Source organism: Ammospiza caudacuta, chromosome 7, assembly GCF_027887145.1.
Source record: "Ammospiza caudacuta isolate bAmmCau1 chromosome 7, bAmmCau1.pri, whole genome shotgun sequence".
Taxonomy (NCBI): domain Eukaryota; kingdom Metazoa; phylum Chordata; class Aves; order Passeriformes; family Passerellidae; genus Ammospiza; species Ammospiza caudacuta.
Genome location: NC_080599.1, coordinates 18123564 through 18260135, shown reverse-complemented (window position 1 = coordinate 18260135; position 136572 = coordinate 18123564). Strand labels below are relative to the sequence as shown.

General features: G+C 55.1%; 6 protein-coding genes across 8 annotated transcripts; all 6 read left to right on the top strand.

Annotated features, from left to right (window-relative positions):
• The first annotated feature begins 2871 nt into the window (after positions 1-2871).
• Positions 2872-4176, top strand: TMEM121 (transmembrane protein 121). The gene has a single exon (XM_058808937.1). It carries the CDS (start codon positions 2872-2874, stop codon positions 3808-3810), a length of 939 nt encoding a protein of 312 aa, XP_058664920.1. The 3' UTR covers positions 3811-4176.
• A 39749-nt stretch (positions 4177-43925) lies between these two features.
• NOS1AP (nitric oxide synthase 1 adaptor protein) lies at positions 43926-86805 on the top strand. 3 transcript variants are annotated; one of them, XM_058808223.1, is made up of 12 exons: positions 43926-44075; positions 53518-53589; positions 73176-73268; positions 73664-73722; positions 74328-74436; positions 74590-74731; positions 75904-76043; positions 76577-76744; positions 78676-78841; positions 79402-79551; positions 84371-84638; positions 84738-86805. In XM_058808223.1, exons 1-12 carry the CDS (start codon positions 43971-43973, stop codon positions 85228-85230), a joined length of 1965 nt encoding a protein of 654 aa, XP_058664206.1. In that variant the 5' UTR covers positions 43926-43970; the 3' UTR covers positions 85231-86805. The 3 variants fall into 3 exon arrangements, with proteins under 3 accessions (XP_058664206.1, XP_058664208.1, XP_058664207.1); XM_058808225.1 differs by lacking the exons at positions 84371-84638; positions 84738-86805 and having other exon boundaries at positions 79402-83086; XM_058808224.1 differs by lacking the exons at positions 84371-84638; positions 84738-86805 and having other exon boundaries at positions 73649-73722; positions 79402-83086.
• A 728-nt stretch (positions 86806-87533) lies between these two features.
• Positions 87534-102539, top strand: UHMK1 (U2AF homology motif kinase 1). Its single transcript, XM_058808191.1, has 8 exons — positions 87534-87839; positions 88804-89096; positions 91777-91968; positions 92775-92869; positions 94178-94254; positions 97590-97688; positions 98557-98645; positions 99106-102539. Exons 1-8 carry the CDS (start codon positions 87548-87550, stop codon positions 99250-99252), a joined length of 1284 nt encoding a protein of 427 aa, XP_058664174.1. The 5' UTR covers positions 87534-87547; the 3' UTR covers positions 99253-102539.
• A 1386-nt stretch (positions 102540-103925) lies between these two features.
• Positions 103926-111268, top strand: UAP1 (UDP-N-acetylglucosamine pyrophosphorylase 1). Its single transcript, XM_058808502.1, has 10 exons — positions 103926-104235; positions 104312-104516; positions 105260-105435; positions 105657-105829; positions 106943-107136; positions 107508-107651; positions 107968-108156; positions 108583-108630; positions 110466-110532; positions 110729-111268. The coding sequence occupies exons 1-10, from the start codon at positions 103926-103928 to the stop codon at positions 110819-110821; spliced, it is 1599 nt and encodes a 532-aa protein (XP_058664485.1). The 3' UTR covers positions 110822-111268.
• A 5668-nt stretch (positions 111269-116936) lies between these two features.
• DDR2 (discoidin domain receptor tyrosine kinase 2) lies at positions 116937-124853 on the top strand. Its single transcript, XM_058808568.1, has 16 exons — positions 116937-117033; positions 118754-118856; positions 118976-119207; positions 119291-119438; positions 119568-119673; positions 120037-120220; positions 120291-120534; positions 120652-120714; positions 120841-120971; positions 121460-121670; positions 122159-122382; positions 122486-122622; positions 122993-123172; positions 123296-123524; positions 124040-124189; positions 124616-124853. Exons 1-16 carry the CDS (start codon positions 116937-116939, stop codon positions 124751-124753), a joined length of 2577 nt encoding a protein of 858 aa, XP_058664551.1. The 3' UTR covers positions 124754-124853.
• A 1555-nt stretch (positions 124854-126408) lies between these two features.
• Positions 126409-133028, top strand: HSD17B7 (hydroxysteroid 17-beta dehydrogenase 7). Its single transcript, XM_058808770.1, has 9 exons — positions 126409-126513; positions 127035-127238; positions 127336-127428; positions 128220-128334; positions 128805-128999; positions 129875-129979; positions 131001-131057; positions 131600-131698; positions 132069-133028. The coding sequence occupies exons 1-9, from the start codon at positions 126494-126496 to the stop codon at positions 132162-132164; spliced, it is 984 nt and encodes a 327-aa protein (XP_058664753.1). The 5' UTR covers positions 126409-126493; the 3' UTR covers positions 132165-133028.
• The last annotated feature ends 3544 nt before the right edge of the window (positions 133029-136572 follow it).

The following is a 136572-nucleotide window of genomic DNA, read 5'->3' as shown; positions in this document are numbered from 1 at the left end:
AACTCAGCTCCATGGATCTGCAAAGGACACCAGGGAGTGAGGGGTGGGGGAATCACCAGCTCCTGGGAAATCAGGAGAAGGGCTCGCACTGCAGCAAGCGCTTGGAAACGATTTGGACAAGGCAAGAGAGGTGCTCACGCTGGGCAGTGCGTGGTGTGACGGGGGAGGAAGCAGTCCCCGAGCCCTGTGACTCAGTCCCTTCCTCCCCTCTCAAAGGGCACCAGCAGAAATGTTTGTCAGACCCAGCCCGGGCTGCCGTGAGCCCTTCAGGAGCAGACAGCGGGGAAGGATCTGCCATCTGAGCCTGTTTTCTTTGCTGCAAACGATCTGCTCAGCAGCGGTGGTTAAAGACCTGTTGGCCTCTGCTGTAAACACTGAATTAACACCTTTCCGTGCCCTGGGTGTTCTCCAGGAGGCACCAAAGGGTTTCCTGTCTGGTTTCATGTAGACATGAGGAGAGAGCTGTGCCTTCCCCCAGCTCCCCAGAGCACACCAGGAACTCCAGGGCACAGGGGCAGGATTTACAAGCAAGCTGCTTCTGTACCTTGCTGTGCTGTGATGCAACCCACTGCCCTTTAAATAACCGCTGTCTTTTGAAGGCATAAATACTTACAGGGTGAAAGAAAAAAAAAAGCCACCATTCCCTCCTGAAAGAGCTAATTTATCTGGAATTATCTATTCTTGGCTATAAATCCTCTGTAAAACTTGGCATGAGTTTTGAGGCAGTTGCAGCAGTGACCGTATATTTTTATCCAAAACCTCGAGAAAGAACAAACTGAAGCCCCAAACGGCAGCTCTGAGTTGTTGCAGAGCCACGCTGGCAAGTGGGGCTGCAGGGACTGCCTTGCCTGGGAAGCACCATGCAGCATTTCTCATGAATTCCCACCACATCTTTTCGGTTTCTTTCTGAGCAATTTCTGCTTGAGAAATTATTTTAACGTGCCAGTTTTCCTTGCTGGCAGACTCAGAAGAGCATCCCGAGGGTCCTGGCTGGAGCAGCAGCCTTAAGTCCCTTGCTAACGTTTGCTGAGCACCACATCCTTTGTAAACCAGGGCACAGGTACGTGCATCCCTCCTGTCCACCTACTCAGGCACAAGGCAGGGCTGGCTCTGACTCATCTGGCTTCCCACTTTCTCTTCTTTGTTCTTCTTGTCTCCCTGAAGCAGGAAAGGATCCAGCTCTTATTTAAATGAGGCCCTATAAACATAAGCAGCTGCAAAGTAGGGCAGGTTTTTAATGGCTTACACCTCCTTGAGCTTGGCTTCTTCCCTTCAGCCTCTGTGGCTGTGATCAGGGTCTGTCTCCACGTGAGCAGTTCGGTGACATTTTTGCATGCACTGGGACCTACCTGTTCATTTCTGGGAGTGCATTCCCTGCACAGAAAAGATTAACAAATCAATTAGGCAAGCACAGCATGACGAGGAGGAGCTGTGTGCACGAGCAGCTGAACGAGTTCAGAAAGGTGCTGGGACATCATGACAGCCTGGGGACAGCTTTGCCCTGCCCCCCATGTGCCAGCCCTGACCTCACCCCTGCTCGAGGAAGGATATGCCCCACTAAATTCCTGAGAGCTTCTCAGGAACTGGTAGAATCTTATGGCTGTAGTTAAGCAGAACTGTCCAGGCTGGGACCTGTGCAGCAACTTGTGGGTCTGTGTTCCTGCCGGAGCAGGGATGCCTGGAGCTGGGAATGCTGTGAACCTGTGGGTCCCCACCAGGTGTGTGGTTTTGTGCTGGTGCTGCTGGAACAGCAGAAGCACACAGGGCGTGAGCTTGCTAAGGAATTCTGGATAGGCAGTGCCCGTGGAAGGGCAGCAGGCTGTGATCCCTGCAGGACAGCCTGTGCTGTGTGTGCTCAGTGAAAAGCTGTTCTGCACCCTCACACACAGGCCGGCATGTGTGTGTGCTCAGTGAAAAGCTGTTCTGCACCCTCACACACAGCCCATGCTCTGTTAGTGCCCAGTGAAAAGCTGTTCTGCACCCTCACACACAGGCCGGGGTGTGTTTGTGCCCAGTGAAAAGCTGTTCTGCACCCTCACACACAGCTGGTGCTGTGTCTGGGCTCAGTGAAAAGCTGTTCTGCACCCTCACACACAGGCTGGGGTGTGGTGGGTGCCTCATGGTGGGATGGCGCCTGGCGGGAGCCGGCTCACACCGTGGTGTGCTGGAGCTGTGGGGGGTGTCACTGCCACCATCCATGGTCAGCTCTCAGAGGGAGCCTAACGCTCGCTCTTTGCTGTCTTTTGCAGGAATGGAGGGATGCGGGTACAGCTGGGAGCAGCAGGACACCAGCACAGCCCTGCGGTGATAGGCCTGGAGGTGATTGCCTGTGAGGACACAGCAGGAGGCCCCCAGAGCCCGGAGGAAGGTGGGATCTCACTGGGAGCAGGGAGAGCTCCCCCTCTGCCCCGTCACCTGCCGTGTTTCCAGGGATCTACACCAGGATTTGGAGCCTGGAGGCGTCTTAGTGCCATAGGACTGCTGGAGAGCCTGACAGCGATGGGGGACCCGCCAGCGAGGAGGGCCATTCCTCCAGGAGGCCCCGCACAGCCGTGAGCCCTGGCTGCTGGCGGCGGAGGGTGCCTGGGGCTGGGCTGCTCAGCCAGCCCTGGGCTGGGGGCAGAGGCACGGTGCCTGCAGGGCACGGCCCCTGAGGGGCGAAGGGCTGCCGTGGGCGCTGCAGGGGCAGCCCCGAGCCCCGGGACGGTGGGGCTGCCAGCCGAGCCTCTGCTCCTGCAGGCGCCTCTCCCGGGGGCGGCGGCGGGGGACAGGGCGGCGCTGGGCCCCTGGGCCGGCCGCGGATGCGCCCCCGCGCCGCGCCGGCGGGAGCGCTCCCCTAGCGCCGAGGGCCGCAGGGCCGCCCGCCTCGCCATGGTGCTGCCGCCGCCCGACCGGCGCCACGTCTGCCTCACCACCATCGTCATCATGACCAGCATGGCCTTCATGGACGCCTACCTGGTGGAGCAGAACCAGGGGCCCCGCAAGATCGGCGTCTGCATCATCGTGCTGGTGGGGGACATCTGCTTCCTCATTGTGCTGCGCTACGTGGCCGTGTGGGTGGGCGCAGAGGTGAAGACGGCCAAGCGGGGCTACGCCATGATCCTGTGGTTCCTCTACATCTTCGTGCTGGAGATCAAGCTCTATTTCATCTTTCAGAATTACAAAGCGGACAAGAAGAACCTGGAGACGGTGGCCAGGAAAGCTCTGACCCTGCTGCTCTCCATCTGTGTGCCGGGGCTCTACCTGGTGCTGGTGGCCTTGGACAGCATGGAGTACATACGGACCTTTCGGAAGAAAGAGGACCTGCGGGGACGCCTCTTCTGGGTGGCCCTCGACCTGCTGGATATCTTGGACATCCAGGCCAACCTGTGGGAGCCACACAGGACCGGCCTGCCCATCTGGGCAGAGGGGCTCATGTTCTTCTACTGCTACATACTCCTCCTGATCCTGCCTTGCGTGTCCCTCAGTGAGATCAGCATGCAAGGGGAGCACATTGCCCCGCAAAAAATGATGCTCTACCCCGTCCTCAGCCTGGTCACCATCAACATCGTCACCATCTTCATCCGGGCCATCAACATGATCTTGTTCCAGGACAGCAGGGTCTCCACCATCTTTATCGGCAAGAACATCATCGCCATCGCCACCAAGGCGTGCACCTTCCTGGAGTACAAGCGGCAGGTGAAGGAGTTCCCGCAGAACGCCATCGCCCTGGAGCTCCAGCAGAACTCCCTCTCGCACAACCAGACCCTGCACAGCGCACAGGGCATCCCCCACGAGCCGTCGCCCACCAGCGAGATCCTGGACACATGAGGGTGCCCCGGGCCGGCGGTGGTTCAGACGGCCCCGTGCCGAGCGGAAGGGGGATGCCGCTGCTTTCCTGCTGCCCGCTGCAAGCACGACAGACAAATCCCAGCAGTGAGGGTTCTTCTGGGCACAGGAACACCAACAGCGTTCCAATTGAGCTATGGAGTGTCCTCTAGACGTCTTCATCTCAGGTACAACCCTAGGAGTCCTCCAGACAAACCAAATGGACTTGCGAAGGACCTGAACCAGCTGACCCTCTCTCCCCCTCCTGCCACCGTCTCCCCTCCCGAGCAAAGACTGCTAAGGTTGCAATGTCCCTTTTTACTCCCCGAGCACCTCACCTTTACTCCAAGCCTGGATCGAAGATTTTGTTACTGGAGACCTTTTTACGGGGTGGGGACAAGGGCATAGGGGTGTGGACTGGGGGGAGGGTGGGGCGTTTCAAGCAGTAAACCCTGTGATCGTAGATGTCTCTTATCTCCGATGGTTGTGTTTACAGTTTCCTATTTATGCCGGCTCCGGGGGCTCTCAGGCTGCCCTGGGGGCAGTGTCCTCCAGGTGGGTGAGCAGGGAGCCCTGCCGTGGGGAGCGGGGCTGGGGCTGGCGTGGCTGCCCTGGCCCGGGCTGAGGAGGGCTGAGCCTCCACCAGCACCCTGCACCAGATCTGCCAGGAGCAATATCTGACGGGCTAGAGCTAATCTAATGCTGGTGTTTTATGTATTTCATTCACTCCAAACGTCTCAGCACAATATTTCTCTTTTTAGAAGGGTCCCTCTCTCTCTCTCTCTCTCCCTGCCATGGAGAGCCTCCCTGCCTGCAGCAGCCCGAGCAGCCTCCCCAGCCCCAGCACTGCTGCTGGCAGGCAGGGTCACCCAGGAGGGATGTGGAACAAGGATGGCGAGGATGCATTTCACTCTGCCAGCAAGCATTTATAAAGAAGGCTGCTTTCCACAGCTACTATATTTTTAAAATAAATATTAAAAAAGGAAAAAAAAAAAAAAAAAAAAAAAAGAAGAACAAAAAACCCAACCAAACCCCAGAACAGAGCTGGGAAGAATGTGCTGTCCCAGGCAGGTGGCTGGGCTGGGGGATGAGCTGGGCTGGGGTCTCCTCTGCAGGTGGGTGGTGCTGAGGGGCTCAGCCAGGGGCAGCAGGGTGGGAGGTGAGGGCCAGCCAAACAATAAAAGCCCCATGAGAGCAATGGCTTCTGGTGGTCTCTTTTGTGCCAGCATGGGGAGGGTGGGGCTCAGCTCTCACACAGCCCAGATCACTTGTCTCTGCTTCTGTCCACCTCCCCTGGACTGCCAAGTGCTGTCCTGAGGTTCTGTGCCCTGCACTCACTGAGCAGTGGTCCCAGAAAGGAAAGGAATCATTTCTCCAGCTGCAGTGCTGCTTCAGGGCTAGGGGCATCTCAGCTGCCTGACCCTGGGGGAGGCACAAGGAGACAAGCAGAAAACCTGCATCTCAAACACGTTGAAATGGGATATTTTTGCTTTTTCTAAACAAAATGTTGCATTTTGAGGAGATGGAATAAAATGCCTGGTGCTGTTTACATTTCTCTCCCACATTTTCCCCTGGCTCTGCTTACTGAGTTTGACCTAAATCCACAAATCATTTCAGTTTCCATCTTCTCAGCCCATCACAATCTGTCCAAAACACTTCAACCATCCCTGATCCAGACTTCCAATTTTAGGACCAGGCAATTGCAGTCTTGCTTGGCCACCCTGTCACCCAGGGATAACTCTAATGTTAATTAAATCCACTGAGAAATAAAACAGTGTCTTTGCCAACAAAAGTGAGTTTGCAACAGATTCAGCCAATTGGAAAAGTTTCTTCCCCCTTTCCCTCAGGAAACATGAGAGGAAGTGGGCAGGTGATTTAAAAGGTATTAGCAGAAATTAATGAAATTGCTAAATTATTGTGGAATACCTGTGGAATTACATATTACATCTCTGCTGGTTCCTTTAAAATACATGTGATTAGCATCAGTGCAATTAACTCCCAAGTATCTAATAACATTCTGCTGCTCTTTTAGGTAATTAATTTATGAGCCTTTGTTTTATAGTTCTTCCCCAGAACTGAGCAGAGGAAAACCTTCAGGGAAATCTCTGGCATGGTGCTGCGAACCCTGGAGGCTGGGACGTGCCAGCTGAGGCAGTGCTGGCGCCAGACTGAGCCCTGATGCAGAGATCTTTTATCAGGGGATAAAATCAGTGCTGTGATGGGTTACTCTGATGGGTTGGGTGTATTTTTGTTCTGTTTCTCCCCTACAGCTAGCCCTGCATCCTTGCCCTATACTGAAATACATTCATATTCCCTTGAGCCTGAGCTGTTGCTAAGATTGCTTGGGGATGTCTGGCTGTGCTCCCTGAAGGCAGCCTGCATGGGAATGGAATATTGCTTTATCCTCCTGCTCCCATAACTGCCAAGAAGGTTTAGGAGTCCCCACAAATTTTTTTTGAGGTTGCAAGACCCTGCTTTCTACTGCTGACATGAGGTTTTTTTTTGTGGGGTGTCCATGTGGAAGGGCTGCATTAGGAGCAGAGGTCCTAGAGGTGATGGTCGCCTGGGATGCACCACATCATTCCCAAAAAGTCACAGGTGCTCGAAGCCCACTCTGGTGAAGGGAGAGAGAAGAGGCTTTTCCCATTTTCTGCTGGTCAACATCCCCAAGGCTCAGCAGCACAGCAACACCTTTCTCTTCAGAGCCATCTTGAAGCAGGAATGACAAGCTGGCCCCTCCTCAGCAGCTGCCAGAGGGGAGCAGGGAGGGCTGAGCTGGCTGTAAAGCAGAGAGCCAGGGCAGCCAGCAGAGCCCCTGGGGCATGGAGACAGCCCAGGAATGGCAGCACTGCAGCTGCTCTGCCTGCTCAGGGTGCCTGTTCCCCAAATCCAGCCCTGCCAGCACAGACAGGACTCCCAGGAGCTACAGAACCAGCAGGAGGGTTGGCACAGTGGCTGGGCAGGGTGGCTGGTTCCCAGCCTGGCTGGTTGTTAGAGGAAGGTGATATTTTGCTGTGGGCAATGAGAACTAAAGGAAACAATTAACACTAAATAGGCTGGAACCGAGCAATTTTTCAGCTTTCCACTGAGAAGAAAAAGAGCTCCTTTGTGAACAGTGAAATCCTCCTGGCAAGCTGTAGGATCCCACCTGATGAAGCAAAAGCTGCATCATTACACTGCAGAAGGGATCCCAGTGGAAAACCCACAGGGGTGGTGTCCCTTGCTGCCCTCAGAACCAGGCCACCAGCACAAGGCAGCCATGCCCTTGGCAGGGGAGGCTGGGGGTGCTTTGGGGACAAGGCTGGTGCTGTCCTACCTATTACCAACCCACTGGTCAGTGCTGAGGCTACTCCTCCTTCCAAGTGACAACCTCTAGAGGAGTCATGTCCACCCTGTAGCTTGCATCAGTCATGGCACCCTCTGGAAATACAAAACCTGAGCCCCTGCACCTTTCTGTCAGGCTGGTCCCAAGGGTCAGCAAACTGGCCAGTCCTGCACAGGCACAGAGGAGCTGATATCACTGCTGGCCAGTGGCAAAGGGCTGGGCCAAACCCACTCACGTCCCAGGCATTGTGGCACTGCAAAGCAGGAGCCCCAAGTGGAGCAAAGCAGTCCATGCAGGCTGTTAGAATGCATCTAGCCCAGACAAGCCCAGCTGGGTCCTGTCCCCCTGTGCCAAACTTGGGCAGAGTGACAGCAAAGGGCTTGGACTGCTGCATGCCTGACCCTGCCTGTGGGAAGAGCCCAGAGCCAGCTCCTGTGGTACCCGCAGTTCCTGATTGCTGCCCTGGCTGCCCCACAGGTTTGTACCCTCCTGGAGCTCACGTGCAGCCCATGGCAGCCCAAGCCTTTGCTGCTGCACTCACCTGTGTGCTGGGGGGTGCTGAGAGGGGCTCCAGCTTGTAGCTTTTCTTTGCCAAGGTCCTGGCAGCTCTCACACGTCCTGCTTGTCCTCACCTCCTTTTGCCAGGTGAAGATCTCTGCTGCTGCAGCCTCTGTGCAAGGCTGGTGGAGGGTTCAGTCACTGAGCTGAAAGTGCCCCATGGTTCTGCTGCAGATTCTCCATGTGAGCACGGCTCTGGTGACTTTGCAGGGCCCAAAAGGGCTTGGGAGGATTTGGGAGAAGAAATCCACCCACCAGGGCCATGCAGCATGAGGATGGACTCTCTGCAGTGCCACCCGGTGCAGCTCCATGCGCTGTCACCTGGAACCATACATAAATAAGGATTTTTTTTTCCTTTGGATCAGTCTGGATTAATTTGATGAGCAGAGACAGACTGAACTTTCATGCAATAACTGTTTTCTTCCCTCCTGCCCCAGATTTGCTTCCCTTTTTTAGCTCAGGCCAATGCTGCAATAGAAAACATAGGGCAGGTGTCGAGAGCACCTTGACAGCAATCCCCTAAATTCTCCTAAACTCCTCCTGCCCAGGAGCTGTGGCAAAAGTTTGAGTTTCACACCAATTCAATCCTAACTGAATGCCCTGAATTCTTCAGTTGTGTCTGGTTTTTAGGTCTGGCATCCTTGAAGAACAATATCCATTTAAATTGCTGATTTGGGCTTGCTCATTTAATTTCATCTTAATAAAGATTTTATGTGGTTTTGACATATTCAGTGTCTCGAGTGTATTGACACGGCAGCCTGAAGAAGCATTATGACCATAATGGCTCAAAAAGCATTAAAAAGACCCTGGCAAGGTTTATTGATTGCCTTCTTTTACAGCTGCTTGAAGACAAAGACCAGTCATAGGGAAGAGCGAGTACTGTGCTCTGATTTTTTGTGTGCTTCCCGATGTTACAACAAAAGGCAGTTGCAAACAAATGTTTGCAAGCTCTTCATCAGGACATGGGAAAGCAGCAGTCCTGTTGCTGGGATGTTGTCAGGAGGGCAATTTTAAAGGAAAAATCCTGCAGATAGCAGGAAGGTCACCTCCAAGGAAGGGAAGTCAAAGTGTAAATAAATAAGTAAGTGATGAAGATGCTGTTAGGAAAATTAACCCACAAACACCAGAGGTTTATGTCCAAAAATGAAACAGAGGAGAGTCCTTTTACTTTATTCCAATAAAGGGAGAGGCCATGGGGCATCCCTTGGGATCTGTCAGATTTTTGGAGGACACAGCCTCCTTTTTATCCCAATTTCCCAGCCACATTTCCCTTCTCTCTTTCCCTATTTCTGGGGTACATGAGAGGTTCAGACTCCCCAGAACACCTGATACCAGAGATTTCCCTCTAATGTATAACCCTCCCTTTTAACTGTTAATTCTTACAGAATTCAGGGGTTTTTCTTCCCCATTCTTTTTTTCATCTTTCAATGTCTAATTTCATTTATCAGCAAACCTAAATTTTTTTTGTAAAAGCAAATATCTTTTTCCATTCATCAATCAGTGGAATCCTTCCCATTGTTTCTTTTATCTCCCAGTGCTGTTTTTATCTACCAGCAGACCCACAGCTTGTCTGTAAAGACAAATCCACCATTCCTCTCAATGCCAGGTCCTCCCCACTGGTGTATCCTAGAGGAAAAGCCCTCATGCCTCACTGGGGACTTGCTGGAGCATGTTGATGGAAAGGATAAATCATCTGCCAAAATCTGTCCTCAGAGCTGAGGATTTCCACATGGGCCCTTCCCAGTTGATGTGTGAAAACACAAATGCATCGTGGACATTTTATGCTGAGTGCAACAGAGATAAAAATTAGTACAGTGATCCATTGGCAAGGTAGGAATGTGCTGGAGATGGGAGAGCAGAATAATTATCTCCTCTTGGCTGACATCTGCATACTGAGATGCACCCAAGAGGCCTTTGCACAGCTGCATGCCCAACTGCTGATGGGAGGATTTTTATAAAGACAGTTCAGTAATTGCAGGGCTGCCCTCTGTTCAGTGGAGCCATGCACCGAGGGGGAAAGCCAGCAGCACCAGCCTGGCAGTGTCTGTGTGCCCAGGAGATGTGCTGGGGATGGTGCCAGCCTGGCTGTGCCCAGGAGATGTGCTGGGGATGGTGGTGCCAGCCTGGCTGTGCCCAGGAGATGTGCTGGGGGTGCTGGTGCCAGCCTGGCTGTGTCTGTGTGCCCAGGAGATGTGCTGGGGATGGTGCCAGCCTGGCTGTGCCCAGGAGATGTGCTTGGGGTGCTGCTGGGGGTGCCAGCCTGGCTGTGCCCTCTGAGCAGCCCAGTGTGCAGATGCATGAGCCAGAACTTGACTTCTGGGTAGGGGACAGGGAAGGAGCAAGAAGCTTCCTGGTGTCCCAAAAAGCAGGTGAACAAAACCCATCCAGTGGTGGCTGGTGCAGACTGAGGTCCAAGGAAGGACCTTCCTTCTCCGCCCTCGAGGAGATATTGCTACGACATCCAATCAATTTTGTGCCATAAAGCCAGCAGCCACGAGGCCTGCAGGGTTCTGCAGCCACAAATACATTTCCTAGTGCCTTTCCATGGCTGTAGGTGGGTCATCACCCTTGCCTTGCTCTCCAGGGTTCCCCTGCTTCTCCAGATCTGCCATGAAATAGCAACTTATGAGGCTGAGGATGCTGAGAAGCAGAGCCCAGCACCCTGAGCATGCCAGGCACATCCTCCTGCAGCCAGGTGGGCCAGGCCAGCAGGCAGCTCAAACCCCAGCGTGGCAGCTCCAGGGCTGCTCACACGGAGCTGGCTCTGACCAGCAGAATAAAAGGCACTGTTTCCTTTCCTGTGCTGGTGCCAGGCAGAACTTAGTATGCAGCAACTGTTTTCGGATGTTTCACTTCACAGCTGGTGAATGAACTCAGAGAACTCAATAAACCTCTTTGTGAGACATTATCTCTGATTAATCTCTCAAATGAGGCTGGCACCTGGAATTGCATAAATCTTTACCTGCACATTGTAGGAAACAGGGGAAGGGGCCACCATCAGAAAGTGGGTTAGAATGGGAGAGTCCCAAACAGCAAATAAAGAAGAAATCCTTGTAAAATTTCCCTCTTGATCTCCTCCTGGCAAGAGGACATCAACTTTTGGAGGAGATGAAGCCTGGGAGGATTTTAGAAGGAGATAGGGCAGCACCAGGGCCTTCAGATGTTCCAGAGGCACTGCCTTTCCATCGACATCTCAGGAAATGTCCAAAACTTTAAATGGTGCTGCCAGCTCAGGAGCAAACTGCTTCACAAGAGCTGCCAGCTTGCCTGATCCCAGCTGGCTGCTCTGGACACAGTGTGGTTTCTGTCTCATCCTTCTCCTGGCTAGACTGGCTGTGCTGGAGCACCATGAACCTGCAGCATGTGCCATCAACATCCTACAAGTGGGACACAGCCACCAAAGCCACCTCCCTGAGGCAAGACAGCTCTGAGAAATGGTTGGAAAGGAGAGAGATGATTTAGCAAGTCTTGAACAGCTTGATGTAGAAATAGCATCCAGAGTGTTCTCCCTTGCAGGGGATTTTGAAATTTATTTGGCCATCCTTTGCTTTGGTGCAACAGATGGTGGCGAGGCATGGTGGCCTGGAATATTAATGCTTCCTCCAGCATCCATGTCCTCAGAGCAACTGGCAGCTCCATGCTTTTGCTGAACCTCATGCAGCACCATCTCTCTCAGGGCTGGGCTCTTCCCACATCAGCTAGGAATTACAATTTGTGGCTCTGTCAACAGTGACCCCTCAGGGGTGGGGCATTTTGCATCAGGAAAGCTTCAGGGCAAAGGCTGGGGCTGGGAAGCAGGGATGTGGTTATGGCAGGGATACCACCCACTTTGCCCAAATGGGAAAGTTAGGAAAAAATAAAAATGCAGTGAAGCAAATCTGTTCTGTGACTGTAACCACCACCATTGCTGGAAAGGGTATTCAGCCTGGATTTTAAGAGTTGTCTTTTATTGATGCCTAATGTTCCATAACCAGTGTCCAAGGAGGAGCAATTAAGCATTCCCTTAGATAAAATGTATGTCTTCAGGCAATAACCAGGCAAAGGATCTTCTACTACGATGTCAAGAAGTGGCTTTGTACCATGGAACGGAGTGTGTCATAAAAATCCCTCTGCTGCCCTGCAATGGCTGCTTTCTCCCTGTCCCTGCATGCTGGAGCTGGGGAGCATTGCCTGACTGAGCTCCCAGCTGCTGGGTGACCAGTGCTGAGCCCACCTGCCCCGGTGCCTCACACCTGAGCCCTTCAGGACAGGCACAATGACACAGTTTAATACACCAGCAATCTCACAGATCCATTTCATGGTGCCCACTCAGAGATCTGCAGCCTGAGCTGCAGCACGCTGGGATGCTGAGCAGCACACCAGTCTATCTCAGCCCCAGGGAGGCCTATAAAGGCCAGCAGGATGTGGAGCAGCATTTCAGCCCCCTCCAGGACTGTGCAGGGAGGAGCTGGCATGATCTGCCGTGAATCTGAGCCCTCCCAAGCACAGTGCTGTCAGCAGGCCAGGTGTGTTCTGCTGGGAGGACAATGCCATCAGCCTGGTGGCTCGTGCCATCCCTGCTTTGGTCTGCTGGGACTTCTGAGCATTGCTCCCCTGGCTGGCTCTGTCTGGCACGCTCATCTCTCATACCTCACACCTCTGTCAGGCCCTTCCCAGGGGCTCTGCCTGATGGAGCTCTTCCTTTATTTTTCTTACAAGTAGAAAATTACACCCGTGCTATTAAGTGCAAAGAACACGAGTGCTGTGGGGCTCAGGGTTTGAAAGGTAGTGTGTACTGATGGCTGCTGTGCCTGTGCCATGCTAACACTCACTCCTTGGCTCTTTTGTGTTAAGAAGGGCAGCACCAGGCTCAGGGCATGTGGACTATGTCCTTCAATGCTGGCTCTGCTCTTCTTCCTGGGCTCACATGGGATCCTGGAAATGCTGCCAATGCCCACAGTCAGCTGAAATCTGGAGCCTTGTGGAGACAGCAGCAGCAGTGCTGGGAATGCCCTGGCTGCAGCAGGTCTCCTTGCTTCCAAACCCAGCCTTCCCAAGGGACATACTGGGGATTTGCTTCTGTCAGGATCAACCTTAACACAGGTTTCTGCTGCTTTTTTCTGTTTCCCCAACATCCCACTGAACACCACCCAGTGGCCCTTATCACATTTCCAGTCTGGAAGAAATCCTGCCCTTCTCCTGCTTAAGCCTTGCCATGATGACCCTTTAATCCCTCCTTTCCTGGGCTGAGCAGCTTGCCATACCCATCTCCTTCAGCATGCCCAGGAGGGGTGCGACCAACCCAGCCCAGTTTCCAGGAGCGCAGGAATAAACTTGGCATTTAATCTGCTGTAGCCCCAAGTAGGATTTAGCAAAGGATCTACCTGTAATTGTCAGTGCCAAAAGGACTATTAAATATGTCCTTTAACTGGTTTCTGAAGGACTTACACTATTTTAATAAGCATCTCAGGAAAGAAAAGCTCTCTGTGAAGCATTAGCTCTGAGATCCAAAAGCAATCTCGCTAACATACAATAGCAAGTGTGATTGACAAGGCCAATACCCATAAACCATGCTGATTGACACTAATTAGCCTGCCAGCCTTTAATTGCCTCTGATCATGTTCTACATCACTCTGATTAAAAAAATTAGTCCTATGCAAAAAAATCAATGCAGCAGGGGGTGGTTTGAGATCTTGGCTGGGCCCTGAGCCTTCCCGCTGCCTCTGTTCACAGAGCATGGACACATCTTTTCAAAGGGACATCAAGGAGCAGGCAGGGAAGAAGGCTGTTAGGACAAACCCCTCCTGCTCAGGGTAGGTTTTCTTTGGAGGATTCCAGGTGCTGGGAGAGGGGACAGCAGCTCAGCAGGCAGGGTGAGGCCAAGGCAGCAGTGTGAGCTGCAACGTTATGGGCAGCAGGAGCAGGGGCAGGGCTGAGCTGAGGAGCTGATGGGACGAGGGCCAGGCTTGTCCCCTTGGTCACTCACAGCCTTGACTCCCCACAAGCCCTGCTCTGAGACTGGGCCTGGATCTCTTGAAGACAGCACCACACTTGGCAGAGGAGCCTTCATCTCACCGAGGCCCCTGATCCCCATGGATCCCATGTCCCTGCAGCTGCCCCCCGTGCCCATGAGGGTGCACACCCACCCACTGTGCTCTCCTCAGAGGGCCTGCAACCTCCCAGCAGGCTTGGAACACCAGCCATGGCCAGGACCAAGTCCCGTTTTTCTCTCCTGTCTCTGATTCCCTCCCTGTGACTGCCTTGGAAGTGCCTCCTGCCCTGCTCCCTCTGCTGCTCCCAGGGTGGCTGTGGGGACAGGCTCCAGCCCCGCTGTCCCCTGTGCTGCTGCTGCCCACCTCCCCCTGGCAGTTCAGCTGTGGCAGCTGCAGGACCCAGGAAAGTCTCCCCTGTGCTGCTGCTCTCCCTCCCCGGGTCACTCTCCCTCTGTTTGTCACGTACCCAGAGGGGCAGGGCAGCAGGGTGAGCTCCTGTGGGCGGCTCAGCTGGGGACAGTGCAAGGGACAGCCCAGTGTGGGGCACATGCTGCTCCATCCCACACTCTCGTGCAGGTCCTCCCTTTGCTTTTCTGCTTTCCTTCTCTGCCACTCTCAGTTTTGCCCAGCCTGGATGCAGTGAGGGTGTTGATGAGCAGCAAGACTCAAGGGTGGAGGGCAGCAGGAGAGGGACACCAATGCTGAAGTGCAGCCTCAACCAGGAAAGAGGGGCTGAAAACATCCCAGTGCATGAGTGTCTGAGGGGAGCTCCTTTCCTGTTCTTTGTGAGGCCAAGGACATCCCAGGGGTTCATCACCTCTCCCCTGACCTCCTTTTGATGCCTACAAGGCAGAGCTGAGGAGCTTTGTGGAAAACACTGTTCCCATGGCAGCCAGCAGCAGCTCCCAGACCAATAACAGCTAAGATATGATCACACTCTATTAGTTTGATAATATCATTTATAGTTGACTTAGAACTGCATCCTATCTAATTAAAAGGGAGCTGCTTGTGAAAAGCACAAGAGCAGAAAAAGGCAGAGAGGATCCTTGCCCTGAGCTCTGTGCCTGTGCAGATGTCTTGTTGGTGAATGGCTTTTTATTTCCCCTTCCACACTGGAGCTAATTTCATCCCTCACCAGAACCAATGTGACTCATGCCCCCAGCAAGAGACAGATGCAGAAAGTGAGCACCAAGAGGGAGGGGAAGCTCTGCTCTCCAGAGCCAGTGTCATCTGGAGCTCCTCTCTCCCTTAATTACACTTCTCTGTCTCCTGGGCCTTTCAGGGCCTCGTGTTTCTGCAAAGTCAGGAAAAAGCAGTAGCAAAACCACAAAATGCAGCCCAAATCCTCCTCCTCCTCTTCCTCACTGCAAGCAGGCAAGCAGAGGGAGGATGGTACAGGGCTGGCTCAGCACTCTGCTTGGAAGTGTTCAGCTGGAGGCACAGGAGAGGGCATGGATTCCTCACAGAGATATGTCTTGGCAAACCACCAATTTCTGTGGAAAACAAAATGCTGCATTTTCTCTTACAGCCATTATGTCAGAATTCCCCAGAATGCCCCCAAATTAGGAGAGGAAAAGGAGAGCTTGCATGCTCAAAGGAGGAAGGTTGGAACAGGACTGTGTCCTATTTTCCACCTGTGGGCTGCATGTTCGAGGCAGTTCTCAGGGGCTGGAGCAGCCTGCATGCTTTGTTTGCTCCCTGGACCTGTGATGAACAGAGCCCAGATCAGAGTGTGGGCTGGTAAAGAACCACCCACCCCCACCCAGGTCATGGCTGTCTCCTCTGCTGCAGCTGGCAAGGAGCTCAGGCACATCTGGGAGCCACCTGGCGCTCACCTGAGCTGGGAAGAGAGATGAGGAGCTCCTGAGCTTCACAGCAGGGCTCTGCACATCTCTGCCAGTGTGCAGCAGCCCAGCTGCCCTGCTGCAGAAGCCATCCTGGGCATGAGCACTGCTGCTTTCACAGGCAGACTGCCAGAGCTGGAGAGAGGCTGGAAAAGGTTTGGAGGATGCAGGTGATGCTGATGAGGGAAATGCAGAGAGGGAGGTCCCTGGCAGGTCATGGCCCCACGGAGCCACTGCTGCCACTGTGGCCTTGTGAGGGGAAGGAGGGACAGCAGGATCTGGAGCCTGCTCGGGTCCCACCACCTCTCACTGGTGCTGGGGGGTGCTTGTGACACTGGGGACATCACAAACTTCTGAGCTGTTTAGGTGCTCTTGGGAGATTTGCCCTCTGTCCCTGGCAAAGGCACTGAAGGATCTTCCAGCCTGAAGGACCCAGAGCTGCTGTGGCTGAGCTCCCTTTGCATCCCAAAGCATCCCCAGGGAATTCCTGGTGCTGTGCAGCCCCAGCAAGGAGCTCCCGCCCCTGCTCCCCCTGCCAGTCCAGGACAAGCCCTCTGGCCACAGCACTCCCAGCCCAAGCTGCTGTCCCTGCCTGCCCCTGAGGGCTGCCAAAGCCCTGGCAGCACTAAGCACAGCTAGCTGACAATTCCAGGGGAATACGAGCTGCTGCTTTTCCTTAAGATGTGTTTGCTGGAGCACTTTGCAAGGGGAAAGCTGTGCAGAATGCTGAGGGCAGAGGGGCAGCTTGCACATGGCTCAGGGACTCAGGGGAGAGGGGAAACAGCAAATCCCTCCTCCAGTGCCCACCCTGTGCAGGGAGCTGTGCACTCCCTGCAGCCTGGGCACCAGCTGTTCCCTGCTCACCCCAGGCTGCCTCCCAGGGCAGGGGGATTTCCTCTGAGCAGGGCTTTCCCCAGATACATCAGGGAGGGCAGCATCCTGCTGCCTGTCCTTCACCAGTGTCTCACAGCATCATGGCCCGGCTGCTCCTGCTGCACCTGCCCTGACAGGTGAGATTTTCGGGCCTTCAAAGCACACAGGGCTGGCCAGGAGTCCTCATTTGGAGAGCAGAGACCTGCTTGCCTTTCAGAGAGTGATAATAGAGCTGTGAAATTTCATCTGCTTCATCCTGCAGGCAGCCTCCAGCACGCTGGTGCTCCCACAGGCTGCCAAGCTGTCTGTTCTCACTCCACACTAGCTGTGCTCACTGCAGGCTCTCACCTCTCCCTGTGAGCACCAGCATCTCCCTCACGGCTGCAGGATCTGCTCCTCAAAAGTCAAGCTGCCAGCCCGCAGTTCTCACACAAAATGCAGTTTTCTAGGTGCTAAATCCTACTCTTGCAGGCTTTGCACTGCCTGAAATTCAGGTCCCAAAGAGCCTTTCCCTGTCAGAAGGATGCTAGTGGCAGCCTCTGGCCTGTCCCCCACTGAGGAGCTTGGGACCAGCTCCCAGCAGAGCTGCACAGCCCCTGGCACAGGGACATTGCCTCAGGACCCTCCCCTGTTTGCCTGGGCTGCTGCTTCTCACCCTAAACTCAGCTTTTATATTTTCCAGATTCTGTACTGCATTAGTATAATGTATAGTTAGTATGATCTGAACTCCATATAAAGTGTTGGCAGGTTCTCCTCACAGCTCAGTTACAGAACAATCCTTTTCCAGCCCTAGAATCAAGGGCACCACTGCAGCTTCAGGCCCAGAAAGTGCCAACAACAGGGAATGGAGGAGAGCAAACTGGGAGGGTGGGACTGCATCACCTGGAGCTGGAATTGGACAATGAACCTGTGATGGTGTTCACAGGGGTCCAAGAATGAGGGAAGAGATGAGGATCTGACTCCATGTTTCAGAAGGCTTGATTTATTATTTTATGATATATATTATATTAAAACGATACTAAAAGAATAGAAGAAAGGATTTCATCAGAAGGCGAGCTAAGAATAGAAAAAGAATGATAACACAAAAGCTTGTGTGTCAGACAGAGAGTCCGAGCCAGCTGGGCTGTGATTGGCCATTAATTAGAAACAACCACATGAGACCAATCACAGATGCACCTGTTGCATTCCACAGCAGCAGATAATCAATGTTTACATTTTGTTCCTGAGGCCTCTCAGCTTCTCAGGAGGAAAAAATCCTAAGGAAAGGATTTTTCATAAAAGATGTCTGTGACAATTAACCCCAAGATGGAAATGGACTGAAACTTATAAAAGTGTGAGAACTCGTGACACACCATCCATCTTGGGTCCATCTCAGGCACAGCCACGGCCAGGCTCTTGTGCTGCCCAAGGTGCACCCTTTGAAGGCCTTTTTAATAAATCCCTACTTTATTCCCTCGACACTGTCTAGCCTCTGTTCTAGTAGCCTCTTTAGGCATCACTGCACGTGGGATTTTGCAGCTTGTGGCTGGTCTCTGCTTCTCCTGTCAAACACTGACACGAGGAGCACAGTCAATAACTGGAGCTGATGAACTGCTTAAAGCAGAGACTCTTACCCCATGTTAACACACACCACCAGGATGCAGGGAAATTAGGCAAACTCATGAAGCAGAAGCCAAATTATCTCCAAATGGGTTTTCTTTCCAGAGGTGTCAGTCACTTTTCAAAGCATTTTCCCTGGCTGGGGATGATGAGGGAAGATGTCTGGGATGGAGGTGCTCTCTGCTGCCGTCACGCAGAGCGGCTGTGTGACAGCCTCTCCACCTGACAGGCCTGGAGAATCAGATCATTTCTCTGTAAAATCAGCTTTCACAGCGATGTCCCCGGGAGCTGGGGATGACAGGCTGGCAAGGAGCAAGCAGCCATGGCAGGGTGAAAGCCAGCAAGGGGCAGAGCAGCTGGAAAAGCACATGAGAGCAGCCTGGCCAGTGGCCCACGAGCTTTAATGGAAAATGAATTCCAGTCCATACATTTAAACAAAAATGAATCCTGTCAAACTGTGCATGTTTTTTCCACCTAGTTACAAGGCTGATGGTTAAAAGTGAATGTGGTGATGTTACACATAGGCACCTGTCATGGCATCACCCAGCAGCCTGATTAATACACAAAGGTGTGCATGTGTGCAGTTTATAGTCTGAAGATTGGCTCACAGAGGGGATACCAAAGTACCTGGGAATGGAAAACCTTCACCCAATGGTGGCAATTCTGTGGCACCCCTCAGACAGCAGTCTTCTGTTGCATTATTTTCTTATTGAGATGATTTAAAGTGAGCAGGAATGGGTTCATTTAAATAATAAGCAGGCAGGGATGGGAGCTGCTGTGCAAAGCTCCACGTTTATCCCCTCCTTGAGCTGGCGCCTGCAGCACCCATTGCTCAGCCAGCAGGATGCTGCAGGTCAGGCCCTGCTGCAGGGCAGTGCTCTTCCCCTGAAGCCCCCCTGGCCTGGAGGGCTCTGATGCAGCCTCTGAAGTGCAAATCAAAGCAGCAGCATCAAAGGAGACAACAGGGGGGGAGAAGGGAGCCTTTAAAGGCCACTGGGCATGGGGCCAAAAATAATCTATTTTTCATTGCTTCCTCCTGGCCCCTGCACTGGGCTCTCCCTGCCGAGGGAGGGCAATGTGTGCTGCCACTGCAGCCAGGCTGGGGAGCAGGAGGTGCTACCCAGGGCCAAGGACCATAAAAATGAGGGATCCCTGAGCTTCCCTGACAGAGCAGGGGCAGCAGAGCTTTTCACCAGTCACATCAGGAGGCGTTTTCCCTTGGGAATTACTCCTGACAGGCAGCTTGCTTCCTTCAGATGCTCATGTGCTGCTGCTGTTCTTCCTCCTGCCACCCTGACTGTGGTCTGCACCTTTTCAGGATTTGCTCACATTTATGGGCTGCCTCTGAAACTGGTCACCCTCTACCACATAATTCCTCCAAAAATCCCACTCAGGACCAAACTCAGGTGTGAGACCAAAAGCATCCAAGCCAGAAGTCAAGATGCTCTTGAGCAAACCCATCCCAAGGAGCCTTCATCCTCATCAAAAAGGATGAATAAAATGGCTGCATCTGCAACGTCTTTGCAGAAGAACCCAGCTGCTTTGCCTTTTCAGTATCTATGACCCTTTTTATTTGTGAATGCTCAAAAATATCAGCTTATGCTCATGTTGGTGGGAAGGAAACGCATCACGTCCGTTTAAGAGCAGAAAATAAGGAGGGAATCTTCCTGCCATATGGAAAAGCTCCTTTTATTATCTGTATAATAATTGCACAGACTTGCAGTCTGCAGATAATTTGCAGAGGACAAGGTGCTCTCACTAAGGATAAAAACTCATCAAAAATAAACCTCTTTTGCCGGAAAAATATTTAATTTGGATTTGAGTTCAGGGTTTCAAGCTCATGCAAAGTGCCTTTGCAAATCGCCCCCCACGCACATGGTACCACCTTTCTGATGAGCACAATGAATGTCTGTATCTCCAGGGTTCAAAGGAATTCACTGTTTCCCACATCAAGACATTTCCTGACAATTTTTCAGCTGAAGCACACAGGTTCTTTGTAAAGGCTTGATCTCTCAGAGCACAAGGGCATTTTGCTGAGCCCCGTGATTTCTTTCTGGATGTGCGCCCTGCATCCATGGGCCAGCACCTGAGAGCACACCTGGGTGTGAGAACTGGCAGTGCATTTAAGGAGAAGGCAGCTTCAAGTGCTCCAGAAGATGGAGACCATGCAGTCTAGCCACGTCTAGGGCCAAAGGCAGCTGGGAGCTGGTCTGTGTGCCAGGACCCTGCTGGGCCAGCCTGGGCAATCCCACACCCGCTGTCCTGCCTTGTTTCATATATAGATTTGTTTCATATATAGATTTGTTTCATGTATTGATTTCTTTAAGGAATGAGCAGGCATTCATGCTGTATCCTGGCACCAGAACACGCAGCATGCAGGGTGGGCAGGGAAGGGGTCCTGCTGTGGGCAGCCTGTTCCTCGAGTGTGCTGCTGGCCCTGCATCCTGCTCTGCTCAGCTTCCACCCACCAGCACCAGCCCTGATTTCCCCAAGCCCTTACCAGCCAGGGGCTCTTTCCTTCCTCTTGTGCTTCCAAATCAGTGTGAAGCGGAAAGCAGCAGGAAAGATTTCCATTTGAACGCTTCGAGGCTGATTACACTGCAAAAGCAACTGGGAATAGGGCAAACATAATCACAGGTAGCAGTGTGAGCATCATTAAATCAGGCACTGAAAAAGCAGCCTCTTCCAAAAAACTTAATTTCCTCTAATTCCTGCCTTTTGCCAGGCTGGTGAGGTATTTATAGCACCTTGTTTGGTATTAAAATCACGGCAGATGCTGTCCACGGAGCACACCCGCACTTGGCACCTGATTAATGGCAGCCTGTCACAGGTGTCACCCTCCAGTCCTGGCAGACAGGGTGAGCCCCGCTGCTCTGCAGAGGGGATGGCACCTCAGAGCTTTTCCCCAGAGCTGGGAGTTTGTTTATGTGTTCCCTGGGAAGGGAAAGTCTGGGGAGGCAGCAAGCCTTCAGGAGAACAAAGCAGAGACTTTCTTCATCATGGCAAGGAAAAGCCCTTACACATGGAAGTTGTCAAAAGGACGGCCTGAATTATTTAGGGGGAGCTCTGTGACGCCTTCACAGAGTGCAGCAAAGTGCTGTATCTACAAGGTGTGTGGGAAGCAGCTGCTCTGGCATCTGACACTGAACATCAGGAGAAGGCCCAGACTGGAAATGTTGTTTTTACAGCATTAATTATGGATGCTGCTCCAAGCATCCCCCAGCAGATACCCTCTGCTTGGAGCTTTGCTTCTCTGTCAGCTACACTGTGGTTATGTTCACAAAGGACGAGTGAAGAGATGAGAATTTTGACTCTATGTTTCAGAAGGTTGATTTATTATTTTATGATATATATTATACTAAAAGAAAATTATATACTAAAACTATACTAAAAGAAAGAGAAAAGAGACATCAGAAGGCTAGCAAAGGAAAGGAATGAAACGATAATAAAATCTTGTGACTGACCAGAGCCCCAACACAACCTGTGATTGGTCATCAAGTTGAAACAATTTCACATGCTGGGTAAACAATTCTCTAAATCACATTTCAGAGCAGCAAAACATGGAGAAGCTGAAGTTTCCCAGCTTCTCAGGAGAAAAGATTTTAACGAAAGGATTTCTCAGAAAATATGTCTGTGACACTACACCACAACATCAGCCTGCTCCTGGGAAAGACAAGCCCCACGAGCAGGTAGAAGGGTGCAGGGGCAGCACAAGGACTCCTTGGATGAGGCTGGTGGACTCAGGAGTTCCATGGATTTATTTTCCATGTGTCCTTTTGCAGGGATGCACCAGCACAGCCAGGTTACAGGAATGCCTCTGCTCCTGGGTTTGGGTGGGTTCAGTTCACTTGAGTATTTCAGACCTTCCTTTTCTCTTCTAAATGTATGCTAAGCCCTCAGCAGATAGGATCTCTCCTACTTCAGCATTTTCATGTAAGCTTAATTCTTGATGTTACTAGAAGCTGGTGTTCTCTCAGAGTTGCCATAGTTACTGATGCATGCGTTTCTGATTTCACACGCTAATGACTGTCCCAGCCTCTTGTTCGTGGAATAAACTATGTAACCCTGAAAGCAACAGAAAATGAAATATTAAAGCACTTACGGTTCAGAAAGCAGACATCGTGAATCAGCAATTGGAATTAATTGCATTATCAAGCCTGGATTAAAATAATCCAAGACTCTAGGCCAGCCAAGAGATCAGGACAGCCCCCAGACCAGATTTTCTGGGGATGCTCCAAGTCTGAGAGGCAGTGTGGTGTTGTGGGAGTGTCAGCCCGTCCCTGCACACCAAGATTAGCCAGGCAGTGTTCCAGCTTTGCTGCTGCATGAAATGATGGAGAGATTTGGCAGCCTGGCACCAGAGGGACAGGTGCAGAAGCCGTGCCCTGGAGCAGCCCATCCTGAAGAGCAGCATCCCTGTGTGAGGGACCAGCCCCACTTCCAATGCTTTTCTCCTGCCCCAAGGAAAGAGGAGCAGCAGATGTTCAGGGCAGCACTGGGTAGCACCCAGAGTGGCGTGGGGATGGGTGAAGCAATGGCCATGCAGCAGAGCCCAGCCCTGCAGCCTGGCTCCTGAGTGTCCTGGTGGCCTCTGTAGCTCTGACTCCCACCTGGAAGGCCGATGAGGGCCTCCTACCACCCCAAAGCTGCCATCTCTGCCTGCTCCCACAGCACAGCCATGCCCTGGGGACTGCCAGAACTTCTCATCCATCCCTGTGTAGCCCTGCTAGCCCCAGGCCTGAGAGTGGCTCTGTCCTCAGAGAGGTCCCAGGTCAGGAAGGCGGCCCTGTCAGAGGCATTTTCTTCACCTGGAGACACCTGGGGTAGGTGAGCAGTGGTGACAGGCCAGAACTGCCTTTCCATATGCCTGTGCTGATACAACTCATTACACACTTGACTGGTTTGAGACTAAATTATAATAAATGCATAATAAAATATTTCCTTTTCCAGCGATGGGGTGGAAGTGCAGCATTCCCCTGCCAATGCCAAGCTCTGCTAACAGTGTCCCTTTCCCCTGGCACTGAGGGGCCATTGCCTTGTCCTGCAGCACCCCCGTGTCCCTGGCAGCTCCTAGGGCTCCCATTCTCCCACTGTGGTGTGCTGACCTTGGCTGGCTGGCAATTAGAATAGATTTGGATAGTCCCAACTAAAACAAACACCCATGAAAGCCGAGGCAGGCCGGGCAGCAGCAGCAGTGTCCTGCCCTTGACCCTCCTGCTGGCTCTGTGTGCTCGTGCCACGCAGGGAGCTGGGCCAGCACTGCCTGCCTGTGCGCTGGACACGCACCCAGCCCACGGCAGGGAGAGCCTGCCAGCCCTGGGATGGGATCCTGAGCCAGAGCCCAAACCCGAGTGACCCTTCCAGAGGCTGGCCTGTCCTCTGGCACACCTCCTGTCCCTTCCCAGCTCCGAGCACGGCCAAGCTCTGCCCGGGGGGAGTTTCATTCTCAGTGTCATGGATGCAGGGCTATTTTTAACCCCTCTGGGCTCTGGCAGATGGCAGCTTTGGCAGGAGATGTTTGTCCCAGTGCCAGGCTGAGCTGGGGTCCCTCCCTCTGGGGGATGCTGGGGGCTGGGATACCCACTGGGGCTCTCTCTGCAGTGTGCGGTGCCAGGCACAGGGAGCTCCCTCAGGGCCCAGCCAGGCCTCTCCTCTCGCCACCCTGGCCCTGTGGGCTGGGAGCAGCAGGGACAGCAGCAGGGAGCCTCCTTCCAGAGCCTTCCCCCCGGAGGACCAGGCCAGGCAGCACAGGGAGGTGACACTGCAGGCGGGCACTTCACCCTGAGGGCTCGGGCAGCCAGGCCAAGGGAGGTGCCCACACCCTGGGGACGCTGCTAAGGCTGAGCCCTCAGCCTGCCCTGGGCCAGGGCAGCAGGGAGGGCTGGGGTCCTTCTGCTGGGGCTGAGACCCTGCTGGGTGCAGGGAGGTGCCGAGGGGAGGAGGCTCATCCTGCAGCCATTCCCTGCTGCTCCTGCAGTGGGCAATCCCAGGGGAATCTGAGGCGGCTCCTTTCTGTCAGGAGCTGTCCACAGCCGGGCCAGCAGCTCCTCACATTCCCCCGTGTGCTCAGCCCAGGCTGGCAGCTGCCAGCACCCAGCCCCAGCTCCCTCTGAGGGCTGTCAGCACCCATGGCTGACCTGGGCACAAGGGCCCCCCACTACACCTGGGGAGTACAAGTGCCAGGTCCCTGCACCCTGGAGGCTCCAGTTTGCTTTTCCTTGGTACTGAGCCCCTCAGACAAATAGAGCTGCAATAGGTTGAGATGAGGAGGAGTGGATAGCATGGGAATCACTGACAGACAGACAGACAGACAAGCAATAGGCATGCAGTGCACTGAGTGCTGTTTTCCATAGGAAGCCAGGATAAAATCACTTCTACCAAGCTGTGATCACATTGCTCTGTGATCCAAATCCTGAGTCCAAGGTAATAAACCCTTCAACCACCTTTACACCAAAGAGTGACTAAAGCAGCTCAATCTGTCTTGCTTATTAAAGAGCTGGGTGAAGAATAAACATGCCCACACTCCTTAAGCACCTGTCCATGGAGAAGATGTCTGATATTTAATAGTGTCACCATCATATTTTCTGGAAAATCCCAGGATTCTTCTCCTGGGAAGCTGAGAGGCCTCAGAGAAAAAGGAAAAACAATATTATCTCATTTGCTTCTCCTGTGTTTTGCTGCTTTGGAATGTGGTTTGGACATTGTTTACCAACAGGTGCTTGTTTGATTGGTTTCATGTGAATTGTTTTTACTTAATGACCAATCACAGCCAGCTGTGTCAGGGCTCTGGAGAGAGTCACAGGTTTTTCATTAGTATCTTGTTAAGCCTTCTGTAAGTATCCTTTCTCTATTCTTTAGTATAGTATAGCATTCTATAATATTCTATAATATAATGTTCTATGATATATAATGTAATATAATATAATGTAATGTGATATGATATGATATGATATGATATGATATTATATGATATAATATAATATAATATAATATAATATAATATAATATAATATAATATAATATAATATAATATAATATAATATAATATAATATAATATAATATAATATAATATAATATAATATAATATAATATAATATAATATAATATAATATAATATAATATAATATAATATAATATAATATATATCAGCCTTCTATGAACATGGAGCCAGATTCATAATTTCCTTCCTGCCATGGGGGACCTTGAAAATACAAAAATAGGTTTTTGCAGTAGATGATCAGGACAGTACAGTGTCCAGCACAGAAAACACACCAAATTTCAAGCAGAAAATGCAGTCACAGCTTTGCTCAGAAAAGTGACATCATGTGCTCAGAAAAGACAAGAGCAAGGACGTGGAAATATGTGATGGCCACATCAGCCTCATGTGATGCCATGGGGCTGGCCATGTCTCACAGGTCCTGGCTCCTGCCTCCTATCTTTGTGGAAACCCAGAGGTCCACAACACCAAGGACCCTGAAGGAGATGGAAAGCAGCATACAGAATCACAGAAAGGCTTGGCTTGAGAGGGAACTTAAAGATTATCCAGTTCAAACTCCTCTGCCATTTGCAGGGACACCTTCCACTGTCCCAGGTTGCTCCAAGCCCCTTCCAGCCTGGCCTTGGAGACTGCCAGCGATCCAGGGGCATCCACAGCTTCCCTGGGGAACCTGTGCCTGGGCCTCCCCACCTCCACAGGGAAGAATTCCCTCCTAACATCTGAGCTGAATCTCTGCTCTCTTGGAGGTGAAGCATTTGTGAGGCAGCTCAAGCACCAGGCACTCGATGGTCCTGCCAGCCACAGCTGTGGGGCTTTGCAGATCACGGGGGGTCTTCAGGTCTCTGAGCTGGTCTCACGGGGCCCTGGGGATGGTGGTGAGCAACAAAAGCATTCAGACGCCTTTTCTGTTCCATACCCTGGGAGCCTGCACTCCTGGCTATCTCCCCTGAGCAGCAACTCAGTCCAGAGATTCCTCAGTAATTCTGGGAGGTGTTTACTTTACTGTTTCATATTATGTATTTGCATACATCCAATTTACAGTTCCCATCATTGAGCTGCCTCACTAATTGGGCAGCTGGTCTCAGAAATGCTGATTTACTGCTCTGCTGATGACATAATATGTGTTTGTGCTTGCAAGAGGCAGCCACAAAATCCCTCTCCCCTGAACTGAATCCCACTATTGATCGCTCCTATTGGATTAATACCACCATGAGCTGCTGGTTTAGTCAGCACATTTGATCCACTGGCAAGGATGTGCCTGTGTCTTTTGCCACAAACTGAGTTTCCTGCATGGGACACGTGCATCTCCCCTCTCTTGGCACTGATGCAGGGGAATAACAATCCCTGACCACTGGGAACAGGAACAAGACTGCAGAGAGTGCAAACAGTGAGTATCACCTTGAGATGTTTATGGTTGCGTTGGGTTTTGCTCTGCCAACACCTCCTGGGCTGGGAACAAATTCCTGCTGCCTCTGCAAAACTCACAGAATGCTTTGGGTTGGAAGGGACCTTAAAGATCATCTTGTTCCAACCCTGCTGCTGTGGGCAGGGACACCTTCCATTAGGTCAGGTTGCTCTGAGCTCCATCCAGCCTGGCCTTGAACAATTCCGCACTTCCAGGCATGGCTCATCTCCCCTGTCCATCACCAGATCTGGCTTGAAGACATGCAGAGGGTTTTGTGTGGCTGCTGAACTCTGGGCAGCAGGGCTCACCAGCCCTGGCAGCAGCAGAGATGCCCAAGTGCCCACCCCACAGCAGCACAGCTGACCCAAGGAGGGCGATGTGCAGGACAAATGGAAATGGCGACAAAGTGTTCCCATTGCAGAGCAAGAGTGCTGCAAGCCAGCTTCCCACACGGCCAACTGTCTCCTGTGCTTTTTCCGTTTGGTTTCTGTCCAACCTGGAATAAGAGCAGTCTCCAAAGGGAGGCATTTGTCACTGCCCAAGAGGACTTGCAAGCAAGGTCAGTCTGGATTGCTGCTGCAGCTTGGCTTGATGCTGCCTTGCTCTGGAGAAGGGCATGAACACCCCGTCCCCAACCTTCATCCACATTCCCTTCCAGCCCCCTGATGCACAGCAAAGCAATCTGCTGCAGTGCAGACTCGACACAAGTAAAAAGAGCAAGAAAAGAATTTTGCTTGTAGACGTCCTTATTCTTACAGACTGACTGATTTTTTTTTCCTGTAGCTGGTAATTCCTGTAATTTCTTATTTCCTAAAGGAAAGCTTTCTCTTCGAAAGCAGAAAAGACAGGTGCTGGTGTGGGTTCACGCCATGCTTCAGAGGCTTGCACATCCCTGGCACAGCAGAGAGCTCCTAGCAGGGGACACGGTGTCACTTTGCATCACCCACCAGCCCGGCACATCCAGCAGCACAGGCCAAGGAGCTTTGAAAATTTCTGTGCAGTCCTTTTGTACTGTGACTTACGAGACCCTGTTTTTCCAGCACTACACACCACAGTGGATTCAGACATTCCCCCTCACATGTGGTTTTGGGTAGCAGAAACAGGTGCCAGGAGGATAAATGCGAGTGAATGAACAACAAGGAGAACATCCCAAAAAATGAAAAGCGCTGGAAGAGAACACTTGCAAACAGCAAGCTGAGGCTGCCTGGAGGGGACTGGGGAGCACATCTCCACCTCTCTGATGGGAGCAGCCCCTCACCAGTGAGTCCCAATCCCCAGCTCCCCACAGCAGGTGGGCTCAGCCAGATTGAAATGCCCGTCTCCCCACTTCGCCCATGCTCATTTTCTCCTGTCTCTTAGTAACTGGTTGGTACAGGTTATGTTAATATGGATTGAAATTCTCCAAAGAGCAGAAAATTAAAGGAAATTGTGAATCAATTTACATTTCATCTGATTCATAAACCTACACACTCTACAAAATGAGTTGATTTGAAATAATTAAGGTTAAGAATGTCCTCATCACCTCTTCAATACTCCTACTAGATGAACTGCATCTTCCTCGTCTGCTCCTGCTCTCTTTAGCATTTCAAATTACACGTCCTCTGTTGTTTTTTTCCAAGATACTGCAAATTTACCAGGCAATTAAATAGTGATATGTAATAATAATAACAACAGCAAAACCAATAACGATGGCAGCAGGCTGTGTTTGCAGCAGGAGGAGCAGAATGCCGAAGGGAGGGAGACGGGTGGGGAATTCCTGCTTAGATACAGCCCTGGCAGAGCAATCCCAGCACGTGCAGTTTGGGAATCAGGGTATTTATCAGCCCTCTCACGTGTGAGAGCGGGGCATAGTGGTGGGACTGCTCCCCAGCCAGCAGCCCCTGAGTCCAGCAAACATCTTCCCCAGAGAGCTGCTGGAGCCCCATCCTAGGAACGTTCAAGATCAGGCTGGACAGAGCTCTGAGCAACCTGCTGTAGTTGAATATGTCTTTCCTCATTGCAAAGGGATTAGACTAGATGGCTTTTTAAGGTCCCTTCCAGCCCAAACCATCCTGGAATTCTGTGATCTGCCTTTCCCCAGCAGACAGCCATGCTCTGCTGTCAGAATTCCTTCTGCAGAGCTGCGAGGACAGTCGCTCCAACCTTCTTAAGCATTTCTCATTAAGGTAATTTTTTCCCCAGCAGGTTTTACTGTCAGGATGATACATTTAAATCAGCTCCACCACAGCTGACTCACATGTGAATAGCCCCCAGTGAGAAGCAGAACCCACTCACCACGCAGAAATTCTAAGGGGAAATAGAGAATGGACTTTTCCATTACCTCAGAACTGCCAGGCCATCTGTATGGGAAGGTGACCCAGCTGAGTCTCAGGCCCCACAGAGCAAATGTGTGGCAATTTTCTTCACCTATTGAAGGTAAAAGAGGGAGAATGGCAGTTCTTGTGGGTGTATTATTTGGCAATGGGATGACGTGCTCTGGCATGTGCTTGCTGCCATTGCTGCTTTTTATTGGCAATTATAGATTTGTCAGTGATTTCAGTAATTCTCCTCATTGGGAAATAAACATCAGCTACATGCAGCTCTGTGGTGGCAGCAGTATTTCTCTCCAACATCCAAGTCCTTTCTGCCCATATTGTTCCAGCCATAAAGCAGAAGGAAAATGTCATGTACCTCCAGTACTGCTTCCAAGGGTCTCCAGGGAGTGACGACGTGTGCTTTCTCCACCTGACCTCAGGAAAGCACTAGGGCAGGGATTTGCAGGCAGGAAATTGCCCAGTTCCCAGCCTGGAGCAGAATGCAGCAGGCAGAAGGGCTCCTGAGAAGCAGGGCCCGTTGGCACAAGGAGGCAGTGCCTGCTGCCAGCTGAAAGGCTCTGCAGGGAGCAGAAGGGCTCTGTGACATTAAACAGAAGTGAATCGTGTCTTTCCTTGCCTTGCCTTGGCCTGCTGAACCCTTCAGTGCTGTGCAAGGGGCAGGGGCTGGATCTGGCTGGAGTGACACAGAAGCTCAGCTTCCTCCTCTGTGCATGGGCCCAGCTTCACCCAGTGCCAGCCAGAGCCTCCTTTGCCCCATGGTGGATGGCCCTGAGGCTGGTGGGCAGCTCTCTGCCACCTCTGGGAGGACAAGGGTGTGTGTCTTCCTCCTCAGAAACACACCAGGGGCATGCCAGCCTGCACAGGCATGGCAGGGCAAGGCAGCCACATCCTGGCTCCTTTGGGAGGAACAAGGCCAGGAGATGAAGGGGACTTGCTGCCCTCTGCTTGGGAGGCTGCATCTGAAACAGAGCTGGTTGGGGTCCCTGCCCCCAGGTCAGGAGAAACCTGGAGAAATCAAAGGCAGCTAAAACAGTCAGGGCCAGATGCAGGGCTGGTGATAGCCCTTTCCTGAGCTGGGGGCTGGACTGGGGCCAAACAGGCAACTTTGGTGATTCTGGCGTTCAGCACACAAAGCCTTCCCTGGGAGGGAGGGACTGTGATGTCTTTGGGGAGACAAGCACATCACCTCTGCATGCTGCAGAGACAAGCTGAAGGTACTGAACCCCTGTGAGCAGCAGTCTGAATTTCAGCCCTGCCAAACTGACTCAGCTGTATTGAACGGTGAGACAAATGTCCAGGAGCGTGTCAGACCCTGGGAAATGCAGAGCAATTACAGCAGCCCTGCTGACCAGGCAAGCCTGTGGCTGGGGAGAGCAGCTGTGCTCTTCTCTTCCAGCCTTCCAGTCCATGCTGTGCCTTGGGAGCTATTGCTGCTCTTCCTCCTCTTCCTCCCTGCAGTGTGGAGCAGCAGCCTGGATCCCACTTGTTGACACAGCTGTAAATCACTCTTGACAGGTTTAACAGTGACTCAAGGGCAGCAAGGAATCAGCAGAGAATGGATGTGGCTCCTGCCAAAGCTGAGTGCGTGGCCAGGTGCTTCCCCAGCTGTGCCCGGAACACGTGCCCACCCCAGCCAGAAAGGTCACTCACCCACTCACAGATAAAATGCCAAATCACAGCTGACATTTAACTTAGACTGCTCTTATTGAGAGTGCTGCAAGAGGCACCTGAGCCTGCTGCAGGCTGTGCCAGCCCGGGCACGGGGAGCCCTGGCACTGCTTCAGCTGGGCTCTGCTCCGGGGTTGTGGGACGCGGGAGTGCTGCCGTCCCCAGAGCCAATGGAGCCAATGGAGCCGATGGAGCCAGTGGAGCCAGTGGAGCCAATGGAGCCAGTGGAGCCAATGGACCAATGGAGCCAATGGAGCCGATGGAGCCAATGGAGCCAGTGGAGCCGATGGATCAATGGAGCCAATGGAGCCAATGGAGCCAATGGACCAATGGAGCTCTATTGGAGCTGTGGGACACGGGAGTGCTGCCATCCCCAGAGCCAATGGAGTCAATGGAGCCGATGGAGCTGATGGACCAGTGGAGCCAATGGAGCCAGTGGAGCCAATGGAGACGATGGAGCCGATGGACCAATGGAGCCAATGGAGCCAGTGGAGCCAATGGAGCCGATGGAGCCGATGGAGCCAATGGAGCCGATGGACCAATGGAGCCAATGGACCAATGGAGCCAATGGAGCCAATGGAGCCAGTGGAGCCGATGGAGCCAGTGAAGCCAATGGAGACAATGGAGCCGATGGAGCTGATGGAGCCAGTGGAGCCGATGGAGCCAGTGGAGCTGATGGAGCCAGTGGAGCCAATGGAGCCAATGGAGCCAATGGAGCCAATGGAGCCAGTGGAGCCGATGGAGCCAGTGGAGCCAATGGAGCCGATGGAGCCAGTGGAGCCGATGGAGCCAGTGGAGCCGATGGAGCCGATGGAGCCGATGGAGCTGATGGAGCTGATGGAGCCGATGGAGCCAGTGGAGCCAATGGAGCCAATGGCCACAGGCAGCACAAGGCCTGCTCGACCCCCCCCCGCAAGCTGCAGCCCCCACAGTGAGAGCTCAGCCCCTGTGCTGCTGGAGGCAGGGGGTCCCAACCAGGCACCCTGAGCACAGCTCAGGTCATGCTGCCAGCACAGCCAGGGCTGAGCCTTCTCCTGGCAAAGGGGCTGGAAGTGGAGCCACAGCTGGCTGTGCCAGCAGTTCCCCTGGGGGGCTGCAGGTCACTTCTCTCCCAAATAAAGCCATGGGGCACTGTCATGAGACCAGCCCCACAGCCCAGTGGCCAGGATGGCACATGCCCTGCTGCTCCCTGCTCCAGGGCTCAGTGGCACATCCAGAGCACACAGTGAGCAGCCCAGAGTGGGTCCTGTCTCTGACATCCCCCTCCAGCAGCACCAAAAATGGCACTTGGCTGCCAGGCTGCCTGGCTCTGACTGCCCATGCCCTGAAGCCACCCAGCCCCCTGAACTCAGGCAGGGCTTTTCATCAGTGCAGAGGCTCTGGAGGGGCTCCTGTGCCTTGGTTTGCATGTCCTGCTCTGCAGACCCCTGGGGCCTGGGTGCTCGTGTGCTCTGACAGGCTGACAGGCTGTTTGCACGGGCAGCAGGAGATGTGGTGGCAGGGATATCGAGATGTCATCCCCTCATCTCGCGGCCAAGGTAACGGGTGGGAAGCGGGTTTGCCTCGTTGAATCCCTCTTCAGATGCAAACCAGCGAGCATCAAGCTGCTCTTGTTCACAGATTCCTCCTGTTGGGTTTCTAATACAAGGATCCAATTTGCTCAACACAGCTGCAGGCTTTGGGCTCCTTCCAGCTCTGTGTGTGGCACAGAAAGGCTGCCTGCTGCAAAAACGAGCTGTGCCCCTTGCCTTGCACTGCTCCCTGAGCACGCTGTCCCCCTGCCCCAGCAACAGGTACACACAGGAACCTCCCCTTTGCTTGTAAGGATCTGTGGCCCATGGCCCACGGCTGGAAGAGAGGGAGGGGATGCCCAAAGTGCCACTGTGCAGTCTCATCATCCCCTTTTTTACCCACAGCTCTTTCCCAAGGCACTGGGACCTCTCCCTTTAACAGAGGTGGTTCACTCCCTGAACTCTTTTGCTGCAAGACTGGGGTCTGTGGCAGAGAAGCAGGGCTGTGCAGATGGAGTGGCTCTGGGACCTGCTTGCCCAGGTGCAGCAGAATTCCCTGTTTCTCAGCTGGAGGGGGGCAGCAAACACTCCCAGGCCTCTCCACTCCTCTGAATCATCCCAGTGCTGCAGGAGAGGAGGCCCCATCCTCCCTGCAGAGAGGGGACAGGCAAGGGGGCACTGCGCTCATGCAGCTCCAGGCAGCTTCTTGAAAATGTTGTCCTACTTATTTAATCTTTGGGACAGATGCCTGATGGGTCTTATAAAGTGTCTGAGTGTGGTTTATGCTCTTGGGTTGCAGGAAATTAAATGCCTTTTGGTTGTCTCTGAGGGTAGTAAAGAAAGAGTTCAGGAGCCTTATTAGGCTTCATTTCCATTTCTCTCCATGTTGAAGGAATGCTAAATAACTTCATCTTGGTGGACTTGAAGTGTCTGTCATTTGCTTATCTGCAGGACAAGCCACAGTATAGAGTATTACAAGTTCAAAATGGAAAAATAATCTTACTCATTTTCCCATTTACTTTATTTTTCACTTTTTTTCCTACACCCATCATCCTGCAATTGTAAACAACTTGGGCAGCTGAAATACTGCTTTTCTCCAGTTTCACTGCCCTGACTCCAGCCCTGAGACTCCCTCTAGGAATCCAGACATGCAAAGGCTCCCACAAATTCTTATGCTGGGCTCACATTTCTCAATTAGAAGTCTCCAGGAAAAAGTGCATGGTATTTCATCTTCATTCTGGGCTCAGAAGAGTTTTTCTCCTGTGAGTTTTGGATCTTTTCCTCTGAACAGAGCAGCCTGAGGGGGGCAGGCACAAAGCAAGTGCAGGATGAAGCCCCCAGTGACTGACCCTGCCTTTAAATTGGCCCCTGAGCTGCTGCACCCAGGAAGGCTCCGAGGCCCCAGGACTGCAGGAATTGGACAGAAAGGGAATAATTGAGCTCCAGGGAGGAAAGGCAGCTTTGCCTTGGGCTGCTGTGTGACTCTACAGCCCTACCTGTGCCATGACTGCCCAGGGCTGCTGGGCAGTTGGTCGGGGTTAGGGAGAGGTGGGTGGAACTCCTTTTCCAAAAACAGCACAAAAGGCCACCTGCTGACTCTCTGCAAGAGATGGAATGTATGGTTTTTAGACATTTTTGTTTCCATGGGACATCCTCTTTCATATTCTGAAATGATTGTTTTGTCACAGGCAAGTGGCATAGCTATTTTCATACTGATCTGATTTACAGATTCATAAGCTTTAGGGCCAGAAGGGGCTGTTATGATCTGCAGAGCTGTGGCCAGAGTCACTTGCCTGATGATTCCCTGCTTCAAGCCCAGTGTTTCTGGCCAAGTGACAATCCATCTCTGCAGAGAGAAACCCTGTCAGAGCCAGAAAGCACCAAATGCTTGAGAATTCACATCACCTGCAGACACCCCATAGCTGTGTGGGGTGTGTGTCAGTTGTCCCCAGCTGTCCCCAAAGCTCCAGCATGGCCAGCTCCCAGCTCACTCTCCTTTACCACCGAGCTCTGTTCATGGCAGGACAGAAACCCTGCTGCAGCTGTCTCCTTGCAGAGATCTGGAGCAGTTTCAGAGCTGGCCCGGGGCTTGGCTGTGGCTCTGGTTCAGCTGGCAGCTCCTTTGGGGCCAGGAGCATGGCCAGGCTCCCTGCTCACCCTGTGTCACCTTGCCTTGTCCCCACAGGCCTGAGCCCATCACTGTCAGACACCACAGACTCTGCCAGAGCCCCCAAGCATTCATTTATTTTCCTTTCCTCAGTGCAGAAGGGCCTGGGGGTGGGACCTGGGGTCTCTGCAGAGGTTGCTGCTCCAAGCCCAGGGCTTGTGAGGACATTGAGGGATTGCTCTGATGTCAGTTGTCCATCTGCCACCTCCAATCCTCTCCAGGGAGTTTTACAAGTGAGGTGGGCAAAGACCAGCTCATTCCCCACACCCTGGGTCTGCACAGGAGCCCCAGTGCCCTGCAGCAGCTGTGGCACCAGGAGCTGCTTCACCTGCACACACAGCGGGGCACCAGGGATTAATGGACTCCAATTCTATCGTCAGGGTTCATTAGGTTAATTAACACTGTGGACGCACTCTGTAATCAGCTTTGCAATGGGAGAGTGGTTTCAGCAGGAGTCCGGGAGCTGCTCAGAAGCTGCTCTGCTAATGGTGCTAAATCCAATTTGATGCAATGGCACGGTGCAGGGAGATGATGAATGGGTTTGGTGTCTCCCCAGCTGTGGGCACTGTCCCAGCTCCCCTCAGGTCACAGGGACCAGGTCACTGCTGGCTGCCAGCTCCTTTGCTCCTTGAAACATCTCAGCATATGGGCAAGGGAGAGAAGAAGGTTTCAGTGCTGGTGTGAGCATCCCAGTGCCAGGCAGGGCCAGCTGGCTGAGCTGAGCCCAGCCCGGCCAGGCCCGTTCCCACCAGGAGGTGCTGATGCTGACAGCACAGAGCACTCCAGCACAGCACTGAGGCAGGGCCTCAGGGACTGATAACAAATTTGCCACACAAATATATCGCTGGATTCAAGGGTCTGATGCCATTTGGAAAGGATTTGCATTTTCATGTGTCTGAGAGGAAGATTAGAGACATCACCTTCAAACGAGTTCTCATGGGCTATTCCCTCCTCCTCAGAACACCAAAAGTGACTTTGAAATATGGAACAGCATTGACTGCAAATAAGTTGAAATAAAAGTACTCTTGTGTGGCCCAAAGGATTTCCTGGTGGGGAAAGCTATCACCTGAACAAGGAGGAGGAGGAGGATGTGATGGTGCTGGCGTGGAGCCTGGGCTGCCTGCAGAGCAGTGACACTGCTGTCCCTGTGCCAGGGCACAGCCCCGGGCTGCTGAGCTCAAGCACGAGGAGGGAGGGAGGTGGGAAATGAGGATCTTTTCCCAATGAGAAGGAGGAGAGGTGAGCATTAGTGTGTGCTGCAGCTGGGCACACTGACTGAAGGGCTGGTGCTGGGGATAGCAACCCTCGAAACTTCCTCCCAGTAAATAAGGGGCATCTTTACTGGGATACAGAGGGTTTAGAGTGGGCAATGGGGAGAAAACTCATCCCCATCCTCTGACTTTGCAGGGACTGTGCACATCAGATAATTGCGATGCTGCTCTTTGATGAGATCATGTCTTTGGCTGTAAAGGTAACAGCACAGAAACAGTGAAACACTTTGGCTCTGCTGGCATTTGAGTCGGGACAGCCCGGCAGTCTGATTTGAAAAGTTATCAGGAAAAGACACATGCTGTGAATGACAGTGTGTCTGACAGGCTCACCTTTAGAAGGCAGCTGAGCCAGAAGCCCTCAGCTGACAGCACTGGTGGGTCAGGGCTCAGCATTTCTGTCAGTACCATCCCTGCTGGCAGCACCCATCCCGGGATAAGGACGGGCAGGGCTGGGCTGGGCAGGCTGTGCCAGGCCCAGGGGCTCTGGGGGTGCTGCCCTTGCCTGGGCTCAGCCAGTGTCACTCTCATCTGTCCCTGCACACCCGTGCTGCTGGGCTGGCCGGCGTGCTGGCACCAGAGGCTCCTCTGGGCTGTAGCTGTCCTTGTGCCAGGGAGCCCCAGCAGCTGCACACTGGCATTTCCCCCATCCCCACAGAGACCCAGGGCTGGTTTAGGGGCACAAACACATTCCCCTCTTTTCTTACAGGCAGTGATTTCAGCCTCTGCTCAGGCTGCGGGAGCACCTTGTGTCACTGGAATCGTGTGCTCTGATATTTGTTAGAGTGCAGGATTATTTTCCATTGATTTCAGGCTAATCACACAAAGAAAAGCAACATCTGCTGAGTGAATGGGCTCCCAAGGAGAATTAACCGCTCTCACACACAGAAGAATGGGAAAGAGTTGAACCAGCAAGATTCTCTTTAGCAAGAACATTTATTTTTAGCGCCTCGTGTGGCCCAATCCCTCCCTCCCTCCCTCCTTTCAGCCAGAACCAGTTGGAGGCGGGAAAATACCACTGGCACTGGCTTTTCTCCTTCCTCCCCATCATCCCCATCCTCACATCTTGACCCCTCACTTGACTGAGGCACTCAGGAAAAATGCAGTTCCTAGCAGGCCATCCATCTGCAGAGCACATAAACTTATTTGCCAGTAAAATGAGAGCAACTGAGATGATTTGAATCCATGTCAGGGCTCCCCATAGCACACAAGCCAGCTGCACAAAGGTGGAGTGGGGAGCCCGGGTAACAAGATGGGAGCAGTGGAGAAAAGTATCCTAACAAGAGTGTGGTAATTAGGATTGGGCTGTTTGTTTCCCTTCCCGGGAAGAGGCAAGCCATAAATCAGGGAGGCATCTGCCGTGCATGATCCAAGGGCTCTCAAAGCAGTAGGAAAAAGCCATCCATCACTGTTAGCAGGAGGGGGATTCGAGTTTCAATTACAGATACTCAAACTATGCATTTGTAATTGTTTGGAAACAAAGTTTTCCTTAATTTCTTCCCTTGCTCTGGGAGGGGGCTGAGCCAGCTACAGCAGGGGCCCCTGCACCCACTCTCACCCTCCTTGCCTTCCTCTCTCTGGGGGCATTTTTCCACAGTACGTTTCCAAAATAACCTGGTCCTTGAAACCAAGGGAGGGACAATGTCAAGAGCTTTCTTCCTGCTGAACACTCCCCTCTGGCACGAGTCCCATGGCACTGACCTCTCTGTGCTTCCCCAAGCCGCCTGCAGGGCAGCAGCTCCTGTGCCCGAGGAAAGCAGGCTCCCTCCCTCGCTGGGCACCTGCTCACAGCCCAGGGCAAATCCCAGCCCCTGCTTTTGGACAGGTGCCATTCCCTGCGTGCTACCTTCAGCTAAGCCTGTGAAAATGGTCCCAGCTGTATCCCAGCTCCCACCTCCTCGTGTGAGGCTCGGTTATCCCCCCGTGACCACCTGCAGCCTGCTGCCACATCCCTGTTCCTGCTCTCACCCCACTGGCACGCCCAGCACATTGCCACATCCCTTCCCAAACCTCCTTCTGTCCATGTGTCCATCTGTCCTGGCAGCAGCAAGCATCTGAGCCCCCAGGCACTCACCTGAGCCACTCATCCCTCCTTGCCCCGGTGTCCAGGTGTAATGGAATTATGTAAATTCCGCAGGACTATTAACTGTGCTGCTTTAATTCTCCCCTGGTATTTACAGTCACTGGGATTTGGGAGCTGATATATATTATTGTGTTGTCTGAATATATCTCCAGGCAAGAAAGTTGAGCTGCAAGCACAGAAACGTTCATTGCCCAGCTACGAGAGGTCCCTTAGGAGGATATACCAGAGCTACAGCGTTACCATGTAAAACATGGGGGAGTGGAGTGAAATATTGCCTTTGCTGGCCAGCTCCCATCAGCGGGCTGTGGGAAGGGCTGTGGGAGACAGGCAGAGTGAGGGAGGTGTCCCAGCCGGGGGTGGGGACTGGCACAGGTGCCCAGTGAGTGCCAGGCCCGGGGTTTGTGTGCGCGGACTCTGCCCCGGCAGGGCTGGGCACGGGCGGTGCCCTGGCAGTGCTGCACCCACGGGCAGCCCCTGCTCTGTGCCCCGGGCATTCCACATGCCCTTGCCCTGGAAAGGAGCAACACAACAATTCCCACCGAGCCAGAGGGACCCTGCCCAGCCCTCGCTCGCCTCCCTCCTCAGTGACCCCGTGTCAATCCCGGATAAATGCAGGCTTGGGGCAGAATTAATCACTGCGGCAGTTTACAAGGCAGTTAAAGGAAGGGCCGTGTGTCTCATTATACAGCAAATAAGCCTTGGCGAATTACAAACGTATCAAAGGTGGTTCCAATTAACTGCAGTGATCCACGGGACAGAGCACCCAGGATAATGCCACCTCCTCTGCTTGGTGTCCTGCACTTGGGAACTGAGCAGTAAGACGAGTGAAGGTCATCAGCTGCAGTCCCACATGAAGAATGCCAAGTATTGTATTTATTTATCAGCCAAAAGTGAGGGATTGCTACCAGGAACCTGAACAGCTAGACACTGCAATTAACATATTGTTTGAATATGGCTACACGCTTGCCACACAAATGAAGAAGATGTTCTTCTGGCTCCTTAGAAGCTGAGAAAAAACATATTCCTTCTTGTGTCTGCTGCAACATAAAAGCCATGGCCAACATCACATCCTCAGGATTGGGATCATAGGGACAAGATTAGCCTGGAGCCCCCCGTGCCTTGAGCACTTCCTGCAGAGATGGGAAGTCATGCTGTACAAATTCCTCCGCCTAGAGACAAAAACAACCTCAACACCTTTCTTTCTGCAGTGATTCCACCTTCAGAACAGCATCGTGACAAACTGGGAATGAATTTCAGATGATGTCGTGCCCCTGGAGTGGCCGCAGGTGGCTGCACGTGCCAGCCCATGGCACAGGCTTTCACTGCAAGGAGCATCTGTTCATGCAGATACTGATTGGTTCACTGACCATTACTGCAGCTGATAAAGCTGAGAACGGTCAAGAGTGATGTTTGTGCAGAGTGTGTTTCCCATAACACCATCTGAGGGTGTTTAATGGGGATAAGAGCAAGAGGAACATTGTGTGGGGTGGCTCCTGCAAAGCTGTGAGATGCCCAGGGGATGTGGACACTGCCCCAGCCTGCTGTGGGAATAGTCCTGCTCCATATGTGGAAGTTCCCAGGGGTGGGCTCCCACTGCCACCAGCTCCCTGCCATGGCAATGGGGCTCTGGGTGCCCCAAACCTTGCAGGCTCTCACTGCTGCCCTGCAGGCTGTGCTGGGGCTGGCAGGGAGCAGTGTTAATTTTAGCCAGCACCTGCTCTGCTGCAGGGAGTATATTTATTTCAGCACCATAAACAAGTGCTTGTTTTTCTGAAACAAAAATGTTTCAAGACAGGGGGTTTGTGGAGAACTTCCAAAAACTTGGGATAATTTCAAATGGAAAGGAAACCTCAGTGTAAAGATTTGTCTATGAAGACAAAATCTGAGTTTTCAGGTGGTTTGATTAAGCAGTCTGCTTGAATCCCACTGGATATTAAAGATGTGTCTGTGTTTTCAAAACCAGCTCTGAAGCTGTTTCTAGGCCCACCTCTAAAATAAATAAATGCATACATAAGTGTGTGCCTGATGAGAATGAGCTCTGCCAGCTCATCAGAATAAAATGTCAGCAAATGCCAGCAAGTTCCTGACCTTAATTCCAACAAGCTTGCCTTCCTCCCCTTTCTGAAGTTATTTGCTTCCTTCCCAGACCCTGCTATTTAGATGTTGATCTCCATGTTTTATTGGGCAGAAAAAGCATGTCCTGGTGGTGCACACCTCACCTGGTGCTTCTGCCAGTTGGGGCTGTGCAGGTGACTGCAGGGACAAGGTGACAGCCAGCCGAGCCCACCAGGGCCTCACAGGCTTGGGGATGCCCTGATGCCTCACGGGTGCCTCTACTGCACTCCCCAAATGTAGGGCCATGACCCTAAAACTATTTGCTGCTGTAGGATTCTGTGGAAGGACATCAAAGCAATGGGGAGCACCGAGCTGTGAGCTGGATCCCCACTCTGCTGTGTGACTGCCTGCCCAAGGGCCAATTTGCTTTACCAATTACTGTGCAGAGCTGCAAACTCTGATATCTGCTCTCTTCTTCTCACAGCCATGCCCTGTGATGGTTCCCATTCCCACCTGCATCCAGCACAGCAAAAAACATTTGCATTCCTGGCCAAAAGCCCTTCCATTATTCCTCTGGGAGGAGGAGCCTCCTGGGCACAAGCATTGTGTGGGGTGTGTTCCCCAGACCCACTGCGCTGTGCTGCATAAAATGAGAGTTCATTGAGCCCTTTTTGGGGAACACAGGCAGCAAGGGAAGGGGTACCAGCCTCCTGGGGCTGGGCTCCGTGCTCACCATTGCCACCTTTGAGGGCAGCTTTCTTCTTCTCCCACAGTGCTGTGGCACAGGAGCTGTGGGGCAAGTTTTGGGTCAGGCTGCGGCTTCGTTGTGCTGGCCCCAACAGTGTGGGAGGTACAAAGTGCTCTGCAAACATTGCATTTCAGGTTAGATAAAAGAGGTTCCTGCTATAGACTGTGGATATTACAGTAACATATAGGACTTTCTGGTAGGAAAATGTGGTATTTTCACCGTGGTTTATTATAAGGGTGAGACTAGGTGGTGCAGGCTGACACTCACAGGGCAGCTCGCATTTATAACATATTTGTACAATATGATCTCTTTTCGAGCTCTGACATCTGCCAAGACTTTGGGATGCTTTTGGACAAACTCACACCACCCTGACCAGCTCTCCTGTGTCCTTTGCTGCTGGGGCATGGGGCTCACTGCACAGCCAGGCACAGGCGTGTTCCCAGGCGGGTGAGGATCCTCTCTCCCCGCTGCACCCCCTGACACCCCGGATGATGCTGGGGGGCTCAGGGCTGGTGGCGGCCCCTCAGTGGGCGCACAGCCACACGGGCTTCATCTTCTGATGGCATCAGCTTCACCAGAACGTCCTCTCGACTTCACAGGATGCCAGAGCAGTGTGTGAACGGCAGCCGGGGCTGTTTCCCCGGGGCGCTGGTGCACAGCAAGGGGGAGCAGCCTACACACGCCCGCACCCCGAGAGCTGGGGAGAGCCTGAGGAAGGCGATCGCGGACTCTCCGTCCAGTCTGGGTTTTCCGTGCCGCATTTCTCGGCTTTCCCAGGAGATGGCAGGCCAGCCTTACAAATCCACGACCCGCAGATCCCGGCACCGGCCCCGACCCCGAGCCGTCCCCGAGCTGCCCGGAGGGGTCCCGGGCGAGCCCCAGCCGTGGCTCAGGGGACAGAGCCGTGTCCCCGCCACCCGAAGCCCTGGCGGGGTCCCCTCGGGCTCGGGGGACACTTCAGCCCCCGACCCGCGGGCACAGCCGGGCCAGCCCGGGTCCCGCCAGCGCCTGGGGACGGACGGGGATGTGACAACGAGCAAACCGGTTACACAACCTCGACGGGTTATCCCAGGGCTCCTAATTATTGATTTTCAGTGGGAGGAGACAGGTTCTGGACTTGCAGGCCAAACACGGGCGTGAGGGGTAATTTCCTTCCCGGATCTCCGGTGCCTCGCGGTGCCGGGGAGCTCAGCTCAGCTCAGCCTGGCAGCCCGAAAGGCGCTCCCGGCAAGAGGCCGTAGCTGGGCAGGGAGCTGCAAGGGCAGGGGGGTCAGGTCACTGATGGCAGGGGGGAAATGAAAAACCAGGAGAGACCCCGGTGATTTTCGTAACGCAGCGAGAAGGTGGAACCGCTGAAGTGCCGCCTCTGCCGGTGGGAATGGCTGGAGCGCTGCCCGAGGCACTGAGTGTCCCCGGTCACACCGGGCCGGTGGCTTTGGGACAAGCCGGTCACAGCACAGCTCCTGCCCCCCACGCTGCTGCTGCCCGTGCCCGTGGTGCAAAACACCCACGAGAAACTGCAGAGGGAGGCTTGTCCTTTGGTCCAACCCCGGTATTTAAAGAGCTGGCTCCAGGCACTGCAGCAGGCAGTGGGAACAGCCGCCACACTGCGGGAGAAGCCAGAGGAGCAGGCTGTGGACTGCCCAGGGCATCTGTCAGGAACCCCAGCGCTGCCAGGCAAACCCGCTGGGACTGCCTGGAAGGAGCTGGTTTATTCCCCAGGCTCTGAAGGCTTCCCATCAAATGCCCATGCCTGCACCTGGGGGAACACCTCCCCGAGGGCACCATGCACTGGAGAGATGCTTGCAAGCCCTCCCACACGGAATTCAGTTCTTCCCCAAATCCACAGGGCTTTGCAGGCAGTGGAAATTCTACAGTCTGCAAGAATGTGTGTCTGTAATCAAATTTAGCACAGGAACAGGGCTCCAGAGAGGCTGTGAGATCTCTGTCCCTGGGGATGCTTGCAATGTGCCTAGACACAGCCCTGAGCTGCTGCTCCGGTCTCAGAGCAGAAACTTACCCTGCTTGGAGCTTTGGACGAGAGACTCTCAGGGGATTTATGTGTTGTCTGTATCATTCCCAGCACCTGGGACTCCCATGCTGCCAGCCAAACCTTTGCTAAACAGAAACCTTCAGCAAGAACCATGGAGTCGATCCAGGCTCAAGAATGTTCTACCACCAGCTTCTGCCTGTCCCAGGCTGAAGTGAGTCCAAGCAGGTGCTCAGTTCTCTGCACCGTTTTTCCCCATGGATTCCTGCAGGTGCAGTCAAAACTGCGACACACAGCACTGATCCCCTGCCCTCCCCCAAAACCAAGAGTAAAAGGTTTCAAGAGCCCAGGGCTTGCTCGTTTCCTGCTTTCAGTGGGAAATCATCCCTTGATTCACTTGTCCAAGCGCTGGCAGCTCTGTGAAATCCCACCCTGGGCGTGGCACAGGGAAACTGGCAGCACAAGAGCTGCTCACGTACACCTCCCGTGGCACGATGGAGCACAGGGATTTCTCAGCTTGTCATACACTTGTCTGTGCCCAGACTGTCAGCAGAGCCCCTGGGGGTGGTGGGGAGTCCACCCAGTGGAACAATACATTTTTCAGATGTGGCTGAAGTGCTGCGGCTGGCACTGAACTGTCGTATAAACTCAAGTTTCAGCACATCGATTCGGGCTGAAAAATCAATGGCCCTGGGTCTGTTCTGCCCGGGGAAGGATCAACAATCAGTGCTGCTCTTTGCACTGCAGTCATTTGGAACCCTGAGGGAAGTGGGCTCTGGCTGTAGGAACATGCAAGCATGGCAGGGCAAGGACTTTGGGAATTGTGGTTCTCTTGTGGAGAAGAGTGCCCCTGAGGCCCGTGTTGGCTCTTCAGGCACACGTGGGGAGATGATCTCTGCAGCATCCGTGGGTATCCAAGCACAGAAGGATGGAGCCCGACCTTAGAGTGCTCTGTGTGTATGGGGGTAAGGGATGCAACAGCCTGGACTTGAGGTCAGATCTATGTGAGTTGCTCCCCGAACATCTGGAGAACAGCTCTGGGCTGCTTTTGGTGGGTGGGAAGCATATTCACAGCTTTCGGGACATTGGTAAGGGAGGGCCCAGTAGGGCTGGGGATCTGGTCTCAAGAGCTGCTCTTTCTTTAAGCGCAAGACGGAGATTTTCCACTTCCAGCGTGCTTGGTTTCCACCGTGTCCGGCGCTGAGACAAAGATTCGCGTGCGGAGCTCCCTGGCGCGGCTCCCCGGCCCGGAGGAATGGGCGCCATGTGCGGCCGGGGGGCGGCCGGCGCTGCCCACCCTCCGAGCCGCTCCCGAGGCACCGTTCCCCGTTATCCCTTCCTCGGTTTCCCATGCATTTGAAGTTTGGCGGCGGGGCGCAAGCCCGGCCCCGCGCACCGGGTGTCAGCGGTGCCGGTGCCGGGGAGGGGCACGGAGCCCCCGCCGCCCGCTCCGGGGCCGGTGCCGGTGCCCGTGAGGGGGGCGCAGCCTCGCCCCCGCCCCGCTCGCCCCGGTGCCGGTGCCCGTGAGGGGGGCGCAGCCTCGCCCCCGCCCCGCTCGCTCCGCTGCCGGTGCCGGTGCCGGTGAGGGGAGCGCAGCCTCGCCCCCGCCCCGCTCGCTCCGCTGCCGGTGCCGGTGCCGGTGCCGGTGCCCGTGAGGGGGGCGCAGCCTCGCCCCCGCCCCGCTCGCTCCGCGCGGGCGCGTCCCCGCCCCGGGGCCGGGCGGGGCGGGCCGGGCCGGCGGCAGGGCCGGGCGCGCTGCAGGGCTGCCCGGCCGCGGGGCCGCCATGCCCGCCAAGTCCAAGTACAACCTGGTGGACGACCGGCACGACCTGCGCATCCCCCTGCACAACGAGGACGCCTTCCAGCACGGCATCTGCTTCGAGGCCAAGGTGGGCGGCGGGCGCGGGAGAGCCGCGGGGGTCGCTGCCCGGCGCTGTGCCCCGGCGCTCCGGGATGCCCGGGTTCCCAGCTCTCTTTTGACATAGCTGCGGGGGTTTTCTGCTTTCCCCGGAGCCCTTCCCCTTGGCGTTACCTGGTCTCCCCTAAACTCCGCCGCGGAGTCGGGCGAGGCTTCCCGCCTGTACGGCAGGGATGCCCGGACTGGTGGGACGGGTCAGGCTGGAGTGGGGTCACCCTCCTGCTTCCCCCCGGCATCCCTCCCCGGCCCTCATCCCTCCGGGGCTCCGCGTGGTGTTGCCCGGGGACGCCGCTCCCCAAAGCGGGTCCGTGTGCCTCTTGCCCGGCAGGGAGGAGCGGAGGGCTCGGGCTGTGCTCTGCGGCTCCAGCGCTGCGGGCAGTGCGCCGGGATGGGCACGGCTGTGGGGTCTGCAGGGTGCCCCGGAGCCTGGTGCTGCCGTGCTGTGAGCAGCCCCATGGACTGTGTGCCATGGGCGGTGCAAGCGGTCAGGGGCACGCACCCGAAATAAACGCTTGCCATTCCTCTTTACACACATAAACCGTCCTCGCTGGTGGATTTGGCACGGAACTCTTGGCTTTTTATCTTTTCTTTTCCGTTGGGACTTTTCATTCTCTCGCTCCACGTCGGCTGTGGCTCCCCGCAGGCTGGCGCTTGCCATCTCGCAGCAGGCTGGCAAAAGCCAAGCTACCGAGCAAGGCACGCTGGCCATCAGGAAACTGGGAAGGAGCTGGCCAGGAGAGTTGGAAAGGAAAAACACAAAATTCTGTCCCGTTTTTTCTTCTCTTGGGGAATACGGTTATCATGCTGACGGGGGTACTCAAGTGAGGTTGACTTAGGAGGAAAGCCTGGTGTAAAACGAGCGGCAGGAAGGCAGGCAGGCGTCTGTCACACGCTGTTGTCTTCGGAGAACATGTGCTGTCAGGGGAAGAAAATTTGGCATATAATTGTGTGCCATGCCCTCGGGGCAAAGGCTGCGCTCGTAGGAAGGTGTCGAAGTGTTATTTTCCGCCTTTTCTCGGGGCGGGAGGGTTCCTCTGCAGAGGCCATCACCTGCCCGATGGCAGGCACTGTGCTGCACAGAGCAAAACAGTTGTTTGTGGAGCAAACTTAAACCTGCCTTGCAACTCTGGGAAAGGCTGTTCGAGCTCAACTTCGCAGCCTTTTGCTCCTGAGTGATTGGAGCCTTGCTGCTTTTCTGCCAGCACCTGCTCACCCCTCACTGCCGGTGGCTGCAGAGCATCTCCCCTTCTACATCCCGTGTGCCTGTGCCGTGCTAGCTTCGGGGACCCGGCTGGGAGGCTGGGCAGTGGGGCAGGGCATCAGCAGCCCCTGGGTGTGCTCATGGCTCGTCTCTGCTCCACGCTGCTGGTCTGACTGCGTTAGTGCACTGCAATATTAGCCTTTGTTAGCTCCTCTTGCTCTTATTTGGTATCTGGTGGCACGCGCTATTGCCAAGCGCAATCCGTACCAAACCCGGCTTCCCAATTCCCGGGTTTCACCAGCAGCCCTCGATGTCAGATACAGAATGCAGATGGCTGAGGCAATTACTCTATCCTTTTATTAGATTGCTCAAGATTAATTAAATGCTTACATTCCTTTACTTCCTTTTATCCCCAAGAATCCCAGGCTCTTACACCCGCACAGCTCTTGTTGCAGTCAGGCACCCAGCACGAGTCACAAAAATGTGGAGCTCTGATTTAGAGCAGAACTTTGGGGGAAGATTGAACGAGAAAAATGCTTGTCTGGGATGTCAGGACTTGAGTGGCTGTCTCCTCAAATCCTCCTGGGGTAGCTGATAGTGCGGGCAGCGGGGATCCCGGTGTTCCAGCTCAGCACTGGAGCAGTGCTCTTTGCTCCAGCAGCCTGACATTCCTGATGAACTTGCTTGGGGCTCCCTGCAGGGGGGTAGTGTGGGCCTGAAGCAGTGTGCACTGATTTATTGCTTTAATTTTTTATTGTATTTTTACACTTGGACCTACTGCTGTCTCTAAGTGGCACGTGTGGTGGGTGCAATGCATGCTTTGGTCCTTCAGCAGCAGCTGGCATCAGTGCTGTTGTCCCCTTTGTCCCTCTCCCGAGGGAGTCTTGCCATCCCGGGTGACTGGGTGGCCACAGTCAGGCAGAATCTGAACCTTTGTCAGGCAAAGGGTGGTGGACGTGATGTGAGGCGAGTGGTGCTGTCCCTTGAGCTGTGATGCCATCGCAAGGCTCGTGCCTCTTGTCCCCGCTGGAGCCACTTGCAGCCACATGTGCTGGCACAGGGTCACCGAGGCAGAGCAGAGTGTCCCTAAGGATTATGTTAATCCATTTTCTGGAGGTAAACCCAAGAGATGGAAAATCCCACTCCATCTTTTTAGGAACAGTAATGCATTTCACACTTTTGGATCTGTTTTCATTGGCCACTTCTCTTGGCACCAAACCTGGCTGTATCCCTGAAATGCCTTGGTCAGGCTGCAGGGAATCAGAGGAGCTGGCTCCAACGGGAGGCAGGATGTTTGTTTTCTTCTGTGTCTTGCCATCTGAATTGTTGATTAAAATCAAAAGCCTGGCCTCTTGGGTTAGCTGAAACATTTGGATGAAAGAACTGGGAGCTGCAGCGTGGTGCAAGGGGAATGGACAGAAATTCCCACTTGTGCAATGGTTTTCTGGTTAAATAAACAGAGATGTAGAGAGGAAAGATATCTCTTGTTCTCCTCCACCTCCATGAGAAGGAGCGGGATGTGAGCTTACTCCTTATCTTCCCAAAGCCCTGGTGCTGCAGGACAAAACCCAAGGGCCGCCTTGTGCAACACCAGCAATTCTGTGTGTTCGGAAATTGTGACTCAGGCTCCCCCAAGGGCTCCAGAGAGAGCAGCAGGCAGAGGGAATGGAGTGGGGCAGTGCAGCCTGGCACTGCACTCCTGGTCTCTGGGAGTGCTGGGTGCTGCTGGCTTTGCTCAGGGAAGTTGTTACTGTCCCTCTCCTGGGGGCTGCTGCTGGCCTGGGCTTTCCCTCCTGCCCCAGGGGTCTTGTGTCCTGAGCCAGGTCCCACCTGCCCCAGGGGTCTTGTGTCCAGAGCCAGGTCCCACCTGCCAAATGCCCATTATTTGGAAAGAGCTGTTACTCCCTCAGCCCCATGAATCCCTTTGCAGTGCCTTGGTGTGCATGGTTTCCAGAGAAGGGGCAGGTGGCTGTGAGGACCCTCTGTGCAGGCACGGGGAGCAGTGACTGCCCAAACACATCTCAGCCCTTGGTGGACCAGTGCTTGTGGTCTGGGACTGCCTGGGCATCCCACGTGCTGGAACCTGCTGTTCCTGGCACCAGACCTGCTTGCAGGTAAAGGTTGGACTGGAGGTTCAGGAGCATTGCTGTTCTGTGCAGCAGGTGGGGTTTTGGTGTTTGGCTGGTGGGGTGGATTTTTTTTCCCTTAAGCGGTCTTGGCAACCAGGCACTTTCTCTCATTTTTGTCAGTGCTTTTCTCTGCTTCCGTGCGTGGGAAACTGGAGTTGAACTGAGCATCTGCTGCTGTCTATGTTTGGAGATGGGACATGGAGGAGACTTTAGTCTGATCCATGATGTCCCTTCCTCTGAACCTCTGCAGCCCACCTGCCTGCCACCTCCCAGGGGCTGCGAGCACCAGCAGGCACTGCCAGTTGCTCCAAAGCAAAATCCTGTGTCAGGGAAACGATTATAGCCTCAGGTGGGCACTGAGCAGGGAGTACATGTGTGTTTCCACCCGTGTGTATATTTTTATGTACGTTGGGGCTGCAAATAACAGCATTGGAAGTGAACTGAATTGCAGGCAGCCCTGATCGAGGTGTTCACTTCTCCTCCACTGCTCCAGGCTCCCTTGCCAGCAAGGGTCGCTTTCCTGGAGGGCTGGGAACCAAGAGACAGGTTGTGTGGTGCTGTGCAGCAGGCTGGCTGGCTGGGAGGGAGCTGGCAGCTCTCTCTGGGGGCTGTTTGTCCTGGCAGCTCTGTGTGCTCTGTCGGGCTGCTCAGCCCAGAGCTGAGCTGCAGTGAGCCTGAGCCCGGGATTGCTGGCCCCAGGCTATAAATAACCTTCCCAATTCTGCAAAGGTTCTCCTCTGAAACAGTGGCACGTTTCTGCCGTACTTGTGGAGTCGCTTCCTGGGCTGCTTAGTGGAGCTCTTAGCAAGGAAAACTCCGCCTGGCTGTGCCAAAGCCCTGTGTGCCAGGCTGTGGGGCCGGGCCGTGGGCTCTGCAGGTGCCCAGGGGTGCCGTGGGATGCTGCCAGCCCAGCTTTCTGCAGCGCTCTGGGCTGGCACAGCCTGCTGGGGCTGGGTGCAGGAGCAGGAGGCTCAGGCCCAATGTGGGACAGCCTGCCTGGGCAGGATGGAAACACAGCAATGGACAGTCCTGCTGCACTGCCTGGAAAAGCTTCATCCCTCAGCTCCTGCTGGCCCTGCTGCACCATCACAGGTGTCTCCCCTGTTCAGGTGAGCCCTGGTTTGGCTGCTGGGAGGGCAGAGTGGCTGTGGTGAGTGTCCTGGGGCCCCCAGAGCTCGGTGTCTCTGGCACTTGAGCCTGGGGCAGCTCCTAAGCAGGGCAAGTGCTGCTGGGACCAGCAAGCTCATGGGCACAAAACGGAGTGAAATCCACCTGAAACCACCCAAAACTGAATGAAAACAACCCAAAATGGAGTGAAAATACCTGAAATTGAGTGAAACCCACCCCAAATTTAGTGAAACTGACCCAAAACCAGGTGAAATCCACCCTAAACTGACTGAAACCAACCCAAAATTGAGTGAAACCGCCCAAAACTGACTGTCCTTGGGGGCTCTGCCTGCCTGCTGTGAGGTCCCTGCTGTGTCCATGCCCAGTGTCCAGCTGCATGGCTCTGACACATGGCCTCAGGCTGCCCAGGCTGGATCTGTTGTCCTTGGGGTGCAGAGCTCTGCTCAGGGAGGAACTGGGCAAGGCTGAGGTGCCCAGCTTGGAATGGAAGCCAGGGCCTTTTTCCATTAAAGTCGGCTGGCATTGTGAATTTTCCATCCCTTTTGGCCTCTGCACCAGCACAGTGTGAGTAAGCTTCCCCCTGTGCACCAGGCAGGCGGGGAGTTCCTGAGGGGCAGGGCAGTGCCAGCCCAGAGCCTTGGCTCCCCGGGCAGCTGGAGAGCAGGAGCAGTGGCACAGCCAGAACCCTGGGAATGGGCTTCTGCCTGCTTTCCCTGACAGCACAGCCTGGGGAGAAACCCTTATCAGACACACTGCAGGCAGACTGGGTGTTCCCCATGCTGGGGAAATGGGGAGCTTTCACACTGGTGCCTGAGCACTTTGTCCCTCACTTTGTGGCACATGTGGCAGGGTCAATGTCCCTGTACCTGGTGCAGCCTCACACCACCCTGGGCTCCGTAGGAACCTGGGGACCCTTGTGCCCTGCATCTGGCACTCCCTGCTGGCTGCTGGTGCCTCTGGTAACCCCTCCTGGCCCTGAGGGCTGGTGCCAGTGTGTCCCCTCCCACTGCCCGCCTGCAGAGAGAGAAGGAGTGGCTCCCATCTGTGCCTCTGTGGGAGCTGGGAACCAGCAGCAGCCAGGGCAGGCTCCCTGTGAGCCGGGGATGATTCAGCCCTGACCTTTGCACGCAGAGCTGGGCTGGCAGCAGCAGGAAGGAGGCATCTCCTCCCCAGGAGGCTTTGGCTGCCCACCTCTGCCTCCAGTGAGCCCATCAACGCCCCTTGCAAGGTGTTCCCCGGCAGCGATGCGGTTGGCCTTCGGTTTCCCAAAATATCTGCCACCTGCTGCCGCAGAAAAAGCAACTTCTCAAGAAAATTCGTTTCTGACAGAGCAGAAAATGAGCAGTATTCAACAGCCTCGAGGAAAAACGAGAAACTGAGTGACTTGTGCAAACAGTGCTTTGGCAAAGTGCTCCCCTTTGTTTTCTGTTTAAAAAACAAATTTTTTTTTTCCCTGGCATTTCCCAGAACTGGGCAGATCTTTTGTGAGCCGTGGGCAGAGGGTGCAGCGGTGCAGGCTGTGTGTCTCTGCCCACTGAGAGCCTGTTTGCATGGGGAGGGGAGAGCAGGCAGAGTCCCTGTGGCTGCTGAGAGGCCTGAGGGTGCTGCCACCTCCCACAGCATGGGACGGATGCCCTTTTGGGGCCCTGCAAGGATGGATGGATGGAAGGCTGGATCCCAACACAGAGGGAGACATGTGAAGGACCAGAGGCTCTCTACAAAAGAGGTGGCACCACAGGCTCGAGCAGCGCTGGCCTTGGCAGAGTGAGGGCTGGGCCTGCCTTTGTGGGGCTGCCCATTCACCCAGGGGTGGCCTTTCTTCCCCTAATTGAGCAGGGGAGGAGGGGGCTGCCCAGGACAGCCCGAGGGGATTTGTGACCCCCTGGTCCCCCTTGGCTCTTGGGTGTGGGTGGGGGACTCCGGTTCTGTCCCTCCATCCCTTGGCAGGGCGGTGGGGCCGTGGATCTGGAGGGGATTATTTGGAAAAGCCACATCCTTTACTTACATGTGTTCTTCCCCTTGGCTTGTGGGGCTTGGGGAGGGTGGGTTCTTTCACGGGTTTATTTTCTTTGTCAGCTCTTTTGCACAGCTTTAATTTGTTCCCTTTTGTCTCGGGCACCTTCCTTTGTCCTTCCTGCCTCCCTATGCCTTGGGGTGAGCTGGCTGGCACGGATGCTGGCCTGACCATGGCCCTGCAGGGCTGGGACCCCCTCTGTGTGCCTGGCACCTCGCTGGGGGCTCCTGTGTGTTAAAGGAGGGCAGGAATCTGTGCCTGGCAGTGCCCATGCTCGGGGGTCTCTGAGCTCCTGCTCTGGCAGAGAGGGAGCTCAGTCTCAGGGCTGGGGTGGGTGGGAAGTATTGCACTGTGCAGGCTCTGGCTGCCTTGCTTATCCTTGTCTTTGCCTCACCTGCTTGTTCCCACACCTATTCCTATAATTAAAAGTGGTGCTGTGAGTAGGAGGGCTGGAGGAGAGTGGAGCAGGAGCAGCCCTCATTGCCTGCACATCCCTGCTGAATATGGGTGGTTTCTCAGGCCATTCCCTAGCTCACCTGGGAAGTTGTTCAGCTGAAAGACCAACCCCCAAGTCCACATTTTGGGGGGATATTCACCACATTGTGAAGGGTTACTCTTCTGCAGCACACTTGTCACATGTGATTTCTGCCCTGAAGGCAAAAATAATCTGGAGAGACTTTGTCTATCTGCTGAGTTGTGTGAAATGTGTAAAAAACACCTTCCTGCAGAGTGGAGGGAGAGGGGGGTGTTTTTGGAGCTGTGAGCATGGTCATTGTGAGCAGTGAGCCCACGCTGGGGTGGATGTGGGCTCTGGTGGGAGCACCAGGGGCTGTGGGATACAGCAGGATGCAGCTCTGCACACCAGGCTGGGGAGCAGTGGTGAATCCTGCAGCCTCTGTGACCCGTGCCCCTCAGTTTGGGTGCATGTGGGCATGAGCTGGAGCACAGAAAGGACAGCATCAACACAACCCTGCTGCTGATGCTGTTTCTCAGGAGGCCAGTGCAGAGGTGGTGCCTGGCCCAGGGTGGTACTGGTTGTGCTTGCAGGGCACCCCAGCCCTGCTGGGCTCACACACTCACTCCGTTGTGGCCATGGGGCTGTGGTGAGCAGCCAGGGAGCTTGGCATGGCTGGAATTCCTGTGGCCACGGCAGCCAGCTCTGCTGCCCAGCTGGCACTGCCTGCCCTGGCCTTGGCCATGCTGTGTTCTGCACCTGCCTGGGCAAGGAGAGCCCAGGGGAAGGAAAGGGATTTCCAGGCAGTGATCTCATGCAGCTGGGAATAGCTGGAGGAAGACAGGCTTCCTTTGGGTGCAGAAGTCTGTCCTTCTCATATAGGATGAGAATCCTGCTTCCCCAGGTGGTCCCTGGCAGAAAAGTGACGTGGGAAGGCTTAGTGAGGAGGTGCCATAGGGATGTGTGCCTGGCAGAGCAGGATGGGGCAGGGCTTCTTCCTTCGGTCCTGCCTGGTGGCTGCAGGTCCAGGGCTCCAGCTGCCTCTGCCCTCCTCCTCAGCTCCTGCTTTTTCCTGATGGTTTCCAGGCCTCACCTCAGAGAAGGGGATGTGCTGATGTCTGAGATGCCTCTCTCAGATGAGCTGCCCCTTTGAAGGGGTGGCAGACTCCGTGCAGGGGCTGTGACAGGGAACTGCTGGGAGCTGTGTGCTCTCAGCAGGGCCCCGAGGGGCTGGCTGGCCTGGGCTGCAATTCCCAGTTATGTAAGGCTGCCCTGCACCGTGCAGCCTGCATGGCACGTGATGGACACGCCAGCTGTTTGGGGTTATTTTTATATCCTCTCTCTGCTCATCTCCTCTCAGCACTGACTGGCCTGTGGGTCACTGGGCACTGCCTGTGTGACCCCCAGGCAGGGGCTGTGTGCTGGGGATGGCCTGGCTGAGCTGCCTTAGCAAGGAGGGCTCTCAGGAACATGGGGCTCCCCGAGCTTCTGTCCCACAGGGCCCTCGGGGGCAGCTCACACACAAAGCCCAGCTTTGGTCATGCATCCCCTGCACCGTGCCACCCCTCCTCGGAGGTGGCAGTCCCGGTGCGGGGAGCTGGGAGGGAAATGACCCCTCTGAGCAGCCTCTGCCTGTGTTCAGGCCCTTGGGCACCCATGTCGGTGTGCTGCTGGGAAGCAGCCCCTGGGCTTGCACGGTGCCAGCAGAGGTTGTGGCCATGCCCCAGGAGCAGGAGCCCCGCTGGCTGTGGTGCCCGTGCCGCGCTGCCGAGGTTACGTCAGCCCTTGTGTGGAGATGGAGCGTGGGAGCACACAGGGCCAGTAAATGGGCTCAAAACGCTTTTCTTCTAACGACACGTTTTTAGCGCTCAGCATTGACTTTTCATCGCTTGTCTGTTTTCTGATCCTTCTTCAGAATCTGCCCTCTTCCATTTTATTTTTAAAAAGGTTTTTGTTCCGCGTCTCTCCGTGCTGGGTCGCAGTGGCGCTGCCTTTGGTCCCCTTTGAATAGCAAAGCGGCTCCTTTATTCTGGAGGCTTGGCCTGGAGGCTCAGCATTCCTGCAGAAACAGCCAGGCTTTGGCAGGGCTGCAGTTAAATAATGGAGGGCCTGTCACAGGACAGGTTGGGCCGGCTATTTTAGGGATATTCCAATACCCAGGTCTGTAATGGATGACTCACGGCAACCGAGGGGATACTTGCTTATACCTGTGTGCTTTGATCATGGCCTACAGGAGTGAGTCCTGCTGGCCTGACGGCTGAAGGGATTTTATTGCTAGAAAAAGGGTTTTTGACTGCTTGCAGTGGTGTGGTGAGGGAACAGCTTCATGGCTGGAGGCATGCAGGCATTCAGGTGCAGCAGGCAAAATGCTGCTCATTCCCCAGAAGTGACCCTGGGTTCCCCCTGTGGATACCACTGGGGCCCTGCTGGGCCCATGGGGTTTCCAGGGCTGTAGGAGCTGGACTAATCTCCTTCCTTTCCTTGCAGTACATCGGGAGCCTGGATGTGCCACGGCCGAACAGCCGCGTGGAGATCGTGACGGCCATGCGGCGCATCAGGGTGAGTGTGCCCAGGCTGCTCCTTCCCCTTCCCTTCCCATCCCGGGCCTGCCCTTCTCCTCCACCTGCACCTGCAGCTTTGTCTTGCATCAACCCTGTCCCACAGTGTATTGATACCTCTGTGTTTCACTGTCCCCCTCTCTGTGTCAGCTGGGCCTGGTGCTGGCAGGCTGAGTGTGGCACAGGGCACTGTTGCAGCACAGTTGTCCCCAGACACCCCCTGTGCTGGGGCTGTGTGTGTGCTCACAGTGCTGCATCCTGGGCTGTGGGGCAGGGATGGGCTGGAAGGTGCATGTGGGATGTGGCAGCCGATGGGAACTGTAGCGTGCAGTGGCTGGGAGCAATTCCTCATTGGTCAATCCCAATAACAAAGTAACAATAGGCTACTTGTGCAAGAGGTTCCTCAGGGTTTTACTGCTTGTGTAAGAGTTTCAGCAGCATGAAAATTCAGGTGCTGCCTGGATATGGCAGGAGGTCAGTGCTAAACGGCAGCGTGCAAGGTGAGGTGCAGAGTAGCAAGCTCTGGGGCTGGCCAGCAGTGAGCTTGTTTCAGGGTGAGTAGGTCAGGGGCTATGATCTGCTAATGAAATCACCTGGCTTCCCTTGCAGCCAGGATATGGGACACCCTTGCTGTTTAATGCTTGGCCCATGACCAAGAGAGGAGCTTTTCTTCTGCTCCCCAGCCTCTGGGCAGCACGAGTGTTCACAGGGAAGGAGGGGAGCAAACAAACCATGCACCCCAGAACTCGCTGCCCCCAGGCTGATAAAAGCAGGAGCTTGGCTGCTCTTCAGCAGGGGACAGCCCCTGGGGCCCAGCTGGCCCTGGGTGTGCTGGCTGCAGGTTTGGTCTGTCCTGGGGCCAGACCTTGGCCTGTCCTCCAGAGACGGCTCTCTCCTGGGAACAGCACCCTGAACCTGAAGGGCCTGAAGGCACTTGCAGGGACATTGGGTAAGGGATGAGCTGTCTTTTTGCTGGTCTGATGGGATCCCATAAGCACCAAAGCTGCTCCTGTGGCTGAGCAACTGCACCAGAGCTCTGCTCCTCTCAGCCCTTCATGCAGACTCTTGCTTTAATCTCAGTTTCTCTTTCACCAGAGGAGGAGAGCAGGATCATATCCCCATATAAGGAGTATCACCTTCAAAGGACAGACATTTTGAGGCTCTTCTGTTTCAGACTTTCAGGGTGTAAATAGTTTGTGGCCTTTCCTCACAGCTTTCCTACCTGTTCTCCTGTCCTCTTCGTGGGGGTTAGTGTTGTGACTGGGGCATGACATGGGAAGGCCTTTATGGCATTAGGTTTGCTCACCTTGTGTCCAGACAGTTTGGGACAGCACGACTGTTATGTCATCAAGAGCTCTCATAAACAGCAGTTTCCTTCATTGCCTTCCAAGATGAGACTTTTGAACAAATGCACTTCCAGCCCCAAAATCACAGAACTGCACCTCAGTGTGGAAGGACTGGCACAACTTTGAGGGTTTAAGTAAACCCTTGAAGGGGGGAAAAATAAGAACACCAGAATGTCCTTGTTGCCCAGTATGAATAAACTCAAACACAGTCTGGAAAATTCATAGGTACAGCTCTGAGTGGCAGTGAGAGGACACAGAATTGGGTACAATAATGGTTTCTCATGGTGAATGATGTGTTTGAGGCATGTGCTCAGGCTTTCTTCACCTGGTGTAAGACAGGAGAGATGCAAGTCATGAAAGGCCATGGAGATCAGATCTGCCAGAGAGACTTTGAGTGTCTGTTTATTTGTGAGGGGGTGCCAGGATGGTTGGATGGATGGCTGTCCACGTGCAAAGCCCTCCCCTGGTGTGCTGTGCTTTGCCGTGGAAGTTCTTGGCAGCAGGAGGGGCCACAGCATTGCTGTGGGCATTTCTGGCCAGGCTGGGTGCTGGGGGCTCCTTTCAGCCTGGCTGGAGCTGAAGTGATGCACGTCCTCCTTACAGAGCACAGCCACCCTCCTGCCTGAGGGCATAAAATAGTCCCAGAATACTGGCACGGGGAAACCAGAAAACAAAAATGTTTATTTGGGCACAGAAAGCAACAGTGAGGGATCATCAGGTGCAAGCAGCAGCAGTTTTGTGTGTAGGGTGTGAAGCAGCTGCTGACCCTGAGGTTTGTACAGTTTTAATGCAATCCCTGGTTTAGGGGCAAGGTGCTCTGTCTCAGTTTGCTCCAAGTTAGTCACTGCTGCTGAAGGTGGGGGACCCTCACCATCCCCTCTGCTGCCTCAACTCCCCTTTCTCAGTGCTGCCTTTGCCATAGCTGCTCTCTGGGCTTTGCCTCTGTTTCCCAAGTGATTTGAAAATGACCCTGCAAAGCAGTGAGGATGCTGCCTGCCCGAGAGTGGGGATCCCAGTGGGGAGAATGCCCTGGAAGCCCCCTGTGCCTGCCTGTGCTGGGCTGGGACAGCAGCAGCATCACCCCTGCAGCCCTGCCTCCCTTGTGCTCCCCCACACTCGCTGGGGCCAGGGGAGTGCTGCTTCCTGTTTGGTTGCAGGGCTGACCCTTGGGGCACAGAGCAGGACACAGCATAGCTGACATTGCTGGGATGCCTGCCCCACGCACCCCCCTGCACAGCAGAGCCTTGCTGTGGGCAGCACAGCTCCACCTGAGCCCAAAGCTGGTCCCTCTTGTGGGCCAGGGCTGAGAGGAACTTTAAAAAGGGGATGGCATGGATGCCATCCCCTTCTCCCCATTGCTGAAGGGCTGGTGATGCCGTAGCCATCCTCATGGTCCTGGCCAGAGGGAGTTTCTGTCCAGAAGCAGAGAATGTGGAGAATTCCTGGGATTCTCACAGCTCGGGATGAGGAGGGAAGGGGAGGTGCTCAGCTGAGTGTCTGCTTTTCCTTCCTGCATGGGCTGGGCTTGCAGGGCACACAGCCCTCTCTGCACTGCACCTTGGTGTGAATCCCTGGCCCTGAAATTACTCTGGAATGGGACATTTGCCATGCTAAAGATGCACTTGGAGAGCAATTTTGTGAGCGTCTGCTGCAGCTTTCCTCCAAACCCTACAGTCTCCTGCAGACCACTGATGGCCACATACACAACAAACGCAGTAGAACCAGGGTTTGTTTCCTGGGCAGGCAGGGGGGCTTCTCTTAGTACAGCTGGCTCCTGGCTGCTGCTCACCCCAAACAGGCTGACCCTGTCCACGTTGCTTCATGCCCTGAACTGCTGCATTTGGCTTCCCAAATGCTCCTGGGCTCCTCTGGATGCGAGATACAAGGAACTGATCCATAAATCCAGGAAGTCACCTGAGCATCCAAAAGCCCCAAACTAAGAGTGCTGTGTCTTCCCTAAGGATTATGAGCTGTTGCAAATTTTGGTTGAAAGTGTCTGAGCAGGTGGTAAGGTGTCTTTTTCCTTCCCCTCCTTTCCCAGTGAGCTCATGGGCCCTCAATGACAATGACAACTGTATATTTCTTGCGTTGTGATGATGTAAATTCATGCAAGTGCTTTCCAATGCATGTCCCTGGCATGTCTCCAGGGCAGCCAGTGCTGCCTGGCTGGGGCTTGGTGCCATGGTGCTGGAGAATTTGGATTCAGCCCTTTGGGATGGCTGAGTGCAGCTTTGATCCAGGTTTTCTCTGGAGCCAGGAAGGATGAAAGCCTATATAGGCGCTTGGTAAAAGCTGTGGAAGTCTTCTGCAAGGCTGTTTCTGGGAAGTGTCCAGCTGAGTTTTGCAGGCTCAAAACAGGGAGGCTTTCCAAGCACTTGAAAATCTTGCTCCTCTACACCTCCTACTCTGCCAGGTACATCTGATTTTGTGGGACTTCTGCTGCTTTGCATAGCTGAGCTCTATTTTAGCAAATTGGCAGAATTGCTGAATTTCTACAGGCTTGTGTAAAGCAAGATTTCACATCCTCTGCAGGCCACAGGTGCAGTTGGACTGGTGTGAAAATTGATGTGTGTGACCAGTTACTGGTGTAGAGCTCCTGGTGCAACTCTGAGCTCGTTTAATTGGAATATTTCTCAGCTATCCCTGCTCCTGCCACGGTGAGTTTTTAAAAGCATGAGGCCATTTACAGTGATGCCTTCTTTTTTTTTCTTCTTTTCTCTCACCGTGCACAGGTGTCTCTTCTGTAGAATGGAGCAGGATTTGGGAGCAAGCTGGCTCTGCATGCCTGGGGCAGCCCACCCCTGTGTGTCTGTGAGGAGCAGCACAGTGGAAATGGGCTGGCCAGGAGATGCTCAGGTTTTGGCCACAGGAAGAGCACAGCCTGCTTCGTGCCAAGTCATGGCACTTGGTGCAAGGTGAATTATTGACAAGCTAATGACTTGATGTGGTTATCCAAGATGAACAAGTTTGTGTTGTATTAGATCTGGGAGGAACTGAAAGGATGTCTGTGATAATTTCAGTTGCTCCCTCAGTGCTCTGACAGACACAATAAAGGAGTGAATCCTTCTGGGCGTGCTTGCATTTCTCCTGGCATCACCAGTGCCACTTGTGATAATGGCACATAAATAATATAATGGCTGGTCTGGTACTGCTGCCAGCATGGCATGAGATAGGCCAGGATCTCATCCTGTGGTTAGTATTTAATCAATAACCTGGTTAAATTAGTACCCAGTTGCTCCTTCAGTGCTCTGACAGACACAATAAAGGCGTGAACCCTTCTGGGCGTGCTTGCATTTCTCCTGGCATCACCAGTGCCACTTAATGTCATAATAAAATAATGGCTGGTCTGGTACTGCTGCCAGCGTGGCATGAGACAGGCCAGGATCTCATCCTGTGGTTAGTATTTAATCAATAAATAATGGCTGGTCTGGTACTGCTGCCAGCGTGGCATGAGACAGGCCAGGATCTCATCCTGTGGTTAGTATTTAATCAATAAATAATGGCTGGTCTGGTACTGCTGCCAGCATGGCATGAGACAGGCCAGGATCTCATCCTGTGGTTAGTATTTAATCGACAACCCGGTTAAAGCAGTACCCAGATTGATTGGAGCACCCTTTTGCCCAAGGCTGCCCACGTTTCCAGGAGAGCTGGCCAAAGTGTGGTGACCCTGCCTCTGCACCACGGCCAGGATGGGGTGAGGGCTCTGCAGGGGAGCTCTGGGCTCCAGTGGACCAGTGAGTGGTGCGAGATGCAATGCACACACGGTGCAATGAGGAGCTCAGGGGGGGAAATCACTCTGTGTGGCAGAGGACGGGCATCTGGCCTGTTGGAGAGGTGGAAGTGTGAGCCATTAATGCTGGAGAGCAAGGGCTGAGCCTGGGGGAGGGCAGTGAGGCCTGGAGCCTTCAGAAAGCACTGAGAGGGGAGCCAGGCCTGCCTGTGCTGGCCGTGTCTGAGCCTGCTGGCCCATGCAGAGTGACTGGGCTCAGGCTCACCTGTGACCCCATGGAGCTGGGAGATGAGGAACGGGCACGCTCCCAGCCCTGCTCCTGCCCAGTAAATGACTCGTGACAAGCTCATTGCCTTTCAGCTTCCAGCCATGCCCTGTCCCAGAGCTCTCTGCCAAACCCGGGACAGCGGCGTGTCCCTCGTGGCCAGGCTCCAAAACAGGCTGGGGTGGCCAGGCTGGGGCAGGAGAGAGCAGGGGTTCCCAGCTGGATGGGCAGCACGGTGCTGGAGCCAGTGAGGATGAGGGAAACCGTAAGCAGGTGGGGGAGCATGGTTTGGGAGGGCTCCTGAGCCAGGAGTGCAGCCACGTGTGGCCTTCCTGCCCCTGCTGTGTCCCACAGCAGCTCAGCCCTTTGCTCTGGACAGGGCTGTGACAGGGCTGTGGCAGGGCAGGGCAGGGCTGTGGCAGGGCTGTGGCAGGACAGAGCTGTGGCAGGGCAGGGCAGGACAGGGCTCTGGCAGGGCATGACAACGCTCTGGCAGGACACTCGGCTGGCACTGGGTGTGCCAGCACAGGCAGCAGCTCCTGGTGGGTGAAGCTGGCCTGGAGCCAGCCCAGTGCCTTGCAGAGGGCTGGAAGCCAAACAGGCACCAGGCCCAGGGCAGGAGTGGAGCTGCTGGCAGAAGCTGGGAGGCTGCAGTGCCTTCTGTCCCCTCCAGCCTGTCACACAGCCCTGCCCTCCCGTGCCTGGGCTGGACTCTGCTCTGCTCTGGGAGCCCTGGGTGTCTCCCTGTGATTCATGTCCCTCCCTGGCCGGGGCTTTCCCCCCTGCTCCCCCTGAGTCACCTCATGCCTTGCCTTGCCCCTGTCTGGGCTATCAGCAGGTGTCTGCAGGGGCTCAGGGCAGAGCTGGGCAGTGCCAGGCTGCCTGAGCATGCCAGGGGGGTGGAGATGGCTGTCAGTCCTTCCCAGCCAGGGAATGCTCTGCTGCCTCCCACCCCTCACCGAGTTCATGGCCAGCATGGAAAGCCATCACACCAGTGTCCATCCTCTGTGTGTCCTTGTGCTTCCTCCTCTTCCTCCTGCTTCCCACTCGTTCTTCCCCAGAAAGGGTCCTTCAAGCATCTCTGAAGGGCTGCCCTGGTGGGCTGCCCTGGCTCTGGGGCACAGCATGCTGGCCAGGTGACCCTGCCTTTCCTAGCTCCCTCCTGTGCTGCACAGCTGGCTCTGGCAGGGCAGCAGGTGAGCCCAGTGCCACGCTCAGCTGCATGAGGAGCAGGGCAATGTGGAGCTGCAAGCCTGGAGCCCAGGCACACGAGGAGTCTGTGGGACTGCAGGTGCCACGGGAGCTGCCCATGGGGCTCTCCTGCTCTGGCTTTTCCTCTTGCCTAGAAAGAAAGGATTTGTTGCACACTGCCTCCCAGGCATGAATGGATTCAGCCTGGCTGTCAAGGAGAGGAGGTCTGCAGCTTGTTCTGGGAGACCAGGGTCATGTTAGCACTGGTGATTGCTGTTTGTGAGGGTTCAGAGTTCCTACAGAAGCCATCATCCTCTGAAAGCCTTCTGCAAGGTGACAGAGCTTCCTTTGAGGGCCTGAGCCTCAGGCTTGCATAAACCTCTGCTGAAGGTGTTACTGTGGGAGGGGTCTGTGCTCAGTGTCACCAGCTCAGAGCACAGCAGCCCCACCACTGTCACCAAGAGAGGACAGTCTCTGCTGCTGCAAGGTTGCTGATGAAGATAACCATCTGCACTTCCCTTTGCATTTTGGAGTAAATTTCTAACTGTGCCTAGGAATAAGCTCCTGGCTACCTGAGAGGTTGTTGATAAGGAAAAATAGGTTTGAGAGAGGTGTGCTGAGGTTTGGCTGGTTTCAGGCTCTGTGACTCATTTCAGCATCTCTCAGTAGCATCTGGGCAGTGCACTGAAGAACTGGATCTTCTCCCTGGGTTTGTGTTTCCTCTCACCCTTGGCATTGCTTCTATTTGGAGGTTTTCCCCTTCTTATTTACTACAACATGGAATTTTCTTGTGGTTTTTAACAAATCAGTGCTTTCATCAATTTTCTGCCATCATGGCAGCATTTTACTCTTGGGATGGAGTGGGACCAAATGCTCCCTGATGCTGAGTGCTGATGCTGCATGGGCCTGAGCAGGAGAGATGCAGGCAGCCTTATCTGGGCAGCCATATCTTCCAGCTGGGCTCCAGTGTGTCCAGAGACAATATCTCACTCCTGCTCCGTGGTTAAAGGGAGAAATAACCTCCAAAAAGGAGACCAAAGAGTTACTAAAGCTCCCAAGCAGGGATGGAGCAACATTTGGTATCCATTTTATGGGTGACAACCTAAGGCACAGGGAGGCTGTGACTTGTCAGACTCCTTCTGAGGGAGACATCCCTGAACTGAAGTCAACCCAAACTGAAGTCAGCTTTGAATGCTGCTCTTGTGTATGGTCCTTTCTGCTCTTGTGCTTCCCTGCTGGGCCTCAGAGGCCAAGGACCCTTTAATTTAATCTGTTGTGGTGTTCTCTGCTGCCTCACCTCAGAAGAGAGACAAAAGCCTGGGGCTGCAGCCTTCCACAGAAACGCCACGTGCCCCAGTTTCTTCCCTTCTAAAATTAATTCCTGGTGGTTTTGGCTCAGTGCAGCAGGAAGATGTTCCAAGGGATGCTGTGCCCTGGGGAGGCACAGAGTCAGAGCCTGCCCTGCCTCCTGCAGCAGGGTGAGGGGGTCTGTGGTGTCACTGCAGCAGGGTCACAGGGTCTGGGGTGTCACTGCAGCAGGGTGACAGGGTTTGGGTGTCACTGCAGCAGGGTCACAGGGTCTGGGGTGTCACTGCAGCAGGGTGAGGGGGTCTGGGGTATCACTGCAGCAGGGTCACAGGGTCTGGGGTGTCACTGCAGCAGGGTGAGGGGGTCTGGGGTGTCACTGCAGCAGGGTGAGGGGGTCTGGGTGTCACTGCAGCACAGTGAGAGCGTTTGGGGTGTCACTGCAGCAGGGTGAGGGGGTTTGGGTGTCACTGCAGCACGGTGACAGCGTTTGGGGTGTCATTGCAGCAGGGTGAGGGGGTCTGGGGTGTCACTGCAGCAGGGTGACAGGGTTTGGGGTGTCACTGCAGCACGGTGACAGCGTTTGGGGTGTCACTGCAGCAGGGTGACAGGGTTTGGGGTGTCACTGCAGCAGGGTGACAGGGTTTGGGGTGTCACTGCAGCACGGTGACAACGTTTGGGGTGTCACTGCAGCAGGGTGACAGGGTTTGGGGTGTCACTGCAGCAGGGTGTCACGGGTGTTCCTGCCCTGTGCAGGGGCAGAGGAAGGCAGCACAGCTGGTTAAGAGGAGAGGTTGCAACATCTATTGTGTGAGCTGCTCTGTGGAATGGGAGTTTAATTAGGCGGTGGGAGGAAAGGATGTATCTATTGTGGAGCAGCAGAAGGAGCAGGCACTGCCCAGAACCAGGGAAAGGAGCCAAGCCCTGTTCCCATCCCAGCAGAGGAGGCTGGAGCCCGCAGTGTGCTGAAATCCCTGGAGGCTCCCTGCTCCTCCTGCCTGCTCCGTGTCCCCTCACAGGGAAGCTGCCAGGGCCACACGGGGCTGGGCTCCTGCTCGTGGCACTGTGGCCGTGGCTGCTCTGTGGCTCTGCAGACAGTGGTTGGTAGCTGATCTGCTTCAGTGGGAGTTTTGGAAGGCACGGGCTTCCCCACCTGGAGTAAAGTCTACCCAGGGCAAAGGCTCCAGACAAAGAATTTTCAGAGTAGAAAATGTTTCCTTCCCTGGTGGAGCACGAGGAGCCCAGTGATTCTTAATCTGTCACTTGGTTTTCAGCAGTGGGAAGAGTAACGTGATAGAGAAAAATCCCCAACCAAACCAGTTCCCCATGCAATGGGCTTGCATATGGAACTGCTGATGTGTTCCAGCAGAAGCTGCAAAAGCCAGCCTGAAGTGTGTATTTGCCACAGGAAACTTCAGCAGAGATGGTTAAATTTCAGCTTAATTCTTCAAGAGGGAGCAGCCAGACCTGTGATGTTGTGGTGTTGTTGTTGGAATGCAGTAGTGATATGCATCTGGGAGAGCCATCCCTTTCTTTTTCTCTCCAAGGCCTCCAGTTTTGTTTCAGCATTTTGCTCCAATGACATTTTCTTATTCCCTCTTAACGTGATGGATGGGGCTGGTCTGGACTCCTTCAAACATTCCCTGATCCTTGGGAACTTGGGGGATTTGTGTTTATTCCCAACACAAAGAGCACATCTGTGCCGACCTCTGCTTACATGCTAAGAAATCCACATTATCCAAAAGAAGAGAAACCCAGAATAATTGGCCAGAGCAGTTGGTGAGTGTGACTTGGGGTGCAGGTCCCTTTGAGGTTTCTGTGACAAAGACCTGTCTTTCTGTGGTTTGAGTGGATGCAGCTTCAACTCCTAGCTAGCTGATTTGTGCATTTGCCTGAAGTCAGAGCCTTTGATGTCAGGAAGCTCTTCCCAAGACCCAGGTCTGGGCTGTGCACAAGTGCCCACCAAGCCTGCTCTGTGGATGGGCCAAATACAGAGAGTTTGTTTTAACCTCTGGGATGTAGGAGTCTGGGGAAGCTGCCTCTTGTTCTTGTTGAACTGTTTTCTGTTTCTTCTTTGCAGTGTGTGATAGAGCAGGAGTTGTTCTGTAGGAGTGGATTGTGTTGGTAGTGCTGTCAGTGGTGCCATGGTTTGAGATAATGTCACCTTTCTGTTCTGCTGCACGTGTCCCAGGACCACGCTGGCTTCATGGTGCCCTTTGCACTGGGATGAACCTTGCAATGCCTCCAGGGTCTTTTTAGGATACGTTTCTGCATCTTGGCAGATGCAGCTTCTGTTCCTTTTCCTGTGAGAGGCTGCTTGGCCAATGCCATATAAAATCATCCTGAAATGAGTGGATGCCAGATTCCTGTGCACTTGGCCTGGATAGCAAATACTCTTTTTTCTCTTTTTTCTCTTTTTTTTTTTTTTTTTTTTTTTTTTTTTTTTTTTTTTTTTTTTTTTTTTTTTTTTTTTTTTGCAGCCCTGCATTGCTGTGAGCATTGCTGTGCTCTCCTCACTGGGGTTTCTGCAAGCACAGTGGCATTCTGTCCTATGTCTCTCCTTGCTTCATCTGGGGCTCTGCTGCTGACATGGATTTCAACCTCTTTTTTCTAATTCCACCTAAAATCTTGATGCTTTTTTTACTTGGAAATTTTTTCTGTGATTCTGTCTAAGCCTCTCTAAAGGACATTATTCTTGTTGCCTTTAACATGCAGAATTTAGTGAATGAGTTTTAATACCTGCATTAGTTGTTGTTGAAATAGGACCTGTGAAGCAAGAGTGATATGAATAATTACCTCTTTTCTCCAGTTACAGCCCAGAAACATTGTTGAGCACTGCCAGCATCTTAAGAGCCCCACAGGGCTGCCTTGTTTCTGATGCACCAAGCGTTTAATGCTGCTGCTCATTCATTCTTTATTAATTGTCTGAATTTCATAATTGCTGATTTAGTTACAGTGTTACCAGCCTGCCTTCCTTGGCGTGTCACTGCTTCTCTTCCTGGCTATTCTCATTTGCCTTCTCAACTGATCTTACTCAAGCTTTTTATGCAACAGTGGGAGAGCAGCTCTGTGGTGAGCAGTAAAACAAAATACCAAAATAAATCCTGTATTTCACAACTTGGGGCATAAATATCACCGTGCTGCGATTCGGCTCGCTTTGCTGAGCTGACACCTTTCTGAAGTGCTGTGTGGGCGTCTTCTTAGGCTGCCCCTTGCTCTGTCACCTGCCCTCAGGGTAGATTTGGGGTGACTTTGTGCTCCTCTGCACTATCAGCCCTGCCTTCCACCCGTCCATGTGGGCAAGGATTACCTCAGCTGCCTTGAGGCAGGGTCTGTCTTTGAGAGGATGCATTTGGGGGAGAAAGCTGATTTTAAACAGAGGAATTTTGTTTTGCTTCTCAGCTGGAGGGAGGTGCTGGGCTGGACATTGCCTGTGCTGCTCAGTCCTGGGGTCCCTGAGGCATCAGGACTGGCTGGGGCCAGAGAGGGGCAGGAGTTTATCAGGGGTCACTGTAAAGGGGCATGACTGAGCTGCTGCTCTTTAAACCAAGCTTGTTCCAGCACAGGGGCTCTAACCTGCTCTGGGCTGGAAGAACAGAAGCCATTTCCAGGCTCCTGTAGTTCCTCACCTTCTTCAAAGGGTGGTTACACCAAGCAGCTTATGCTGCCTCTGCCTGCATAGGTCAAACCAATGCATGTCTAATTAAAAATACCACAAATTCCAGTCAGATGTGGGCTTTCCAAGGAATGCACTTCTGCTTATTCTAGCAGCAGGTGGTAAACATTAAAACATGTACAGCTCATTTCTGGTGTTCTCCTATGGGCTGTGAGAGCAGAGCAGAGCGGAGCGGAGCGGTGCCTGCAGATGCACACAGAGCCTGTCCTTGTTTTCCTTGGCTGCAGGAAGCACTCCGAGCCCGGCTGTGATTCCTGTAACCAGTCTGACCAGTATCCCACACGCACCCACACACCAGTTCATTCACACCCTGCTGTGGTCACCAGAGGTGCAGCATGTGAAGGAGGGGGGAGCTTGCCTTGCCACCTCCCACGCGGGTCCAGCCCGTGCTGTTGGCACTTCCTTGGATTTCTGGAAGGAGTTTGGAGATGTTTCTGAGGCTGGGGATGGCGTGTCGCAGGGTGTCCCCTGACCCATGCCTGGCTGAGAGGTGCAGTTTTTCCCAGCCTGTAAGCACTGCTCCCACTCAGAGCTGTCACTGAACATGCCCGGGCTGGAGGAGAAATGAGAACATGGCTAGGCTGGAGTGCCCAGCTTTCTTTCATGAGCTTGGTGTTAGTCAAGCCCCCATGGAATGAACAGTAAGGCTTGCACAGGGACCTGGTGGCTTTGGTGAGCTGCTGGTGGCACTGAGGTGTGCTTGCTCCTGCTCCAGCACCTGCATCCCCCATGACACAGTGCTGCTGCTGCGTCCCCCGTGGCCTTCCGTGACACTCAGCAAGCTGCTGCTGTGCCTCAGGCATCCTTTCAACCTCTGATTTAAGGGTGTTTAAAAAAAAAAACCTCACGGAGAGGTATGGAATGCCTAAGGATTTCTTGTAAGGGAGGTAAATCACCTTGCAAATGGAAGTCTTCAAAAGAAAGGGTTAGCATAAGTTGTTGCCTGTTAGCTTTCTCCATTTAACCCTGTGGCTGATACTGATTTCATTCTTACCAGTTCTGATTTCTCTGAGCTTCCTGTGAAGCTGCTTCTCCTGCAGATGGCTCGTGAGTGTGTCCCAGTTTGCCACCTCAACTTGTGAAACTCGGAGGTAGTGAGGGGAGGCTGGAGGAAGCGGATGGAGGCAGCTCTCCGGGAGGAAATAGCAAACCGAGCAGAAGGCATTTATTGTGAAGCATTTGATGTTATTGGAAAACATATCTTGTGTGATGGATGGGTATGCTGCAATCCTGGGGTGGTTTTGAAGCAGCAACCTTAACTTTGCTCTGCTGCTCTCACAAGATGGGTATTTTTAGCCTGATTCCCATTTTTACCAGCGGTACGCACAACCATCACAGACGCTTACCAAAATTAAACCTGAAGTTGGATGGGAAAATAGGCACTGACCTTGTCAGTGTAAACCAAAATCACATCTATTTCAGACAAACACATGTACCTCAGAGCTGCATTTCCCATATGTGCAAATGCAAACTCCAAGGAACTGCGGAAGAGTTTTAAAAAGCATCATTAAGCCCAAGAACAAGCATCCTGTACTTCATTATTTTTCCTCTCTTCAAAATGACTGTGGCCTTAAATTTAAGTCCAGCTCATGCTAAAACCACCAGCAGTGGGGTGTAGGCAGGAGGACAGGGGAAATTTAATCCTGAGGAATAGTTTAAACCCGATCTATCAGGGTAGCAGAGGTGTCCAGCATATTTGGCCATGCCGTGCTGGCAGCCTGTCAATGGAGTGGCTGAGAACCTTCATCCTGGCCCCAGATATCTCCATGTTTCTGTGCCCCACAATGGGACCCATCCCTGCTCCAAGTGTCAGTGCCAGGGGCTGATTTTGTCCTCAGGTTTGGTGGCAGGAGCAGGGAGCCCAAGCAAAATGACCACACTGAGAAGATAATGTCCCTGCTTTTCTCCTCTTTGTATCCCAGCTCCTGGAGGGAGCAGAGAGGTGCTGCTGGCATCCCTTGGCAAGTGCCCTGCTTGTGTGTGGAGCCTGGGCATAGTCACGGTCAGATTTACAGATGCACAGAGGAATTGGGGTGCAGTGGGATCCCTCAGTGAAGGGCATGGGAGTCCTCAGACACAGGCAGCAGCATAGCACTTTGGTAGGATGGCTTTTAGCAGTGTTTTAAAAATGGCTTTCAGTCCATTTATTGCTGATCACATTAGTAGGCTAAGCAGGTATTTCAGTGTGCTCCCCTTCAGCAAGTCTGAGTCCCCTGAGGGCATCAAGTGCAGCCCAGAGCAGTGGGCTGTCAGATACTCTGAAGCCTTGTTCAGAAATGCCTTTTGGATGGAGCTGGCTGCCCTCCTGGGAGGTGCCCTGCTTTCCATCCCTGCTGCTGCTGCCCTGGCAGGGCTGGGGGAGCCGAGGGCCAGGCTGGCAGGCAGGTGCCTTTCTGTTCTGGGCAGCAGGGAGTGATGGAAGGGGGCAGCAGGGATGATGGATGGATGGGGGCAGCAGGGATGATGGATGGATGGGGGCAGCAGGGAGTGATGGATGCTGCACGGCTGGGGACGCCCTGGCAGGGCTCTGGCTCTCTGCTGCCCTGCCCTCTGAGGGGAGAGCCAGTGCTGCCTGTGCTCCCTGCCCCACGGCTGCTGGCCACCACACAGTGCCACAGCTCGCGTGGCTGCCCCTCTTCTGACGGGCAAAGCTGCTTGGGGCCAGGTTATATCTGTCTGCTGCTTTTTTAACCCAGAGCTGTACCTAAAATCATTCCCCTCTCTCCAATGCTCTTTTCTTTCAGTTAACTGAAAGGCACACTTCTCCTCCAGTTAAGCAGAAGGGAAAAGGAAGGCAGGAGGTGTTCTGGCTGCAGTCTGCTCCTGGTGCTTCGTCAGGACCCCGGCGCTGAGCTCAGGGTGTTGGTTACCCCACAAAAGGCTCGAGGGGAGCTGATGCTGCTTTCCCTGCCCAGCCCCAGGGTGGCTTGGCACCCCTGGCCAGGGAAAAAAGGCCTTTTCCTCGCAGGTTCCCGTTCCTGCACAGCCCACAGGTGGCTTTGAGTCATTCCGGGGCACTGGGGCCGCTGCCATTTCTTTGTGTGGTTCAGTAAAGCGAAATCCTCCTGCCCTGTACAGAGCTGCGTTTGCCATTCCTCCCAATTATGGCCATTAGGATCCCAGCAAGGTTTCTCAGGCTTCCCTCCTGGGGAGCTCCTGGAAGGTTCTGAGCTTTGCTGTCATTGCCCGTGTTCTCAGCAGCAGGAATTGTGAGGTATGTGCCTCCCCCCGGCCGTTCATTGCTGGCCATGGGACTGGATCCCGGCTGTCACTTTGGAATGAGTTAATTCCCGAGCAGAGCACAGCCCGCTCCTCCCCCGGGCGCTGCTCTGCCATTAGCCCGGGCTCTCCCGGGGTTAAAATCCAACCCGGCAGGGATGTTATTAGCGATTAATGAGCTGCTGTGCCAGCCAGCTGCAGGGGAGCTGGGGGCACGGCCAGGGGCAGGAGCTCAGAGCTGAGGGTGCTCCAGCTCCAGCAGCTCCTGCCCAGCCAGCCCTGTGCCCCAGGGGGACCCGGCTCTGCTCACAGTTCCATGTCCTTTCCATAAACACACAGAAATACACCTTTCTGCCAGAAACTGCATCCTCTTCTGTGCTTTTTCTTAGGGCAGATTTTCGTCTCCTGCCTCCCGAGGTAGCAGAGCAGCATTGAGTTTAGTGAGAATTGCTTTTTCCCTGTTAATTGAATTCTCAAAACACCGCTCTTTCTCCAATACAAGGTACAAGCTTGTAACCTTTTTCCTCTTTTTGTTTTGTTTTGAAGAGGGGGACAGAGGGTGTATGGGAACAGGGGCAACTCCATGCACTTAGAGCAACTTCCTTTAAAAAATATTCTGTTTATTTGTATTCTGCTGCCACAATGCCACCATAAAGCATTCCTGGTACCTTCCCTTACTTACAGACAGTGCTAGTGGGCAGAGTTAAATTGTACCTAAGGCACTTGAGATGGGCTGGAACGAAATGAGGGCATTTTAATTCAGGTTAACATTTTTCAGATGCTTGTGAATGTGGGGGGATGATAGATCTAGAAAAACATCATCTCTCCTCCTCAGAGCCTGATCTGCCTGACCTTGCATGCAGCGTGTGGTTACAAGTTTTCTCACATTTCTGCTGTGTGGAAACAGCCTGATAGGGATGGGTAGCATCTTTCTAGGGATGCTGAGTTTTCCCTGCTTTTCACACGTAGCCGTCGCTCTCGGATTCATACATAATTTTACTCCAAGCTGACAGGGTTACATGCGCTCTCTATTAAGCAACATATGTTAGCTCAGTTCTCCAGAAAGGGCAATTTTAATGCTCTGCCAGTAGGAGTGCGTTGCACAATGATGCATACACCAGCTGGCTTCTTTTCCTTCCAAAGTTATTTAAATACTGAACTCTGCACAAAAGACAGATGTTGAAAATAGACTCCCACTAACCTGAGGTTGATGGGAAGGCTCCTGTGCTCTGATGGAATAGATGTTTCTCTTCCATTTGAAAAGATGAATGTGGTTTTTTGTAGGCAGGGTAAAATTAAGGGATAGTCTTTTTTCACTTAGCTGGTTGGATTTTATGAGTGATCTTGTACTTCTTTTGCATTACTGAGACCACCTTTGATTTTCTTCTCAAATAGTTGCAGGGCTTTTTAACTGATGTGTCTCAGATGTCCGTTTTCAGTCTTTCCTCAAAAATTTTAATGCAGCTCTTAGAGCTTCGGTGGGAGACCAACTGGGGAGCTGTGCAAGTCCAGGAACAGATTATTTTGTTGTTTCCTTTCCCATTTTCTGTGTATTTTCCTGAAATTAATACTTTTCTTTCTTCTGGCATTGCTACATAGCTATAAAAAAGGATTAATATAAATAACCCAAGCTTGTAATATTATTACAGATATTTAAAGGTCCAGAAACATACCCAAGATGGGCAAAATGGCTGGGTTGAAAGCTCAGAAAGCTCTTCTGTTACGGCATTTAATTGGTTATAAGTAGTACAGTGAAATCCTGCATGGTGTGAAACCAAAGGGGATCATGGGAATGCTGTGCAAATCCTCTTTCCTTTCTTGATTTCAAGCTGGATAATTATTTCTGTATCTGTTCTTTATTGAGCTGGAGGCTAGGATTCAGCTCTCCAAGAGGGAGCCATGGGTGGCTGAGCTTAATCACATATGAAATGTGGTTTTTCTCCTGAGGCAGTCACCAAATCCCAGTGCAGTGCCCAGCGAGTGTGGGGAGAATTGCTGCCACCCAGCTCCCTGCACCCAAACACACAGATGTTCCTCCTGCACATCTCTGGGAATGCAGGATTGGGAGGCAGTGGAAACATGGGGGTTTCCTTTTCCTGTGGCTCAGCCAGTGCCTGCTTGTTTTGGGTGCAGCGGCTGTGGCTGTGCACACCATCTCAGAGACCCTTTGGTGGCATTTCCAACCCTGTCATCATCACCTCTGCTCTCCTCCCGCAGCAAGAACAGCTAAATCCCTCAGCCCTCTCAAGCTTTCTCTCTTTGTTTTGCAGCAGAAGGAGGAACACTGGCAAACAGGGGCAGGCACAGCAGATCTCTGTGCTGGGCAGAGCAGTCGTCAAGAACAGCTCCAAGCCAGGGAGGTCCTGATCAGTTGTACAGATGTTCTTCCATGGCCCATTAAGGGTGTTGGTTCACCCCTTGCAGTCTCTGTGGCTCAGATCTCACTCAGAGGAGCTGCACAAAGCTGACACTTCCTTACACCAAGTTAGGAAGCCCCTCAAAATTAGCAATGGCATCTCCTGGCCCGTGGGAGCCAGCATACTTTCCCTGCAGAGCCCCGGAATGTGAGAGGCAGCTGGGCAGAGTTGCTGTCCTGTGGCATGCTCCTCCTGGCTGATCTGTTCCTGAGCCAGGGTCAGTGTTGCATGGGAGCCCCCTGGGCTGGAGTTCATTAGTGCTGCTGCCTGATTGCTCTAATGAGGGCTGGGGTGGGCAGCAGCTCCCTGAGCACATGGCTCAGGCTTGCAGAGGCGCTTGGCTCTCCAATCGGTGTCAGGATAAAGGCCAGGATTTATGGAAGGGCTTAACAAATCTGTCTGCTCGGTCCTTCTGAGAATTTGACTTCTTTGCTTCCAGTGGGTTTTGCTGGAGTTCTGCCATGACCCAGGCACAAGGGGGCTTTGGCTTCAGCGTGGCAGAGGCTCAGCAGCTCTTCCCATGGCACTCCCAGAGCCAAGCTTGGGGTGAGCCTGGGCAGAATCCCTTGCCCGCAGCCAGGGATTGTGGAAGGCTCTCCAAGGAGCTCTGTATGATTCTATCCCTGAAACGTGCCAGAGCTGGGTAGCATCTGTGCTGAAACCTCCTGGCCAGTCTGCATCGCTGTCCAGGGGCTGTTTTTCACTCATAAAACATACTAAAAATAGTCTGTTTTACCCTGAGATATTTTTCTCTCTTCCAAGCCTACATCAGTTGCACTTGGGGTAGTACAGAATGGAAGCCCCGCAGCACCAGGAGCTCCAAAATGCAACTGGATGTTGCAAATGAGTGATTTGTTAGGACCAATAAATCAGGCATCAGCACCAAGGTGCCATGCAGTCACCCTGGATGCTGCAGAGAGCTTCCAGGTCGGCCTGCAGCTCCTGGAAAATCACATGCAGAGCCTCAGAAAGGACTGGGATAATTACTGCAAGGCTGTCAGGCCAAAGCTCACCTTTTCAGGGCTAAATCAAGACATTTCTTTAGTGTTAGGTACCAGGCACTGGTCTAGTGTCCTGACAAGACACAAAGAAAGGGGTCTTGAGTGCAGTTTCATCTCTGCTGGTAATGATGGGGATGGCACTTGGTGGGTTCTTTGGTGAGACCCTTCTCCATGAGGAATAAGCCATGCAAGCAGCATGTGGGGATGTGCTGGGGGCTTTGAGGCTGACCAAAGCCACGGTGGGAGCCTGACCTCTGCTTTCTCCAGCCCATCACCATGGCTTCAGCCCCAGTGTGGGTGGGCTTGCCCAGTCAGTGCTTGGGGGAGGGCAGAGCTGTGTTCCCTGCACTGTTTCCCAAGCCTTCTGAATCTGCAGTCCCCTTCAGCCACTTTAAATGGCTTTGAGGAATTGTGCTTTCAGGTCTTTTATCATTGCTCACAGGTCAGGGCCAGCAGCTTTGCTGCCTGCTGGCTGTGGCTGCCAGAGCTGATGCATCACGCCGTGCTGGAGCTGTCACAGGAGGCTGGTGTGGGCAGGGCGCCGCTCCCTCTGCAGAGACACTGCCCAAATGGGAGAGCATAAAGCAAATCCCCTGCCTCAGGCAGGCCAGGGCAGCGTGCAGGGCTTTTTCTGGGCACAGAGGGTCTGTCCCCATGGCTGTGCACAGCTCCCTGCAAGTGGGACCAGTATATCAGGTGCCTGATGTGGCTGCACTGATGTGGCAAACCAGTCGTGGGACTCCTCAAAAGTCCCACAGCAGGATCATGCTTATTGAGCCTACTCCTCTGCCAGCCTTCTCCCCACTTGTAACACACTAAAGGCCAAAGTGGGTGGATTTGGGGGAATCTAATTCTCTCCCCAGGCCAGAGCAGAGCTTTGTGTTTAGTCACTGATCTTTGGAAGTTCCTGTTGGGATTTTTTCCTGTCCGGTGACTTCTAATTGAGATGGGTAATTGCATTATCCCATCTCCCATGGAGGGGTCCTCAGAATCCTCAGCAGTCATCTTCAGTTTTATACTGAGCCCAAAAATACCCAGCTCAGAATGGCATTTCACTTTCCAGAGCTCAGCAATGGCCACCAGCCAGGGGGGCAAGTGCAGCCAGGCTGCGGATCCTTGGGGGTATGGTGGTCCCTCTCTGGGGAGGCACAGCCCTTCAGAGGGGCAGGCCAAGGGCCTTTGAAACACAAGCTAACATGCCCAGCAGCATCCTGAACTGGGTAGAGCATTATCCACATCCAGGGGCTGGATTGCTTTGGTGTGTGCTCCTCGAGATGCTGGGCACTGCAGAGCAAAAAGACCCCTTGTCCTGTCCTAGCATGGGTGTACAAGGTTGATGTGGGAGACAGGAGAACCTGCCCCTGTCCCTCTTGCCCCTCCCTGGGGCTGTCCTGGCACAGGAAGGCTAACTCAGGTGTTTCCTTCCACCTCCTGCAGTATGAGTTTAAAGCCAAGAATATCAAGAAGAAGAAGGTGAATCTCATCGTGTCGGTGGATGGCGTGAAGGTCATTCTGAAGAAGAAGAAGAAGGTAGGCAGCACTGGTCCCTGGGGCAGCAGTGCCTCAGCAGCAGAGCCCCTCTCCTCCTGGTGCAGGGCCCTTGCAGCATCCTTGAACTTCTGGGAAGCTCTGGTGGGCTGGGAGAGGGAGGCACAGGCTGGGTCAGCCTGGTGTGGGTCACGTTCCTGCAGGGTGGCTGAGCCAGTCCTGCTGTGGTGCACAAGGGGCTCAGGGGGCCCTGGGGGAGGTGATGTGGGATGTGACTGGTCCCCAGAAGGACCCGACCCTCAGCAAAGGGTTGCAGGGGAGCAGCAGCAGAGCTGTGACAGGAGCTTCCCAAGTATGTCCCCAGACTGTCTCTGTGCCCTGTCCTTGTTCTCAAGGACAGCATCTGACGTACTCATTTTCAGCTTCTTTCATTGCAGAAAAAAGAATGGGCCTGGGACGAGAACAAAATGCTCGTCATGCATGATCCCATCTACAGGTAAGGCTGCTGGGCGAGGGGACAGGCTTGTGTGGCTCTGCTGTCCCCCTTACCCACACCACACCAGCACTGTGCTGGGCACTGGAGAGCCACCACCATGCTGTGGAGGGCAGCTCATGGAGCTTCCTGAAGCCTCCAGCTCTCCTCCTTCTTCTTCCCAAAAGTCAAGAGCAGGGGGTGTCTGTTCCAGGGAGGCCAAACTGGAGCAAGAGAGGCCCCCAGCCATGCTGGGGAGGGGGTGGCAGGCACCTGGGCAAGGCATCCAGCTCTGTGGGGTGGGGTTTGCTTCCAGCTGGCCAGGAGTGGGGTTTGCTCTTCTCAATCCCTGGAGGGCTCCTGGGCTGCTGATGCTGTCCCTGGGGGCTGAGCAAAGAAGTCCTGTGCTGCCTTTGCAAAATGTTTGCTGCTGCTGAATCAGCCAGCAAATTTTCCCAGCTGAGGTAAAACCACTGCCAAAATATTCTGATGGGCTTTAGCAGGGATGTGCAGAGGTTGGGCATCTGCAGCACCCTGTGCCTTGGGAAGCATTGGTTGTGGCCTTGGCCTTGTCCCATGGGAATGTGGGTAATGTGTATGCTTATATCCTTTCCATTCCGTCCTTGCAGGATATTCTATGTATCTCATGACTCCCAGGACCTAAAGATCTTCAGCTACATTGCCAGGGATGGGTCTAGCAATGTCTTCAGGTGCAACGTCTTCAAGTCCAAGAAGAAGGTAAGATGCCAGGATGCACATCTTGCCCTGCTGTACTCTGGCTGGAGCAGCTGGGCAGGACCCCTTGGATGTGAGAGCCCTGAGGGCTGTGCCAGCCTGGGGGGCGCAGGGGCAGCCCAGCTGCAGTTCCCTGTGCCCTCCTGTCCCCGGCAGAGCCAAGCCATGCGCATTGTGCGGACGGTGGGGCAGGCGTTCGAGGTGTGCCACAAGCTGAGCCTGCAGCACACCCAGCAGAACGCTGACGGCCAGGAGGACGCAGACAGCGACAGGAACGGAGACGACCTGGACGTCCCAGGTATTCTTCAGGGGTGCAGGTGTAGGGGTGGCGTGGGGCCCCAGAGCCTGGCAGGTGTGGGTCACAGAGGCACTGCCTTCCCATACTGCCCCTGGATGGCTGACACCTCTGGGCAATGGATTTGCACAGCAATCTGGCCTGCTGTGCTCCAGGCTCAAGCTGGGATCTTGCCCAGCAAGAAACCTTCTCTAGGTGTTAGCCATGATCCTCTCAGACATCCCCCTTGCTGAGAGCCCATTAGCAGAGCCCGGGGCTCTGCTCTGTGCTTGGCTGCACACGCTGCAAACATTCCCTCGCTGCTACCGTACAAGGGGGCCCAAGCACGTACCTTCCTCGTGTCCTCTCTGCAATTCCCAGAATGGACACAGCCATGTTTGTGCTCTCCCATCAAGCTGTCAGGGCTGCAAGCAGGCTGCAGACCCTGCTCCCTCTCAGCCCTGTGGGTAGAGGGTGCAGGGATGCCTGGCTGGGGGGCTGCTGGTCCAGCCCCATCACCCTGAGCGGGGTCCCAGGGAGCAGCCTTGCTCCTTGGCACCGGTGCCTGTGTTGGAGGGGAGGCAGAAGTTCTACGAGAGCTTAGTCAAACCCTTTCAGTGCCAGGTGGGACACTGGCAGGTCCTGCTGCCTGTCTGTGTGTGAATTCCCTGCCCTGCCCTGCCATGCTGTGGGCTGGATCCCCCACATCCTAACAGGAGCAGCCTGGGCTGGGCTGCAGTTTCCTGCTCGCCTCTGTAACCAGTGCTGTCCTGATGACCTAATCATCGGGCTGCCCTGGACCGGTCATTGTTTGCTTTTCCTCCACACAATGTCCCGGCCACAATATGCAGCTCCCTGGGGAATTCAGAGCATCTGTTTTTTGTTTTTCTTTCCCGTAATCTCTTGTTTACCTTTCTTCAGCTTTATCTGTGTTTTCTGTTCTTGGTGGCCCGTTTGTCTCACATCAGGGCTTTTGGCTGCCCTTCCCCGGGTTTGGTGTGCTGGGGCTGGGTGTGTTTTTAGCTGCAAGCCTCTTCCTGAGCAGCAGCAGGAAGAGCAGCCCCGTCTCTGTGTACCTGCTTCCCGGAGGGTGGCTGGGTGGCACGGGGGCGGTGGGACCCGCGCTGGGCATCGCTGCCCACGCCACGGGTGAGCTCAGTGGGCTCCTGGGGCCGTGCCCTGCCCTGCTCCCGCAGCCTGTCGCCTCTCCGGCGTGGAGAGAGCGGCCGCCTCGGCCGAGGAGACCGACATCGACGCCGTGGAGCTGCCGCTGCCCGGAGCCGACATCCTGGACTTCAGCCGCGGCGTCACCGACCTCGATGCTGTGGGCAAGGAGGTGGGTGCCATGCCGGGCCCAGGGTGCTGCCCTGCCCTCTCCTCTCAGGGGGTGGCACGGCCCCACCCCACGACTCTGAGGGCCCAGGGGTCAGCAGGGATTGTGCAGCATTCCCCAGCTCCAGGATCAAAGCCATCGGCCGCTGCAGGGCTGCCCTTTGGCTGGGGCCCAGGGGAGAGAGCCGTCCCGAGGCTCAGCTATGTGCAGCCACACGGAAAGGGTTTGGGGCTGAGCTGATAGGGACTTTTTTCCACCAAAAACACAAAAATAAAAGACTTTTTTGATACAGTGGAAATTCCCACGGGAAGCGTCAGCCTTTTCGGGAATTTTCTACAAAAGTATGTGGGTTGTTGTTGAAACTGAAAAAGTACTGTTTTCAAAGGTTGTAAGCACCCTCAGCAAAGTGTGCATTAGCTGTGAATGCAGCTGCTTCTTTTCTGGGTATTTAGCATGGCTGCTCTGTGCCAAAGCTCATGTGTGCCTTTCTGAGGTGAGTGCCAGGGGATCACACCTTCAACACTGGTGTTTTGCAGAGCTGCCTCCACCCTGAAGATATCCTGACAGCATCGCCCAAGATGCTGCTGCCCTCGTCTGCCCAGCTGCCCGACCTGGGAACACCCCTCTCTGCCCACCACCAGATGCAGCTTCTCCAGCAACTCCTGCAGCAGCAGCAGCAGCAGACACAAGTGGCCGTGGCACAGGTTCTCCCCTCCCTTCTTTCCCAGGGGCAGTGGCAGGGCTGGGACACACTGCTGAACTCCTTGGGGCTGCTGGAGTCTCCTGCCTGGAGGCAGCGTTGAAGGCAGGAGCTCCATGGGGAGGGAGCTCCATGGGGTGCTTGCTTTCCACCAGGTGTCTGGGGCCTTTGGCTCTGTCTGCTCCCCAGAGCCCTGCCTCAGTGACTGGTGTGCCTGGACTGTGCAGCTGGCAGCTCATTCTCCATGCAGCTATTTCTCATTGAAGCAGCTCTGGCTGCTTTATCCAGCTCATTACCTGAGCTTTACTTGTTCCCTGACCTGCACTGAGCTAGCTGCAATTCATCAACTTTTTTCATGGCCCAAGCGATGGACTCCAGCAGCCTTTCCGTGCTGCCCCATGGCTTTGCTCCTCTCACATCAGTAAATCAGTATTTGTTGATCAGTTCTGGCTGAGCTGCTGCCTCCAGAGCCCACATGCCTTTTGGGGTCACAGACTCCCTCTGGAAGTGGGATCTGCATTATTGGGGAGTCCTTTGTGTCTGTCCAAGTATAGTGTTGCTCACAATCCAAAATGCTCCATGATCCTGCTTGAAGTGTAAAATATTGCACCCCTTGCTCTTGCTCTGCCTTTGCAGCATGTTGTAAATCCCAGTCCTTTGCCTGGTCTCCTGTCACTCCCAGGCTCGCTGTGTTCGAGCTCGGCTCTGCCAAGGACACTGCTGTGGCACCTTGCTGGCCACATTTGGGCAGCAGCTGCCTGCTGGCACAGCTGGCACTGCCTCCTGATACCCATCTGTGGGGGCAGGTTCCCCCAGCTGGGCAGCTTCAGGGGCCCTGCAGCTGCAGCTCACAGCTTGGCAGGTACAGAGAGCTTCCTCTTCTTCCTCAAGGTCACTTTCTAGGGCACAGTAAAATAGCCTTTTGTATTTGGTGGGGATATTTTTAGTTTTGGGTTATTTTTGTTTTGGAAATTTTTTTGTTTGATTTTTTTGGGGTTTTTTGTGTTTTTTTTTTTTTTTTTTTTTTTTTTTTTTTTTTTTGTTTGTTTGGTTGATTTTTTGTTTGTTTTTTGGTTTGGGGGTTTTTTTTGTTTGTTTGTTTAGTTGTGAATCTGTGCTTTCCTGGTTCCAGTCCTTGCTGGAACAGTTGTAGGAGCTGTGAGTGAGTGCCAGGAAGGGGTGCTGAGCCCAAGTGGCCCCCAGGTCACTGCTGTTCCCTTGTGTTAATTTCTGGAGTTCTCCCTGCTGGAATGCAGATCAGAGAGCTGCCCTGGGCAGGAGCTCTGGGCTGTCTGCCCTCAGGGCATGGTTCTGGGGACACAGATGTTTGCACAGAGGTGCCTGTGCTGAAATCAGGGTGGTATTGCCCGTGGGCTGCCCACAGGCATTGCTTCCCAGAGCCAGGCTGAGCAGCCAGCTCGCACCTGAGAGGCAGCACCCCTCAGCAGCAGCCTGCCATCTGTGGTGCTCCAGCCCCTCCTTGTGACAGAGGCCACTGGCTGGGCCCTGTTTCTGGGAAAGCTTCCCAAAGAGACAGCTTTTCCAGGGCCAGCTCTGCTGCACGGCTGTGCCCTCGTGCACCCGCTGCACCATCCAGTCGAGTGTGTCTCCTCTGCTGCATCCATCCGGCTCCTCCTGGGCTGCCCTTTCCATGCACATCTGCAGCTCACGTGCACCCCTGACAGTTCAGCCAGTGCTGCCTGCCTGGCCTTGGGCTTTCCATCAGGGAGGCCGGGGGTAAAATGTGCTGAGTCCTGGTGTGACACCACCCACACACTCCCCATCACATCTGCAGTACGTGCAGGGAATGGCTGCTTCATCACATCATGGGTTGGGATGCTGGTGAGCCCTGGGAGATGGGCAGGGATGGCCAGAGTTGAAGCCCTCAACCCCCGAGCAGCATCTGCCCGTGCTCACCCGCTGTATCCTGTCCAGGTCCACCTGCTGAAGGATCAGCTGGCAGCAGAGGCAGCGGCACGGCTGGAGGCCCAGGCTCGTGTGCACCAGCTCCTGCTCCAGAACAAGGACTTGCTGCAGCACATCTCACTGCTGGTCAAACAGGTGCAGGAGCTGGAGCTGAAGCTGGCGGGGAACACGACCAGTAAGCGCTGCCGCCCATTCCTCTCCCCTCGCAGCTAGCCAGGGCTGTGGGGGACATGCATGCAGGTGTTTTTCTTGGGGTTCTGTGTGCATTTCCAGTTATTTTGTTCAGAGGGATATTTGTGCCCTTCTGGCCTGGCTTGTGTGTGTGCATGCATGCAGCATGGGAAGGGGCTTGGGGAGGGCTGTATGGACAGGTAGTCACCTACCTCCATCAGCTGTATGTTCGCTTTCCCCAGTGGCTGCATGCTCCAGGCCAGCTCCATACCTGCCCAAGAGCCCCTATTTGACCTTCCATCTCCAACAGATGTGGCCATCAGCTCTCTGCAGGAGCTGGGCTGGAAGAGAGTTAACTTCTTGTCCTGGAGAACTGGCCCTTCGTTGGCCAGCAGCAGCTCCTGGCATTAGTGACACCAAATAAGCCCCTCAAAACAGCAAGAGTGGAGAGGTTGATACTCAAACGACCCCAGACTGTCCTCCTCTGGCCAGTGTGCAGCCAGCTGCGGTGGCCAGGGGATGCCCAGGCAAGCTGGGCCTCTTAGCCGTGCCCTTCTCTTGCAGCAGGCTCCCAGGACAGTCTGCTGGAGATCACCTTTCGCTCCAACGCCCTCCCCGTCCTGTGCGACCCGACCACCCCGCAGCCCGAGGACGCGCACCCGCCGTCGCTGGGCCCCAGCCCGGCCTTCCCCAGCAGCATGGGCAGCCCCATAGGTAGGAACGACTGTCTGGTGAAGCTGGAGTGCTACCGCTTCCTGCCGGACTCGGGGCCGCCCGCCCCGGAGCCAGCCCTGGGCAGCCTGGAGCTCATCAAGTTCCGCGAGTCAGGCATCGCCTCCGAGTACGAGTCCAACACGGACGAGAGCGAGGAGCGCGACTCCTGGTCCCAGGAGGAGCCGCCGCGCCTGCTCCACGTGCAGCCCAGGCAGGACCTGGGCGACAGCCTGGAGGACGAGATCGCGGTGTAGGGGTCAGCAGGAGGTGGTGCAGAGCAGCCAGGGCCTGCTGGAGCTGGGGGGGACCCCGGCCGCAGCACCGTGGCCCTGGCAGGGATGGCACAGCCCAGAGGGAGGGGGGCAGAGGAGGGAGCAGGAGGATTCCGGCGCCCGGTCGCGAGTGTCTGGAGGTGAGGACGGAGCCGTGCCCAGGGCGTGCCGTGCTCCGGCACGTGTGGGCTTGTGTGCTGAGCTGCAGCATCCCTGCTTTGCAGCAGACAGAGCTGACAGCTCCTAGTGCTCCCCCCCGGCCCCGTCTCCCTTCAAACTGTGTGTCAAGGTCAGGCAGAGGTAAGGGACTTCTCCTGGATTAGCCTCTGCTGCTGCTGGGGAAGCAGTGAAGCAGAGGAGGGGTTTTACTGGGGGAATGGGCGAGCAGTCTAGGGCAGTGAGCAGAGACAAGAGGCACTGAGGGGGCAGCTCCAAGGTGGTAAGCAAGGACAGAGCAGCTGGTCTGGCTCTCTGCATGGTGGGCAGGGTGGGGGACAAGTACAGGGCCATGCTAAATGAGGGTTGGTGATGGTGCACTGTCAGAGTGGGTCTGTGAGTGAGAAGTGAGCATTGAGGGACAGTGGGGATGAGCCTGGAAAGGATTTGAAGAGGTGAGATGAGGTTGCACAGGCTGGCCAGGTGCAGGTAGGTGTTGGCAGGGGGATGTGTCACTCTCAGGACAGGGTTTATCTATGCCAAGGCAGGTGGAGGGCATGCAGGCTGTGCAGCAGAGAGGAAGGCACAGCGCAGTGTGGAGCAGGGAGCCAGGGCATGCAGCATCAAGCTGTGGAGTGTCCTCCCCCTAATCCTTTGGCTCCTTGGCGCAGCTGCCAGGTTTCAAAGCCTTTTTCATGCTCTCAAGTCACATTTTCAAGCGCTTCAAATCACTACAAACTGCCTGCTTTGCTTTGTAGACAAACCCTCCCATTTCCAAGCAGTTGTTTTGCCCCAGACCAAGGCTGGGAGCTGCAGTGCTGGCACTGGCATCTTCAGGGCTGAGCACACTTCCAGCCTCAATGGGGAGTGAACTGCTGGTGGTGCTTCATCACACCTCTGGTTTGCACCCTCTGGAAAAGTGAATCCAGGATCTCAGGGGTCCCCCACCAGCCCTCGAGACACTTATGGCTGAAAGCCATCTGTGGGGGCCTCCAAGGGACCCAGAGCTTGTTCCTTTTCTGCAAACACTTTTATCACCTGCCTGGTGCTGAGCCTCTAAGAGGCCAAGATTGGAAGGGGTATGAACCAAAGTCCTGATGTCCACCCTGCTTCATGTGGAAGCACTCGATGAGGTGGGGATTTGGCACAGTTGTCTTCCTCCCCATCCTCCCTCCTATCCTGCTTCTGCTTTGCTTTGTTGCTTCCTTGCTGCTCTCACCTTTGCCAGCTCTGTCTCTGCTCAATCTGCCTGCAACTAACCCCTGGCTGACACCACCTCTTGCTCTCCTCCAGGGCTTAGCCTGGCTGCTGAGCAAAGTCCATCACTTCTCTCTGCCCTGGTCCCCTGGGGACTGAGAGCTGCTGAGAAGTGTGTGTGTGAGACCCCTGGGGTCAGCACAAGCTGTGCTGTGCACCCTCCACCACACGACAGCACTGGGTGGACTCCAAGGTGCTAGAGTGGGAAGGAGAGAAGGACATGTTTCAGTGTCCCCGGCAGTGCCCTGGTGTCCAGGGGAGCTCTGCACCAGCCACAGAGCAGGCAGGGTGGGAGAGGGTGCTGTTTGGCACATGGTGCTCCTGTCCCCCAGGCACCACTGCCTCCCTATGCCCTGTGCCACACGGCTGTGGGCACGGCTGTGTGCCAGCCCCTGTGCCAGGGACCCGACGTGCCACTGCCAGCTCGCAGCAGTTGGAGCTGAAAGCAAGGGTGAGAGGTTGGTCCAGCTAGGAGGAGGAAGGGAGCATGGCAGCATGCACAAGGCATGGTGCTTACAGGGTAGGGAGGGTTGAGCTTGGACAGGGATTTCCATATGGGCAGAGAGATCGTTCAGGGGAAGAAGCAGCAGGAGCTCAGCTGTACCCACGGGGCAGGTGAAGGGAGAGCCCAAGAGGAGCAATAACAGGCCAGAGGTCTCTTCCAGGCTGGGTTGCCTCAGGAAGCAGGTGGAGGAGCCATCTCCTGAGCCCCTGCTGCAGTCCATCCCTGCTGCACACACAGAGCTCAGGTCCTGTGAGGGGCTGTCAGGACCAGATGTGGCCCCAGGCTGCTGCCCCACGCTCTGCCCACGGGGGACAGGGGCAGGTGCCCCACAGGCCGAGGGGGTGCTGCCGGGGCCGGGTGGGATCCTGCCAGCCTCGTGCTGCACCATGGCTGTACACATGTAAATGACCCCTCCTAAGTCAGTGCTGCCTCCAAGACTCCTCTCTAGCCTCTCACTTTTGTTATGGACCTTGACAGGGGTTTTATAGCTATATTTTTTGTCCTTTCTTTTCCTACAACTGTCATATTACTAACTGTTGAATCTATCTGGGAAGCCAATCTGTCATTGTAAGTGCACTTAACCCTTGGATGTTGTCATCAGTCAACTGGCTTTTGCTAAATAAATCTTTCTATTTCTCAAGGCTTTCTGTTGTCACTTTCTTCTCACTGACTCTCTCTTTCTGTACTTCCTTCCCTCTCCATGCTGGGTGCCAGCACCAGCAGTGCATCCTCTGGCCTTGCAGAGACCCCCTCCAACCTAAGCTTCCTCTCCTGTGGGACCCCTGCTTGTGCTAGCCACAGGATGCCCACGAGAGCAAGATGCCCAGAATGTTGCTGGGAGTAGAGGTGTTTCAGTCGTGCCCTTCAGCCACTGCACAGCACAGGGCTTGTCTCAGGGCTTGTCTCAGGGCTGATCCAACAGCTGGAGGGTGCCAGGGACTTCCTGGCATCTGCAGAGCTCCCCACAGAGATGCAGAGATGCTAATCGGCACTTCCAGGGGCTCGGGAAATTCTTGGCAGCTGAAAAAGGAAAAATAGGGAAGAGCCACTCTTAAAGGATGGCAGAAGTGTTGTGTAGGCAAAAGCAGCTCGCCGGCAGGAGCTGACTGCTCCTGAACAATTCATTGTGCTTCTGGCAGGAGTGATGGAGCAGTGCCCTCCCGTGGCTGCTGGGGCTGCACGGACACCGCGGGGGCTGCAGCCTCCTGTGCCTTGAGCTCCTGCTCCCCCAGCACCTCGGGCCTGCAGCAGAACCCCTGGAAGGTGTAGCCCTCCTGGGAGCTGTGCTGGGTCTGAGTGTTGAGCAGCCATGGTGTGGGGAAGGTGGGGCAGCACAGCGTGCACTGGTGGCCACGCTGGAGCAAGCTGGCCCTTAGAAGCAGTGAGTTTGTCCTGGACCATGATGCTGGCTCTGCTGCTGGCCAGCCTGTCCCTCTCAGAGGCTGGAAGTCATCTGAGGAGCCAGAAGAGAGCTCTTCAAGAAGTTGTCAGGCTGCTCACACTCCCGAGAGCTGGTGTCCAGGCTGGAGGAGAAGCTGCCCACGCACTGCTGGGTGGCTCTCTTGGTGCAGATGGAGAGCTGTAGGATGAACCCCAGGGCTGGCAGATGCTGCAGGTGCAGGCAGGCAGCTCGCTGTTCAGCAGGACTGTGGGGCCACAGAATGCAGAGGAAAGGGCCTGCAGTGAGTCGGGGGTCCCTGTAAGAGTCCAGCCCACCACGAGGCTGGAGCAGTGCTGGGAACGCTTCCTCTCTGGCTGTGCCATGGGATGGGGAGGTGGTTGTCTCTGTCTCATATGTGCCCCCAGATGCAGAGGTAGAGCTGGGCAGAGGATGCTGATGGGCAGCGAGGCCCCAGAACAGCACCAGGCTGACCCAGGAACTACCTGGGGCCATCACACAGACCCACTCTGACATGGAGGCAGCCATGGGGGTTTGAGCTGGCGCTCCTGGGGGCAGCCCCCACAGCTTCAGGGACTCTTGCTGGGAAGACATGGTGGAGGAATCCAGTGTAGCTCAGAGGTGGGGTTTGATTGCAGAGCCCTTTCCTCTGCAAGCACCTGCTGCCACCCACCACAGAGACCCAGCCTGGGCTGAGCTGAGGGAGCCATGGTGGGGTGGGCAGTGCAGAGCCCACGCCATGGGTGTCCCAAGAGAAGGTGCTGTGACTTCACCAGGGTGTGGCTGGCAAGGGACTCACCCCATGTGAGTCCCATCTCTTCAGGTAGCATGACATACCTGAGCAGGGGGTTGGCAGCACGCCTCAGCTGGCAGTGTGCAAGGGACAGGCCTCGGCCCTTGCCATTCCCCTGGTAAATGCTTTCTCGCTCTCTCTTTTTCCACAACCTGTTTCCCAAGTCGCTTGGTGTCAGGTAAGAGAAGCTCTCTGTGTTGGCAGTGCCAGCGTGGGGCCCTGGGCCCACTCCTACCCTCTCTTGCCCCACGCTGGTCCCCTGTGCATGCACTGCCCCGTGCAGCCCTGGCATCGCCTGGCTGCCCACAGCCTCTGCAGGGCTCTAGGCACATCCTCCCCGTCCCCAAAGCTGTGTTCCCACAGTGCTGCTGGGCCGGCCCTGCTGGGATCCCCCTGCAGCCTGACTCACATCCTCTCTGTTCCCTTGCCCCCTCCAGTGGACCAGAGCATGTTTGAGAACGCCAGCGCCGGCACGGCACCCGCGCCGCGGGCACAGCACGTCCCTGCCGCGGCGGGCGCCGTGCCCCAGCCCTGCCGGCCTGCCGGCAGCCAGCACCTGCGCAACCTGGGCAAGGCCGTGGGCGCCAAGGTGAACGACCTGCTGCGGCGCCGGGAGCCGGCCGGCCTGCCCGCCGTGGGAGCCATGGAGGTGAACGCCAGCGCGGGCGCCGTGCTGGCCACGGGACAGCCACCCGCTGAGCACGGGTGAGTGTCCCCGCAGCGAGCGCCCCGTGCCAGCGCCATGGGCACAGGCTGGAGGGGCTCAGAGTGGGGCTGTATGCAGCTGTCCCTCTGTGCTTGCAGGGCTGTGGCACTGGAGGCCTTTCCCCGGCTGGAGCCCCCGCCCCCCATCACCAAGAAGCGGACACCGCGCGCCCTGAAGACCCCCCAGGACATGCTCATTGCTCCGCAGCCGGAGGGGACCGGCACCAGGGGTGGCACCGAGGAGCCTCCTGAACCACCCCCGGCTCACCCTGAGCCCACAGAGGAGCAGCCGGGGATGGGGGACCCGTCCCCTCCAGCATGCCCTGGTGACCTCGGTGTGACAGGTGCCCTAGAGCCCAGCAGGGACCAGCCTACCAGTGCCCTACCCGTGCCCGACCTCATCCATAAGGGCAGCCAGGAGAGCCAGTGGCAAGTGGGTGAGAGGGCCACTGAGATGTCAGCCAGCACAGAGAAGCCCTCACGGAGACAGGGGCTGGAGCACGAGCCAGCAGCGAGCACAGGGCGGCCAGAACCACGTGCCTCTGGCTGGGAGGTGGAGGGGGCCCATCCTGACCTACTGTCCTTTGAGTAGCAGTGGGTAGCTGTGACAGGGTTGCCATGGGGGCTGGCTCTCCCAGACTTGTCTCTCACTGCCACTTGCCTTTTTTGGGGTGATTATTTTGGAAAGGAGGAAGTCCTGGACTGGAACGACCCATTTGCTGCCCAGTGTGGGCTCTGGGGAGCCATGAAAACCTGCTTCTCCCCAGATTTCCGGGAGGGGCACAGCCTGTCCTGCCATGGTTTCTGTAGCCCCATTCTGGCCCCCTATTCACCCTAGTCATGCCAAGCTCCTGTCCTGCCACAGTGCCACTGCCACCCTGTCTGCAGCCAGGAGCCTTGCTGAACTGGGAACCAAGGGGGTGCGTGGGGGTAGAAGTGCCAGCCTGCCCCAAACCCCATTGGCTCTGCTGGAGCGAGCATCCTGTGAGCATCCCACATGCACCACACACTTCCTCGTGTCTGCACTGGCTGCCTTGGTCCAGAGGATTTCCCAGCTCACACCATGTGCTTGCTGAGATGCCCCGTCCTGGGTACCAGCGGGCTCACCCAGCCCTGGTGCCAGGAGCCAGGACAGCAGATGTGTCCAGGGCCTTCTCCAGGTGCTGACCTCGTGGTGTTACTCTGCTGAGTGCCATCTCCTTGCACTGGAGCCCCAGATGCACTGGGCTCTGGCAGGATGCACAATTGCTGGCCAGTGGGCTCTGGCAGGGAGCTGAGCTCTCTGTGAGACTCCCTTCCAGCTCCTGCTTGTTTCCTGGTCTCATCCCAGCCACCATGGACAGAGATGTCCAGGCAGGCAGCCCTCTCCATAAAGGGGAGTCACTGCTCCCCTTTATTTCCTGGGACAGTGGTCTCTGCAAGACTGGGACACACAAAGCCACGTGGTCCTCTGAAACTGCTGTATGAGTGTTTTGCCATGGATTACAGGAGGAGTTAGCCAGCCTGGGGACATCTCTGTCAACGCAAGGCAGCAGCTGTGAGATGGAACTTTTTACTTAGAGCTTTTATGTACATCCTCACCACAAAGGTGTTTTTCAGAGGAAAAGCTCCAAAGCCCCAGGCTGGGTTGGAGGAACCCAGGAGCTCATGGGTGAGGCTGCTCACAGCTCCTTCTGGGCCATACAGGATGGTTGGGCTGAAGAAATGTCTTCCACCACCCAAAGCCATGCTATCCCGCTGGAGGAAGGAAGCTGTGAGCAGGGATCCCCTCGCCCTGGGAGCAGCCCCCCATGTCCTTGTTGTTGGTGTGGGGATGCCACAGTGGCACTGGGGCCCTGCAGCTCTGTGCTCTGGGAAAGCCCTGCTCAAGAGTGAAGGGACGCAGAGTTGCACAGAGACCATGTTCAGTGCTGAGGTGTCACACACCCTGACAATGTGATCACGCTGTGCATGGCCACCTGCACCCTCAGCTCCAGGGGTGTGTGTGTGCTGCCAGGTCTGCACTGCGGTGTAGGTGTTGATGGAAACCAGGACGTGCAGGCCCTGTCTGAAGAACCACTATCTTCAATCGCTGTGATCCCAAGGGAACCTTCCCCTTGAGGGTTGTCACTCACAGCCGGTTAGAGTCCACTCCCTCTATTTATGTTGTCAGGGTGCGTGTGTGTGGTTTGAGACAAGAGATGCAGATTGCACAATAAATTTTTTTGGCTTTTGTACCTACTGATGTGTGGCATTTCCTTGATGGGAGAGGACACCCTGCACGACCCTGGCGCCATCCTGGTGGGGAGCCAGGGGGCGGAGGGGGAGTTTGGTGGTGCCCAGACTGGGGTGGAGAACGTGGCTGCCTTGCTGCGCTTGGCACCACCGGGTGATGGCTGGGCTCGGGCACAGGGGACCAGATCCCGGGGTGCTGCGGTAATGGGAGCCCGCCGGTGCCTGGGCCGAGTGGACGGAACTCTGAGTCTGTTGAGGGTACTGGAGCCCGAGCTGAGGGGACTGAACTCCGAGGCTGTTGAGGGTACCGGAGCCCGGGCTGAGGGGACGGAACTCTGAGGCTGTTGAGGGTACTGGAGGCCGGGCTGAGGGGACCGGACCTCGGGGCACTGGGGAGACGGGACCCCAGCGGAAGCCCTGGTTGGTGTCTGGGCTGAGGGCGGTGACCCCCGCGAGTGCTGAGGGCGCTGGACTCCGCCCGTACCGGGGCAGAGGGCACCGGGCCCGGCTGCCGGGGGAGCCGCTGGCTCCCGGGCCGAGGGCCCCTCCCCGCCGAGGGCGGCGCCGCCGCCGTGCCGCCCCGCTTCCGGTGTCATGGCGGCCGGAGCGCGGCGGCGGCCGGGGCTGGGGCCGGTGCCGGTGCCGGGGCAGCGGTGGGGCCGCGGCGGGACGGCGATGTGAGGCGGGACGGCGCCATGTCGGGGTGCGCGTGGGGCGCGGCGCCGCCGCTGCTGGAGGCGCTGGGCCGGCTGTGGGAGGTGCAGGCGCCGCTGGGCAGCGGCTCCTCGGCCTCGGTGTACCGGGTGCGCTGCTGCGGGGATCCCCGGGCCCCCCCCGGCGCCGTCAAGGAGTTCGTGCCGCCCCCGGGGCCGCGGCCCGGGCCCGCTCGCCGCCCCGGCGCCCGCCCGCCCGCCGCCGACTGCGCCGAGTACGGGTTCCGCAAGGAGCGCGCCGCGCTCGAGCAGCTCCGCGGGCACCGCAACATCGGTAACGGCACCCCCGTACCCCTGCCCCCCGATCCCCCACACCCTGCTCGGGCACCTCTGTCCCTAGAGCACCCCCAGGGCAGGCTCCCCCTGCCAGACTGGTGTCTCCAGACCGCCCTCGCAGCCAGGGGAGGGAGCTCCCGACTGCTTTGGGAATACAGGATGCCCCCAGACGCATCCCCAGGCCAGTGTGCCCCTCGGATTGGCACCCCTGGGTGGGCAGATTCCAGGGCCCCTCGCCTGGACACCCCAAAGCAGCTTCCCTGCAGTGAGTGCTCCTGGGTACCCCACCTCTTCCCCGGCTGGGGGTTCTGCAGTGACATCTCCAGGGTGGGCAGGAGAGATGGGCAGAGGGGTCCCTGCAGGCGGGGCACCCTGGAGCCCTCCTTTGGGCAGGGTGCCAGAGCCCCAGCAAGGACTGGGATCCCTGCAGGACGGCTGTGGGACGGTGTGTTCCCACTGTGCTACAGCTCCAGGGCTGCCTTGCTGGGTGGGAATGGGCCAGGGAAGGGAGGAAGCTGTGTGTCAGAGGTGATTGCTGGAAGTGCCTAAGTTCACCCACCACTGATATTTTTTGTTGGCATGAAATGCTTTTTAATGCCTGGACACACAGACAGCACATGGGTTCCCACTCTGCAAAGTTTGTCTGTCACTGGGTGACAGTGACAGGTCTCTAAAGAGTGGCACAGTGTCCAGTTTGCCCATTGGGATGTGCTCATCCATGTCCCAGAGACTGTCCTTCTGAACAGGAGTGCTCAGCCCTGTCACTGTAGCAGTGTTGTGGGACCAGCCTGTCCTCTGAAGCTCGGAGGGGTGAAATGCTTTTCCCTTGCTTCTTCCTCCCTGGTTCTCCATCTCTCTGAGCATCACCCGTTACAAACCATCCGAGCTGCTGTTGCGGTGAGGAACAGTGGCAGGTGCTGGCTGCTGTCCTTACCCACGCCTGTCCCCGTGTCTCGTTGTAGTGACACTCTATGGCGTGTTCACCAACCACTACTCTGCCAACGGCCCGTCCCGCTGTCTGCTCCTGGAGCTGCTGGACATCAGCGTGTCCGAGCTGCTGCTGCACTCCAGCAACCAGGGCTGCTCCATGTGGATGATCCAGCACTGTGCCCGAGATGTCCTGGAAGCCCTGGCTTTCCTGCACCACAAAGGCTATGTGCACGCAGACCTCAAGCCACGCAACATCCTGTGGAGTGCAGAGGAGGAGTGCTTTAAGCTCATTGACTTTGGACTTAGCTTCAAAGAGGGGAATCAGGTTTGGAATGTGCTACTCTTGAGGCAAGATGGCTCTGTGTTGAGTTGTGTGGCTCTGTGGTGTTTTCCAAGTGACCTGATCAGAGTAGGAGCTGAGCTGGTGCTGAGGGTTAACTGGAAAGGCTGAAGTTATGTCTGCCCCAGAGACTGAAGCTGTGTTTCCATTCTGCTTGCATGTCTCTGGTTTCTGTTGATGTCTTAGCCTTTGTGCTACAAATTCCAATGTTAGTGATGCACTGAGAAAAGTGGTGTCTCAGCTTCCTGGAAGGTTTGCTAGTTTTTATGTGGTCAGACGAGTGGGAGCACTCAGAAGTGTAGAATTCCCCTTTATCATCCCTTACCATGTGTCGTAGTAATCCAGGCTTTGCCATCAGCCTCCCTGGCCAAGTGTGTTATCTCTGGCAGTGTCCTTGTGCTTGCCTTTACTTTCACCCTATCTTGAGCAGCCTCCCTTCCTCAGGAAGTCTGGATGTTTCTTTCCCACACGAATCAAAAGTCCGTGGTCTGGTCCTGGGTGGGCAGTGTCTGTTGTACTCTTTGTCCCGTTTGCTGATCTCCTGCTCCGTCTCCTTGCTGTCACTTTTGTTTTGGTGCTACTGAGTTGTTTGTCCTTGCCCATTTTCCTCTCTTCCATGGCTTCTGATGGAAGCAAAGAGCCTCAGGATATTCTGCTGTTGGCTTGATAGATCTTCCTTTCACTCCTCCCTCTCTCAGTAGCGGCCTGTGAGGAGTCTCAGTAAAGCTTTTCCATCAGGTAACCTTGCAGCACACTAGCCTTTAATCATTGGGTGATAGATGGCAAATTTTTCTGTGCCTTCCTACAGTGTCCTGGTTTGTCCCTATTCCATGCACTTTACCCACTTAGCAGTTTTAAATTGATATACTTTTTTACTGGTTTACCTGGTATTGACAGCACAGCCCACTGATTGTGAATATCAGGGGGTTGTGTGGGTGACTTATCTCTGAATTCTTTGGTACAGGAGTTGTTTTTAATGTTTGGACTTCTTAACTCCCCCGTGTTGTCTTCAGTTGTCCCACATTCTTGGCTGAGTTTCTGGTGGTAATCTGTTGCTGTCTGTCAGCAAAATACACACTCCTGGTGTCCTGTGTCTAATGCAGGTATTTTTATTTAATTCAGGCCTGTGTTTTGCTGCTTGCTGTGTGAGTTGCCTCATAATAGTTGATGGCGTGTTTTATTTGCTTCCTTGGTTTCTTCCAGTCTGCTTTCTTTGGGCTGAGTTTCCTTTGCCCTTTCTCAAAACCATGCTGGTTGTATGTGTGAACCTTCTGACCTTGCTTTGAATGTGCACCAGGTACCAGAGTCCTGTCCCCACCCCTGCCTTGGGCCACAGCCTGCATGCATAATTTCCTTATCTGAGTCAAAGACCATGCTTTTATTTATGCCAAGCTTATCCTTACACAAAATTTCCTGCCATTGGTGTTTAACAGGGAATGGTTGTACACAGAGCAAAGTTCCAACCTCTTAGAGCTCTCAAAATGCTTTAGGTGGTAGGAGTGAAATTCCCTCTGTCTTTTTGCTGGTGCCATTGATCACAGTGTTTTCTCTATCTCTAAATGTTGTTTGGGGGCCTGCCAAGTTGCTGCTATTGCCATGCTGGAGGTTCTGCTCCCTACTGATAGGAGGAGGGACAAGGATGAGCAATTTGTGTATCATTTTTAAGTTCATAAAGCACTTTTGAGCTCTGTTGCTGGAAGATGTCTTCAGTAAACTTTCAGTCAGAGAACCACATAATCTTGGTCTGAATATATTCTCATGGTAAGAATTCCTAATCCTATGCCTTATCCAGGAGGAAGTAGACTTGCATGTTCTTCTGTCATTCCTTGTGTTGCATCAGCGTGTCTAAAATGAGCCCCCACATGTTGAAAAGACCCAGCAGTTTGTCTTTGGACACATAGAAGACTTGGCTGGACAAAGCCACAGCTGACTGAGCAGGTACTGCCTGTTAGCAGGACACTGGACTGGAGCCTTCAGAGCAGCCCCTCAGCCAGCACCTCTGTGATTCTATAATTCTTCTGTGATTCCCTCCTTTCCTTGGAGCAGGCAGCTCCAGCGTGGGCATTTCCTCTCACTGTGCCAGCCACAGCAGCTGGGCAGGTGCTGATTGTGCAGCACCTGAGGCTTCAAGGGCAGATGGAAGAGGGGCATGGGAAGTGCCATTGATGATTTCCTTCTCTGAGCATTCCAGCTGCTTGCCTCCAGAGAACATCAGCACTTGAGCAATGGCAGCAGCTCCTGGTGCTCCCTGCTCAGACAGGGCTGTGTGTGCTCTCAGGCAGCCCATGTGGGAGCACATTGTGGGTGTTCAACCCTTATTCCAAAATTTCTAGCATTATCTGCGTGTAGGAGAGGTTAAAAGGCCAGTCCACAGGGACACCCAGCCCCTTCCTCCCAGCAGTGCTGTGTGTCCCAGCACTAACCACATGTTAGTGCTGCTTTGCTGGGAGATGTTTTTCTTCCAGACAGTCCTGCTTTTCCCTCAGCACAGCAGTATAGGGAGCTGAACTGCCTGCCTTGCACAACTGGCTCTACAGTGCTTTCTGTCAATTTAGCAATAGTGTTTTGGAGACCCCTTTGGAAGGATATCAGAACTGATTTAAGGATAGAGTGGAGAACCTGAGTGTGGAAAATCAACTTTTCCCCTGTGTTTTGTCTCCTGTAGGATGTGAAATACATTCAAACAGACGGGTATCGGGCTCCAGAGGCAGAGCTGCAGAACTGCCTGGCACAGGCAGGGCTCCAGAGTGAGACAGAGTGTACCTCTGCTGTGGATCTGTGGAGCCTGGGAATCGTTTTACTGGAAATGTTCTCAGGAATGAAACTGAAACATACAGTCCAATCTCAGGAATGGAAGGTGAGACACTTCTTGCTTGCCCCAAATGAATCCTTCTGCCTCTTGTTCATAATCTGGATTTGTGAGGTAGCACCTGGCAACTAGGTAGTGTTTCCAGGATGTTTATCTAATCCTATTGTCTTGCGAATTAAGATTCCTGAGCCTTAAAGACCCACCTGCTCCGTGGGACTGGCTTGTCTGAATGCTGCTTGTGTTCAGGTTATGAAATAGGGGTGTTCCAGGAGTCTCTGTTTGGAGCCTGGGTCTTGCCCAGATTTGGTAGGCAAGCTGTGCTGGCTGTAGTTGTGGCATAGGAGGAAGAACAAAACCAATGCCTGATGACTGTCAGCTAGTTCAGCAGCATGATGGCAGAGGAATTATTTGCTGGCTTTAGTTTAATGTTAGCTCTAATTTGGGGATCTTCTTGTAAGTCTGTATCCTGAGAAAACAAGAGGAAAGCTCTGTATTGTGAGCCTGGAACCTGCCTGTCCTCTGTTCTGAGTGAAATAACTTTTTGTGCTCCTCTTCCCAAAAGGAGTATCCTTTCACCATCAAAATCTCCACTGCAACAGAAAAGTTTCTTGCATGTGGAAATTTCCAGCTTTTGCTGGCAAATGGGAAAAGGTTGATTTGATGTGAGCCTGCTAGTTTAATGTGTGAGGCTTGGGCATTGGGGATCTCTCACAAAACCCCAGGGGCATTGGGGATCTCTCACAAAACCCCAGAGAGCCACAGCCCTCTGCATCCACTCTGCAAAACGATGGGATATGGCAGGCTTTGCACAGTCTGGTCTTACCTCCCTAATCACTGTTTCTTTTTCTTCCCAGACAAACAGTTCTGCCATCATTGATAGCATATTTGCCAGTGAGGGGGTGGTTAATTCAGCCATTCCAGCTTATCACCTCAGAGACCTTATCAAAAGGTACCACAGCATATTTGATAACTGTTCTTTAAGGATGTGCTCTTTAAAGTCAAGCCTTACTCTTAGCAACTTTGAGCCCACATCTAACACTCCTTTTCCTTTTCCTTTTCCTTTTCCTTTTCCTTTTCCTTTTCCTTTTCCTTTTCCTTTTCCTTTTCCTTTTCCTTTTCCTTTTCCTTTTCCTTTTCCTTTTCCTTTTCCTTTTCCTTTTCCTTTTCCTTTTCCTCCCTTCCCTTCCCTTCCCTTCCCTTCCCTTCCCTTCCCTTCCCTTCCCTTCCCTTCCCTTCCCTTCCCTTCCCTTCCCTTCCCTTCCCTTCCCTTCCCTTCCCTTCCCTTCCCTTCCCTTCCCTTCCCTTCCCTTCCCTTCCCTTCCCTTCCCCTCCCCTCCCCTTCCCTCCCCTTTCCCCTTTCCTTTTTTTTTCCTCCCCTTTTCCTTTCCTTTTTTTTCCCTCCCCTTTCCCTTTTTTCCTCCCCTCCCCTTTTTCTCTCCCCCTGTGCTGGTAACAAGTGCAAGCATTAGCGGAGATGTTTCAGTTCCTCAGATTTTGGCACCATTTGGAGTGAGCACATAGAGAGTGTCAGTCATGATGTTGATCATTTGCTGTTTCAGTGCTTTGCACTTGCAGCTGAGAGATTGTATTTGGAGAAAACTGCAGACTTTGCTGCTTTTGGGGATTGTTATCATAAAAATGAGAGAGGGGGCAGAAAGTGCTGCTCTCCACTGCTGCCAAGATTCAAAGGCACTTTTGCAACTCTCCTGAGGAGTCTGCCAGGGGTGTTGTTTTCACTGTCTTGTAACTGTGCTCTGAGGCTACAGAGGGAAGAAGACACAACTTGGCACAAATAGCATTAGGAGCCCCTGGTAAAGCCAAGTTAGGGATATTGTCAGGCAAGCTCTGGGTTATTATTAGCTGCTTTGAACCCCATTTGAGAAAAGATGTGGGAGCACCTTGGAGTGTGATCACTCTCATGAGACTGCATGTATGCCTGAGATGTGGGATGAATGGCCTGAGGATGTGGAGCTGGAACATGCTGTGCTCCTTGTGGACTTGTAAGTGAGCAGTTCTCAGTATTTGGTGCTGAGGGACATCAGGAAGGAAAGCCTGCTCCTCCATCTACCCAAAATGCTTTCAGGGGATCCTTCTGGTGTGCTTCAGCTGCAAATTGCAAGATGTGCTCCCCACTCTTCTCCTTGTACCATAACCACCCCAAAGATGGGGTGTTCCTCTATGCTGGCTTCCAGCCTGAGGGGAATGTGTCAGTGCAGGAATGTCACATGCATGAACATAAAGGTGTCTTCTCTTACAGCATGCTTCATTGTGACCAAGGAAAACGAGCCTCTGCTGAGAAGGCTTTATGCAGCCCATTCTTCAGCATTCCCTTTGGTAAGCTGTGCCTATGGCCCCTGCTCAGGACTTTCTCAGCTTGTGCTGGAAGCAGCACAGAGGGCAATTACCTGTTGTTTTTTGGCCTGGCCTCGTTGCTGCTCCTCTGTGGCACTTGCCAGCTCTCCATGGTGCCACAGGAGGGAGGTCAGATGATGCCTGTGCTCTCAGTGCTGCCTTACTCCTGTAGCCCCACAGGCTGTCACTTTTTCCTAGCTGGACTCTGATTAAACTCTGTCTCCAAGAGTGTATTGGCAGCACATTCATCTGAGGCACAGAAATAACCAGGATATTTACCTAACATTCTGACTGTTGAGGTGCATTTGAAGAATGCAGTGCTGTTTATGGTGAGTGGATGGCTTTTCTTACACCAACTGTTTCCCAGTTCAGAAATCTCCAGGAATGTGAGCACCTTGGGCATGGGCTGGTGGTGGCATCTGCTGCTGCCCCTGCACAGGTGGTTTTTGGTGGCAGCCAGGTTCTGCAGTGACTGCCTGCAGTAACCTGTGTGGCACATCATGGACAGATGTCACTGTGGCTTTCATCTAATGCTGTCCCTTTGAATTAATAAAATAGTGGTGTTTCCTCAAGACCTCCCCATGTGTGTTGCAGGCAGTCAGCAAAGGTGGGCTGACACCTCCCTGTTCAGGCTTGTGTCCTTCCCTGTTTTCTGGTCCAGGTGCAACTGAGTAGCATTCTCCAGAGCTTGTCTGCCTTCCAGAGCACCAGTGAGGAGCTGTGCATCCAGCTTTTCTGAAGCCTGAATTAATGCTGCAGCCTGAGCTAGCATTTCCCCTTGAATCTTAGCCCTGCTTTTCTAAAGCCCCTTGGTGCACCTTGCAGCCAAAATTATTAAGTATTGCTCCTTATAGATACTGGTATTTCTGTATATCAGGCAAAGGTGACAAACTCATTCCTGTTTCCAGACTTCACATGTGTCTCAGAAGCTGGAGCTGTTCTACTCAGAGCTGTCTTCCATGGCTGAACCTCACAGCCAGCACTGCTTTGGAGCAGAGGGAATTGTGTGTTGGCAGTGCCCTCTGGGCTGGTTTTAAACACACAGAGCTCTGACTGTACTGAGGAAGGTGCTTCTGTGGTTAGTGCTTGGAGTTTATATAACAGCTTCCATTTTGCTTAGTTCTCTTTGCTGCTTCTTTTCTTTGACAGACTTGCACATATGCTTGTCTGCACAAAGAAGCATTTACTGCTGCTTTCCTAGCAAGTCAGAAAATGACCTGTCATTGCCTTTTACTTGAACACAGCTTTTCTGTTTAGAGCAAAGACAGCTGAGAATAGCTTTCCTTGTCATATACAGCTAAGTCTTGACTTTCCAGTTCATCAAGTTCTTTCCTGTGTTGTCAGTGTGGTTGGTGTCACCTGTCATTTGCAGAGGAGCTGGGCAGAAAGCACCTCCTAGGGCAGAGGATTGCCAGAAATGGATTTGTCACTTGGGTACAAGAAGACCAGGTGTCTCAGTTCTAGGGGCTGGTTTGTCTCCCTCTCTGGAAAAACTCTCATGAAATGAAGGACAGATTTACTTTAGTGTCTGTCTTTTCTCCCAGGTGGCAAGTGACAGGACAAGAAGAAACAGCCTCAGGTTGTCCTGGAGGAGATTTAGATTGCTTGTTAGGAAAAATTTCTTCAAGGAAAGGGTTGTCAAACATTGGAACAGGCTGCCCATAGAAGTGGTGGAGTCACCATGCCCATTAAAAGATGTGTAGATGTGGTACATCTGGGGACATGTTTAGTGGGGAGCTTGGCCATGCCAGGTTGGAGTTCATAATTTAAAAGGTCTTTTCCAACCTAAACGATTCTATGATTCTGCAAATAAAGGGTCACACTTAAATGTTCTTTCAGTCTTCAGTTCATCTGATGTGTCTTGGTTGCAAATAATCCTAGAGGTGCACTAGTAGCTGGAATGTGCCTGGTTGTGTGAAGACAGCACCTTCCTTCAGAGGGCTGCCCCTGGGAGCTGTCTGGGCATCATCTGCACTGATAAGGCCTTTAATACTCTGTAATTTAATTTAATACTCTGTAATTTAATACTCTGAGCTTTTCCTGAGGGCTCTTCCATGACAGGCAGGGGATTTACAGCTTCTGTGCTTGCCTTGCATCTCTTCCTGCACTGTGAGATCAACATCTGACTGTGCCTGGCAGAGATGTCAGCTTCCTCACAGGCATTGTGTGCTTAGCTGGGGAAAGTATTTCCTAGAAAATAACAGCTCACTTTGCAGCCATGGTCAGAAGGCTCAGGCTGGAGAGATGAAACCGTTTTCCTTTTCTCTCCCCTCTCACTGTAAAGTGGCAGAGCTGTGAGGTCCTGCTGTTATGTTCAGCTGCAGTAGCTCCCAAAACAAATAAACACATCAACATTCTCCAAGTACTGCAAGTTGGGTGCCCAGATCTTAAATTCATTAATGGCCTGTCACTATTGTACAGGAACATGAAATCAAGCTTTTTTTTTCTGCAGAAGTGACACTGTCCCTGTGGCTTTGGGTTTCTAGAGGGATGATTATCCTCAGAATGTGATTGTCATTAGCCTTTTCTCCTTGACTGTTGCCTTCTCCCACAGTGGCATCTGTGCTGCCCTGTTCCAGGCCATCCTGGAGCTGCTTGTTTTCTAGAGCCAAGTGCCCCATGTCCAGCACCCAGAGGGTTTTATTTCTGCTCCTGTGAAGTCCTTCAAGGATCACTGCTCACACACCTTGTGGCCATGCCCAATTCTACACCATTGCATTGTTTAAGCAGCTGAAGTATGGTGCTCTTCAAAACAGTGGATTGCAGTTGGATTTTGAGGGGAGGGAGGTTTATGTGGTGTTCAGAGAAGAACTAAAAGATATTCTAAGGAGATATGAGGCCTGTGCCTTAGTTCAGCTGAGGAATTGGAATTAGGGAAGCTGGCCAGCCTGCTTTCAGCTCATCTGGGAGCAGTGACAGGAGAGGCAGTTGCAGAGTATTCCTTTGATCTTCTCACATCTCCATACATATATGGGGTAGTTTGTTCAACTAGCACAGTTCTTGAGGTCACATCAGTTTCTGAGACTGGGCTAAGTAGACATAATTTTAGCTTTCATTTGAAAAGCAATTTCAGATGCTAGCATCAGAATAATTGCAGAGTGCACTGAACCCGTTGGAAGAGTCTCTCAGTGCACAGGTAAAGATAAGATGGAAATGGAGAATTCAGACTATAAATGCAGTTAATAGTGGAGACAAGCAAAACTGTTCTGCAGAGAGCAGTAAGTGCTTGAGTATCACAATGTGTATTGAGTCATCTTCCTCTTTGCTTGCCCCTTTGACAGTGATTTTGTTTCTTTAATTCTGTGGGTGTCAAACAGCTCCCCATATTGAAGACTTGGTGATGCTCCCCACACCTGTGCTGAGGCTGCTAAATGTTCTAAGTGATGCTTCTCTGCAGTGTGAAGAAGAATATGAAGGTTGGTGCAATTCTCATATAGCAGTGTTGTTTTACAGACTTTGTTTTCTGTGGCTCTGGGGATGTGAGAGCAAGCAGGTGACCAATTCATAGGCACAAGAACAGCAAACAGAGCTGCCCAGCTGAGCAGCTTCGGTTGCAAGGGGTCAACTGCACCAACAGAGAATAGACTGAGATTGAGAGAGAAAGCAGAGTTTGTAGGGAATTCTTGAAGAATCCCAGATTAAAAAAAAAAAAATTATTTTCTTCTTTGGTTAGATGCCCACCGAATTCCCAATGTGTTTGTGGCTCTGAGCTTCTGCTGGATATGTACAGGACTCAGAAGCCCAATAGCAGAGATCCTTAAAAATCTGCTAATGAACTTAGCCAAGATCTTAGCAGAGAGCTAAAATTTCTCACTGGAGTTCCCAAAGCGTGGTGGGTGGCAGGCAGGGTGCTGACCCCATGGTGTGGGATTTGTGTTTCTGTGTGCTGTCAGATCCCCGTGAGCGGCACACACCAGAGGGGACACGAGCTGAAAGGCCCAGTTCTGCTCACACAAAGGGGGATTGTGCCAGCTCCTTCAGTCCCCTCCTCCAAGTGCCATAGCAGGCACTCCTAAATCCCCAGTGCTTTGGCTGCTGGAACCTGCTGCTGGAGGTTCATGTCTGTGGGTCTGTGTTCCTGAGCCTCACTTCACACACTTCGTCTCATTACATGTCCATTAATCAGTGTCAGCTTCTGCTGTCACCTGGTGCTTGTTTATTTTAAATTGAGAGGGAAGGAATATTTGTTGTCCAGGTGTTGTTGATGTGTTCATCTCGCCTTTGCTTGTTTCTTGGCTCGCCCTGGTTTGCAAAGTGAAAGACAACAGCTCTTTCCTTTCCCAGATATCCTGGAGGACATAAGGGAGGAGTGTCAGAAATACGGACCAGTGGTTTCCTTGCTTATTCCAAAGGAGAATCCTGGTAAAGGCCAAGTAAGTGAATGGGGGGAAGAAGCTGTGTGTTCTATGTACACTCCATGTGCTGCAGGACTGCTGCTCAGGGCCTGGAAATCTCCTGGCTGATGGCAGTGCTAAAAATAAATGGCTGTTTTGAGGGACAGCACAGCTTCCTTCCTGGTTATGTAAGGTTAGCTAACCTGGGAGGTGGCCAGTCAGCTTTAGCATGAATGGAAGGAATGAAGAGGAGAAGCCAATGGCTGGGAGAGGAATTGTTGAGGGTATAGATCACCAGCATACTTTCTCCCACCTTACTAAATGGAGGAGCAGGAGATGAAATCCCAGTTTGGAGATTCAGCTCTTAGCTTCTGTGCTCTCTGCTCAACCAAGGATGGAGGGGAAAAATTGTTTAGGAATGGTTTCCCCCATTGCAGAGGTGGGAGGGGGCAGGTGGCATGGTGCACTGGAAGTCCTACTTCTCCTCTCTCTTTTTCAGGTCTTTGTTGAATATGCAAATGCTGGTGATTCCAAAGCTGCCCAAAAAATGCTGACTGGAAGGATTTTTGATGGCAAGTTTGTTGTGGCTACGTTTTACCCACTGAGTGCCTATAAGAGAGGATATCTGTACCAAAACTTGCTGTAGGCAGTAGCAACAATCAGGAGAGTTGTCTTGCTCCTCTTCCTCACGTGTTTTACAGTTGAATGTGTAAAAGAGCTTCCTAGCCCTGCTTCCGAGTCATCTGTGAAGGAGAGGTGCAAAGGACTTGAATGGGCTTTGAAACTTTACTGCTGCTTTGTGATGTGCTGAGGAGGCCGGGCGCTTTCGGCTGCTTGTGTGTGTGCTGTGCTTGCTCATTTACAGGGGTGTGGCTCTGCCCGGGGGCAGGAGGGGGACAGGGGCAGATCCTGGCCACGGCTTCTCAGTGATTAGAAGTGACACCCAAGTCTTGGCCTTAGCGCTGGCCTTGGCTCCGGGGAGAGCATTTCTTTGTTAAGCTCTCCTGTAACCAAATCCTCTTCTCTGGTGTTGGAGGAGGAGGAAGGCTTGCCTGCTTTTTGTTGATACTGTTAGAAATAAAGCAGCAGAAACACCATCCTCTCTAAACCAGACCAGAAGGACTTTTGGTCTGAGAGAGCAGAGAGAGGCACTGAAATTGGATCTGCTGAGCCTCTGGGGTTGCCCTGTCCTTGTGACTGAGCAGAGCCATGCTGGGCTGGGCAGTGACGTGTGGGTGATGCCTGTGGGGAGCTGAGCTTGCTTGTATGCCTGGGGTGGGCTGGGACTGATGGTGGAGACCTGGTCAGAGCAGTGCCAGCCCCAGTCCCAACACAACCTGTAAGCACTTTGTAGCCTGAGTAGATGTGAAAACCCCGCCGTGTGGATTCATCTTTGTAGCACAGACCCTGTGCTGGCACTGATGCTCCCTAGCTCTGATGCCAAATCATCTGTGATATGTAAGCTCTTTTGGTGATATTTTTGGAAAGGAGTGCTACAGCACACAGTATTCTTTGTGTCACAGCAGGACTCCTGCCTTGGGAGTCTTATAAGAACAAATATTTGTCCGTTGTAGGTCCCACGCTTGGCTTTTCTGTGTTGTGCATTTTGGTTTTGCATTAACCCATTAAGACTTGTAGATTAGAAGCACTGACACTTTTGGTCCTTCCAAGGTTACAAAAAGGGCTTGAGGCAATCTGAGATCCTGTATGGAAAGGGCTTAAGCAGTCACTAGACTGGACTGGCCAGGAGAAGGTCTTTCACAGTGCCAGGGACAGCAGCCACATGCCTTTGGGGAAGACACTGTGGTGAGCAGCATCACTCCCCCAGAGCACACTCTGCTCAGTCAGCTGCTGCCACGGGGCAGGCAGAGGCTGTTTGCCACGGATTCCCAAACCCATGCACCCAGCAGAGCCTCTCCTTCAGGGTGGGCAGTCTGCTCCTGATGGGCACAGTGTGAAACAGCCCTGTTTGAGAGTCACCAGTGTATTCTGGCTTGTGGTCTTGGTCCCAGTTTTAGTGAGGAGGAAAGCCCTCCTGAATTCTTTTCTTCAGACAAAATACTTGCAACAGCTGCCTGAACCATCCCTGACCTTCCCTGGAATAATACCTGAATTACCTTGCAGTTTACTGTTCGCATCTTGCTGATGCTGGACTTGATGGAATCCTACACTTTAAAAGTTCCTCTTGATTTTTGCCCTGTGCGTGGTGTGTCAGGAGATGCAATGTCTGTAGCATTTCATGAGTCTGAGTTGCTCTCTGTGCTGGTGTATAGTGCTGTCTACTGTGGCCCTTACCAAACTCCCTCAGAAAGGACCAATCTCTGAATTCTTCTGTTGCCTTTGGGATAGTGGGCTTGCCAGGGAAAAGAAAAAAAAATAAAATCCCACAATGAGTTTTAAGGTGTGATTTGCTGATCAGATTTTTCTGGGAATGATGCTGCTTTGGTGTACATAGCTGTTCAGCAGCCTTTGCATAGGTGGGGTGTGTGATTCATTGCTTTTAATTTAATTGTGCTTTGAGTGAAGCACCTTTTAGTGTCTGGGAGGAATTGAGTGGTAACTGGGTGAGGGTTTTTCCTGTGTGGAGAGCAGTGTTTAAAGTCTGGCTGGGTCTTGGCTGCCCTCCTCAGCTCTGCAGTGCTGCTGTCCCTGCGGGTTGAGCCGGGGGTCAGAGCGCTTTGGTGCAGACATGCACATGTTGAATGCCACCCTGGCAGCAGCACTGAGCTGGCAGGAGCAGACCCCAGAGCTCCTGCCCTGCTGAGTGCCAGCCCAGTGGGGCCCCAGGGAGCTCCCCTGGGTGCAGGGTGTGAGCGCTGTCACGGATAGCAGCGCTGGGACAGGGAGATGCTGGGATGCGGGTATGGAGCTTGAATGTGTTCAGAGTTCTCACAGCATTTGTCTAGGACTGTGAGCTGCTCTGTCATCTTTCAAGCATGACTTTTTCAGTCAGAATTCTTTCAATTAGAGATAGAGCTGGGCCAGGATTCATCTTCAGAGAGGAGCTACAGCCTATTCCTGCAGCATGGCAGCTCTTCCACCAGAGTTTGGCTGGGGTTTTGTACAGCTTCTTTAACAGGAGCTAAATAAATCCTCCTGATGCAAACTCCTGCTACCAGACATTTTTCTCCAGATGTTCATTGACCAGGCTTGAGCACTGAGCTGGGTAAAAAAGCCCAAAGCTGCTTTTCTTTTTATTCCTCCTGGCAAGAGCTGAAGATGTTGATCTCTGTGCTGTCACTGGATCCACCCTTCTGCAGGCTGTGGGGTACAGGGAGGTTTAGAAGCATTTAGAAGCATTGTTAACTCCTCATGCTCTGCCTTCAAAGACTTTGTCTATCAAGATGAAGCTCACTCTGGTGTCTCAGTGACTGTTGGTGTCTTGGCACAAGTTTTAGCCCTGCTAAAACCTTTGAGTTCCTTAACTCTAGATTGTATCTGAAGTGTGCATGGTGATCAGTCCAAGGCGCCTGTTGTGGTGTGTCTGGGATGGGCCTGGCTTTCCTCATCTCCAGATTACTGCTTGTTTGAGGTGCCCAAGTGTTGAGGCTTTCCCCTCAGATGCTCTCTGAGGTTCCAGGTCTGTGCTGCTGCCCCCAATAACCCTCAGTGTAGCACCGACCTACATAGTCCTACCCTAGTTGTAGGGTACCTGGTGTTTAAATCACTGGCCAAAGCACAAGTCAGCTCCAATCTTAGCTGTATTCCTAATTTTATTCTCACTGGTCTTCAGCCTCATAACAAGGTAGCCTGAGCTCGGTGTTGTAGCCAGGTTCTTTCTAGAGGGTTCAGTACACTTCCTGCTGCTGTGCCGGATCCTGTAACCACGTGCCTCCCTTCGGGTTAGATGTCAATTGTTGTATCCATCACACAGCATTGCTGAGCAGATGTGTGCTTGGTACAGGTGATTAATAAACCATGCTTCAGTACGAGCTGCTTGTCCAGCGTGCCCTTCTTCTGGGACACAGATGTGCGTGTGGCTGAGCAAGTTCTGTCACCGAGCAGCAGGGCCTCGGTGTGGGGGACAGGAGGGTGACCCAGCCATGGCAGCGCTGGTATTTGTGCTCGGAGACCATGGCTGTCAGAGCTCCTTCCAGTTCCAGTGAGGGGTGGTCGTAGCTGTGGGATGGAGGGGCTGTTAACATCATTATTGGGCTTTAACGAAGGAGGGGAATTTCACCACAGCTGCTGGCTCAGCAGGACATCTTTCCCGTTCTCCTGTGGTTGACAGAGGATATGCAAAGTATCACCTGCAAAGTACCATCGAGTTCCCCTTCCCTGCGAGGATTTCCACAGTCTGTCTCCACTCTGCTTCCCCACTGCACTCCATCCCCCTTAGCATGTGTCTGTATGGGAAATCAGCTTGGAATACGTTTCAGTTCATGCCAACTGCATTCCATCCAGGGAGCAGTAACTGTGATTGTAATTTCCTTACTGTTATAACTCCTGTTAGACACTAATAAAAATCTTCACCTTTCTTTAACTGTACTCCCAGTTAGCTGTCCACAGCGTCCCCGGGCAGCCTTCCCCAGCCCCACACGCGGGGGTGGCCTCTGCCTGGCCGGAGCCCGCCGTGGGGGCACTCGGGGCTCGGCGTCCTGCGGCAGCCCCGCTTCCCCACGCCCCACGCTGCCGCTGGCCTGAGGGTTCCCCGAACGCTGCTGCCCACAGGCAGTCACAGAGCCGCTGCTAACGCCGGCCGGCCCGGGGAGCTGCGGCTTGCACAAGGCCCGGGGCCGCTGCCGGGGCGCCGGGTGAGCAGTGCTTTGGCTGCAGCCCGCTCCGACGCTGGCCCGTCCCGGCACCGAGCCCGGCAGAGCTCCAGGGGCGTTTAGGGCAGGGTGTGGCTGCGGGGGCGCCCTGCTGTGCAGGCTCCGTGTCCCTGAGGTTCCCTTCCGGCTCAGCGCATGCTGTCATTCCGGGATAGCACGCGGCCCGATGACGGCAGGGGCGCGGTGTGTCATCGCTGCTGACGCCGGGAGGCTCCCGGCCCGGCTGACTCCTGCTTCGCAGGGTCCTCTCCGGCGCATTTGGGGCCGCGTTTGGGGCTTTTCCCTCCCCTCTCGCCGCCCCCGAGCCCGCCGGGGCCGCGCGCTGACGTGGCTCACGTTGCCATGGCAGCCAGCGGCGCGCGCCCCCGCCGGCGCCGCAGCGGCCGCTCCGATTGGCGGGGGCGCCGCGAAGGGGGTGGGCGGTGCCGCCCCTCCCCCGGTGCCGATTGGGCGAGCGGCGCGCACCACGTGGCGCGGGCCCCGGCCATTGGCCGTCGGGGAGCTATAAAGGGCGGCGGCGGGCGGCGGCGGCCCGGCGGCGGGCGGGATGGAGGCGGCCGGGGCTGTGGGGGATGTGGCGGCGGAGCTGCGGCAGCGGCTGGCGGCGGGCGGGCAGGACCATGTGTTGCGCTTCTGGCCCGAGCTGGACGGCGCGGCCCGGCGGGCGCTGGTGGCCGAGCTGTGCCGCATGGACGTGGCCGAGATCAACCGCTTCTTCCGCCGCGCCCGCGGGGACGGCGGCGGGGCGGCGGCGGCGGCGGCAGCAGGGCTGGATGCGCGCATGGAGCCGGTGCCGCGGGACGTGCTGGGCAGCGCCTCCCGAGACCGCGGGCTGGTGCCGCGCTGGGAGAGCCGCGGTAGGTGCGCGGGGCGGCGGGGCTCGGCGCGGCGCGGAGCCGGCGCGGAGGGCCCCACGCGTGTCTGCTCCCCCAGGGCTGGCGGAGATCGCGGCGAGCCGCGTGGCCGTACTGCTGCTGGCCGGCGGGCAGGGCACCCGCCTCGGTGTCCCTTACCCCAAGGGCATGTGCGACGTGGGGCTGCCCTCCCGCAAGACTCTCTTCCACCTCCAGGCCCAGCGCCTGCGGCGGCTGCAGCAGATGGCGGAGGAGCAGCACGGCACTCCCTGCCACATCCCCTGGTGAGCCCCGGCCTCGGGGGGACACGGCCCGCGGAGGGGTGTCGGAAGGGACCAGCCGGCTCTGCTGGGTCCGGGTCCTGTAGATTGGCGCAGCCTCTGGGTGTCAGCGGCCCGTGCTCCTCTGGGGTGCTGCAGTTCCCTTTGGCAGCTCGAGGTTAGCCTGGGGTGCTGCAGTTCCCTGTGCAGCCCGAGACTAGCCTGGGTGGGTGCAGTTCCCCTGTGCAGCCCGAGGTTAGCCTGGGGTGGTGCAGAGCCCCTTGGCAGCCCGAGGTTAGCCTGGGTTGGTGCAGTACCCTTTGGCAGCCCAAGGGCCATGGACTGGCATAGCCCCTCTTCGTGTCAACGCTTTGCAATGGGCATGGCCCCTTAGAGCAAGTGTTTCAAGGCTCAGGGTGGCACTGGCAGGTCCCACATTGTCAGACTCAGTCCCACGGCCCTTTGGGAAAGGTTTTCATGTCCCCATGCAGTACAGCAGCCATGGAGGGTGAGGAGATGAGCTGCTGAGGTGCTTTGTAGACAAGGCAAGAGTTGGCCACTGCAGCTGGATGTCCCATGCACGATGTTGTATGGTTTTGGAGATATGTGTGAAACCCTTCATTGTCTTGAGACCACAGCAGGTCAGATCCTCCTAAGTGTGGAAGGAGGGGGGAAAGCATGTCCTGGGTGTTCCCCACATTTGGGATGAGGGGTGTGAGATCCTGCCTCTCCTCCCTGCTCATTGGGTGTCTTCTACTCTGCAACAGGTACATTATGACAAGTGGCCGCACTATGGAGTCCACCAAGGAGTTCTTCCAGAAACATCGGTATTTTGGCTTGAAGAAGGAGAATGTCATCTTCTTCCAGCAGGGCATGCTGCCTGCCCTGGGATTCGATGGGAAAATCCTGCTGGAGGAGAAGGGCAAGATTGCCATGGCACCAGGTTGGTGGCCAGGGGTGAGACATGGTGCTGAGGAGCAGCTTTTGGAACTGCAGTCTTCCCTGTGGCCTGGCCCAGGGCTGACTCGGGCTGGGAGGTGTCCGTGTCTGCCCTGGCAGGGAGGAGCAGGGTGGGGTGTGCTGGGCTGAGGGCCTCCACATGGGCCCGTGGGGAAGGAGGGTGGGCGTGGGCGGCTGACGGACAGTGGGGCGTTCCCTCTGCAGACGGCAACGGGGGCCTGTACCGGGCACTGGGCTCCCACGGCATCGTGGACGACATGGAGCGGAGGGGCGTGCACAGTGTCCATGTCTACTGTGTGGACAACATCCTGGTGAAGGTGGCTGACCCCAGGTTCATTGGATTCTGCTTGGAGAAGGGAGCAGACTGTGGGGCCAAGGTATGGTTTTGGGAGTAGGCAGGCACTGCTTCTTCAGAGCTGGGTAGGGTCTGTCCTGCTCCTTGCCTGGCTTCCCTGACTTTTCACCCTTCATTTGCTGGCTTGCCACAACCAGGAGGGATAGCTAAGTACCTGGAGCTCACTGGTGAGGTAACATGTGCTGCCACAGTCCTGCCTGCCCCTGGCATCCTGGAGGATGCCTGGCACTGCTCTTCTGCCTTGCACAGGAATACAGCACCAACAGCCCCAGGGCTCGGAGGTCCCCCTGGGGTCAAGAGGCTGCTTGGGAGCCCTGTGTTGCTGCCTGGCACACACCCAGATGCTGGGCAGCTCTTCTCTGGGTGGCTGTGGCTAGCACAGGCAGACAGGATCCCTGCCATAAGCTGCCAGCTGTCCCCAGCCTGACATCCTGGACACCAGACCAGGATGCAGCTGGGTGCAGCTGACACTGAACCCAGCTCCATGTCTTGTGGACAGGACATTGCACACTTAGAGCTTTACTTAAAGATTGGCTTGACAGCCAAAGGTTCTGTTTGCATTTGGCTTGGCTCTGGCAAACAGGTGAAATGACTTACTGGTCTTGCAGCTTTCAGAGGGTGTGCTGAGAAAGGGAAGGCAGTTTTCTTCCCCTGGCCTGCATGAAAGAAACAGGAAATAAACCTCAGCATAATAAACCTCCTGCAGAAAGGAGAAAGCCCTGTGCCCCTGCATGCAGTGGTGGGTAGGGATTTGCTGGGGTATCTCATAACCCAGAGGGAGGTGTGTGAGGTGCAAGGAGGAGAGGAAGGTCAGAGGGATGTCTCTGCTGAGCCAGCAGCCTTCTGGTTGTGAGGAGCAAGCTGGCTAAAAATATCCGTGTGTGCTGCCAGCTGCACGTTCGCTCGGTGCCACATCCTGCTGTGCCCTCTGGGTGCGTCTGACACCTGTCACCAGCCCTGCCATCCTCTGATCCCCACTGCCAGAAGCACCTGGGAGGGGAGGGCTCCTGCATTGCCAGCCCTGCCCCGTCCCAGCAGAGGAGAAAGCCTTTCTAAGTAGGGTCTGCTCTTTCCAAGGGAGCGTTGGAAGCATGGGGCTTCGGGTGCTTTTCCCTGACAGCGCTTCCCTCGGCAGGTGGTGGAGAAGACGAACCCCACGGAGCCGGTGGGCGTGGTGTGCCGCGTGGACGGCGTGTACCAGGTGGTGGAGTACAGCGAGATCTCCCTGGGCACTGCCCAGCGGCGCGGCCCCGACGGGCGGCTGCTCTTCAACGCGGGCAACATCGCCAATCACTACTTCACCACTGCCTTCCTCAAAGATGTGGTCAAGTAAGCTGCTGCTGCTGCAGTGCCAGGACAGGAGTGCTGGTGCTGAAGTGCTGCTGCTGGGCAGAGCTGGCTGTGCCTTGCTTGCTGCTGGTTGAGCTCCAGGCGTGCTGGGATGAGGCCCCTGCAGAGCTGGTCTGACCCCCACCTGTCTGTACAGCCCCTTCCTTGAGATAAGGGTTCTCTGGGTCGTATCTGGATGCTGCTTCCAGAGTGCAGGCATGTGGGGCTGTCTCCTGGCTGCTGTGGGGTTGAGCAGCCCATGCCTTGGGGCAGCCAGGGTAAGAGCAGGGCAGCCATCCCGCTGCAGCCGTGTCTGAGCTGGGGACATGGCTTGCTCAGAAAGGTGACATCTCTGTCTTGGCCTGTTGCAGCACTTACGAACCACAGCTGCAGCACCATGTGGCTGAGAAGAAGATCCCATATGTGGACATCGCTACAGGGCAGCTAGTCCAACCTGAGAAGCCCAATGGGATTAAGATGGAGAAGTTTGTCTTTGACATCTTCCAGTTTTCCAAGTATGTCCTTTGCTCTCCGTGGGGTCCAGGCTGGCTGCTGGCTCTCCCTGGGGAAGCTCCGAGAGCCTCTGGGGTTGTGCCAGGGTGTGCCCACTGGCAATGCCCCGGGATCAGGATAGGATGGCAGCTGGAGGCTTGCTGGGCTGAGCCCTGCTCCTGTGCCAGAGGAACATCTGCTGACCCTACGAGCCAGGGCCTCCCCTCCCTCCTGCACAGCTGTGAAAACAGCCCGTGGGTGTGGGCCCAGCTCAGCCGCCCTGGCAGGGGAAGCAGCCACAGTTTCCAAAGCCCACCCTCCCGTGCTGTGTTCCCCCAGGAGGTTTGTGGTGTACGAGGTGCTGCGTGAGGATGAGTTCTCCCCCCTGAAGAACGCGGACAGCCAGAACGGCAAGGACAACCCCACCACAGCACGACATGCCTTGATGTCCCTGCACCACTGCTGGGTTCTCAATGCAGGGGGGCACTTCGTGGATGAAAATGGCACACGCATCCCTGCCATCCCTCGGTGAGTTGCTGCTCCTGTCACTTCTGCTCCTTTTTAGGCTGGATATTAAGCACAAGGCAATCCCAGTACTGATAACAGTGTCACAGAACCAGCCAGCTATGGGTGATCCATGGAGCAGAGCTGGCTGTAAGCTGTGTGGTGACAACAGGAGTGGTGCTCAGCTGGCAACAGCTTTCCCTCTCAATTCAGCCCCTATGAACTGAATCCTGCCAGCCTCCATTGCACAGCCAAGGTTGCCTCTGCTACAAGGAGGGAGGCGTCTCCCTAAAGACAGAGCACGGTAGCAGCTCCGTGCAGCAGCCAGGCTGGCATCCACGCATCCCTCGACCACGAGACCTCCCGCCAGCCTCTTTAGGGATCAGTGGACCCCAGACTCGTTTTGCTCTGTTTTTGCCCCCTTGCTAACCCTTGTTTCTTCCCGTGTAGCATCCCAAACGGAAGGTCAGCTGCCAGCCCAGCAGATGTCAATGACAAGTAACTATCCACGTGCCAGGTGCATGGTGGCGGGGCCGTGCTGAGGGACTAACAGGCTGCAGGCAGAGCCAGGCTAACGGGGCTGGGGGCGCATGTGGCTGCTGGGGCATGTCACCCCTGGGGACAGGGGGTGCTGCTTCTCATGGTGGCGGGGCAGGCAGCTCTGCTCCTGCTGGGCTCCTTTCCGCAGGGGATAACTGGATGGGGCTCATGCTGTTGGTACAGGTGCAGGATGGCAGCAGCCTGGTGCTGACTGCACACAGCCCCCAAAGGTCACCCCGCAGGCAGGGTGCTGTTGGCAAACACCCCGGCACGTCCTTTGATGCCACTCCCCTGTTTGTCACAGCACGGCAGGGACTGGTCCCGGCCGGTCCCAGAGCTGGGGATGGCTGCCATCTCCTGGTGTCCGCCAGGCGTCCAGGCAGACCAAAACGGGATTAAAAACATGAAGCAAACGTCAGGCAGGCTTTGATGTAGCAAGTGTGAATCTGAGCACAGCAGCCAGCTGGGCTTTGTGTGACTCCAGCTCTTGAGTTTGGAAGATCCAGAGCATGACACTAGGGAAAGCCCCTGGCTCAGTGCTTGACAGTTTACAGGAATACACAAGGGAAGTTTTAACTCTTCTGTTATGTTCTGTAGGCACAAATGTGCTGGGACTTGGAGCTGGTGAGTGTAAATGACTCACAGAGTCTACTACACATAAGCAATCTTGTTCCCTTCCACTCTTTGAGAAGCTTTATCTTCAGGTACTTCCTGGTGGAATACAGCTGTTTTATCTCTGTTTTAATTCCAGACTCCAGGTGTTTTCAGGCATATAACTAAGCCGTCACACTAGTTAACATGCAGGAGAAAGGCTGCACCTTGTCCCACATCTACCCTTCATTACCAGTTAATATCAACTGTTTTTTAAAACTACTATCTTGAATCTAACATTCAAGGTAAATAGCAGTGTGGGTTGGAATGGGTGAGTTTTATTTACTGACACCTGGGACAGGAGAGGGCTGAGTGAGTGCGTGGCAGAGGAAGGAGCTTTGACCTGGGTGAAGGGAGCGCTGTCACAGATGGCATTTTGCCGTGCCTGGCTGGGAAGGGGCACCCTGGGCTGCTGGCTGCTTGTTGGGTCCACACAGCTGCACCCCCAGATTTACACGCCAGCTGGATGCAGGGATCATCCAAGCACGTCCTACGAAGGCTGGTGGCAGCAGGAGCAGGGTCAGGGACCCCACACAGGCCCCTGCCCAGCAGTGCTGCTGCAGTGGGCAGCACTGATGTGGTTCTGGCATTTTGCTCACCAGCTCCATCTCACAAGCAGAAGAGAGGAGCCAAGATAGTTATCTAACAAAGGCAGGAGGAGCAGACAGTGCCGCAGGGAGTGATTCTGAGTGAGCAGAAGGGCTTACCCTGTGTCCTCAGGTTGTGCTTTAAGCGAGAGAGGGCTAAAAGCAAGACCTCTTGCTTTATGGGGAGGTGGTCTGTGAGTGCATCTCACATCACCCCAGGGCTGCAGGAGGAGAAGGAATGGGTGACTCGTTTCCATGTATTGAAAATAGCGGGGCTGGGGGCACAGGCTCTGTTGTAGTTGCACACATGGAAAGGCATCATGAAAGCTCCATCTAAAGCTCTCTTCCCTTTCAGTTGCTGGTGGTATCTAAACTTCAGCTGGCACCTCTGTGGAGAGCACGCAAGGCTTAACTAACCCAGGGCAGCTCTGTGCTGGTGGAGCCTGCGTGGGCCCAGACAGCCCTGACCCTCCGCCCGGCCTCGGCAGATGTTGGGCCTGTCTGTGTCCCCCTGGGCTGTACCTGACTGTCCTGACTGTGTATTGTTCTCTGCAGCCTGAAGGATGCAAACGACCTGCCAATCCAGTGTGAAATTTCTCCCCTTGTCTCTTATGGAGGAGAAGTGAGTACTGGCTCTGCAGAGGGTGGGGCCCTTGGGATGGGCCGGGCTGGCAGGGCACACGTATGTGGGATAAGCCACAGAAGCGTATCCCTCACTGGGGAGCTGTTTGGGGCTGCCAGCACACGAGGGGGGCAGAGGCAGCTTGGCAGCCAGGTGATGTGCAGGGTGTTCCTGACGAGCCACTCTCATCCCCCAGGGCCTGGAGCAGCTGGTGAAGGACCGAGAGTTCCGCACGCCTCTGATCATTGACGAGGATGGCATCCACGAGCTGGTGAAGAACGGGCTGTAGTGGTGCCCAGGCAGGGCTGCCCATCCCACCAGGAACTGGGGCACACCAAGTGGATAACTGGGCCTAGCAGGGACTGCTCCTGCTTGCTCTGGCCCTCTGCAGAGGAGGATTTGACCCACTCGGTTCTTGGCATGTTGTATGCTTCTATTTATATTTTAATTTAAAAACCAAACACTACAGATTCCCCTGCCACAAAGCACAGCTGTGGTGCTGCCCTTTGCACTCCAGGCTGTGGGCATTTATTTTTAAACATGTGTATAGTAATAGTCATTGTACATGCAGAGAGGGGATTTTTATGATATGGGGCTGGGTTTAATCTAGAATTTTTATTTTTCTGAAATCTACATGACTATTTTTTTTTTAATAGGGTCCTTGCCATTGCCCATGTCCTCCCTTTTGGTCATCCTTTGTATATTGCACAACTGGAAGCACCCAATTAAACTCTTGAGTTCCTCCTGTTTGTCTTCTGTGGTGTTTGAGTGACATGACTTTGCACCAAGAGGCTCGTGGAGTAGAGAGCTGACTGCATCATGCCAAGTGCTCTGCTCAGCGCAGCAAGGGTGGCTGTCTGGGGTGGCTGCAGACAGGGCCTCTAGCCTGCAGTGCTCATTTGGGGTGTTCCTGGAGGAAGCAGAGAGTTGTACTCTCCTCTTGTATTTCTGCAAACAGTGGCAAGCCTTGAGCAGGTAGGAACAGGCAGGTGTGTTGCACTGCTGGAGTGCTCAGGGTGAAATCAGCCTGGCACTGAGCCCTCCACCAGTGCCATGTGCCCTGTGCATTTCCTGGAGGGGCTCTGGCTCCTGCGTGAGCCCACTGCTGAGGAGCGTGGTGTCCTGACTGCCTGGGGCACAGCAGCTGTTTGGGAAGAAGGATGAGAGTTTGGTCAGCTCCTCTCCTGATCCTGATGTGGCCACAGCCTCTCGCTGCCCCATGGCTGCCTGGGGAGGGATTTTCCCTTGCAGGCCTGGGAATGGGACCCAAACCACTCCCTCTGGGGGGAAGTCACCATGTGCCCCCTGGGTGCAAAGGTGGCTGCTGAGCATCCCAGGCTCAGCCAAGCACTTGGTGTCCCCAGGCACTGTGCCAGGGCCACCAGGGCAGTGTGGGGGGTCCTGGCTGCTGCTGTCTCCTGCTGGCTCACCACAGGCTGGCCGGGCTGTGCGTGGCCGTGCCTTTGGCTTTTGGGCTTTGTAGACCACCACCTTTGCATTCGGTCCTGGGGCAGAGCGCCAGGGCGCTGGCTGCTGCCAAGCAATCTGAGCAGCACTTGCAGGTAGCAGGAGGGGAGTGGAGCAGAGCTGGCTGGTGTTTGTGCCAGTGTGCACGTAGGGCAGCCTGTGCTTCTCCCTGCCAGCTGATCTGGGGCAGCACATGGGGCACTGCTCAGACCTGCTCCCTGCCAGCCCCGGGGAAGCTGTGCCCTGCCTCTGTCGCCCTGGGCAGTGCCGGCCCAGCTGGTGCTGCAGCCCCTCTCTGGTGGCAGGGACAAGGATCACTGCTGGGAGCAGTGCCTGGCTTCCCCTGCCTGTGATTCAGTTGGTTTGTCTGGAGGCTTCATGCTGCCAAAGAGGTTTAGGAGCAGGGCTACAGCCCTGGGGCTTTGGGGTGTCTAGTCGGACAGGAAAGCTTTTTTGGGAGTTGGTGGCCTGCTGCCAGGGGTGCTATTTCCTTCCCATAAAATAAAATAAAAAATGAAAGTCTAAACATTTTTTTGAAAAAGTTCTTTAATTGTGGGTTTTGATGCTGCACAAAAATTAATTTGAGCCCATTAGTATTAGTATTAGTAAGAGTATCATTATTTTCTCCCTGCCTCGTTGCGTAGGCGGTGGCCACCGTGCCAGGCTAGTGCCTGGAAATGATGTCAAGCCGCCAGCTCTGCGTGGAGCTGGGGGAGCTGGAGCCCCGAGCCCGTGCCCTGGGCCGGGCTGGTCCTTTGGCTGCTGTCCTGGCCACGTGCAGGAGTCCCAAATCATCCCCCCAGGGGCCCGGAGAGGGGTGGCCCAGCTCTGGGGTCTTGTGAAGTGTCCCCATCACGCACACTTTGGGGGTGTCCTCCCCAGCCCCACAGTACAGGAGGAGGGTCCTGGACGCGTGTGCCATGCCACAGCCACGGGACGGGCACTGGAAAGTGAAACGTTGCCTATTGCTTTAAGTTCCCTTGCTGGCCACGGGCACTTTTTTATTTTTTTCTCTCGCGCTATGAATGGGTTTTGCTGTAAATTATAGCTCTGCGCACATTCCCTCGGGCCGAGGAAAATAACCTCTGCCGAAACGCCAGCCCGGATCGCTGACTGGCTCCCCTTCTCCGCTCCCTAATTGAAACCAAATGTGCGAGATGTAGGATTGTGGGATTTCTGGCCGGCTCCCAGGAATCCGCAGAATGCGAGCGAGCTCCCAGAGGCATCTTGCATCAGCCCGGGGAAGTTCGCTCCTCACCTGGCTCCCCCGGCCCGGGCGAGGGGCGCGGAGCCCGCCCGCCCTCCGGCGCTGCGGTGAGTCCCTCGGGGTCCCTCAGGGCTGTGTGGGGCTGTGGGACCCTCCCGGCCTGGCGCTGCGGCGGGACACGGCTCTGGCGGAGCCCCGGCACAGGGACTGGGGTGTAGCTCTGCCCGGGAAGGGTCTGGGGCAGCAGCAGGGCACTGTCCTCACTCGGGGGGTGACAATTGGCCCCTTTTCGCCAGCTGACCCCACAGCGCCGGCGGTTCCCCCCGTGCCTCGTGCCAGGCCGGCGTTTCCTGGTGTCCCTCCTCAGCTCCCGCCTATGTGTCTGTTGGCAGGGCTGGCGGCAGCGCTGGTCAGCCAGGGAGGCCCTGCTGTCCCCAGGGTCCCCTAGCCAGGCGCCGGGTCACACTGGGAAAGGGAGCACAAGGCCACTGCCCTGGTGCTCGTGAGCATCGTGCCCCCGTGCTGGTGCTGGGAGCCCACTCGTGGCTGCCAGCCCTGGGTGGAGTTGGGGCGATGCTGTGGAGCCCTACTGGCGGCGGCGCGACGGCTGGGAGCCGGGCTGGGGGCGCCTGGCTGCCAGGGAGCACTTGCAGGATGCAGCACCCGCAGGACGGTGTCCCCAGGCCCCCGGCCGTGCCCCTGGCAGCTCAGTGTCCCCGGGCCGTGCCCCTGGCAGCTCGGTGTCCCCAGCCATGCCCCTGGCGGCTCGGTGTCCCCAGGCCCCCGGCCGTGCCCCTGGCAGCTCGGTGTCCCCAGGCCCCCGGCCGTGCCCCTGGCAGCTCGGTGTCCCCAGCCGTGCTCTGGGCAGGTCTCGCCGGGGCAGCTGGGGCCATGGGGATGTGCTGGCTGCTCCTCGCACCCCGGACAGCTGCGGTGCCCCGGGCTGAGCCAGGGAGCCCGTGGCTGGGGAGGCGCCTGCTGTTGCAGGAAATGGGGCTGCATCCAGCCCAGAAAAAGTCTAATATGGCATTTTTGGAAGGAAGGAGGACTACGGGTCCCGGCATGCTGCACTGTGCTCCCGCCAAGGCTGCCGGCAGCACGGCATGCTGGGGGCTGTAGTGCCATCTGGGGCAGGCATCCTGAACCCCCTTATCCAAACATCCTTGGGCCGGGCTCACAGCGAGCCTGTCATCACTCAGGGACATTCCCTGAGTGGCCTTGACCTGTCTCACGCAGCAGGAGGGCAGCCCCAGCGCCGTGTGAGGACTGGGGCTCTGCAGCAGGAGCCCTTGAAGTCCTGGCAGACTGGACACACCAGACTTGTGTCCAGGACCTGGTGTGCACAAGGGGTGCAGGCTGCTGCTGTCCAGCCCCCTCCCCATGCATGATGCATCCTCCTGATGAAGCAAAGGTGGCAGTGCCCATCTGGGAAGCAAGCTGGGGCCCTTGCCCAGATGGGGACCTCACTTGGAACAGCTGACAGCAAGAGGGACCATGGCTCTGGTGAGGGTACAAAAGCAAATTTAGTTTCTCCCCCAGTTATTACCCTTGTTTATTTCAGTGGAATAAGGAAGCAGGGAAATAAGAAGGGAAAACAACAAACAAGCCGCAGCCAAGGGAAACTCAAAGCCCAGGCGATGCCAGGGAGGAGCTCCAAAAACTGTCTACACTAAAACTTTCCAGTGATTGAAAAATTTCAGCAAACATTTTCAGTCAAAACGTTGCAAAGCCATCCCTTTTGCAGGGCTGGTGGCACAAAACTGATTTCCAGCTGGGCTGCCAGTACTGCCCCTGTGCTTGACCGTGTGTCCCTTAGCCCTCAGCCTTGTGGCCTGAGTCACTGTCCCCTCACTGTCCCCCAGCCCCACACCCCTGAGGAGCGATGAGCACTTCCCAGTGGCTACGTGGGGATGATTTCCCTATACTAGGCTAAATGTAAATGCATTCCCTGCAGAACATTGCAGCATGTGGTATCCTGATGCTTTAAGAGTTTACTCAGCCTGAAAGAATAGTGGGAAAAATATCCCTGGATATTTTTTGGAATGCAGAAGGAAATTAAGATTTTAATGTTGGTGGGGAACTGGCCGTCATCAAACGCAGGAGCCTCTTGTGTGTGCCTCTGGGCAATGCAGCTGAAATTCCCAGTTGCAGCTGAGTTAGTTGCAACTAGCAACAGTTTCCCGGCTGGGAATAGGGGGGGAAAAAAGCAACTACATAATGTGCTTAAAAAAAAAAACACCAAAAAAAAAAAAAAAAAAAGGAAAGAAAGGAAAATTAGAGAAAAGGGGGGGAAACATCCCAAGTGGAGGTGTTTACTTGTGCCTCCTGCAGAGATTTGGTGCTTGGCAGAGTCCCCCAGGAATCCAGCAGGGCGCTGTGGGGTGCAGAGAGCTCCTTGCAGAGGGCAGGTGGCAGCTCCTGGGCTTTTGCTGTCCCCTTGGGTGCTGGTGTGGCCACAGCAAGCTCTGCTCTTGCTCCTGCCATGCCAAGCCCCAGCTGTGGCAGCGCCCAGGGCCATGCCCAGCACCTCCCAGCTGGCTCTGTGGGGTGTGGGCAGCTGCTTTGGGTGTGTTTGGCCTTTCTCTCAGTGGTGGGGACCAGGCCGTGGGCTGATGCAGGGACACAACCAGGCAGTCACCTGCAGCATCAGTGGTGTTGGGCTGGTTCAAGGAGGTGCCAGCCAGGACAGATGTCCCTGGTGCAGTGGGCTTGGCTGGGATTTACCCCAGCAGCCAGGTCCTGTTTGGCCAGGAGCTGTAGTCCTTTTAACCCCCCAGGTTAGAAGGTTGCACTCTCAAAGGTTAATGTGCATTAAAACAGCCCTTTTAAATAGAAAGAGAACTGATTGCATCTGGTACTGGTGTGAAAGTGTCCTCTTGGCAGATAAGTGGGGCTCAGGGAGCCTGGGGCAGGGCTGGTGACGTTTGGGGGTGTCCCTGGTGCTTCCCCCGGCATGGTGCCAGGCCCCATGGTGGTGGCCCAGAGGTGTGTGGGCACCGTGGGAGCTGTTGGGCCCTGGGGGCTCCTGGCAGCTGAGGGCCAGCCAGGGCCAAGGCCATGGCTGTGGTGACAGCCCTGGCACAAGGGCAGGCACGTCCTGGGGAGGTCCCCTTGTCCCCTCTGAGGAGAGGCTCGGCAGCACCAGTCCTTTTTCTCCCCAGGCCCCGTTCCCAGGACCCCCTCCAGCCCCATCCCATGCTCCCCTCGAGGCAGAGGGTGCAAGGTGGCTCCCACGCCCTCTGTCACACTTCTGTGTGTCACACAAGGCCCTGGCTGCACTCTGCCATGGGGAGCTATCCCAGTAAATAGCCTGTAAATCTCGGCTGATTATCTGCTCTCTCTCAAAGCCAGCAGGCAGGAAACTGCTCTGGCACCCTGCTATTATTGTCTGATGTGATGGGCTTGTGCAACTTCTTCTTTCAAAGGCAGCCAAGGGTGGGCGGCCAGGCCAGAGCCTTGGTGCCCAGTGCTGGCCCCAGGGAGCTTCCCGCGGGTCCTGTGGCCATTCCATGTGGATGTGGCACACCATGGCTCCCAGGGGTGGGGTCTGCCATCCCTGTGACCACCATCACGGATCCGAGCCTGGGGCTCTGTTCCTCCTCCAAGGCTGAGGTGGGGACACGGGCTCTGGTGCAGGAGAAGTGCTCCCACCCTCAGCTGGCTGCCCCAAGCAGGGCTGGCGTTTGCCCCAGGTGACGAGGCCTGGTTCTGTCTCCGCAGGACTGCCGACATGTCGGCCACCCCCAGACCAGCCCTGCTGCCGCTGCTGCCGCTGCTGCTGCTGCTGCTGCACGTGCCACGTGCTGCCAGAGGCCAGGTCAACCCCGGTAAGTCAGACAGGGACCAGGTGGCTGAAGGTGCCAGAATTTCATTTCACTGGTCTCTGCTCCTTCCAGATGGCCAAGTTTGGACTTGCAATGTCTCCGTCATCTCTGGGATTTTCTCATCTCTGGGAGCAGTCAGTGATGGCCCCCCAGCCTGCAGCTGCTTGGTCACTCTGCTGTCCTGCACCTCACTGGGGCACCTGCAGTGACCTTCAGAGCCCCGCAGCGTGCCACAGGCGCTGTGTGGCCCCTGGCAGGGTGCTGGACATGGCAAAGCACTTCAGCCCTGGGCTCTGAGGGGGCCCTTGCCCAGGGGGGCTCACTGAGGTTGGAGGCTGCCAGGTGCCAAGCTATTGTTTTCTCTGCTGGGCTGTGCCTTCTCTGGCGGTTTTGCAGCAAATCAAGGCTGGCTTCTGCTCAGAAACCACAACACTGCACCGGCCAGCAGCACAAGTGTGTTTAGATGGCTGTTCCTGCAGGGCTCAGCCACATCCTGTGCTGCAGGGATGGACAGAGCCCAGGTTTTCCCAGGGAGTTCCTTTAACAAGTCCCTTCAAAGGCTTCTTCCATCTGTGGGAGGAGTTAGCTGGGTCTTCCCTGGAGGTTGCACTGTGCTTATTTAGGGAGGCAATCCTGTTTCTCCTGCAAACATCAATGGCTGGCAGGATTGGATTTGCCTGGCCAGGATTGTCATTACCAAGACAAAAACACAGGGCTGGCCCTGTGTTTGGCAAGAATTGAACGGGAATTCAGCGGGAGCTGTGCTCTGCAGAGCATCACAAGTGTGAGAGCAAGAGACAAGAAGAGATGCTCCCCCTGTGCCAAAGCTCACAATGAAGAGGCGCCCATCCTTGTGCCTGAGGCAGGATATGGTCCCTGTGTCTGGGGTCCCGGGGATGGTGACACAATGGGACGTGGGTTCTTTGTGCGTGCACAGCCCCAGGGGCTGTGGGTAGGAGGCGGCCCAGGCGCCGTGTCCTGCCCGTCCTTGCCCCTCGGTGCGGGTGTTTGCTCGGGGCGGTGTGGCAGGGCCGAGGTGGGCTGGAGCCGGCAGCCAGACGGTAAACACGGCCAAACAAGCCGCCCTTTCAGCTGTGCTCTTGGCAGCCAGGCGTGAAAAAATAACTCCTGGGAAGCAGCGAGGATGCGGTGCTCAGGGAGTCGGCTGCCACTCGGGGGTGCAGCCCGCCCGCCACCCTGGGTACTTTTCCACTTGCAGCCCAGCCAGGAGGAGGGCTGGGGGTGGAAGCTGAGGGGTCATCAGGGAGGACGAGTGCCTGTCTTGGTCACTTGTTCCCTCAGGCAGGGACAGGGAGCAGCGGGCAGTGTGGCACAGTTGCTGCAGTGAGGTTTCTGGGCAAGTGGCCCCTCTGGAGCATGGGGACAGCAGTGCCAGGCTCACAGGCTGTCCACCACAGCCAAGATCCTTGCCAGCAAGGCTGAGGAGATCCCTGGGGACAGGGCCCTGCGTGCCTGTTAGGCCTTGGAGCCACCTCCCCTTCTTCCCACTTCACTGGGAGCTGGGCTGGCATCTGCTTCTGGCCAGAGGCTTCACTTTGCTTGAGGAGGTGCCTGCTTTGGCAGGACTGTCCCTGCCTTGCTTTGTCCTCTCTCTGTGAGCCAGAGGGATGGAGAGTGCTGCCCCGGGGCACAGTGGATGTGGCCCAGGCCATTTCCGTGGAGGGATTCCCTCCTGCTCAGTGCCCTGCCGGTGTCATTGCAGCGGTGTGTCGGTACCCCTTGGGAATGTCGGGTGGGCACATCCCTGACGAGGACATCTCAGCCTCCAGCCACTGGTCTGACTCCACGGCCGCCAAGTACGGACGGTGAGTGTGGCACCCTCCTGCAATAGCCACAGCAGGGTCTGGGCTGGCATGGAGGGAGAAAGGGGACGTGGGGCTGGCCTCAGCCACCTGCAAACAGCTCCTCCACTCTGGGCTCGCAGGCTGGACTCGGAGGAGGGCGACGGAGCCTGGTGCCCCAAGACCCCAGTGGAGCCAAATGACCTGAAGGAGTTCCTGCAGATTGACCTGCAAGCCCTGCACTTCATCACACTGGTGGGCACCCAGGGGCGCCACGCCAAGGGCCACGGCAATGAGTTTGCCCCCATGTATAAAATCAACTACAGCCGGGATGGCACCCGCTGGATCTCTTGGAGGAACCGGCATGGGAAGCAGGTGAGGAGACGGGTGGGGGCTGCATTGGGTGGTGGGTGAGGAGGCTCCTCCTGCCCATCCCCACCATGCTTCTCTCTCTCCAGGTGCTGGATGGAAACACCAACACCTACGACATCGTCCTCAAGGACCTGGAGCCGCCCCTGATCGCCCGCTTTGTCCGCTTCATCCCCGTCACCGACCACTCCATGAACGTCTGCCTGCGCGTGGAGCTGTACGGCTGCGCCTGGCTGGGTGCGTGCTGCGGTCCCCTGCCTGTCCCTGTGTCCCCACGCTGGGGTGCTGGCCATCCCAGCGGGGACTGTCTGTCCTGCAGCACCGGGATTGCAGGGTGTCCATGCCCTCACCCTTCCCTCCCTGCAGATGGGCTGGTGTCCTACAACGCGCCGGTCGGGCAGCAGCTCATCCTTCCTGGGGGCACCATCATCTACCTGAATGACTCAGTGTACGACGGGGCCTTTGGGTACAGGTGAGGACTGGTGCCATGCTGGGCACCAGGTGAGGGGCATGTTCCTTCCCTGCATTTTCAGGCTGATCCTCAGCAGAGAAAATGCTTGCGGTGTCCTTGAGGTGAGGGACATGGCCAGCCTGGGAAGGCTGCACATCATGAGGGGGTCAGTGTGATGAGGGAAGCAGCTCCAGCCCTTCCCTTGGATTTGCTCTAGCTGTACCACATGTTCAGCACCCCACAGCCTTTTCCAGAGAGAACATCTCCAACAAAATCCCCTCCTGAGTGTCCCAGGGCCTGTGAGGAGCTGCCAGGGGGTGCTGGGTGGTGCAGGTTGTGGGGCTGGCAAGAGTCACGCTCCTTCTGTCCCTTTGCACATGCCAGCATGACAGAGGGCCTGGGCCAGCTGACGGATGGGGTGTCGGGGCTGGACGACTTCACGCAGACCCACGAGTACCACGTCTGGCCAGGCTACGACTACGTGGGCTGGCGCAACGAGAGCACGGCAGGCGGCTACGTGGAGATCACCTTCGAGTTCGACCGCATCAGGAACTTCACCGCCATGAAGGTCCTCACCCCCCCCGCCCTGTCACCCTCCCCGTGCCCCTCGGTGGCCGTGCTGACAGGCTGCCCCACAGGTCCACTGCAACAACATGTTCGCCAAAGGTGTGAAGATCTTCAAAGAGGTGCAGTGCTACTTCCGCGCCGACGCCAGCGAGTGGGAGCCCAGCGCTGTGTCCTCAGTGCTGGTGCTGGATGATGTCAACCCCAGCGCCCGTTTCGTCACCGTGCCTCTGCTCCACCGCATGGCCAGCGCCATCAAGTGCCAGTACTACTTCGCCGACACCTGGATGATGTTCAGTGAGATCACCTTCCAGTCAGGTACTGGTTGCCACGAGCCTCATGGGGACTGGGCTCTCCTGGGTGGGAAGCTCAAGGAGGTGGTGGGGCTGTGGGCCATCCACACCCCCAGCGTGATGTTCTCTTCTCCCTGGCCAGATGCAGCCATGTACAACAACTCAGTGCCCCCCGCCGAGGCACCCGTGGTCCCCACCACTTATGGTAAGCATGGGAAGCAATGGCACCCTGTGCTGGGTGGGCCCTGTGCCCCATCCCACACAGGAGAGGGGCAGGGGGTCTCCCCATTCCCCACTGTGACCGGCCCTCTCTGTCCCCTTCTCCGGCTAGACCCCACACTCAAGGTAGACGACAGCAACACGCGCATCCTGATCGGGTGCCTGGTGGCCATCATCTTCATCCTGGTGGCCATCATTGTCATCATACTGTGGCGGCAGTTCTGGCAGAAGATGCTGGAGAAGGTGGGCAAGGGTGGTGTGGCTGGTGAGGTGCCTTGCGGTGGTGGGGTCATTCTGCGCAGGTTCTTCTGGGAGCTCAGCATGGAGAAAACAGACTCCATGCAAGGGCTGATGCTCCCTTCCCCTCCTCAGAAAGGCTTTTCACCCATCTCCAAAGGAAGGGGACTTAGCTGAGCAGGGTGGTGACTTTGGAACTTGCCTGTTTGTCCATCCCTCTGTCCTGAAGCTGATCTGGGGGACAGGAGCCTGGGTGTGGAGGGTTCTCAGCACAGCCACCACCTAAACAAGGTCACTCACAGAACTGATGAAGCCAAACCCTTTTCCATAGAGGCAGACAAGAGAAGGGGGGAACATGAGGACAAACACAGGCAGGAGTGTCCCTGCAACCTAGGGACAAGGCACTAGAGAGGAGGTTTGGTCACATCCCTGGTACCATCCTGCCCATGCTGTGGGGAACCCCACCTCTCTCCTCCCTTGCCCCGCTGTCACAGGCATCACGGAGGATGCTGGACGATGAAATGACCGTCAGCCTCTCCCTGCCCAGTGAATCCAGCATGTTCAACCACAACCGCTCCTCCTCCCCCAGCGAGCAGGAGTCCAGCTCCACCTATGACCGCATCTTCCCCCTGGGGCCCGACTACCAGGAGCCCTCCCGCCTGATCCGCAAGCTGCCCGAGTTCACCGCGGGGGAGGAGGATACAGGTGAGAGACAGGACACCGTGCATGCTCACAGCCATCTCACAGGTGGCAGCCAGGACACCATTCACAGAGCCTGCTGCAGCCCCCTCTCTCCAGCCCCAGCTTTTGGCCGCTCTCCAAACATTTTGTCACAGGGGGAGAGGTCACACAAGTCCCCATGCATCCCCATGAAGGTCACACAAAGCTTGTGACTGAGAGCCATCAGTGACATCGACTGCCAGACTAAGGTGTATCCCACTGTCATCCTTGGGATGCTCTGGCACCTCTTCCTCAATGACGTGGAGGCCAGGCATGGATCTCTGCTCCCCTGGGGCTCAGGCCTTGGTTGGCGTTTGCCCTTGGTGGGGAAGGAGTGGAGCAGCCTGCGCTGCCTGCAGGAAGGCAGCCCTGGGGAGCTCTGGGGCAGAAGGGGCAGAGTGTGAGCGGCCCCAGGAGCAGAGGGTGCAGGGCAGGACACCCACGGCAGGGCTGGCCCCGCTGTGTCCCCCCAGGCTGCAGCAGCCCCACCAAGCCATCGCAGGCCAGCGTCCCCGAGGGCGTCCCGCACTACGCCGAGGCCGACATTGTGAACCTGCAGGGTGTGACGGGTGGCAACACCTACTCAGTGCCAGCCCTCACCATGGACCTGCTCGCTGGCAAGGATGTGGCCGTCGAGGAGTTCCCCAGGAAGCTGCTGACCTTCAAGGAGAAGCTGGGGGAAGGCCAGTTTGGGGAGGTGAGCGGGAACTGGGCCTGCTCCGAGCAGGACTCAGGCAAAGCTCTTCCCAGCTCGCAGGGGCTGTGGAAGGCTGCCAGTCAGCTGCCCCTTGCTCCCCCAGGTTCACCTCTGTGAAGTGGAGGGGATGGAGAAGTTCACAGGGAAGGACTTTGCCCTGGAGGGCCTGGATGGCAGCTCTGACCGCCCCATGCTGGTGGCTGTGAAGATGCTGCGGGCAGATGCCAACAAGAATGCCAGGTAGGGGCTGAGGGGGGCACACACCCCAGCACTGCCCACGGGCAGAGCCTCACCAAGAGAGCTGGGATGCTTGGAAAGCATTCCGTGTCTCCATCAGCCGTATGCTCAGTGCAGCTGCAAGGACCACACACCTGAGCTCTCTGGGGATGCTGGGCTGTCACACGTCAGGATCCTTAGTCCTAACCAGCTCCCCAGTGCCTACCTACCTGCTGAGCCCACCCTGCAGCTCATCTTCTCTAGTCCCAGGGGAAGGGGCCCACAGGTCCTTGGGAGGCTTGGGTGGGCGGGTGGCACTCTTGGCCAGTCTGTGCTCACCTCTGTGGCCCTCTGGGTCTGTCTATCCCACCTGTGTGGTTTCTGTTCCGGAAAGGAATGATTTTCTGAAGGAAATCAAGATCATGTCACGACTGAAGGACCCCAACATCATCCGGCTGCTGGCGGTGTGCATCACAGATGACCCCCTGTGCATGATCACCGAGTACATGGAGAATGGGGACCTCAACCAGTTCCTGTCCCGCCAGCAGGCAGACGGCCCTGCACCCACCGTCAGGTAGGGCTACCTGGGAGAGCAGGGGCAGGCAGTGCTGCTTGCTCCTGGGACACCCTGCCTGGAGCACCTTCTGGCTGTTGTCCTTCCCGCCTTGTGCTCATTCATCCCGTGTGCCCCCGACAGTGACCTGCGGTTCATGGCCACCCAGATCGCCTCGGGCATGAGGTACCTCTCGTCCCTCAACTTCGTGCACCGGGACCTGGCCACACGCAACTGCCTAGTGGGGAAGCACTACACCATCAAGATTGCCGACTTTGGGATGAGCAGGAACCTCTACAGTGGGGACTACTACCGCATCCAGGGCCGGGCGGTGCTCCCCATCCGCTGGATGTCCTGGGAGAGCATCCTGCTGGTACACGGGGCCGGAGCTCTTCTGACGGACAAACATAGCTCTGGGGATGCTCACTGCCCTGCTTCCTTGGGCTGGGGGGTGCAGGAGGGATGGCGAGGTCTCTGCTCACTGCAGCCCAGATTTGGGATGAAGCATGGGGACAGCGGGAGTGGTGGCAGCTTTTTGAGGCAGGCTGGGGGGGGACTATGGTGATTTTTGATGTGTCAGTGCAGAACATCCTTTAAACGGGATGCTTGGCATTTTATCCTGGCCACGGTCAGGCCTGGAAGAGGGAGCAATGTTGGTCTTTACCTTTGCCAGGAGCTGGGTCCTTGGCAAGTCCAGAGCAGTCACTGCCAGGCAGACCTGGAGCTCACCAGGCTCTGGCCTCAGGCAGAAAGCAGGTCTGTGGGGCCAAGCACCTCTCTGCGACCAGACCTGGATGCTGAAGCATCCAGAATGAGGTTTTGATCCCCGAGCACCTGGAACTTCTGGGTAAAGCCCATGCCTGACCCTGCTCTGCTCCCTCTGGCCAGGGCAAGTTCACAACGGCCAGTGACGTGTGGGCGTTCGGAGTGACGCTGTGGGAGACCTTCGCGCTGTGCCGGGAGCAGCCCTACTCCCACATGTCTGACGAGCAGGTCATCGAGAACACCGGCGAGTTCTTCCGCGACCAGGGCCGCCAGGTAGGGACGGGATGGATGGGACAAGAGGACCAGGGGTGCACCTAGGACATCAGGGGCCTGGGGAGGGACTTTAAGGTGACCAGATAGGGAGCTTGGCTGTGAGGCAGCTATGGGACAGGAACTCCTCTGGGAAGGAGTCCTGGTGAAAGGCCCATCGTGGCAAACGCTGCACTTTACACAGCCCAAGGCACTGCTTGCTCACTGACCTCACTGCAGCTTTTAGGGTCTGGGGGACAGAGGCAGGTGTCCCCAGCTGCCTCACTGTGCCACTGGGTCATCTTGCCCCTGGGCACATGGCAGCACAGCCCCCACCTCAGGCCATGGAGAGATGGGGCACCCTGAGATACGTGGCTCTCCAGGAGCAGTTTGCACATTGGTTTCTGTGGCAGTAATTCTCTCTTTGCTTTTCTGCTATTTGTTTTGCAGACCTACCTTCCCCAGCCCATACTATGCCCTGACTCAGTCTATAAGCTAATGCTCAGCTGCTGGAGACGGGACACTAAAGATCGTCCCTCCTTCCAGGACATCCATCGTCTTCTCCAGGACTCAGCCAGTGAGGAATGACCCTCGGCTCCCACCTGTTCTGGTGCCATCCTTCCCTGTGCCCAGAGGAGCCCCAGATGCAAACCGAAGCCACTTCACTCGGACTTAGCCATAAACCCGGAGCGGCTGCTCGTGTGCTCATTGTGCAGTGAGGCCTCACAGGAGGCCCCCAAGGACAGCAAAGCCCCACGGTGTGGGACAGCTCAGACCTCCCTCTTCCCCGCAGGCCTGAGCCCGGCAGCAGCTGGGGGAGGGTTATTTATTGGTGCAGCCTGTTCCTGGTGACAGGGACTGGGACAGAGCGGCTTCTCTTGCCCGGCTGAAGGGGACAAACTTCAGCTGGACTTTCTCCATGAGGAAGCTCAGCCTACACGCAGGGCAGGTGCCTGGGGAAGGGATGTGTGCAGGTGTGTGCCCACTGGAGCAGGGACAGACCAGCAGCCACCACCTGCTTCAGGAGGAGTTGGGAGCAGCCTCCGGCTGTGCAGTCGCGGGGTGAAAACAAAGACTCCGCAGGCATTCGGGGCTTTGGACATGCCACATGGAGAGGCAGGAGGCGCCCTCCCTGCTGGCCAGCCCCAGCTGCACAGGGAGAGGACTGGGGGCGCTCCCGGCACCTCACCCAGCTGCTGCAGTGTGCAGCCAGGGAGAAGCAGGCATCCCGTGCCAAGGGGATGTTCCCTCACTGACCACAGCCACTCCAGGGCAGCTCAACTGCCCACCAAACGCATTTTGGATGCCCCACGGGTGATGCATGGCAGCTGGCAGCCGGATGCTAGTACCTTTTAGTTCCATGGGGAAATCTCCAGGTCCTCCTCCCCCAGAGTTAATCCATATCTTCATCTGCCAGGAGAAGAATGTGTATAGCAGAGTTTCATTGGCAGCTGCCTGCTGCCCATGCCCGGGCATGGAGCAGGGCGCTCCAGCTCTTCCTGGCTCTCAGCCTGGGATCACAGTCCAGCTGAAGCCCCTGAGCTGGGCTCTGCCACCCTGAGCATCCCACAGCATTCTGGCCCCTGTCCGTGCTCCCGAAGCTGCCAGCATTCTGAGCAAACTGGGCAGGTGCCAAAGCCATGGGCCCTGGCAGGTGACCCACCAGGCCCCAAACTCGGACCCTCCTGTGGCTGGGCAGGAGGAACTGTGGACTTGGGGGGTCCATGGAGCCCTCCACACTCTTGTACGCACTAGCTCAGCCCCAGCAGGCGCGTGTGGCACAGTTCCCAGTACCCCGTGGCTAAGGCATGTGTATATTCAGTAGATGCACCTATGTGTAGGGGCCAACCCGCTGAAGAGACACTCGGTATGTGATCTGGCTGCATGGTTTCCTTGTGGCACTTCTGCAGGCAGCTCAGCTCACCTCCCCCGAGGGCACCCCGGGGCTGGGGAGCTCTGGAGCTGCACTGTGTGCCTGGGATGTGGGGTGGAACACAGGTAACAGCCCGAGACTTGGAGCCAGGATGATGGAGGGAGCAGCTGGCTGACCCACACTAGCTGTGTGTCCCAGCTGCTGTGTGTCCATGGTGGGAGGGAGGATGCTCTGAGGCTCAGCAGCCATGTGCAGCAGCAGGGCCGGGGCAGGCCCCTGTGCCTGGGCGAGGGGAGGGCAGGGATGGTGGCTGTGCCCCACAGAGACTGGCAGGTCTCCCGCGTGCTCCTCCTGCCTGCGACACAGGATGGATGCCTCATCCCTGCTGAGCGTGTCGAGACGAGGACGGGCCTCGTTCGTGTCCTGGAATTGGTGTCCCTCTGCCTGTCCCCTGGATGGCCGCTCCGTGCTCAGGGTGCGTTGTGGCCCATCCCAGCCGTGCCTCAGCGGGCTGGGGCAGGTGGGGCACATCTGCAGCTCCCGGGGCCCGGGCACTCTGCACCATCGGTATGGCCCCGCATTCAATAACAGGCTGGGGGGTCTGGGGGGCAGCTGTGGGGTCCGCGGTGTCCATGCCCTGCTCCGGCCCGGCCCCCGCCGGCAGCGGGGCGTGTCCCCAGGGGGCGTGGTCACGGAGCGCGCCCCGCTGGCCCCGCCCCCCGCGCTCTGCTCATCATCACGCCACCGGCGGCGCGGGCCCCGCCTCCCTGCCGCCCGCCGATTGGCTGCGGGGCCGGGCGGGGCGGGGCCGGGCGCGCGCAGAGCTTATAGGGCGGGGGCGGCGGGTGCGGGGCAGCGATGGAGCGCGTGGTGCTGGTGACCGGTGCGAGCGGGTGAGCGGCGCTGAGGGCCGGGAGGGGCGGGCTGGCCTCGGCTCCGCTCGGGTTGCGCTGGGTTCCGTTCGGTTCGGCTCTCTCTGACACCGTGCCGTTGCAGCGGTGTGGGGCTGGCGCTGTGCAAGCGGCTGCTGGATGAGGATGGCCGTATTCACCTCTGCATCGCCTGCCGCAACGAGCAGAAGAGCGAAGCCACGCGGGACCTCATCCTGGCCACCCACCCCTCTGCCCAGGTGTCCACCGTGGAGATGGACCTGGGTAACCTGGCCTCCGTCCTGCGGGCCGCCCGTGAGCTCCGCTGCAGGTACGGGATCTGTCCCCATGGGACACCCCCGCCCGCGCTGCGCTCCGCCGGGCACCCCTGACCCCTCCGACCCGGCTCCTGTGCTCTCTCCACGCAGGTTTCAGCGCCTGGACTTTGTCTACCTCAACGCTGGGATCATGCCCAACCCGCACGTGAACTTCAAGGCTCTCTGGCACGGGCTCCTCACCGGGTAGGAGTGTTGCTCCAGCCCCCGCCTGTGGGCAGCACGGGGTGCCGTGCTGAGGAGCCTGCCTCCCTCCGGTGCGAGACAGAGTGGGATGCCCTGGGGATGCCCTCCCTTGTGGGGTGGGTTTGCCGGCTGAGTGCCGTGCTGCGGTGGCCCAAGGCACCCAGAGCCACCTCTGCTGCCAGGTGTCAGCCCCGCTGGAGGGCAGGAGGTCACCCAGAGTCTGCAGCCACTGCCTGAGAAATGCTGCTGTGTTGAACTCTGGGTCTCCTTGCTCTTGTTGTGATGCCAGGGTAGGTTTTTGCAGGCTTGTTCAAAGCTGTGGATCGCAGCAGTTTGTGAGGGCCATGGTTGGTGTGAGCGTCCCTGCTCTGTAGGCAGCACAGTGACGTGTGTGAGTCTGACAGAACTGCTGGGCTCTTGAGCTCTCCTGCCACACTGCTTTCCTTGCCTGCATTAGGCATGGCCCGAGGCCTTGGCTAGATGATGAAGCTTGATGAAGTTATCTGAGAGTGAAATGAGGGAAGGAGGTGTTTTTAACAGTACTTTACCATGGTAAAGTGAAGGAAGGGACAAGACTTCTCTGGTCTAGTGAGTATTGAGGCACTTGCAAATAAAGGGCCTGGGATACTCTCTAGATGTTTCCCATCTATTTCGTTAATGGTTTGATGTTGCCCTTGAAAGCAAAGCTGTGTGGGGCCTGTGAGGTGAGGGTACTGCTGAAGGGCTCAAGTGGGGAAGTAGTGGATTCCCCCTGGCAGTGTTCCTCACTAACTCCTGTTGTTGGCTTCCAGGAAGCTGCTCCACATGCTGACCACTGCAGAAGGCATCATGACCCAGACGGACAGGCTGAATGGAGATGGGCTTCAGGAGGTGTTTGCTACCAACCTCTTTGGGCACTTTATGCTGGTGAGGCTTCGTACGAAGATTGAACCCTCAGTCTGATGTTTGATGTGGGGTAGGGATGGGTCTGGGCAGTACAGATCTCACAGGTTCAGATGCTGATGGAGGCTGCAGCCTGACAGATAAAGAATGACAGGACAAAGGCTTGACATTTGTTTGAATGAGCAATAAATGGTGACTTTTGTTGTAAGAGTTAATATAATTTTGAGGTTACTCTAGTGAGCCAGCAGACAGAAGTCAATCATATGTAGCTCTCCATCCAGGATAAATGCTAAGGCTTGGCTGTATTAAATTCTGAGGTGCTCAACTGAGCTGTCCAGCCGAATGAGAGCTGCTCATACAAGTGTCTGCTCTTGGCTAGTCTAGGAAAAGCTGTCTGGGAAAGCTGAGAGAAGCTCACAGCCTTAGGTGCTGTAAAGTGATACCCTGAGCCTGGGAAACTGCTGTGTTAAATAAGTTAAGGATTCTTTTTCCAGGTTCGTCAGCTTCAGTCTCTGCTCTGCAGCAACGAGAAGCCCTCACGACTCATCTGGACCTCCTCCAGCAATGCCAGGGAGTCTGCCTTCAGCCTCTCTGACTATCAGCATGCCAAGGGGCAGGAATCATACAGTTCCTCTAAATATGCTACTGACCTGACCAGTGTGGTTCTGAACAGGAAATTTAATGACCAGGTGATGATGGGGTTTGTGTTGCTGCAGAAATCTAATGAGCTGCTGCTGTTTGTAATTATCATGACGTTGTTGTTACCTAGTTGCATTCATTCACTCATAGCAGTCTGATGCATTCCTTAGTGCACAGGTAAGAACTAAACATGGCTGAGATTGAACTGGTGGTGTGGGGGGTAGGGAATCTGCCAGAGAGATTGCCAGATTCTGGAGTTCTTGCCAGAAGAACTTCCCAAAGTGGGAGATTTTGGGAGCAGTTCTTACCTTGCAAGCTCTACTCCTTAGATCAGAATTGATGTTAGAGAGCAAAGAGCCTCTGCTTTTTTCAGGTGTCCCTGTCCATCAGCACAGGGCTGCTCTGGCAGTGCTGCCTGGAGCTGCAGGCTCTGCTGAGGGCTCTGTGCTACTGCTCAGGTCAGCCAGGGAGCTGTACAAGCAACTGCCTTCCCTGTCCTGGGGCAGTGATGGGTTGTGCTGGCAGCTGCAGCTCTGCTCCAGCAGTAATGCTTTTGCCATTCTCAAACACTTCTGGAGAAAATGGTTTAGTCCCAAAAGGCTGAGCTCTTACATATTAAAGAAGAGATAGTCTTTAGTCTGACTGGGCTGTAATTTTTGGGATATCTGCTGAGCTGCATGGAGATTGCACCAGGAGGCTGCATTTTCTACCCTGGGGGTTTGCAATGGGCATGGATCAAACACAAACCTTTGGACCTCTTAAAAATCGCCGCATCTAATTGCTCTCTGCTCTGGTACTTAGTGTAGTAAAAAAGTCTGATGTCTGTACACACCCTCTCTGGCTGAGGAGCACTGGGAGGGAAGCAGCATGACCCATTCTTTTAAGTGTGGTGTAATTGCACACTGACTTTGTTTCTTCTCTGCAGGGTCTGTATTCCAGTGTTGTTTGTCCTGGGCTTGTTATGTCCAATATGACATACAGAATTTTGCCTATCTTTCTGTGGAAGCTGCTGATGCCCATCATGTGGTTGGTGAGTGGATGTCCTGGCTGGTTTTGGGCTGTGACACACATCACTGCAAGTGATATACAGCACACTTTGGCTCCTTGCTGCCTGTGTTGGTGTAGATTTCTTCCTTCTCTTGGGCTGGGCAGGCTGGACCCTGTGTAAGCCTTGCCCTTCTCATCTTGGGGCCCAGTTTCCAAGCTGAGTTTGGAGGTTTGGTGCTGGACACTGGCAGAGGAGCAGGGTTCAGCCCTTCAGCTACAGCAGTGTTTGTCAAAGCTCCCCTTGGAAGCTTTGCCAGTTCTGCTTGGGATTGTGAAACACCATCAGCTTGCTGGCAGCAGAGCTTGGGATGTGGCCCCAGCTTGGCCCCTGTGCTTTGAGATGCTGTTCATTTCTAGAACAACCTGCTTTCCAGTGGTGTTCTTTCCATTCCTCTAGAAGGCAGTGTTGTTTTTTTCTTTCCAACCCTATGGAAAGCAAAGCTTCCTGCTCCCTGTTGCCTCCCCATCTGCTTCCTCAGAAGTTTCCTTGCCTTTCTTCCTCTGGCCTTCAGCTTTCCAGGTTTGTTGCAGTTCTGTCCCTGAGGGCTGCCTGTTCTGAGCCATGATGCTCTTGCTGCAAGAGTGGCCTTTCATCTTAAGCTGCCCCAGTTGCAGCAGCTGATCCTGATGGATCATGTTTCTCCTGGCAGCAGAGAGGCAGTGCCTTCTCAGTTGTCCCCAAGGCTGGCACTCCTGCAGATCCCCTCTGCCATTCCTGCCCTTGAGACCCTTCCAGAGGAGGCACCTGCAAGGTGTGTGTGGCCTGTTGCTCCTGCCTTGGGTGATCTCTGTGTGGGACCATGGAGTGACACTTGCTGGGGGGCTCCAGAAAGCAGTTTGTGGTGATAAGGGATGCTTTAGTCAGTGTGCAGTGTTGCCTGTTGTCCAGTTTGAGAAGCACTTGTACCTTTGGTAGATTATCTGGAGTGTTTGGGCTGCTCAGGGCTTGCCAACAAACCTTGGGCCACAGTACAAACTCTGCCATGTCCTTCTTTTCCCCTCAGATCCGATTTTTTGCCAAAACTTATACTCTGACACCCTATAATGGAGCAGAAGCTCATGTAAGTAGTTCACATTTTGATTTTAGCATTGCTTCCTTCTGAGTAGCTCTTCTGGGGTCTTGTGGCTTGAGCAAAGAGCCTCTCAGCGAGGCTGGTGGGTGGGAGCTGTGTGTGAGCCCCAGATGGCACACAGCATGAGTGTGGGGAGCCAGCTGTCCCCAGGGCTGCTCAGCCACCTGGAGCTCTGTGACCTTCACCCAGTCCCATAAAATAAATGGTTTTGGGAAAGCATCCTGACCAGGGAGAATGATGTGCAGCAGAGGGGGTGGAGGTGGGTGATGGGGAGCACAACGTGTTCTCAAACACAGTGGCAGCAAGTGCAGCCATGCTGAACTGCTGTAGCAGAAACCTCCATTACTCTTGGCTGAGGTAGGTCACATCTGAAGGGAGCCAGCTCAGAACTTCACAGATCACATCTTCCCCTGCTTGGTGGGAGCTCCTGTGGTGTCTTCTCCCGTGTCTGCTGGCAGTCAGGTCTTTGCCCACAGGCGTGGCTGGGACAGTGTGTGCTGGACTTGTACATCTTTGTGCTCTTCTTCCAGGTGTGGCTGTTCAAACAGAAGCCAGAGTACCTGGATGCTCTTGTCAAATACCACAGCTGTACTTCTGGACTGGGGAGATGCTACGTGGAGCCTCGCAAGGTCAGTGGAGAGGGAGCTTCCTGCTGCCTCTGCCATCTGCTTTGTATGGGAGGGCTGGTGCCAAGGGTGTCCTGTGCCTGGAGTGGAAGGAAGATGCTTGTTGAGTGCTAAGTAGCAAGAAGGGATGTGGGGTTATCTGCAGTGCTTCCTAGAGTAACTCCTGGCTTAGGCTGGAGTCTGGAAGACAATGGAAGTGACGATCAGAACGGGTTAAGTGTGGGATGATACTTTCCCAAAATATGTTCTGGCTTATGCCCTGGTGACAGAGCATGTCTGGAAATGCACCCTGCTTGTCCCCAGAGCTGCCCTCGGTGTGTGCACTGGCTGCCACCAAGGGATGGTCTCACAGTGCTGTTTCCTTGCCTTCCAGATGGATGTGGATGAAGACACTGCCGAGAAACTTTACCAGAAGCTGTTGGAACTGGAGGAGCAGAGTCTAGAGAAATACCATGATCTCTTAGATTAAGTAAAGCTAGTCTCAGTGGGGTGAGAGTCTTGTATCAGTAACCTGGGGTTTCTTTATTCTGGTGCTACCTGCGTTGCCAGCTGCTCTGCAGGAACATGGCTTCAGACACAATCTTCCTTCTCGACAGAAGGTGAACAGTTCCTGAAAATGGAAGTGTGAAAACTGAAGAGAAATACTTAGACCTTTGGCTATGGGATTTTTCTTTTGGCATAAAACTGGAGACCTCGAATAGGCAGAGTCTGTCCCAACACAGTTGCAAAGTGGTGTCTTGCAGAAGCATGACTGAGCTGTGTGTGGTTCAGGAGCAGCCTCAGAACCTGTGGTTTCCATCTGGCTCAGGGCAGCAAAGGCAGCAGTCTGGGGTGCTGCCCTGCATCTTGGCTCTGCTGGTGTTTGTAGATGGCTCAGACACATCACCTGTGGCTCATCCTGATGTACTTGAAGGCTCACCTTCAGCAGAGCTGCCTTACACTTGTTCACCAAAGCTGGGGCTGCCTCTGCAGACCTTCTCAACAAGATTGAACCTTACTGGCAGGCAGGGTCTGCCCAGCAGCTGAAACCAAGCTCCTGAAGAGCTGGCCTGAGAAGCACACACCTGCCTCAACTGTGAGGACAGATGCCTTGCTGTCCCCTGGGTATGGGCACTTGAGGGTTTTAACCATGACTGCCTTGAAAGGATGATGTTAACCTGGATTCAGGGCCAGTCTGCTCTGTTTAGAGCAAGAGTGAGAGGTTACCATGTTGTTTTATCTATTTAACTCTTTTTATATAATATAAATCTATTGTACCAACCATTCTTCCTGTTGTTTATCTGGAGACTTTCAGCAAGTACCTGCCACCAAGTAACTTCAAGTGCTGTAATGAATAAACGACTGAAATTGAGTTGTCCTTAATGCAGTGGTGTTTTTACTTCCAATATCCATCTAGTTTTGACTTGGAGGCTTGGCAGAAAACTTAATTGGTGCCTTGTGCTGTAAATCTGTGCATACCTGGGAAATGTGGAGCCTCTCTGCCACGGAAGAGCTGTCAACCACCTTTTTGGCTTGCTTCTTTAGCTAAGGAAAGACATGAGTGATTTCTAAAGACTTCAGTGTGGTTTTGTGTGCTGAGCACCTGTGGGAAGCCTGAGACTATTTCCCAGCCTTAGGCTCTTGGGAGATGTCTTTTGGTGCTTGCTCACCTGCTGTGTCACATAATGACTCTTAATGCTTAATGCACTAATTAATGGTTTAATGCACCTCCCTGGGGCTGCCTGGGGTTGGGTGCTGTTGGAGTGGGAGTGCTGCCTGCCCTGGCTGCTGCCTCCTGCCAGGGTGCCACAGAGAGGGGCGCTGCTAGGAAACCTGCTCAGAGCTGGCTGTCAGGAGAATGCAGGCTCTTCATGGACTTGCCTTGCAGGGATGCACATTCAAAGAGTCTTGCTTTCATTTTTTAATTTCTTCCCGTCCTCCGCTGGTTTGGAGCAGAGCAGAAGGGTGCTGGCAGCAGAGGTGGATCAGTGTTGAGTTTGGGCTGAGGGGACCCTCCCAGCTCAGCCCTGAGTGAGGCCTGAGCCCAGCAGCACTGGTGTGGGCAGCAATGCACTGGGTTTTGCCTGGCAGTAGAGCAGAATGAGGAGCTGGCCATTGTGGGGTGCTGCTTCCCTCAGCTGTGGCTGGAGCTGTTCAGAGCTGTGAAACAGCTTATGTGGGTGTGCTTATGTGGGTGTTTATTTAAATGCAATAAAGCCAGTCCCAGCACCAGATCTGCATTCTGTGGCTTTGTTCAGCTGTGTCCTACAACGCCCTGGGACCAAAGCCCTCTATTTCTGGTGGAGTAGTGCCTTCCCTGTTCCACAGGGAGAGTTGGTGGCTGGTTCTCCTCCCCACAGCATCCTGCAGCAGTCCTTGGCTCCCTGTTCTGCAGGAGATGAAGCACATTGCCCTGGCTGGTTTTAGATGACTACCTTGAGTTTGCTGTGCTTCTGCCCTGGGCTGTAGCAGGTAACACTCACCAACTCCACCTTTAGTGTTCCCCCCACCCCAGTGCAGAGGCACTCAGTCATTTGTTATCCCTGCCTCATTTTCTCTCTGGGCTGAGACAAATGGAATAGCAAGTGTTACTCAAAAACAGTCTGACACAATTGAGCTGAGTGCAACTTAGTGGGGAGTGGGAGGGTCAGGGCTCTTATGCCAAGCTGCTCACTTGTACTGCCCTGTGCCAGCTGGCACTGCAGCTCTGCCAGGCTTAGGGTTTGAGTGCAGTGAGGTTTGGGGAGCCTAGAAGAGGTAGCTTTGCATAATCTAGCATACTTAAGGAGAATAAATGTCTTCTGATTTATAGGTTTGCTGGTTCTGTTGGGATTTTTTTCTTAAAGCTTGGAAAAAAGGGGAAAATTTCTTGGATGGGCAGAGGTTGATGACAAGAGCTAGGACCTTTTAGGTCCTTTTATCTCAAGTGTGCCTGTAGGATGAAGTTAGACATTTAACAGGAAAAGCAGGGATGGGATGGAACAAGTGCTTTTTGCCTCTGGAGACCTGAGCTCAGCTTCTGTTCAGAGTGACACAAAGGAGGAACAAAAGGTGCTGAGCCCTGGAGAGTGGAATGGCCTGGAAAGATGGGATACACTTGTCATTTCCCACAAGCTTTGAGCTGCATGGAGCTGGAGAGGCACAGCCAGCCCAGGGGTCTGCAGAGGAGTCTCTTCAGTGGGAGGAGGTGCTCCCTGTTCTGCGGGCCTGTCACAGGTCCCTGCTTCTCTACAGGGGCTCCTGCCTGCTTTTGTGACCCCAGGCATCATTGTCCCTCCCTTTCTGTGGAAAAAGACTTGGCTGTGCTCAACCTCACTTTGTGCCCCTCTCCTCCATGTGGTGAGAAGCTGGACGTCTTTGCAGCCAAAGGATGGGACTGTTTTGTGGGGTGGGAACTTCCCACATTTTTTTCTTTTGTCCTGAAAGCACAGGTAGGACCTGGATCCCTGAAACAGGGACTTCCCCAAGGGTGGCTCAGGTGCACAGGTAGGACCTGGATCCCTGAAACAGGGATTTCCCCAAGGGTGGTTCAGGTGCTGGCTGCTCCCAGGGGCTGGCTGCCCACCCCAGCTGGCTGTGAGAGGAACTGGCCACTGCTGGGCATGTGCCAGTCTGCAGGGCAGCACGGCTCCTCCTGCTCTGCTCCTGGCCAGCACATGCCTGTGCATGGAGATCAATCCCTTCCAGCTGGACCCAACTGCTCTGTGCAATGAGAACAGGTCCTGCCTGGAGCACAGGGCCCTGGCATGCAGGGTGGTGAGAAAAATAGCGAAGAGCTGGCAGTGGCAGCCATGAATCACTGCTAACACAGGATCTTGCTCTTTGTGAGCCTTGGATATGGAGCTTTCCAGAGAACCTCCAGGGCAGGTCTTCAGTGTGAAAACTCGTTGTGGTTGCTCTGTGAAACCCTGCACAATCAGCTGTGTGATCTGGTATCTCACAGCTGTGCCTCATCCTGAGCCACTGGATTTTCACCCTTGTGAGCAAACACACTGCCTTGCTCCAAGCACAGCCTGAGCTCCCCATTGCTTTTCAGCTCAACTGGCTGTCAGCTATGTAGGGCATGGATAACAGAGGGTGGGTGGGAACTGAGCCCTGGCCAAGGAAGGAGAAGGCTTGAGGTTGGTGTCAGAGCTGAAATCCCGTGGCTGGGTGACCTTTACCTCTCCAGGAAGGGAAGGGAGTGGGATGGAAGAGAACAACAAGGACTGGCATGTTCCTGTATGCAGGTGGATATAATACAGCCAGGCTGTTTGGAAAGATCCAGGCTTAGTGGATGGCAGCTTGGATGTTGAAAGTCTTGGGAGCTGCCCAGCGTGGGGAGAGGAGACACATAGCTCTGAAGGGCTGGGTGAGAAGCAGGGAGCAGAAGCCCCTCTGAGGGTGCTGCAGCAGCATGACCTCTCTGTCTGGCAGAGAAGAGACAAGAGGGACCTGGGTCTGGGTGGGTTTTGCTGAGAATGGGCAAATTCCAGAGCCAAGACTGCCTCTAGAGTCAGGGAAGATTGTCAGCACTGCTTTGAAAGATGGAGCTCTGCTCAGAGGAGAAATCAAAAAGGGAACTGGTGGATGAGTTTAGGAATAACTCATGAGAAGAATCAGAATGAATGGTAAATTCCTTGTTAAGCTCATCAGTCGATGCTCCTGTGTACAAGGAGAGTTTGGAGGGGCTGTGATGCTGTAATTAACATTGTTGGCACCAGTGCTCAGCGAGAGGGGCCTGGACAGGCTGCCCTGCCAGAACACCTCTGCAGATGCAAGGGTTTGTATCAAACCAAAGTGCTAGCAGGGGAGATGGCAGGGCAGGCAGATGACATTCACCTTGGGGCAGAGCAGCTGAGCTGCTCGCTGTGCATTCCTTTCTCCCTTCCAGCTGCCTCCAGCACAGCAAACAGGAG

What these genes read in the sequence shown, in the direction of transcription:
- TMEM121 (XM_058808937.1), top strand. Translation starts at nt 2,872, where the DNA reads ATGGTGCTGCCGCCGCCCGACCGGCGCCACGTCTGCCTCACCACCATC.
- NOS1AP (XM_058808223.1), top strand. Translation starts at nt 43,971, where the DNA reads ATGCCCGCCAAGTCCAAGTACAACCTGGTGGACGACCGGCACGACCTG. An exon ending in GCATCTGCTTCGAGGCCAAG is followed by an intron (nt 44,076 to 53,517) that starts GTGGGCGGCGGG and finishes CTTTCCTTGCAG; the next exon opens with TACATCGGGAGCCTGGATGT. An exon ending in CGGCCATGCGGCGCATCAGG is followed by an intron (nt 53,590 to 73,175) that starts GTGAGTGTGCCC and finishes CACCTCCTGCAG; the next exon opens with TATGAGTTTAAAGCCAAGAA.
- UHMK1 (XM_058808191.1), top strand. Translation starts at nt 87,548, where the DNA reads ATGTCGGGGTGCGCGTGGGGCGCGGCGCCGCCGCTGCTGGAGGCGCTG. An exon ending in CCGCGGGCACCGCAACATCG is followed by an intron (nt 87,840 to 88,803) that starts GTAACGGCACCC and finishes GTCTCGTTGTAG; the next exon opens with TGACACTCTATGGCGTGTTC. An exon ending in CTCAGAGACCTTATCAAAAG is followed by an intron (nt 92,870 to 94,177) that starts GTACCACAGCAT and finishes CTTCTCTTACAG; the next exon opens with CATGCTTCATTGTGACCAAG.
- UAP1 (XM_058808502.1), top strand. Translation starts at nt 103,926, where the DNA reads ATGGAGGCGGCCGGGGCTGTGGGGGATGTGGCGGCGGAGCTGCGGCAG. An exon ending in CAAGATTGCCATGGCACCAG is followed by an intron (nt 105,436 to 105,656) that starts GTTGGTGGCCAG and finishes TTCCCTCTGCAG; the next exon opens with ACGGCAACGGGGGCCTGTAC. An exon ending in GACATCTTCCAGTTTTCCAA is followed by an intron (nt 107,652 to 107,967) that starts GTATGTCCTTTG and finishes GTGTTCCCCCAG; the next exon opens with GAGGTTTGTGGTGTACGAGG.
- DDR2 (XM_058808568.1), top strand. Translation starts at nt 116,937, where the DNA reads ATGTCGGCCACCCCCAGACCAGCCCTGCTGCCGCTGCTGCCGCTGCTG. An exon ending in GTACGGCTGCGCCTGGCTGG is followed by an intron (nt 119,439 to 119,567) that starts GTGCGTGCTGCG and finishes CCCTCCCTGCAG; the next exon opens with ATGGGCTGGTGTCCTACAAC. An exon ending in GGGAAGGCCAGTTTGGGGAG is followed by an intron (nt 122,383 to 122,485) that starts GTGAGCGGGAAC and finishes TTGCTCCCCCAG; the next exon opens with GTTCACCTCTGTGAAGTGGA.
- HSD17B7 (XM_058808770.1), top strand. Translation starts at nt 126,494, where the DNA reads ATGGCCGCTCCGTGCTCAGG. An exon ending in TGGCACGGGCTCCTCACCGG is followed by an intron (nt 127,429 to 128,219) that starts GTAGGAGTGTTG and finishes GTTGGCTTCCAG; the next exon opens with GAAGCTGCTCCACATGCTGA. An exon ending in ACAGGAAATTTAATGACCAG is followed by an intron (nt 129,000 to 129,874) that starts GTGATGATGGGG and finishes TCTTCTCTGCAG; the next exon opens with GGTCTGTATTCCAGTGTTGT.